Source organism: Furipterus horrens, unplaced genomic scaffold (assembly GCF_987537825.1).
Source record: "Furipterus horrens unplaced genomic scaffold, mFurHor1.1.pri manual_scaffold_13, whole genome shotgun sequence".
NCBI classification, from domain to species: domain Eukaryota; kingdom Metazoa; phylum Chordata; class Mammalia; order Chiroptera; family Furipteridae; genus Furipterus; species Furipterus horrens.
Window position 1 is genome coordinate 59,961,644 of NW_028327183.1, and position 127,438 is coordinate 60,089,081.

The 127,438-nt window shown below is 46.8% G+C and overlaps 7 protein-coding genes and 1 long non-coding RNA gene across 10 annotated transcripts in view; 4 read left to right on the forward strand and 4 right to left on the reverse strand.

Annotated features, from left to right (window-relative positions):
- LOC149995718 (uncharacterized) overlaps window positions 1–602 on the reverse strand; it is an 8,083-nt gene extending 7,481 nt beyond the window's left edge. The window contains exon 1 of the mRNA XM_090261039.1: window positions 336–602. Coding sequence (XP_090117165.1) covers window positions 336–596 — 261 coding nt within the window. The 5' untranslated portion in view covers window positions 597–602. The remainder of the gene's footprint in view (window positions 1–335) is intronic.
- Window positions 603–8,211: 7,609 nt separating this feature from the next.
- ZNF606 (zinc finger protein 606) lies at window positions 8,212–25,376 on the reverse strand. Of its 2 annotated transcripts, none has more exons than XM_090261032.1 (5): window positions 25,164–25,376; window positions 24,571–24,659; window positions 15,923–16,049; window positions 15,577–15,672; window positions 8,212–10,894 (listed from the first exon to the last, which is right to left on the reverse strand). In XM_090261032.1, exons 1-5 carry the CDS (start codon window positions 25,210–25,212, stop codon window positions 8,907–8,909), a joined length of 2,349 nt encoding a protein of 782 aa, XP_090117158.1. In that variant the 5' UTR covers window positions 25,213–25,376; the 3' UTR covers window positions 8,212–8,906. The 2 variants fall into 2 exon arrangements, with proteins under 2 accessions (XP_090117158.1, XP_090117157.1); XM_090261031.1 differs by having other exon boundaries at window positions 25,062–25,376.
- A 20,152-nt stretch (window positions 25,377–45,528) lies between these two features.
- Window positions 45,529–52,263, reverse strand: LOC149995720 (uncharacterized). Its single transcript, XR_016507848.1, has 3 exons — window positions 51,537–52,263; window positions 48,977–49,063; window positions 45,529–46,040 (listed from the first exon to the last, which is right to left on the reverse strand). It is a non-coding gene; the product is annotated as an uncharacterized LOC149995720 (long non-coding RNA).
- On the forward strand, window positions 46,936–49,605 carry LOC149995721 (uncharacterized). The gene has a single exon (XM_090261049.1). It carries the CDS (start codon window positions 47,121–47,123, stop codon window positions 48,654–48,656), a length of 1,536 nt encoding a protein of 511 aa, XP_090117175.1. The 5' UTR covers window positions 46,936–47,120; the 3' UTR covers window positions 48,657–49,605.
- Window positions 52,264–56,737: 4,474 nt separating the features above from the next.
- LOC149995722 (uncharacterized) lies at window positions 56,738–63,699 on the forward strand. The gene is made up of 3 exons (XM_090261043.1): window positions 56,738–57,327; window positions 58,025–58,123; window positions 62,181–63,699. Exons 1-3 carry the CDS (start codon window positions 57,294–57,296, stop codon window positions 63,587–63,589), a joined length of 1,542 nt encoding a protein of 513 aa, XP_090117169.1. The 5' UTR covers window positions 56,738–57,293; the 3' UTR covers window positions 63,590–63,699.
- A 3,211-nt stretch (window positions 63,700–66,910) lies between these two features.
- On the forward strand, window positions 66,911–75,189 carry LOC149995723 (uncharacterized). Its single transcript, XM_090259291.1, has 5 exons — window positions 66,911–66,958; window positions 68,730–68,814; window positions 70,479–70,605; window positions 71,310–71,405; window positions 73,449–75,189. Exons 2-5 carry the CDS (start codon window positions 68,782–68,784, stop codon window positions 74,750–74,752), a joined length of 1,560 nt encoding a protein of 519 aa, XP_090115417.1. The 5' UTR covers window positions 66,911–66,958; window positions 68,730–68,781; the 3' UTR covers window positions 74,753–75,189.
- Window positions 75,190–84,625: 9,436 nt separating this feature from the next.
- On the forward strand, window positions 84,626–95,167 carry LOC149995724 (uncharacterized). Its single transcript, XM_090261066.1, is given in 3 exon segments — window positions 84,626–84,685; window positions 86,729–88,094; window positions 94,313–95,167. Coding segments are annotated over 2 exon segments (2,181 nt in total). The 5' UTR covers window positions 84,626–84,685; window positions 86,729–86,742; the 3' UTR covers window positions 95,142–95,167.
- Window positions 95,168–99,454: 4,287 nt separating this feature from the next.
- On the reverse strand, window positions 99,455–111,179 carry ZNF329 (zinc finger protein 329). 2 transcript variants are annotated; one of them, XM_090261041.1, is made up of 4 exons: window positions 111,145–111,179; window positions 106,885–106,976; window positions 101,772–101,809; window positions 99,455–101,161 (listed from the first exon to the last, which is right to left on the reverse strand). In XM_090261041.1, exon 4 carries the CDS (start codon window positions 101,139–101,141, stop codon window positions 99,522–99,524), a length of 1,620 nt encoding a protein of 539 aa, XP_090117167.1. In that variant the 5' UTR covers window positions 101,142–101,161; window positions 101,772–101,809; window positions 106,885–106,976; window positions 111,145–111,179; the 3' UTR covers window positions 99,455–99,521. The 2 variants fall into 2 exon arrangements, with proteins under 2 accessions (XP_090117167.1, XP_090117168.1); XM_090261042.1 differs by lacking the exons at window positions 101,772–101,809; window positions 106,885–106,976 and having other exon boundaries at window positions 111,145–111,173.
- Window positions 111,180–127,438: the final 16,259 nt, after the last annotated feature.

Sequence of the window (127,438 nt, forward strand, 5' to 3'; positions counted from 1 at the left end):
CCCCACCCCTTGGCTTCTACAGTCGTCACAATAAGGGACAAACCCAGCCTGTTCCTGCAGCTGTCACTCCGCCTCGCACCCTCTGCTCCCCGCCGGCAGGAGGACCCCAGGGTTCCGGATCCTTCCAGCTCGGCCACCCGCGCGCGTCTCTACACGGCGGCCCCTCAGCCGGTCACCCTCTCCAACTCCTGTCACATCGTGTGTCGCCCACGACCGTCTCACGGTCCGGAACGCCAGGGCCTGGGGTTGCAAGACGTGACGGGCACCTCGCACCCGGGCTGCAGGGTTCGGTTCGGTGGGTGACAGGGGGCGGGGCCCGGGGGAAGCGCATTCACCTCAGCCGGGCGCCTCAAGGCAGCCGCCGCCATCGGACTCTGTGAGCGGCTCAGGGCGGGAGCGGCGGGCGAGGAGGCGACTCCGGACCCCTCGGTCCTTGTCCCGGGCCTGACCAGGGTCACCCGGACGGTGTCACCGAGACTCAGACTCGCGTCTCTGCTGAGGGAACCGCGGCTCTCGCGCCTTCTCGGTCCCGTCACCTCAGGCTTGACCCCGCAGTCCGGAGCCAGGACAGTCTGTGCCGCAAGACCAGCAGCCATGCTGAGCAAGCCGGAAGTCCCGCCTGGGCGCCATACGCATGACCTCGGAAATGCCTCGTCTGGCCCTTCATTGGCTGATCACGCGGCCTCTCTGCGCAGACTCTTCTGGGTAATGTAGTTCCCAGCGCACTGGAGCCCCCCCCACCCCGCGGTGCGGTGTTCTGCATTCTGAACAAACTTGACGGCAAACTATCACGTCTAACCATAGTTTCCCGAAGACTCGCCTTCCCGCAATTTGCTGCCCTTACAAAATTCAAGGTTCTCACGGGGATGCAAAATAAAACATGGAAAATATAGTCAATAATATTGTGATAACTGTGATAGTATCTGGTGAGTACTAGACTTATCACTTCGTAAGTTATATAAATGTCCAGGCACTATACTGCACAACTGAAACTAATATAAAATAATATTGAATTTCAACTGTAATTAAAAAAAATAAAAAAGCTCAAGGTACATTTCCTTTGTCTTGTTACTTTAAAAAATGTTATCCTTTGTTGAAAATTTTCTACAAGACTTAATGCTAAGCCACCTATTTGTACATGTGAATAAAGTTCTGTTTTTATGATTTTTATTGTTATTGTTTGTTGAATTTGCGGGGTCATTTTTTTTAACAGAATATGGCACATCCTAGATATGGCTTATTAAGTTTTTGATACTGCCTAACTGATCACCCTTCCCCATAATCCTGTACACTAGATATTGATGAGATGGATGACTGAGGCTTGTTCCTGGCAGACGGTGTGTAATGGTGACTGCTGGGCAGATAAACCTCAGAACCCAGAAGCCCTCTCCTCAAAGGTAATAGTGACAGAAAACACTTTATTTTTCAATTACAGTTGCAATTCAATATTATTTTATATTAGTTCAAGGTGTATAGCCTATTGCTAGACATTTATGTAATTTATGAAGTGGTATTTCCAGTACCAACCTGGCACCATACACAGTTATTACAATATTAATGAATATATTCCCTATGCTGTACTTTACATCCTTGTGTCTATTTTGTAACTAGCAGTCTGTACTTAATCCCTTCACTTTTTTCACCTAGCTTCAAACATCCTTCCCATCTGGTAATCATAAGTTTCTTCTCTGTATCTATGACTCTGTTTCTATTTTGCTTGTTTGTTTACTTTGTTCTTCAGATTCCACATATAACTTGAAATCATGTGGTATTTGCCTTCCTATCTGACCAATTTCACTCAGCAAAATAGAACACACTTTTGTTATTGAATAAGCATTAAACCAGAATTTAATGCAAATCACAAGCAATGTGTTATGAAATTGCAAAGGCAGCCCTGACTAATGTGGCTCAGTGGATTGGGCATCTTCCTGCAAACAAAAAGGTCGCCGGCTCCATTCCCAGTCAGGGCACATGCCTGGGTTGCAGGTCAGGTCCCTGGTTGGGAGCGTGCAAGAGGCAACCAATTAATGTTTCTTTCTCACACTGATGTTTCATTGATGTTTCTCTTTCTCCTCCATTTCCCTCTATCTGAAAGTAAATAAATAAAATCTAAAAAAAAAAAAAAGAAATTGCAAAGGCAGAAAAACCCTCCCCCTTATACGCAGCTAAGCAGATACAATCCACTACATACATGTTTTGGAGATAAACAACAACTAGTCATCCAGCTCTGGTACCGCACCATGCTCAGCTAGTATGGTTTCTTTCAGAAGGCTGCAGTGAATCCCCAAGGCAGCAGAGTTTGGGTGCTGACGGCCACCTACACTCCTCACAGCAAGATCCTTTTTAGGTCAGAACCTAGCAGCACACTCCCATAGCTACCCAGGACTGTAATTAAATCGGTAATATGTGAATAATTTTATATATGGATTGGACAGAGTAAAGAGGCAGTGGAGCCCTGGCTGGTGTGGCTCAGTGGATTGAGCACCGGCCTGCGAATCAAAGGTTTGATTCCCAGTCAGGGCACATGCCTGGGTTGCAGGCCAGGTCCCCAGTCGGAGGAGTGCAGGAGGCAATCTGTTGATGTTTCTCTCCCTCTCTTTCTCCCTCCTCCCCTCTCTAAAAATAAATAAGTTTTTTTTAAAAATGAAATAAAAAAGAATCCCAGGAAACCATAATCCAGGGAACACAAGACAGGGGCTGGGTTAGTGATGGTCTGTGACACCCTCCACTTTCTGTGATTCCATAAGCACTAGGGGAACCTGTACCAAAGAGGCCTTAGAGGAATGCGGGTCCCTGGCAGGGTTCCACCTGCTCATGCCTCCCTGTACCCTCCCTTCCCTGGCCCTGGAGCCCAGTGACCTCAATCAGTTAGGCTGACCGTCTTAACTTCTGTGCCTTAGTGTTGTTGCGTGGATTCTTACCAGCAGTGTGACCTAAACTGAAAGTATTCAAAGAGATGAAAAGCAAGGACCTAGAACCAAAATTACTCTATCCAGCAGAGCTATCATTTAGAATGGAAGGGCAGATAAAGTGCTTCCCAGACAAGGTTAAGCTAAAGGAGTTCATCATCACCAAGCCCTTATTATATGAAATGTTAAAGGGACTTATTTAAGAAAAAGAAGATTAGATCTATGAACATTAAAATGACAACAAACTCACAACTATCAACAAATGAATCTGAAAAACAAAAACAAACTAAGCAAACAACTAGAACAGGAACAAAACCATAGATGTGGAGATTATATGGAGGGTTATCAGTGGGGAGTGGGAGGGGGAAAATAGGGGAAAATGTGCAGAAATTAAGAAGTATAACTGGTAAGTACAAAATAGATAGGGGGACATTAAGAATATGGATGTAGAGAAAATGGAGAAGCCAAAGAATGTGTATGCACGACCCATGGACATGAACTAAGGGGGATTGCTGGAGGAAAGGGAGTACTGGGTATAGGGAAGCAAAGGGGAAAGAAAAATTGGAACAACTGTAATAGCATAATCAATAAAATATACTTAACATTTTCATGTTCTTCCCCTCCTTGTTTACTTGATACTTGATTAAAAAACCATCCAGTCTCTTCATGCTGGCTTCCATATACACTGTGTAGTGCTTTTCCAGCAAAACCAAGTCTGGAGCATGTACGATGCTGCCTTCCATTGACCAGATGGCTTAGCCGTAGACCTTGATGGATTCCAGAGGCACAGAGGTGCGCTGAAGCCTGGCTTCTCCACTTTCTGGGCCTTCACCTGATTTGGAACCCTGGGATATAACTGCTCTGAGAATTATCAGCGATGCAATGGTAAGGCAGCCCCCTGACTCTGGTACACAGTTGGCATCCTCAGTCACCCTCATGTAAATGGAGACAGGTTACTATAACTGGCAGGGAGTGGGAAAGTTCTGCTCAATGAAAGTGGCTCCCCAGCGTAGTCTGAGAGATCGTCCAAAGAAATTACTTGTATTTCTGTTTAGGAGCAAGGAAAGAAATGCTGACAATTTCTCTTTCACACTTACGAAGTTGGATTTTTCTCTATCCAATTACACTGCAATTATTCATGAACTACGAGAGCTAAGACACAAGAATTGCCATATCATATGCATTTATTTTGTCTTACATGCTTCTAGTATTCTTTCCTTAGTGTTCGCATGTCCTCAGTCTGGCATCCCTGCCATTGTTTTCTCCACACTGGGAAGCATGTCCTCAAGCAATTTCATTTGCTTTCACAGATTTCTCACTTTTGCAAGGTGCACAGCATTCAGTACTCCACTTCCTTTACTAACTGTTGCCCTCTCTTCAATCTTGCCCTTTCAAAATGTTGTCTCCTTTTCGATCTAATAACTAAAATGCAGACATAATGTTATTAAGATATAAATAAATGAGAAATAGAAATGGGGAAAAAGAGCTGGGGGGAAAAAGTATAGAAAAATAAAGGTGCAAGTAGTGAACTTTTCCAGACATGATGAATGTTTTTTGTCTGATAAGGATGGTAAAAATTTGAATTTTTAAATTATTGTCCCTTTTTCTGTATTGAAGCTTTTTTTCATTGAACTTACTGGGGTTAATAAAAAATATATAGGTTTTGGGTGTAAAATTCTCTAATACATCATCTGTAATTGTATTGTGTGTTCACCACCCCAAGTCAACTCTCTTTCCATCACCATTTATCCCCTCTTTACCCTCTTCTACCTACCCCCACCCCTGTGCCCCCTGGTAATCACCACAATGTTGTCTGTGTCTATGAGTTTGTATTCAAGCTTTATAAATGCCCATTAAAAAAATTAAAAAGAATGTAGGAAAGTTATAATTCGATAATGAAAAGACATTGAAAAAAATATTTTCTAAAGGTTAACAAGGGCTGTCTGCCTCAGGAGATATTATCTTTCCTCTTGGCCTACCCACGTGTTTCTGACGTCTGTGTCTGGGCTTGTTAGGGCGGAGCTTCATGCAGTGTACTGAATTAAACACTGCACTCTCTGTAGACTTTTAAAGCAAGTATCTAAGAATGTCAGAGCTTCTACAAAATCAGGTTTATATAAGCACATGTGTAAACTCCTTCCTTCTTAACAAGCATTTCCATATCCTGAGTAAAACAAATCCCAAGTATGTCTCAACTCTCTGGGTCACAAGAGGACATTCACATAGCAGACAAGAGGACCCCAGCCTAGAGTTTTAATTTCAATGAATGAGCAGTACAAAGACTTATGGCTGGGTCTTGGAGGGGCCTGTTGGATTTGAGGTAGTTTACTTCTCTTAGGGAACATTTTGGGCCATCTGGTGACTTTTATGCACTCTTGTGACTACTGATGGCCTTGAAAAGAAAATGCGTAGCAATGAAATGTAATTATCCCTTTTTATTCAATACTTCTGAAACAAGTAAACACAATGGTTGGCATTACCCATTAAACCTGGGTCTGAACTCACCTGCATGAGGCAAGAATACAAGAAGTGGCCATTTCATTAAAAACAAAAATAAAAGGGTGAAAGAACTTAGAACCTTGTCCATCACTCCAATATTGTTAATCTTTTATCCTATGGATGAAAGGAACTATTTAGCTAGAGCGCAGTATCTGTTCTGTATATTCATCCAAGGAACTAAGGAGCTCTACTCCCTCCAGAATGCTTGGGTTCTGCCTTGAAGCCTCCAGTGTGAGGTAAGCCCAGGTTGCCACGTGGATTTCCTTCACAGAACCGCGACAGCCAATGGGGACACGGATGGGATGAGGGGCTATGCAGAGGGAGGTTAGGCTGGTGGGGGCAGTTATGAGGAAGACCAGGTCCCTGGCTTCAGGAAGTGGACAGTTAACGAGACTGGGCTTGCTCTCTGTCCCAGTGACTCCTCTCCCGTTTGTTTTTGGTCCCAGGCCTGCCCCCCGAGCCCCGTTTGTCTCCCCAAATTTCCCCAGGTTCTGTCTCCTCGTCTGTCTCTGTCTCCCCAACTGTCCCCAGGCTCTCCTGCCTGGACCCATCCCACCCTTTGCTGCCTCCATAGCAGTGCGTCCACAAGCACAACTGTGTGCACCTGCTTTTCTCAATTAAAACCCTGAGTCTCACGTTCTGACCTGAAAGGCAAGTGTGTGTTTTCTTTTCCTAAAAACTCACCAGAGCAACAGAAACAGCCCTTGGTTTCCTAGATGTGGACCGAAATAGGCAATGGTGTCACCTCCCAGGAAGGCTTCCCTGGTCTGACTGTGGTGCCTCTGTTGGTGTTCCCACCACACGTTCCTGCCCACTGTGGCCCCAACACCCTGACCTGTCCTCATTGGTGTCCCCAACATCTCACCTGTGACTGGAGCAGCACAGGATCCACGTGCAGCAGCCCTTCCTGGAGCATTTGCTGAACATGAGTGAATGAATGAGCCAGCATGCGAGCTGTTTCCCAGGCACTCAGTACCTCTCAGGTGAACCAAGTGTAGTTATTCCCATGTCAACAACCACCTGTTCCCATTCTGCACTTGCACCTTTCCCCAGGTCATTGCCCAGTGGCATCACCTACGGGTCATCACTGTCCTCACCAGGTTTCTGAATATGCATGGAGTCTACTGCCATCCCCACCCCATACACCCCCTTCTGCAGCAAGTTGTGACCTCAATGGTTAGTATACACTCAACTCATGTCTGAATGCTTGGGTCCCACGAATGTCCTGGAACTTAAGGTGTCCAGAGTTAGGATGATTGTAAATGGGCTACTTAAATTACTGCCTTAAAGACCTGCTTATGTACCTTTAAATGTAATGTTAGTTGTGGAAGAATGCCTCTCTGTCCTCCACTTGGGGTATTGCACCCCGTGGCATGGTGGGGCCCTGGGAGGATCCTAAGACAGCAGTGTCCAAATGGCGGTCCCTGTCCAGTTTGCACCAAGCTCCAGAAGAGTGAGCTCGCCACATCTCAGACCAGCCGGTTACTCACTGGACAAGCACAGCACCCAGTAAATAAACTGGGACGAGCAGAGCCCTCAAGAAGTTCTTGAGCTGGGAGGCTTGCTTTCCCAGTAACAGTCACGTGCCAGATGACACTTCAGTCAGCAGCAGACCGCGTCTATGTATGATGATCCCATAGGATTAGATGCTGCTCCCTCTACTCTCTCCAGAGGTCTTGGCACAAAGCACATGAGAAAGCTATTCAATGACTTGACTTCACTCCTGTAACACTTACTGGGTGGCCACTATGCAGTGAACCCTGAAAGGAAGGTAATCAGATCTCACAGGCCTGTGGAAGCTCCAGTGACAGGGCCACCCAAGACCTCCTATTCATCTCACCCCCTTTCCCTTGTGAGCACTTGGAGAGACTTCCTCTCTGTGGGGACTGCTTAGCACCTTTCCCATCTGAGTCCTCTCTGTGATCAAGCAATCTTTCCATCTGGAGAAGATAAAAGAAAATACAAGTGTGAATTCAGGGGAGAACTTGAGGAATGGTGAGCCCATATGCTGTGCTGTGTCCTGCCCTTCGCCATGTGGGGGGCATTCGGAACCCATCAGGAAGCATTCCTCTGTCTTGTTTGAACTTCCAGTTAAATCCTCCAGCCCCTGCTCTGCTGTAACCCTCAGGGTAGCGGGTGGTGAGATTCCAGGGAACCTAGGTCTCAGGAAATGCAGTGATTCTCAACGCCCAGTCCAGACTTCATATTCCAAAGGGGGTTCAGTGCTCATGTTACCAGAAATCCTTCAGGACAGAGAGCCAGGTAACTTTATTTCTCATTATTCAGGAATTTCTTGATTTTTATTATCAAATGCCTACTATAGAAACACTGAACAATAACAACAACAACAAAAAGAACATTAGGGGGAAATAAATCACTGGAGAGTCAGCATAACATAGTGGTTAAAAACATGAATTGTGGAGCGAAACAGTCTCAGAGCCACTCCTTACAGGCTGCATCCTTAGTTAGGTTATCAACATCTCTGCCTCAGTTTTTCCATTTCTAAAACTGGGATAATAATAGCACCTACTTCATATAACTAAACGGATTGAACAAGTTAATAGTTGAAAAGCATTTAAAACAAAGCCTAGCACATGGCAAATGCTATATATTTGTAAAACTTAATTTTTAAAAATTAACTGGGTTAATTTATCCATGGGTCTTTCCAGTCCTTATCCAAATACATTTTTTAGATGTTAGATATGTACATACAACTCTGTGTGCTTTTTTATTCCTTCAGGTTATGTATTATACTCTGATGCAGTGTCCATAATTATAACTTATAGTGACTGCCTAAAACAATGCAGTAATGAGTAAAGTCTGGACATTGACACACTGGGTTATTAAGTATCGCTTTTAGCCCCAACAACATCAGTCTCCTACTTCTGGGCAATAACATTTCCACCATTAGTAATCTCACCTACTAATTTTTTCTAAGGGTAATCTTGATCAACAGTAAATATCCCAATCAGTACTATTTTTTTTTTTCTTAAGTTCAGACTTAGTATTCTATATTCTATTCCTTAAAGGGCACCTAGGCCCTCCCCCTTATAATAGCAAAATCTGTACTTCCATAATTATGCACAGAATGTTATTATAAAGCTTCCCACTCAATACTCCAGCTCAATGCAAAACTATGTATTTCCAGCTGAAACACTTTTTCTAGCATAAGGTTTTCCCCTCAATAATGCACTCTGATTCACAGGTAGTTGAAATCTCTTACTAAAAGATCTCTCATTCCCTACATTCAAATCCTCAAGTAAAATTCCTGGTGGACTATGAGAGGAGTTTGGAGTTTTCTTCACTGTAATTCTCTGAAGTTAAATAAGGGCTACATAACTGCTAAGCTTTCCTCTGTTCTTTTCATTTATTTGTTTCTTCTAAGAAGATTATTTCCTGTTAAGTAGTAATGGGAAGTCTTACTTGACTCTTACTAAAAAACAACTCCTCCTGATTTATAAGGGTTTTTTCAATGTGTTATCAAATGTACAATGAAAATCATGAGTTCAATTCACAGACTTTCCCTTCACTATGACTCCTCTGGTGTTGAAGCAGGGCTGAGTGACCACTATAGGATTTTCCACAGTCACTGCAGATAAAGCGTTTCTCTCCGCTGTGCATTCTCTGATGAATAATGAGAGAAGAATTCTTACAGAAAGCCTTCTCACAGTGATTACATTTGTAGGGTTTTTCTCCAGTGTGGTTTCTCAGATGCACAATGAGGGAAGAACTCTCATTAAATGCTTTCCCACATTCGTTGCATCTGTATGGTTTCTCTCCAGTGTGAGTTCTCCGATGTGCAATCAGGTGAGAGCTACAGTTAAAGGATCTTTCACATTGATTACACTTATAGGGCTTCTCACCCGTGTGAATTCTCCGATGAGCAACAAGGTGACAGCTCTGGCTGAAGGATTTCCCACATTTATTGCATTCATAGGGCTTTTCTCCAGTGTGAGTCCTCTGGTGTCTAACAAGATGAGCCATCTGGCTACAGGATTTTCCACATTTATTACATTCATAGGGCTTAATTCCAGAATGAATTATTTCATGTTTAGTAAGGGCTGAGCGTTCCCTGAATGCTTTGCCGCATTCCTGACAGTTATAGGGTTTCTCTCCTGTGTGAGTTCTCTGATGGGCAATAAGATGGGAACTCCAGCTAAAGGATTTTCCACATTCAGTACATTTATATGGTTTTGCTCCAGAGTGAGTTCTTTCATGTTTACTAAGAGCTGAGTAATCCCTAAAAGCTTTTTCACATTCGTCACATTTAAAGGGCTTCTCTCCAGTATGCATTCTCATGTGGGCAATAAGATGGGAGCTCCAGCTGAAAGATTTCCCACATTCAGTACATTCAAAAGGCTTCTCTCCAGTATGAGTTCTCTGATGTCCAATAAGATGGGAGTTCCAGTTGAAAGACTTCCCACATTCGTTACATACATAAGGTTTCTCTCCTGTATGAATTCTCGTATGCACAATAAGATGAGAATTCCAGCTGAAAGCTTTTCCACACTTATTACATTCATAGGGTTTTATTCCAGTGTGAGTCCGTTCATGTTTAGTAAGGGCTGAACGATTCCTAAAAACTTTTCCACATTTATCACATTCGTAGGGTTTCTCTCCTGCATGAGTTTTCTTATGTTGGATAAGGTAAGAGCTCCAGATGAAAGATGTCCCACACTCATTGTATTCATAGGGTTTCTCGGCACTGTAAGTGCTTGTATGTTGAGTGAGGAATGAGTCATACCCAAAGACTTTCTCCCATTCATTGTATTTATGTGCTTTCTCTACGGTACCGATCTTCTGATGCTCCAGAAAGGATGAGAAGTAAAAGATATTCTCATATTCTTTGTAACCATATTGGTTTTCTCCAACATGAGGTCTTGGATGATCAATAAATGATGGGCTCTGGTTAAAGATTTGATGGCATTCCTTATATTCATAGAGTTTTCCTCCTGTATGCATTCCCTTATGATCATCAAAATGTAATACATGATTGAAAGATTTAACAGCATCAGAACATGGGAAAAAGTTATCTCCAGTTTGCATCCTTACAGGGTGAATAGGCTGCATGGAGTCGTAGAAAGCTTTGTCATAATCATTTTCACATGTAATCTTATCTGCATACATTATGGCTGAGTTACACCTCCAACTTTCAGCATTTGTATGAGGCTTATAGAAATGTTCTATTTGAGAAACCCTCTGAGGTGGAATAAAGTTTAAGCTCTGGCTACATTCTGCCCCAAGTTCACAGAAGGCAGAGCCTCTTGGAGACAGTACTTGCTTTTGCATGAAGACCATCTGCCTCATGGCTGTACTCCTGTTCATGTGGTACATCTGTAATTGGTCTTCACACCCCAAAATTTCTAACCTGGAGAACCAAGGTTTATCCCACACGTATCGTTCCAACTTCATGCTGTGGGATTGTTCTTTCTGAAAAATGCTATGTGTTGGGATCAATGCTTTGCTTTCAGGATTTCTCACCATTTCTGAAATAAATAGGAGAAAAAAGCCATGAGAACACAGAGAAAGAACTTCTAAGAAGAGTGTGGAAAAGGTGGGATTTTTTTGGTCCATATTATTGAAAAATAATTGTGAACCTGTTTCCAAATAGACTTCTAACCCAGAGGAAGGTCATAACAAAGAAAAGGAAAATAGTGAAAGTGAACAAAAGTACTTCACCACAATATGAAGCATATGTTGAATATAAAATCCATTCAGGAGCATTTTGCTGGGGAAAGGAGGACCAGACAAAGCTGTGCAAGAAAGTGGTAACTCTACACCACTTGAGTGCTCAAACTAAACATTCTCATGAAGGCTTGTTTCATGATTGGCCCTCAGCCAACTCCTAGGAATTGAGGTCATGGAATGCTCTCACTGATAAGAGTATTTTGCACACTTGTGGCCTTGAAGCACACACACAATTTCTCTATATAGTTTGCATAAAATGTCATTTATAGTGAACACCTGCTTTGCTTCTGGGGTCTGGAGCTTCCATGGTTGCGGCCAGTCATGTGTGCCTGAATGACCAACCCCCAATAAACACCCTGGGCTCCCGGGATCAGGCAAGCTTCCCCTAGCAGATGACACTTCACATATGTTGTCACAACTTCCTGAAGGAATGAAGTGTGTCCTTTCCAACTCCAGTGGAAAAGGACTGTAGAAAGTTTGTACTTGGTTTCCTCCTCCAGACTTAGCTCAAGAGCCTTTTCCTTCATATCTGTTACTTCATTTCTTTCCACTGTAATAAAGCAGTACCCTCAGTGTAATGACTTTGAGTTCTGGGAGTCCTTCTAAGTGAGTCACTGAACCTGGGGATTCTTGGGGGAAGGGTGGCGAGTTCCTGACAAAAGGACGTAGTAAATACTATGACGGTGAAAAAAAGTAACTGACTTAACAAAAGACAATTAAAAGCCCTAGCCGGGTAGCTCAGTTGGTTACAGTGCCATCTCCATATATCAACATTGTGGGTTTGATCCCTGGTCAGAGCACATACAAGATCAATCAATGAATGCATAAATAACTGGAAAAATAAATGGATATTTCTGTCTCTCTCTTTTCCTCTCTCTGAGAATCAATTATAAAAGAAAAGATAAAAGAGCAATGAAGCTCTTAGCAATTAACATTTAAATTATTAAGGTGTTGCCCTGGCTGATGTGGCTCAGTGGATTGAGTGCCGGCCTGTGAACCGAAAGATCACCAGTTTGATTCCCAGTCAGGGCACATGCCTGGGTTGCAGGCTCGGCTCTCAACTGGGGGCATACAAGAGGCAACCTATCAATGTATCTATTTCATATCAATGTTTCTCTGCCTTTTTTTTCTGCCTCCCTTCCCCTCTCTCTAAAAATAAATAAAATCTTTAAAAAAAAATAGAGAGGCTGGCATTAAGAGAAAGTATCACCAACAGAGGCTTCAAGCCAAAACGTTATCTATGATAATATGTTATCACATTACTTCCTACTCCATAGAGTTCAGTCAATAACACAAAATTCATCACTCCAGAGGGAAAAAATCACGTGGTTTGAGGGTATTCCTAAAGTTACAATTCTTCTAATGACTACAGAATCATCTATGGATTGATGACACAAGACATGGACTTGAAAGGCAGCCTACTGGGATGAGACAGGTACACAGTTCACAGTCTGATTGCTTGTATTTAAATACTGGCTCTGCCACTACCATTGGCGGACTTTTCTGATGATTAAATGAGATTATGAATCCAGCGAAATGTCTGGCTAATTCCGTATGTGAAACCACCTGTCATCAGTGCTGAGGTATCAGTCCCCAAATAACTGAAAGGGCATTAGTTTCCTATGCTGCTGCAACAAACCCGCACACACGTGTCTTGTTGTGACTTAAAATAACACCAACTACTGTCTTACAGTCTGGAAGTCAGATGTCCAAAATAGCTTTCACTGGGTTAAAATCAAAGTAGCTTCTCTTCAGAAACTCTATGGGAGAATACCTATCCTTGCCTTTTCACACTTATTTTTATTGATTGATTAATTTTAGAAAGAGAGAGAAACACCGATTTGTTGGTCCACTCATTCATGCATTCACTTGTTGATTCTTATTATGTTCTGACTGGAAATTGAACCTGTAACCTTGGCATATTGGGACAATGCTCTCAACCAAACCACCTAGCTGGGGCCTCTTTTCCCACTTGTAGAAACTGCCTGCATTCTTTGGCTTGTGGTTTCCAATCTGAAAGGGGGGAAAATGGTGAGGCTGCACAAAAACCCTTTGACTAGAGTGGATGGAAGATGTGCACCTTCAGGACTCAAGAAGAGGCCACGGTACATCCTTAAATTAAAAACAGCAAGATGGCCCAGGCTGGCTGGCTCAGTTGGCTGGAGCACCATCCTATACACCAAAATGTTGCAGGTTTGATACCCAGCTGGGCATGTATGGGAGGTAACCAATCAGTGTCTGTCTCTCTCTCTCTCTCTTTCTCTCTCTCTCTCTCCCTCTCTCTCTCTCTCTCTCCTGCTTCCTCCTTCTTCTCTCTCAAAAACCAATGATAATAATAATAAAAAAATCCTTGGTTGAGGATTAAAAATAAATAATAAAAAATAAAAGTAAAAACAGCAAGATAGAGAACAGTGTGTCACATTCTACCTCTGGAAAGGTGCAAAGTACCTATCCCTACATGCCTGCAGTTGCATAAAGAAACTGTGGAAACATACAACAGAAATACTGACAGTGATTACCTGGGACAAGAAATCAGTGCAAACAGTGAACTGGAGACCTTTGAAATTTCGCCCCTCTATCAAAGCACCCAAAAAACTTGCAGAAACTGACAGAATCTATTTCTTCAGAATTTTGTAAATAAACCAAAGCCTTGCAGCAGCCAAGGGAGCGTTTACTCCAGAAAAGTGGCTGCATTTTGTTACTAACAGTGACACCGTAACCGAGTGCCATCGTGGGCTCCCCAACTCAGCAGTTAGCCTTGGAAACTAACAGCCCGTATTTCTGGTACTGGACAGAGCAGAACACGGCCGGACGTGTCAAAGCCTCGTTCCCACAGAACAGTCATTATCTGCCCTGTGAGGTGGTTCCCTGGAACTCCTCGTGCAGAGGCCTGTCAGAAACTTGCACAGCGCTGGGAGCTTCTGGGAACGGCTGTGCATCAAACACTTACAGGCCGAGTAGCGAAGCAGTTGCTGTCTGAGACTGCTGGGGCAGACAATACACAACCCACAAAGATGAAAGGACACTGGGGAGTGAGCTGTCTGTAGCAGCGCTGAAGAGTTTACTCCTGGGAGCCGAGGAGACCAAGGCACAGAGATCACAACTGAACTGCAAGAGCCACAGGGGGAGCCCTGAGGGCAGCACGAGGGCGCAGCTCAGCACAGACCAGGGGTGCTCCTCAGACGGACAGCTGCGTTCTCACCAGAAATCATGGCGGCCAGAAAGAAAAACTGTCAACTGCAAGTTCTGTATCTCAAATAATGATCCTTCAACGATGGAGCAATAAAGACACTCCCAGATAAACCAAACCTGGGAGGGTTTGCTGCTAGCAAACCTGCCCCATGAGAAACCCGAAGGGGAGTCCTCCAGGTTGAAATGAAAGGGCAATAACGTGAAATAAACACCAATAAAGGTAACTGCATAGGTCGACAAAGCGAGACTATAAATGTGTTTTTGGCTTGTAATTCCTTTTTATCTACCTGATTTGAAAGGCACTACATAAAGCAACAATTATAAATCTATGGCGGAGGACTCACAATGTACAGGTGTGACAATAACAGCATAAAAGGAGGAAGACAAAGCTATGCATAACGAGCTTCCACATACTGTCAACATCAAATTGTATTAATCTAAACTAATTATTATAAATTAAGACGTTAATTATAATCTGCAGGAAAACTACTAATAAAAATAACTCAAAACCTCAGAGTAAAGCCCTGGCCGGTGTGTCTCACGTGGTTGTATTGTCTTCCTATAACCAGAAGGTCACCAGCTCAATTCCATTCAGGGCACATGCCCAAGCTGCGCGCTCGATCCCCGGTTGGGGCGCATGAAGGAGCCAGCCAATTGGTGTTTCTGTCTCACATCGACGTTTCTCCCTGTCTCACCCTCCCTCTCTCTCGAGCAAGAATAAAACAAATCTCTAAAAAGTAATTTTTAAAAAGTGCATATTAAAAAAAGGGGGTTATCTGTGTGTGTGTGTGTGTGTGTGTGTGTGTGTGTTTGCGGGTAAAATAAGTGCAGCAGAGGAAGGGGTATAAATGAGATTCTTTTCCAGCTTCTATATAGCTTTCATTTTTACCAACCATGTAATTACATTACCTACATTTTAAAAATCTATTTTCTCATTTGTTTTTTTAAAGGAAAGTCTGTGGCTATAGGGTACAAGTTAGGCAATAAATGAAGTAAAAACTAAGAAGCAGGTTAGAGAAGAAGTCGTCTGAGAGAAAGGCACAGCAGGGTACCAGGACGGACATCAGGAAGTGATGGTGAACGTGCAGTTTACGAACACTCACCTTGTTAAAAAGGTGGGAATATTGGCTCTGATTCGACAGCAGCAGAAAGTCAACACAAGGGACAGGGCTCCCCAGAGGAATGGTGAGTGTGTCTGAGGAAGTGACTCCTCAAGGCCTCAGCCCTTCTCTCAAACAAGGCGGGCTTGGGGGCAGGCTCCTCGCTCCCACCTGGGGCCTGCTCTCACCTGCACAGATGCTCTGAGGATACACTTGCTGCACCAACCACGGCTCTCCTCCTCGCTCCAGCAGGGAGATGACCTCGGGCTTGGCGATCTGATTCCCTGAATGTGAAGAAACACAGGATGTGCGTCGCCGGGATAGCCTCCCCTGCCTCTTCCTCCGCGACTCTCACTTGGGCAGAGCAGGCAGGGGCCCTCCTGCTACCTGCTCTGTAAGCACTAAGAATTCACCCTTGAACCTCAGAACTCAAGATCACCTCAGCCCTCTCTGAGGCCCTGTGAGCCGTAAGCACAAAGTACAAAAGGTAACACCATTGAAATTGCTTAATTTCCTGGGCAGCACCAGCCTCACCCACAGAGAGCAGGTGCCCGAAGGTCTCCAGCATCACATCCCGGTACAGGGTCCTCTGAACAGGGTCCAGCTGCCCCCACTCCTCCTGGGTGAAGTCCACAGCCACATCCTTGAAGGTCACTGTTTCCTACAAGAGCATACAGGTTCCTCCTCAGCCTGGGGCCACCCTCTCCAGTGTTTACTGAGGATGGACTGAGGCTGACGGCCCTGGGAGGACATAGGATGAAGAGAAAGAACCCTGAATATCACCAATATTCTGATGAGGGTTGGGGTCACACTGTGAGCCCCCCGGGGACCTGGGTCTGAGATGTACTCAGGGAATTGGATATCTGGGCAACAGCAACCACAGCAAAGAGGAATAGGTCTCTCCTAAGACCCCAGCCGAATCCTAGTGACACTGACTAGTGTGGACAGGATTCCACCAGGCCAGCGTTCCTTCTCTGGAGATTCAGACACTTAGCAAGCCCAGGACCAGGCATACACAGGCTACAAGCACCGGCCAGATCACAAACCCAATGCTGGGCCCTGTAAGGGAGATCTGAACATTTGCAGACCGTCCTGCTGGCCACAGCTGGAAGTCTCCTTTCCTAGATCACCTCCAGTTCAAAGACTGCAGCCAGGGTGGGACAGGATTCAGGCAAGGAGAATAAGCCCCAGTTGCTGTCAAAAGCACTCTTGAGTTTTAAGAAGTCCAAACTGATGTTTTTAGGAAAAATGGAACCAGAAATACTCTCTAGAAAATGAGTGGAAAATATGAATTATAATCCCAGTCTAATTTCTACAATGAATGCATAGCTCATAGTTCTTCTAAGCAATCACCGTGGGCCTTGGGGGTGCAGGTATTTCTGGGGGCTGGGGGCAGGCCTCCCCTTGCGATGGTGGCAGGAGTCAGCTGGGATGTGATACAAGCCCTGCAGCCCCCATTCATGCCTAGGACCCCCCTTAGCCTGTCTGTGCACCACAGTCCTCCTGTCCCCCTGGAAACTGGTGTTCTGGTCTCCCGTGTGAGTGCAATTCCACTCAGACAGCCCTGGGACCCTCGGCCGACCCCTCTCAGCTGCGTCATCACTTCTCTTCTACCCCAAGGCCAGCCTTCCTGCCGCCGCGAGCCAGCTCTGATTAGGGCCAGTCCTCCATGCTGGTCCTTCTTTGTCCTGAACGAATGTCCCTCCACCTTCACACAGGGGCTGGCTGAAAGCACAGGATTGTTCTGCTCCTAAGATTCCCTGACTCCACACACATGCACTGGGAAGTGCTGACCACAAATCTCCTTTGACAAAACCTGTCCCGACCCTGGACCCATCAATGGCAATTTCTTGGGTTTCTTCTCACAGACGTGCCTGGGCCTCGGTTTCCTTGATCGCTGCTGTTTCTACGTTTTGGGTAATGCCAACAATTTACTTAAACGTGACCTCAGGGAGAGACGTACAGACAGCACAGCCTCAATGCACGTCCAGAGACAACGCCCAGGTGACCAGCTGGGAGGCTGTGCTCATCGCATGCTACCTTGCCTCCTTAGGTGGCTTCCAAGTTCAACTCCCACCCCTCCCGTGACCCCAATGGAAACCACACACACACACTTTAAAATAAACAGAAAAGCCCTGGCCAGGTGGCTCAGTTGGCTGGAGCATCATCCCATATACCAGAAGACTGTCGGTTCGATACCCGGTTGGGACGTGTATGGGAGGCAACCGATTGATGTTTTCTCTTTCCCTCTCTAAAATCAATCAACATATCCTCGGGTGAGGATTAAAATGAATAAATTTTGCTCTAGCTGGTGTGGCTCGGTAGACTGAGCACCAACCTGCAAACCAAAAGGTTGCCAGTTTGATTCCCAGTCAGGGCACAGGCCTGGGTTGCAGGCCAGGTCCCCAGTTGGGGGTGTGCAAGAGGCAACTGATCAATGTACCACTTTCCCACATTGATACTTCTCTCCCTTTCTCCCTCCTTTCCCCTTTCTAAATAAATAAAAATGTAAAAAATAAGGCAGACAGGGAACTTGACAAGAGGGGTCAGGCTGAGAACACTGGCACCTGCTAAGCTATCCATCATCTGTAGACGGGACAACCAGACACTCTGTGCCCACTGACATCTCCCAGGAGGAGGACCCAGCACTGCCTACAAAGTACTTTTGCCAAAATACGAAACCTGAATCTACTCCAGCCTCCAGCCCAGCACCAGTTTATAGCAGATGAATGAATGGGGGACTTGTCAATGACAGCATGAGGGCAAAATGAGGCAAACCACAGGGCCGGTGACTGAGTGTCCTCAGCAGACAATGCACATACAATGTGTGACCTTTGTTTGGACCCAGATGTGGGGAAGACTGAACACAGACTGGGCATTAGGTAGTACCAAGAAATCACTGCTAATTTTGTTGGGTATTGTGGCCACCTTGGAAAAGTTAGGCATCTCTTAGGTAAATAACCAAAAGTATTTACAGGTAAAACAACATATCCGAGATATGCTTGAAAATACTCTAGGTTTGTTTGTTTGTTTTTTAAGGGTGTTAAAACTGATAGAATGCTGAATGCTGACAGTGGCTGAAGCTGGTGAATGTGGGCGTCTCTGATCGGCTATAGTCCTATCAATTTGTCCTCCACGTCCTCATCTCCATAACCTGACAAAAGGAACTTTGCAGAGAAGTGATTAAGGAGACTGAAATGGGGCCCTGGCTGGGTAGCTCAATTGGTTATAGCATCGTCCTGATATGCCAAGAATGCAGGTTCAATTCTGGTCAGGGCACATACAAGAAGCAGTGAATACATTAATAAGTGGAACAACAAATTGATGTCTCTCTGTGTGTGTGTAAAAAGTCAATTAAAGAGAGAGAGAGAGAGAGACTAGGATGGGGAGATGAGGCAGGTGGGTTTAATGGCATCACAAGAGTCCTTGTGAGTGAAAATGGCAGACAGGAGGATCAGAGCCCAAGAAGTCACACTGGAAGGAGAGGTCAGAGTGATGCACTGTGACGATGAAGGAGTCATGAGCCAGGAAATGTAAGCGGCCCCTCAAAGGTGGGACAAGCAAGGCAGCTCCAGAAGGAACTCAGCCACAGCTCTGCCACCCACAGAGCCTTCAACACTCCAGAGGAGGAGGGAATTCACGCTGTTCTGAGCTGCTAAATTTGTGGTGATCTGTTACAGTGGCAACAGGAAATGAATGCATGTTTCTTGTCCACCTCCGGGTTTAAAAATCTCCTAAATTTAATAAAAGGTTTGAGGTTTTTTTTAATCCTCACCTGAGGATATGTTTTTGATTTTTAGTGAAAGGGAAACAGAGAGAGAAATATCAACGTGAGAAACATTGATCAGTTGCCTCCCATAGGTGCCCTGACTGGGGATTGAACCTGCAATTTAGGTATGTGGCCTGAGCGTCATCCTGTGCATCAAAAGATTGCGGGTTCCATTTCTCGTTGGGTCATGTAGGCAACCAATCGATGTTTCTGTCTCACTCTGAAATCAACAAGCATATCCTTAGGTAAAAGTAGCATGGCCAGTGAAGAGAAGAGTGATTGGCACACAGTTTTGCACACCCTCCTGGGAGACAGGGAGCAGGTTAAAGGGACACCCCAGGAAATGCAGCCCATCAGAAGGGGCTGCTGCAGAAGCAGGACTCGGGAGAGGCGCTGGGCTCTGAGCTTATGGATACAGTGAGGACAGGAGTGAAACGGGCTGCACACAGATAAGGGGTCTGTGTGTGTTTGGGACGGCTTTGCCACGTGCCCATACCCCCCAGCCACACCATCTGGGGCAGCACCACCGGCAGCCCTGGTCTCTCAGACTGGAGCGTGGACAGCAATGCTAGAGGAGCAGAGACCTCTTCAGCCTGACACTGGGAGAGGGGAGGGCGTCCACAGCCTCACAGGACAGCTGCGTCCAGGGAAGTGGAAGAAGTGGCCTGGTGATCCTGGCCCACCCAGGCACACAGAGCTCGGAATGAGATTCATCAGGAGACAAACGAAGAGAGTGAGGGAGGCCGATTAGGAACCAGATCTGACTCTGAAACTTAGCCTCACAGCTCTTCCGTGGTAAACACGGACTGTCCAGAGGAGCCCTCAAGACATGACCAAATTCAGTGGCCAAGAGGATACAAAATCCAGGCAGAAGCCATACACATCAATGAGCTGCAATTGTCTGAGGAGATTTCGGTGTAAAACAGAGCAGAATGACAGAAGAGACGCTGAGAACAGGAAAGAATTTATAGACTACAAAGAAGAGAAAGAAGACATAGTGATTGCTTCAGGAGGCCCACGGTGTAACACAAGGCTCCAGAAAGAAGTCATGGTGGTGAGAATGTCAGCCATGCTCCCCACCCAACCCTCACTAGAAAAGGACATGAAATATAGAGATCAGAGACATGTCAGTTCGTTCAGCATGTACCCCATCTAGCAGAAGACCCTGGAAAGAGACTATAAAGGAGGACAGAAGGAAATTTTTTAATATAGGACTTCTTTTAAAAAGACACAAAAGCACTAGCCATGCAGACATACTGAAAAGCATTTGAGTGATAAAAGACACCACGAAGTTAAGACAAGCTACAGACTGGGAGAGGGTCATTTATATCTGGATCAAGACTAGAATGCACTTAAAACGCCCACAATTCTGTAAGTCACGGCCTGTAAAAACCTAGGGGTGGGGGGGTGCAGACCCAGAGCGGAAATAGACTGCCGATGACATGAAAGGATAGTCAACCTCACTAGTAATCAAGGATGCAAATTAAAGGAATACAATACACCGTTTTGGTGGTGAGGTAAGCAAAAACTTAAATATTGTCGGGCAGCTGCAAAGACGCAGGGAGATGAGCACTTGAGGAACCGTGAGAACTGGCTTTGGCTCTTCATATGGAAAACACACCTTATAATTCAGAAAATTCCTCACTAAACACTCGTATGTGTGCAAAGCGAAACTACAGGAACATCCACACAGCAAACTGGACTGGGGGGAGGGTGGGCTTATAAGCCCAATCACAGAAGGAATGCATAGTCCTTGTCTCTGATAGAGCAAAAGGAATGAACCTAACTCTAGCTCTGGCCTCAACATTGACTCCATGTATGCAAAAAATGCTGTAGAAAAGCTACACGTGTAAGTATTAAAAAAGAGCAGTCCCATTACCTGTTACGTCTATATTATCTGCATGAGTACGCAAATGAATTAGCTGTGTGCACACCATGAGTTGTTCTGAGGAAGGAAAATAAAGCCAAGTATGACCAAATATTAACTGCCAATTTAGAGTGATGAGGACATTCTGTTTTATCATTTTTTATTTTTCAGTAATTATGGAATTTGTTAAAATATTTTAAAATAAGTATGCTCAGAATTGACGATATTATCACACTGGAAGAGCCATGGACTAGTGGGGAAAAAAGCAACCTCCAGCAGAATATGCCCCTACGTCAGGGTCCACAGTTCCCGGAGGCCTCAGGGATGTAAAGAAAAAGGTAAACGAACACGAGGCTGGAGGTGAAACCACAGAAGAGCCAAGAGGGATACTCCTGGACCAGGAGAGAAGTGCAGGGTTCACTGCTACCTGGAACTCTGGGGTGAGGGGACAGGACAGGAAGGGCCATGCCCCAGAAAGGGAGAGCCCTTCCTTCAGGTCCACAGGTAACCCTTACCTGACAGTGGCCCCTTCATGGAGCCTGGGAAATTCAGATGGTCTCTTTGGAAGCTTCAGAATTTCATTATTTACTAATATTTTAGTGCAGGATCTTTCCAGAGAAGAAAAATATCACAAGATTGTGCACATTCTCGACACAACCAAGAATGGGTATAGAGTATCAGATTATTGCTGTTTCATGTGCATGTTCATCATGCAGATATTGTTGGTGGATTGTTATAGAGGAATTTGAGAGTTTCCATATTTGCAGAGGCTGGCTGGGATTTTTAGATAGGCTGGGGCATTATTTTCCCTATCCCGCAAATTAATGGGATCTGGCTGAAACATGTTTCCCAGAACAGACTCTTCAGATAACAAGGGAGGACAGCATTTGATGTTTTTACCAGGTGAATGCTTTATTTCAGGAAATATTTAATTTGGAGGGAACAATAGAGGGATATGGGGCTCTCATTGCTTAATACAAAACTCACATAATTCAAGTCTTGAGTATCCCACAGGAAAAATCCAAAGTGAGTGTGGGGAGAGGCCAGGAACATGTTCTCAGAAATCACAACTCTTCAGACATTGGCGGGTGCTGTTACTTTAATTCACCATTTCATTTTCTCATCATTAACTCTAATAATTCTATATTAACAGCAGATTGCAGCACAGTGGTTAGTGGGGCTTCTTCATAGCACTTTATTTTAACTAACTTCTGTTCCCGGGAAACTGATTCGGGGCCCAACTTTCTGCCCAGCCTAGCTTCACTGCTGTTACAGGATCTAAAAATGACTGTGCGTTGTAACAGCAGAAAACATCATAGCCACCAAGTCCTGAGGCCAGACAACCACCAGCTCCACTCGCATCAGGGCTCTGCCTCGCATACAGCAGTACTGGCACGTGGGGTGGCAACTTACCATGCACTACCCCAGTCACCTTGAAAATGGTGGGAGGTTTCCTTAACTTTTTTTAAAATTTGAGGTAAGGTATGAAGTTGAGACATTTTCATATTTTTGTATCACAGTATCTTACATTTGCTTGATTCATTAATTTAGAAACAAAAGACCTAAACATAACAACGAAACTGTTTTTCTTCATCTTTCAGAGCATGGGGTCAATATAGTAAAAATAAATTTGATGTATTAGAATGAAAATCTCTCATTTAGAAATATAGATAACCCTAAGAAACTGAAAAGAGTGAGTTAAAAATGGCTGCCTTAGTCATGAAAATAAAATACTGAAATATGCTATCACACAGATGACCCCTGAAAACATGCTAACAACAGAAGCCAGACACAAAAGGCCATATGCTATATGACTCCCTTTATATAAAATGTACAGAATCAACAAATACATAGAGTTTAGTGGTTGCCAGGGGCTGAGATGGGATGAATGGGGAGTGACAACGAATGGGTATTAGGCCCTGACTGGTGTGGCTCAGTGGATTGAGTGCTGGTCTGTGAACCAAAGGGCTGACGGTTTGATTCCCAATCAGGACACATGCCTGGGTTGCGGGCCAGGTCCCCAGTTGGGGGTGTGCAAGAGACAATCACACATTGATGTTTCTCTCCCTCTTTCACCCTTCCTTTCCCCTCTCTCTAAAAAATCTTTAATGAGTATTAGGGTTTCTTTTGAGGATGATAAAAATGTTCTAAAATTAGATATTGGTGATGGTTGTGCAACTCTGTGAATACACTAAAAACTACCGACCTACACATTTTAAAAAGTTAAACTTTATGGTATATGAGTAATTTTTTTTTTTTTTTTTTTTTTTTTTTGCTGTGTGGTTGCCTCTCACTCGTGCCCCCAACTGGGGACCTGACATGCAACCTAGTAATGTGCCCTGACTGGGAATCGAACCAGCGATACTTGGCTCGCAGGCCGATGCTCAATCCACTGAGCCACAGCAGCCAGGGCATGAGTAATATTTTAATAAAGCGCTTAAAAAAATTTTTTTAAGTGGCTGCCTCTATGGAAGAAGCTGGGCAGGAGGGGAGGGGGAAATGACACCTCTCCACATCAACTCTATCCTTTTTCTCTCAGGAGTCACCTTCCTGTCCTTTAGTCACACAGTCCCCCTGTTTCAACTCCCTAATACCCTTCAGATCTTGTTCCCAGGTCCTGGTCACACAGAAGCCTGAAATGCTAGCCTGCTTCCCTCAGCCCGCTTCCCCCCACACCCCTGCCAGGGACATCTGTCCAGCCACACTGCAAATCCTGGTACCTCCTGCTCCCAACACTTCAAAGGCTCCTAATTATCACCAGGATGGAGCCCAGCTAGATTTATCCTGGCCTCTCCAGCCCAAAATCTAACTGGGTTCAGTTTTCACCCAGATACTGGATATACAGCCCCCTACCCCCACCTTCACCATGGTGCTATAGGAAGCCAGACCTCTGCTTGCCAGGCCATGTCCATCCAGGTGATCCTGTCTCCTGGGCAGCCTCCCTCACCACAGCAAGGACCCCAGCTGCTCTCTATCCCATGACCTCTGTGCAGACTCCATCCCACCTCCCAAGGCATCAGCTGGGTTCTGTTCCTCCAGGGGTCCAGGCCTCCCCAAATGTCTCAGGCTTCTGTCCTGAACCACATGTGCAGCACCAGGCAGGCCGTGAGGCCTCAGTAGCTGAGTGAAGCACTCTGGGAGCTTCTTAGGACAAGGGCTCAAACTTGTCCTTGTTCCCCTCTCAGCAAGCACAGCATCCACCAGACATCAGCCTGAGTCTGGCACTGAATACATTAGGGAAGCTGGGAAGAGGAAAGGGGCGGGGGCTGCCAACCAAGGAGGTTGTTCCTCATCCATCAAAACAACCCACAGCATAGCCGGGGCTCAGGACTGTGAAAAGCCTGGTTGACAGTAAGGCTCTGAATCACGGAAAACTGAATTCTCCCTGCCTGTGCTCAGGAAGTGATGGACTTCCAACTGATTCCTCCTTTACTCAAACTAGCTGTTGTAAAGTGAGGAACCATGAGGATTGGGACAGCCGGGGACAGCCTGGACACTTTAGGGAACAGGGCAGTCCTTCATGAAGAAGCAGAAGCCCCATCTCACCTGGACCTGAGCTGTTGGGAGCCCAGTAGCCCTCCTTCCCTCATCAAGAGTCTCCTCCACACGCCAGGCAGGGTCCTGAGGACACAGAGCTGGGGGAGGAAAGCAAAGTCACAGGAGCAGCTCTCCCTGCCAGAGGCATACCCACTTGAGTTGCTCCTCCTGGGGGGCACAGGGAGAACCAGCTCTGGCCCCTCCCGTTGGTCAAGGGAAGAGACCCACCTTCTCATTTTATAGATGAAAGGAAGAGGGCTCTGAGAAGATAAGGAATGTGCCTAAACACATGAACCCATACTGCCCCCTTTGCTCTGAGGCACCATCTCCGAGAAGCAGTCTCTGGTCACCGCCATACTGGGCCTGAATTACCACAAATTCATTGTCATGCACTCTGTCCTGGAGCTGTCACCATCATTTCATGCCCTTGGCAGAGTGTTCTGAGCCCTCCCTGTTCCAGCTCTGCAAAGACAGATCTGGACCAGAACCTAAAGCCCCACCTGGCTCCTCACGTCGTATCCCTGGCCATGGCAGGTCACTGCTGGGAAAGACCACACCATGGCAGCCAGTACGGTCGGTGGGAACACAGGCTCTTGACTCACCCCAGGAGGCCCATGGGTCAGCAGCTGCCATCCCCCAGGACTGGTCCATAAGGACACCTGCACCAGAATACCAAGTTAGAAAAAGGAAAGGAGAGGCACTTTGACACCAATCCCAGTGACTAAAGGCCACAAAATGGAAAAGGAGGCCTTTCTCACTAATGAGCACAACAAAGTTCCATAAGCAAAGCCCAAAGCCATGTGAAAAGCTCCACCACAAGAAAGTAGGTTTTTACCGAAAATGCACTGTTAGGAAATTTATCAATATGTTATAGCCACAGAACAATTAAGAATAAAACCCCTTAAATGGCTGAAGAGGCTATCTGATAAAATGCTTAACATAACCTATTTTTAAAAAAATATATAAATAATAGAAAGCTACTCCCCTGATGTCTTTGGTGACAGACACCTGAAACCTCACTTAAAGGTAAAATACACCCGTGACATCACACTACTATTTAGCATTGCTCTTAAATTACAGGCCAACGCTATGTAAGTGGAAAACAATAATACCACTAAAACACGGGAGCGGTACAGAAATTTTGATTGTCTGTATGACCGTCCTCTAAGAAATCCCATGAGTAACCAGAAACTCTACTAACGAAACATCTCAAGAGATGGCTATGAAATGTATAAAAATTACACTTATAGCAAGTTTCCCTTTTCACCAATAACCAAATGTTTTAAATTCTGTACCAAAAGAGACCCCGTCAACCCGCAGAAGCCCTCAGAGCCCACTGCCCCAGCTCTGACCGCCCGACGTTAGCAGGGCTGGGACTCACCCCAGGGGGCCCACGGGTTGACGGCAGACATCGTGCGGGATGAATGAATGGACCAGGCGCACGCACCGGATTCGGGTGCCTGGTACCGGGAGGGACTGCAACCGCAACCTAAGACAAAAGGGAAAAAGACCAAAGTGTGTCCTTTCGCACAGAAAACGCAGTGGGAGCAAGTAAGAGAACTCGGCCACGGAAGCCACGCGCGTCCCAGGGAGCCGCCGGCAGCAGCAGCAAACAGTCCGGCACGGGCCGGGCCGCCGCGGGGCTCAGAGCGTCCGGACCGACGCGAACGCCCGGCGGAGCCACCCGGCCAGAGCTAAAACGGTTAATTGTAACTGGTCTCCCCCCGTGTGGGGCCCAGAGCGCTTCCCCGACCAGGTTCCAGGTCTTTGTGCCCGTCCGCGACCTGGCAGGGCCCTGCGGGTTCCGGGGGCTGCTGGGAACCACGGCCCGGGCGCGGCGCCAGCCCCGGCAGCTCGCGACCCGCCTTCCGCGCCGCTGTTCGCAACTTGACAAAGTCCCGCGGCCGCCGCGTGCTTCACGGAACCCGGCGCGGCGCCCGGCCCACGTCTGACGCCCTTCGGCGCTGGCAGCGAACGGCGGAACGCGGAACGCCCGCCGGCTGCGGAGCGCGGGGTGTTCCCCACCAGCGGCGCCAGAGGCGACCCCCGCTCGCGTCCGGGACCCGCGCCCCGCATTCCCTGCCCCGGCGCACAGCCGCGTCCCGGAGCGGCCCCTCACCTTGTCCACAGCTGCCGGCCGACGCCGGCCTCGCAGGCGACTTCGCGGGCGCTCGCCTGAGCGCTCGGCTTTTGTTTCGCTCCGGGTTCGAGCGCGGCCTGAGGGACAAAGGCGCTCTGGGCTGGGGCTGCGACCCTGCGCCGGTGGCCGTCCAGCTGAGCGAGCGCGGCCGCGAGCCCTGAGGCGGAGGGTCGGAGGGCCAAGGCAATGGAGAGGCGAAGCCTGCGCAAAAGGGCAGGCGCAGGGCCCGCCCGGGCGCAGCGCCGGCCCCCGAGGGCAGGCGCCGCCTCTCTCCGCCCGTTCGCCCGACCCGACCCTCCGGGGGCCCTCCACCCAGGCGACCGCCTCACCTCGACCGCGGACAATGGCGACCGCTCCCCCGGAGGCGACCGAAACGCGCCGCGCGGGCTGCTGGGAGTTGTAGTTCCAGACCGCGCACTTCCGGCTTGGCTGACAGCGCCGCCGGAGCAGGTGCCCGGACCTTCTCCGCCTGGAGTCCCGCCTCCTCACCGGGAACTGGAACTTGTCCTGCGGGGCCGCTCCGGCCCCAGGAGGGCGGTACTGTCCCTGCCCCAGACCGCCCTCCAGCACCGCAACCCAGTTTGATAGTGGGGGGAGGGGTGTGTGTGTGTGTGTGTGTAGGGGTGTGGGTGCATGTAGGGGGTGTGTGTGCGTGCATGTAGGGGGGAGGGGTGTGGGTGCGTGCATGTAGGGGGGAGGGGTGTGTGTGCGTGCATGTAGGGGGGAGGGGTGTGTGTGTGTGTGTGTAGGGGTGTGGGTGCATGTAGGGGGGGGTGTGTGCGTGCATGTAGGGGGGAGGGGTGTGGGTGCGTGCATGTAGGGGGGAGGGGTGTGTGTGCGTGCATGTAGGGGGGAGGGGTGTGTGTGTGTGTGTGTGTAGGGGTGTGCGCGCATGTGGGGGGGGTGTGCGCGCACCCGCGCACCCCAAGACCTCCCGGTTTCCCCGTCTGTAAAACGGCAGCTCGGGGTAGCACACTGAGCAGCAGGAACTCGGAGTCACAACTGTGGAGAAAAGAGGGTGGTGTGGAACGTAACCTCACCGGCTGATTTTGGTCATAAATTCCTACCTGGGCAGGAGTGCTTGGTCGTCTGGTCCCAGACACATAACTTCTTTAGTAAAAGGCTTACCTTTGCCTTAAGAAAGCCCTCTCCATTGTAATTCTGCATCTGAGTTAACACACCTTTGGAATAAGCATAACTATCCTCAAGAGAGTTTATAATCTCCAGTCCTCACGTGTTGTCTCCCACCTCCATATAATCTTCATTACGTCCGCTCCTTAATTTCAAATGCACAAGAAACTGCAAAACTGTCATTCTTTGAAGCATTTGAGATCTTACTTCCCAGCCATGTCTTCAGTTTGGGCTCACATAAACTTTTTCTTTTTATCCTCACCTGAGAACATGCTTGGTCTTAGAGAGGGGGTGGGGGAGAGAGACATCGATGTGAGAAACATCATTGGGTGGCCTCTTGTTCGCGCCCCAACCGCGGCTGCGCCCCAACAGTGGGGCAAACCTGCAACCTAGAGGTGTGCCCTGACCTGGAATCGAACCCGTGACCCTTCGGTTTACGAGACCATGCTCCAACCAACTGAGCCGCACTGGCCAGAGCACAAACTCTTATGAAAAAAAAAATTCTTTACAGGCTTGGATGTTCTACACTGACACAAGATTGTGAAGAAGAGGCTCTTATAATACACTTTTCCGCATGAGGAGCCCAATTTTTAGCTTTCCCTTGAATATGAAGCCCTACTGCAGAGAGTATCAGGGCTTGTTCCCCAAACACTCTTTAGACGACAAAGCTTTATAGATACATGTTATCACCGACCTATTTTGTGTTTTTCCCCCCCTTGAATTAACATTTACTGAGTGGCGCTGAGGAAAAGACCAGGGAGCTAGACCAACAAAACCTAGCCTTGGAAGCTGCCAATCAAGGCCACCATTCAAGAGCACTGGCAAGGAGGAAGAATATGTTCGTCACCCAACGCAGGGAGGGCGAAGACCCCTAGAATCCAGCTGTAGCTGGCCCTGAGATCTTTGGTGGCAAAGACCACCGACAGCCCATTGGGGCCCTCAGAGCCTCCTTCCCACCTGTGTGGGCGGTGACCCTCTCCCAGAGCTTCCCCGGCCCCCTGACCTTTTGTTTTTGCTCCCTATTTGGCTTGCCTATTCCTTTTTCCACCTTCTTTTCAATAGCTTATGGGTCAGAGAGGCCACTGGAGCCAGAGCACAGAGCCTCGGGGGCTCTGGGATGGCCCCGGCTTTGAGTGAAGAAACAGAAAGGCAGGGCATGGTTCTGAGTAGAGAAGTGATGAGCTGGCCTCATCAAAAGATCAATCCTGCTTCTCTGTGGAGAACAGAGGATGAGGGAAGGACTGGTGACTAGTGGCTCAAGAAACCAATGAAGTGATGAGAGATGACAGCTGCAGCTTGGATCAGAGGGGTAGTAACCAGTGGTCATACTGTGGACATTTGTACTTAAAGGCAGAGACAACAGGCAGTAAGTTGAAAGTTTTGCATCATGGGCTGCAGTTCAGCCTCTAACACCCCAAACTGGGAGGGCATAGAGGAGGCCTCTCAACTCGGAGCTGTTCACCAAAGGCCTTGTTGGGAGGGGAACGGGGTTGCGGGTGTGTGCGGATACTGCTTCCCCCTGACCCAAGCCCTCTTCCACTGCAGTTACCCCAGTTGTGCAGGGCAGTACTGTTCTCTGTGGCAAAGACTGGGCTGCATGGTCATCTTGAATGCCTCTATTAGGGGTCTGAGCTGCCACTGAGGTTTGAGTGGGAAGACCCCAGACCAGTAGGAGAATCTAGGTTTTCCCAGGACAAGCTCTTTGTCTGAGATGCATGGAGTAGTCTCTCCATGCCACGTGAAGGGCTCCTTCCATTTCTTCATATCCAGATGAGAATGAAAGGTAAAGGGAGGGGAGTCCAGGCCACATTACTTGGAACAAGTAAGCCATGTTGTTACGGCTACATAGGCGGGATTGAACACTCTGAAGCGGTGTATAAAGTAAGCAAAGGATTTTAATAATGGCCAAGAGTTGGGCAGACCCTGAGCTGGTCTCTAACATGCTCCAACCTACAATGGAGTCTAAACGCTGGGTTATATACTGGTGAGGCACCCTTTGTTTTTTCTTTGGCGGGAAACAGCCTTAGGAAGGGGGCGCTGGGCAGGACTGCAGGAATGTCTTGGCAGTAACAGGAACAGAAATTTGCAAGGCTATAAAGGTTATCTCCAGCGGCAGCATAGCTCTTCAGCCAGGGACGAACTCCCTGCGAAGCAATTTATCTTCCAAGGGCTAGACATTCTGCAAAGCACAACCTTCACAAATGTTATAAACCAGACACAAGTAAATGGAAGGTGATAGAGGCTGAGGTGCTTTTAACTTGTAAATCACTAATTGCTATAACACTCCTTCTTACATTCCCTTTTCCAAGGCCTTTTAGCAAGTCCTTGCTACTTCTTACAAAGAATATTTAAAGCCCTTACATTCTTACATATTTAGCAAACCTCTGCGGACCTTTTACAGAGAATATTTGGTGCCTCTACAATGTTATGAGCTACATCATAGTCACCAATAGTAAAATAACACAAGCTAGGCCTGAAGTCACCTTGTGCTCTCAAATCTTAAGATTAACTCATGTTCACCAGCTAAGAGTTTAGGAGTCACTAAGTTCAACACTATGGGATTCTAAGCAACCCCCAACCCCAACACACAAACACACATGGAAATCAACAGTGTGCTTCAGCCACAAGCTCCACATTCAGCCTGCAATTTCTCACATCTCAAATTTAATGTTAGAGATCTGATCATTTTTCTTCTAAGAAAATGTGTAATAATAAAGTTGTAAGGAAATCAGTGAAACCCTGTGAACACAGTCCTTGGCTGAAAAAGAAAAAGAAAAATAACATTATTCATGCAGTGGAAACCGTATCCAGTAGAAACAAACCTCTCTTCCTCATTATCGTGAGTGAGTTGTGGTAAGGTTTCTTGAAACCTTACAACATGTGTGTATTTAAGAGCTATACAAAGCATTATTTACTTAGATGTGTTGCATTCATATAAATACTGTGAATACCATAAAATTTTATCTGCAACTTGAATTTTTTGCTCCGTGTATTTATTATTGCAAGATCTGTCCTTTTTAATATATGAAGCTCTATTTATTTTCACTGCTGTATAGTTTTTAAATTTCTTTTTAATTCAAATAATACAATTCACTGTAAATAAATTAAAATCATTTAGGAAAGCCCTGGATAGTATGGCTCGGTTGACTGAAGAATCATCCCACAACTGAAAGGCTGTGGGTTCAATTCCCGGACAGAGCACCCCTGGCTGGTGTGGCTCGGTTGACTGGAGAATCATCCCATAACTGAAAGGCTGTGGGTTCAATTCCTGGACAGAGCACATACCTAGGTTGTGGGTGTGATCCCTGGTCCAGGCACATATGGGAGGCAATGGGTTGATGTTTCTCTCTCATATCAATGTTTCTCTCTCTTCCTTGTTCTCTTTCTAAAAACAATGGGGGAAAAAATGTCCTCAGGTAAGGATTTTTTAAAAATCACTTAGGAAAAAAGGGACAAATATTGATTAAAATACCACCACCCATGGATAATCAATTTTAATGTGGGTGGCATTCTTCCAGAGTTCCCCTGGGAGAAATTTATGGTTGCATAGAGTTGGGACCACTGATGTTATGAGTCTAATTTTGTTTTCCAATATATGCCATTCAATTTCTTCACTATAATTACTGAAACATTCTCCTGTTGCTGAGCATGTTTATTTAGCATCTTGCTGTTACAGACCATACCATAACCAAGGTCCTATGCCCCCATGCTTTCATACCTGGGGAGTGACTTCCATGAAGAAATTGCAAAGGTGAGATTGCTGAATCAGCTCATAAGCATGTACTGGAAACTTCCAACTTGACCACCCTACAAAAAGGGTGCACCTATATAACTAACATCCCTGGGTGTTGAATAATAGGGTCCAGTTCCCCACTGCTTTTACCTATATCCAACATAAGCCTTTTTAAAACTTTGCCAATCTTTATCTGCCAGTTGGCCTCTTTGGACTGCATTTTCTGCACCTGTAAAATGGAAATTATAGAACTTCTCTCACTAGGATTTCTGTATTAAATAAGATTATATAAATTGAGTGCTTGGGATACAGCCTGCCTCATAGAAGGTGCCGAAGCATACATGTATGCCTTCTTCATTTTTTATTTGCATCTATTGGGTTATTGATGAGATGCACATATACATTTTATGTTATTTACTGTCCATCTGTACTCCTTTTGTGAATGGCCTGCTCATACATATGGACTAGTGGACACCCTTGCCTTGGTCCACCCTGAGTGGAATAGAGATGGCTCTACATCAGGGATTGGCAGGCTTTTCTGGTAAAAATGTTGGCTTTTCAGGCCCTCCAATCTCTAGCAACTACTCAAATCTTCCTTATTCACAGCTTTAGGTAACATAGACCTGAATAGGTTTGGGCTATTTTCCAACAAAACTTTATTTACAAAAATATAGGTTTGACTGGACCTAAAGACCCCAGTTTGCCAAACTTGGCTCTAGTGTCCCCATGAAGCCTGGTATCCTTATATTATAAAAATACTTTTTTCCTGTTACCAGGTTCTTTCTTAAATTAATAGACATTAAATTTTATCAACTTCTTCCTCATTAATCATTGAGATGACTGGCTTTTGTTCACTGCTTAATTAAGATGGAACATGAAGTTATATATTTCTAGTAGGAAGAGCCGCATGCGATGCCTTGAGTTAATGTTCCCAAATCCAGGGGTACTAGCTGTACGATCTGTACATTATCTTATCTGGAACTTTTGCATTAATATTCCTGAGAGATACTGGCCTTTGATTTTCCTTTCTTTGAGTTTTGACAAATTGGTTTCACGAAAGAGGTAAATGTTCAGCTTTCTGCACGTTCTGAGACAGTTGTACATCAAAGCTTCTATTTCTTTCTTTTTTTCCAGTAATTTTTTATTAATTGATTTGAGAGAGAGAGAAAAGGAGGGAGGGAGGGAAGGAGAGGGGGAAGAGAGGAACATTGATTTGTTGTTCCCCTTGTTTACACATGTGTTGGTTGCTTCTTGTGTGTACCCTGGCCACACCCTCGGTGTACTGGGCTGACCCTAACCAGCTGACCTATCCGGCCAGGACCAAGAGTTTCTATTTCTAAAAGGTGAAAATAATTCACTGGTAGAAGAGTCCGGGTTTAGAATTTTATTGTAGAGTAATTCTTTGAGAATTTTTTCAATTTAATCCACAATGTTTAGTCTATTTAGGTTTTCTGTGTCTTCTTCAGTCAGGATTATCTTTTCCTAAAATATTGTTTCCAAGTGCACACAAAAATGTGCAAACCTTTTGATGTTGTTTTATGTTTATTTCCCTTTTTACTCCCAATGTAACAAATCTTGTCATTAGTTTTTCTCAGAGTCACCTTTTACCGTGTATTTTTTATCTTATAACCTTCCTTCTGCTTTGATTAGAAATATTTTTTTTAACTTCTTGTGTTGACCAATAAATTTATTTATACTTCTTGTTTTTTGCTACCTTAGTCCACCCATTTCTAATAATTCGGAATGATATTTGATATACTTTCTCCTCTTTGTCTTTTTTTAATTATTTATTTATTAAAGATTTTATTTATTTCTTAGAGAGGGGAAAGGAGGGAGAAAGAGAGGGAGAGAAACACTGATGTGCCAGGGAAACATTGATCAGTTACCTCTTACATGCCCCCAACTGGGGAACTGGCCTGCTACCCAGGCATGTGCCCTGGCAGGGAATCGAACTTGTGACCTTATGACTCATAGGCTGGTGCTCAATCCACTGAGCCAGACCTGCCAGGGCTCTTTGTATTTTTTAAAAATTATTTTTATTGTATTTTACCCATTACTATTTAGACCCCTTATAACCTCCCCACTGTTGTCTTTTCATTTATTGTAAAATTATAGAAAATTTAAAAGAAATGTAAAAAGAAAGTCACACAATATTCCAAGACTCTTATTAATTAGATGAGTTCATTTGTGTGTTTCCTTTTAAGCCCTTGTCCAAATGCACATGTAAGGTAAGAGACATAATTCTGCACCTTTCACTGCATGTTATAGGTGCTTTCCATGTTTCTATCTGGTGTTCATAATTACAGTTTATAGTGACTTCCTGAAACAAATTAGGAGCAGCCTAACTTTCTAGCATCAGGGGAACAACAAACTAAGTAATGGTACTCTGGCTTTTTGTAATAGTACATTGTCATTTAATCAAATATCATCAACCTCTTTTGACTTCTCAGCAACAGCTTTTCCCACACTGGTTGATCATATTAACCAATGTTGAAGTGAGTTTTGATCTTAGTAATTATTTCTCATTGGAAATTGCCCAAGGCATCAAATGCCACCCAGACTCAGCCCTTCTCTGGGAATGGGTCAAAAATGACAAAAATCTAAATGTAATTGTATAACATTTATCTTTTAAAATGAAATGTGTAGTTTTCCCCCTCCAGTAGTTCTTTGGTGCCCAATAAAGTTAGAACCTTAACTGAAAGTTTTCCCACACTGATGACATTTATATAGTTTCTCTCCAGTGTGTGTTCTCTTTGGTTGAGTGAAATATAAATAAAAACTGAAAGTTTTCCCACATTCATTACATTTATATGGTTTCTCACCAGTATGGATTCTCTTGTGAACTGTAAGGTGAGAGCTGGCTGAAGACTTTTCCACATTCACATCTGTACAGTTTCTCTCCAGTACATGTTCTTGCATGTTGTATATATGATAAGCAGTCACTAAAGGCTTTACCACGGTTGTAAAATTTTTTTCCATATGTGTTCTCTTATGCACATTAAGATTAGACATTCTACTGAAGGATATTCCACATTTATCACATTTGTAGGATTTCTCTCCAGTATGAGTTTTCTGGTGCCCATTAAGGTAAAAATTTTGGCTAAATGATTTTCCACATCTGTCACATTCATAAGGTTTCTCACCAGTGTGAATTTTCTGGTGCAAAATGAGGTGGAATCTCTGCTAGAAAGACTTTTCCACATTCATTATATTCATAGGCTTTCTCTCTACTGTGATATCTCAGATGATGAATAAGAGATGAAATCTTCTTACAGTCTTTCCCACATCCATTACGTCCATAGGGTTTCCTCCACTATGAGTTCTCATGACCTGAGAGAGGTGTGACCTATGAGTAAAAACAATATCCACTTTCTTTACATTCATAAAGTTTCTCTCCTATATTAATTATCTCAGGTGTAGAAAGGTATATGCTCTGGTTGGACTATTTATCATGCTCATTCATTTATACAGTTTTCCCAAGACTTATCTACATACATTGCCTTTAAGGGTTTCTTTCCTACCAAGATTTCCTGACAATTTTTTAAAACAAAATCATGCTGTAAGTTTTGAACTCCTGAGTCAACTTGCTGGAAATGTTCTTTAATAAGAAATTTTTGTGAAGAAACAAAGACTAAATTGAAGCTGCATGTTCTGACAACTTCAGCATTTCCCCAGTCCCTGTCCTGGGTCCCTGTTGCCCTTGTTTATAACCCACTGGCCCAGTATCTCCACGTGTTCCTTCTGCTTTCCTGATTCATCCTCAGGTTCCCAGTCACCTGCTACAGTAGAACCCCAGAAATCATCTGTTGTGGATCTTACCAGGCTGATGTCGCTAGGCAACTCTTCACCAGAAATGGCTTCGGTTGATGGAGACTCTTGGCTTTTGGATCTTTTCTTCCATTCTGGAAGGAAGTGAAAAACAATTTGGGTACTCGGGGGTGGGGGGACTCCTAGAGTTGGAACAATGAGGTAAAAGCAACGAGATGTGCATGACACAAGCAGAGGTTTCTAAATATCAACTAAGGAAAGGGATGGAACTATGAGAAGCCACCAAATGTACATACATAACACAAGAAATCTATAGGAAGGCTGATCCACAGAAAGAGTGATCGGCAACACAGGCAGGAGGGACAACATTAGGGGAAATAACACAAAATAACAGACATTTCCGAAGATGAAGTATCCCGGACAGCAATCCTTCTTTAATGCTTAGATATCTCCGAATTCTGACCCATCTCCCTACTTAAGTCCATTCCTCCTGTAATGGACACCACGCTAATCTTCCTAACAAACCAGTTTCACAATGCCAAGAAAATACCTCGTTAGATCCAGCCCTCCCAAGCACCCAGATCTAGGATCAAACTACCACAGTTATTCTCATTCTGTTCTTTCTCTTTTTTTAAAGATTTTATTTTGTTTTTGTTTTTATCTTTTTTTTTTTTGAAATGGCTATGTAGAAGCACACCCTTTAAATATTTTATTTATTTATTTATTTATTTATTTATTTATTTATTTATTTATAGAGAGAGGGGGAGAAAGAGCAGGAGAGAAACATGTAAGTGTGAGAGAAACATTGATGAGCTGCCTCTTGCACACCCGCAACTTGGAACCTGGCCAGTTATGTGCCCTGACCAGGAATCCAACCAGGAACCTTTTGGTTCGAAGGCCTGTGCTCAATCCACTGAACCACACCAGTCAGGGCGCATCCTGTTTTCTTTCATGTTTCTTTACTTCTCACTATAGGACCAGTGGTATATGACTATTTCTCCCATTAGTACACAACTCCTATCTATCCAAGGACCTTCCTTTGATCCTCAACATCTTAGGGGTCAGCAATCTCCCCCCTTCTCCTCATTTACATCATAAATTCCGGTCACCTCCTCTGACAGACCCTTCCCAACCTCCCAACCAGTATGGTTCCTCCTCACTTTCTACCTCACTATCCTGTTTTATTTCACTATACCATTTCTAATTTCATGAAGTTGTTCCCGATACATCCTCTCTGCTCTTTTTAAAATAGTTCATGAACTGCAACTGCCCTTCAGAGAGAACTGAAACACAAGTAGAAACCTCATCCAGCCCAGAATGATCCAACAAGAAAGCCCAAAAGGAGCTAAGAGTTTAAAATGACGACGGACTTTATCTGAAAGTTCCTCGGGGTGCAGCATGTTTTCCAGACTTAATGGAAATGATCAAAGAAAGGCAGAAGCCTCGATCTGCAGAAAGAAATTAAAAGCAACCAAAAGACTAATTCATTAGGAAAAAATATTGCACAAAATTCCTTTTAACTTCCTTCTAGATGTTGACTCTATAAAGCAATAACAACAATGCATAATGTGATTTATATAATATACACAAATAAAATACAAGACACCAGGAAAAATAGCAATTATATCAATATAAGTAGATTAAGTGGCATAATACTAACATAAGGCAGATTGTGGTAAGATTTGTATTAACCTTAGGGCAAATAAGACCAAAATTATATGATATCACAAGGAAATAAAGCTAAGAAGAAAATAAGAGATAAAATGGATTAATAAACAATATCAAATTAATCCAAAAGAGGCAGAATGGAAAAACAAAGGTATAAAGACCAGATAAGACAAAAAGAAAATAACAAGGTGGTAGACATAAACCTAAACAAACCAATAATTATATACTAAACACAAATTTACTAAACAGTCAAATTAAATAATAAGGTTGCTGAAATGGATTACAAACAAAACTCAATTAAATGGTATTTCCAAGACAGCTTCTTTAACATTTCAACAGATAAGTTGAAAATAAAAATAAAGAAAAAGATACAATATGGTACAATGACTACAAGCAAGCCCACTGGCTATACTAAGATCAAGCCAACTAAACTTGAGGTATTACAAGAGAAAAAGGACATTTCAGTGGTAAGAGGGTATGTTCAATAGGAAGACATAATCTGACATGATAGTAAACCCAATAACATAGTTTCAAAATACATGAAACAAAAACTGAAAAAAGAAAAAATACATATACAAGTCTAGTCGTAGTATAAGAGAGCGGCCAGAAGTCCCAGAATTTGGGGGATGGGACTCAGTGGAGCACAGCCATTTTCCTAAGAGATACCTAGTTTCTTAGTATGTAAATAGCTATGGCCACTTCACGCACCAAGGAGATAGGGCTTTGACTATAAAATGGTGACAAAAAGCTTATGGGCCCTGCGCAAAATTCTACAAGTGACCACGACTGTTCACCATACCCACAACGACACAGGCCACGGTTAGGGATTTAAAAATAGGGCAGGAGGCATTAAGCAGGACAGAGCCACATGGTTTGAAAGAGCTCAGAGGCACTCACCAGCCAGCCATGACATTGGGTGTGTAAGAAGGTGCCACGGGGTTCTGAATTAAAAGCTGAAGAACACCGCGACACAAGCAAAACCTCCCCCATCAAGCACAGATGCATGGGAGCTGCTGGGAAAGCTGAACTGTGTCTGGGAAATATGGAGCCATGGGCTTTTATGTTCCTAGAGGAAGATGGTACCTCTGACTTTTCTGTTCTAAAACTGGCCTGGTTTGGCAGTGGAAGGCAGGACTGTATGCTTGTGGGTGTTTTAAAAGGACTGGGACTTTATGGCAGAATTCCGCCATTAATCTAAATCTGTAAAACTTTTAAAAAAACAATTAATTTCCTCTTCACCAAACTCTGGTATTGGGAGTTATGGTTTTTGGTGGCAAGCAATCAAGCCCCTCATAACTGAACGGCCCATGGGTTCTGTTTCAATATCTGGAGATTTAACAGTCTTTTGTAAGCAGCCGATGGAACAACCAGACAAGGAAATACATAAGAATAATGTGTGTGCAACACAAGAACATAACTGAACTGACATTAATTGAACACTGTACCCAACAACAGTAGAATACATGTTTACCAAAACAGACCAAACCATATGGTCTCATAAAAATATTTCTCAATAACTTTAACAGAACAATTCATACACAGTAGATTCTTAGACCACAATGAAATTATCTACACATCCTCATATTTGGAAATTAAACAATGCACATCACGAATCCAGAAATCAGTTTCATATGTTGTACTTTCACTATTGGTAAATACTGCATATGAAAATTTGCAGGATGCATTTAAAGTAAGAGTTAAAGGAAAATAGGTAGCTATAAATAGAAACATTAGAAAGGAAGGATTAAAATTAGTGACCTAAGCTTCTATTTCAAGAAGCAAGAACAAAGAAAAGAAAATTAAACCAAGACAAAGTAAAAAATAATAAATAGCAGAAACCAAAGGAAAAAAGAAGAAAAAAAATATGATCATGACAATAGATGCATATATGGCATCTGATAAAGTATAATACCCATTCTTGATAAAAACTCAGCAAATCAGAAATAAGACTTCCTCAATGCTAAAGAGTATTGGGTCATGTTTAATGGTGACATACTGAGTACTATTCCCTAACATCAGGAGCAAGGCGAGGGTGTTCATTCTCTTCACTTTTATTCAATATTGCACTAGATAATCTATGGTGCAGGTATCAGAACAACGGATGTCACATGAGGGACTAACTAGAAAGGGGCATAAAGGACATGTTGTAGGAGATAAAAGTATTCTATATATGGATTGGAGTATGAGCTGTAAAACTATTGGATTATATTCTTAAGAACAGCACATCTCAGGACTTCTAGACAAGATGGAGACGTAAGTAGACATGCTGCATCTCCCTCCACAACTCAGAAGGAATACAATTACCTCAGAAATGGAGACAACCAAAAGTTCCAGAAAGTCAAGTCGCATGGAAGGCCAACATACAAAGATATAAAGAAGAAATACTCATCCAGACAGGTAGGAGGGGCGGAGCGGCAGCAGCAGCGGCAGGCTAGCAGAAAGCTCAGTCACACATTTAAAAGAGTCAGGAGGGACACCTGGGGAGCACTCCCATTACCAGACCAGACCACAGCAGCTTAGTTCCAGCTCCAGGGAAAATAAAGCCTCATTGCTTCTGACTGTGAAAACCAGTGGGGGTTGGGGCAAAGGAAGAAATTGCCAGTCTCTCAGCAGAGTCCGCTTGTTGACAGGCTCCCACGGTCCTAGAATGTCTGCTGACCCACACATTCTGGGAACACGGCCAGGGCAACAGCTAGAGAGGAGCCAGTCCCATACGTAAGTGGGCGAAGTGCCTGGAAAGGGGCAAGTGCTGAGCAAGTGGCATTGTTCCCTCTTAGACTCCCCCCACAGATACAACACCACAACGGAGTGAAACAGGTGGCCCCATACTGACAAATACCTAAGGCTCAGCCCCTAACAACTTAACAGGTGTGAAAACTCTACCTAAGATACACAGGCAAACACATGAGCCTGCCAAGATGAGGAGACAGAAGTATGGCCCAAATGGGGGAATAGATCAAGGTTCTAGTGGGAGAAGTAAATGACAAGGAGATAGCTAACCTAACAGACAAGGAGATAGCCAACTTATCAGACACAGAGTTCAAAACAGTGATGTTAAAGATACAGGCTTGACAGATATACTTAAGTACAGCAAATGCATAAGGGAAGAATTGAAGGCTATGCTAAATGAAATGAAGGAAAATCCACACAAAATCAATGGTGAAGGGAAGAAAACCAGGTTTCAAATCAGTGAGTTGGAACATAAGGAAGAAAAAAACAGCCAACTAGTGCAGAATGAGGAAATAAGAATTGAAAAAAAAAATGAGGCGAGGCTTAGGAACCTCTAGGACAACTTTAAATGTGCCAACATCTGAACCATAGGGGTGCCAGAAGGAGAAGAGGAAGACCAAGAAATTGAAAGCTTATGTGAGAAAATAATTAAGGAAAACTCCCCAAATTTGGCAAAGGAAGCAGACATACAAGTCCAGGAAGAACAGAAACAAGCTAGATCCAAAGAGGACCACACCAAGATACATAATTAAAATGCCAAAGTTTAAAGATAAAGAGAGAATCTTAAAAACATCAAGAGAAAAGCAGAGTTGCCTATAAAACTATCAGCTGATTTCTCAAAACAAACTTTGCAGGCAAGAAGGGGCTGGTAAGAAGTATTCAAGGTGATGAAAAGCAAGGACTTACAACCACGATTACTCTCTCCAGCAAAGCTATCATTTGGAATGGAAGGGCAGATAAAGTGCTTCCCAGACAAGGTAAAGCTAAAGGAGTTCATCATCACCAAGCCATTATTATATGAAATGTCAAAGGCACTTACTTAAGGAAAAAAAATCAAAATTATGAACATGAACATGACAACAAACTCACAACTAGCAACAACTGAATCTAAAAAATAAAAACAAAATCCAACTAATCAAACCAGAATAGGAACAGAATCATAGATATTGGGATCATTTGGAGTTATCAGCTGGGAGGGGGAAGGGGGAGAAATGGGGAAATGGTGCAGGGATTAAGCATAATCGGTTGGTACAAAATAGACAGAGGAAAGTTAAGAATGATATAGGAAAGGGTGAAGCCAAAGAACTTATATGCACAACCCATGGACATGAACTAAAGTACGTGGGATAGCCTGACGGAAGTGGGGTATTGGGCAGAGGGGCACAAAAGGAAAAGAAATTGGGACAACTGTAACAACATAATCAATAAAATATACTTTTAAAAAATGATAAAGTTAATATCTGATGATGACAATGAGAACATTGGTCAAGGGTTTTCCAGGCCCGGGGCTGTACTAAATAAGCACCCCAATTCCTGGAAAGTCATTTGATCCTCACAACAGGCGAAGGAAGGTGTTCTTAATTCCTGAGGATGTTTCTTTTTGTTTGTTTGTTTTTTCAGTGTGTCCAGGGTTTGAAATCACAATTACGCTGGCATCATGAAAACTCAGTGAGGTTGCCCTGGCTGGGTAGTCCAGTTGGTTGGAGCGACTTCCTGTACACCAAAAGGTGACGAGTTCAACCCCAGTCTGGGCACATACCTAGGATGCGGGTTTGATCCCCTGTAGGGGCAGGTGTGGGAGGCAGCCTATCTATATTTGTCTCACATTGATGTTTTGCAAGCAAGTGTGGGCTCTCTCACTCCCTCTCTCTAAAATCAATAAACATATCCTGGGGGAGGATTAAAAACGAGAAAGAAAATTGAGACACCCTGACCCAGTAGCTCAGTTAGTTAGAGCATTATCCAGATACGCGGAGTTCTGGTTAGATAGAGGGCACATACAAGAAGCAACGAATGAGTACAAAAATAAGGGGAACAACAAATGGACGTTTCTCTCTCTCCCTTCTTCTCTAAACTCAATAAGTTTTAAAAGGATCAACCAATTCACATATAAACAAGGAGAGATGTTCCCTCTTCCAGACAAATTATTCCAGGTGACGGAAAGACCGGGATTGTTTCTTCCTTAAGTGCGCGGTAGCTGAAGCCCCCTGGGTCCGAAGGGTTTGGGACTCGATCTTCGTTGGTACCTTTAAGGACCCCCATGCCTCGGGTTCACTGTCTCTTGTTTCCCTCCGCGGCCAGGGTGACAGAGGCAGGGCGGGGATGCCGGGCAAAGTCTCACTCTGGAGAGTCACGCCCACCCAGCTGTGGGGAACAGATGCAAACGCCCCAAGTCCAGCCAGTCCGGAGCGAGGGGACGCGGCCACTCATCCGGGAACGGGCGGCCAGGAGCCCCAAGACAAGCGTCTCCTCCGACTCCCGGGCGAAAGCCCAGCGGAACACTCGGGCTGCGTCCCTGGCGGGGCGGACACGGAACTGACCGGAAGCGGACGCGGCGCCTTCTGGGTGATGTAGTTCTGCCCGCGGGGACGCGCTAGCCACGGGCTTTGTGCTGCCACCTAACGGTGAGCGGTGCCGGTGCGACCTACCAGCTGAGAAGGGCGGGAGTCCACGAGGCAATCCCGAACTCCGACCTTGCTGGAGAGGTTCTCCCGTCCCGCGTGGGGGCGGGGCACGCCGGGGCCACCAGATGGAAGCGCGCTGCCCTTGGGAACTGTAGTTCGCCGCCTTTTGGCGCAGGCGCAATCCCAGACGGTCGTGTCGGGGCCTTTGTGGAGTCATTCCGTCCGTGAGCGAGATCGGGGGGGACGGGCCAGCGAGGTGGAGCCAGTAGGGGATCCGGCATCCTCCCTGGGGCTCCGGCCGCGGTGTGTACCCTCCCGCGCGTGATTGTAATAAGTCCGTTTTGTTCAGTTGGGCCCGAGGCGGCTCCCATCGGGGGAGGCGGGGCCGGGGCCGAATGATCGGGGCCCGGTAAAGGGCGGGGGGCTCCAGGGTACCAGAGGAGGGTTGGTGACATCCTGTCTTTAGCGCCAGTGGTCCGTCCCTCGGGGGTGCTATCGGACAGATGGCCAGCCCAACCCTTCGGAGACTGGAGCCAGCCTGACCTGCATTCGTTCCCCGCTTTGGTGGGGACAGTCGGATTTCTCAGGGTGGGGAATGTCTAGGCCCCAACACGCAGCCAAATACAGCCTTGCCATCCTCAGGAGCCTTCTCTTCCCAATGAAGACGACCAAAAACACAGGATTTTAATCTCAGTCGCCTGGGACCCAGAAAACAGACTCATTATATGAAACATACTGAGCACTGACTGCTTGCCAAGCAACATCCATGCTCCTTTATTAATTTGTCAAACACGTTACTTACGTTTCCTGGGTGCCAGGCCCTGTTCTATTCCCACGAGCCTCTGCAGAGGTAACTCCCATCCTGAACTGCAGTGAGGACAACACAGCACAAACGGGATGCGGCAGAATCGGGATGCATACTCAGGGTCATCAACGGAAGGTGTAGACACAAGGCAAACTCATCGTACCTTGGGCCTGAGTTTCATTCTGGGCAACCAGGCAGGGCTGAGCTTTTAAACCACCGGGAACACATAACAGTATGTATGTCTTAGATGCTAATTAGGTGCTCGCTGATAGGTGAGGCTTCCCTCCCCGCAGCAGTCGCTTTATGTGTATACTGCTGCTGTTCTGCTCCTTTTTCACTTTTTCACACTCTTGATTCATGTAATCTCCATGTTGGGTCACTACCTTCATTTTAGGGGAGAGAGAAACTGAGGCACCGTAGTGCCCAGGGAACCCAGACTGTGTGGTTTCACGTCATGTTGACAGAAGTAGTCATGACCCTGGACATCATCTGAGTAACAAGGGTTGTCCCGTTTGCCCAACTGGTCCTCACTTTTCCTGTCTTTGGAAGGGCGTGGGTAAATCTGAGATCATTATTCAGCGGTGCCCAGAGAAGCAATGGCTCACAGCAGACACTTGGGAAATGCCAAGCTCAGGTTCACTGCTGTTGGGTTTGGCCTGGGGGGCTGAGCTCCAGGGTCTGGCAGCTGCAGCTCCTTCTGCCTCCAGGTAGGGGTTCCAACACTTGGGGTCTCTGGTCACCATAGATGCTGGCTCAGCGTCTCACATCCCCATTCCCCCCAGAACTGGCTGCAGAGAAGCCGGCTTTTTGCAAGAGACCAGACGAGGAGGGAATGACCACTGGGCTCCTGGATGCGGGGCTCCCAGTGAGTAAACCACCACCCTCACACTCCGACCACCCAAACTTAAGAGAACCCCCTAACAACCAGCTTGGCCTTGTCTCACATCACCAGCTGCTCCCAGCAGCAGACACTGCCGGGCTGGCCCTGGCTGAGGAAACTCCTGTGTGATGTTCCAGGAGCAAGTGACCTTTAAGGACGTGGTTGTGGACTTCACCCAGGAGGAGTGGGGGAAGCTGACACCTGCCCAGAGGACCCTGTACTGCAGTGTGATGCTGGAGACCTTTGGGCTCCTAGTCTCCGTGGGTAAGGCCACACCCTACCCCTCATGGTCTCCCCCAGTATGGACTAATTCTCCTGACTTAAAAGTGGGCATATGGGAGCCAGAGATCGGCAGAGTGTAGTAAAAAAAAAGGTGGGGGGGCATACATCTAGGCATTTGCACAGATAACTTGGATGTGTCGTGGGCCTGACGGACCAGACTGTTTCGGATTAGGGAGTATCGATGAGGATGTTTTGCCTGCAAGTTACAGATCCTACCTGAAAATGCCAGAGGCAGGACATCATGGATAAGAGGGACACACTGGGTCCCAGAAGTGCAGAATCCCAGGCTACAACTGGGTCTTCTTCTGTTGGTGTCAGGAGCCTCCCTCCTTCCTCGCCACCTCCTTCTGTACTGCTTCCTGCCGCCATTTACAGAAGGGTACTCCCATCTTGTTTCAGCTACAAGGTCCCCTCCACACTAGTCATTGTTGCTAGTGGGCAGTGGAAGAAGAGCTTTCTCTGGGTGGCCAGTCACATATCCCCCACGGAGCTAGGGGTGGAGTCAGCGGATGACAATGGAAGGATATTGGGGGTTATTTGGTCCCAATAACTTTGGTTTTGGGGGTTACCAGCTACTTGGGCCCTGGAAGGCTGAAAGTAAGTGTGCAAGAACTAGCAAGGGCCCCGGGACACAACTGTTCATGCCCTGGGTCTCCCCCTGAGCAGGACGTTGGCTCCCGAAGCGCCCCCTCATCTCCCTGCTGGAGCAGAAGGCAGAGCTGTGTCCTGTGGAAGAAGAGGTTCCACAATGTGTGTGTTCAGGTGAGATGAGAGTCTGCAGGACTGGAAGGAGCCTACTCACTCCTCCAGGTCTCTCTCCGTATCCGATCTCAGATTCTCTAGAACAAACTGACCACTCACTGTTAATGAACAGACACCAGCCACTGTTGTGCTATGAGTGAGAACAAGTTCCTGGCCTCCCTGAATTTACATTCTTGGTGAGGGAGAGGGGCACACAATGAATAACTAAAAATATAATAAGAACAGTGAATAGGGTGATTCCAGATTATGATGAATCCTGAGAAAGTGAAAGATGGTGATGAGGTAGAGACTACAGTTGGGGGAGAACTTGAGCAGAGAGATGAGGGCTCACCGATGGAAGGAGGTCACATGGGAGTTGAAGCCTGAACCCTGAGAACCAGGCCTCCATGAAACAATCTGGGAGAATGGCTTCCAGGCAGAGGAAACAGCAGGTGCAGGGGCACTGGGGTGGTTCAGGTCTCTTACTGAGTAACAGACCCTCCAACATCACTGCCTTAAAGCAGGGGCTCTCTTATGACTCCGGCATCTGTGTGTCATGGCTCTAGGCCCGGCTCTTGCACATGCCTGAGGTTGCCTGGGTGGTTCTGCTCTTCATACCCGCTGTCCAGCTCCCGAGACCAGAGGGCACCTCTGTAAGAAGTGGGGGTGTCCTGTCCCTCTGGCAGGCAGTTCCCACTGGTGTCCGGCCATGACCCCATGTAAACAGTGGCTCATTGCCAGTGCCCAGGAAGGATGGACAGTTTGTCGGAGGGAGGACACAAGAGGGTCTCCCCTGCCTGAAATAATAACTACCCTTCGGCCTTGTCCACAGAGGCTCAGTTGGTGGTACACTGTCCTGCTGGTTCAATCCTGACCAGGGCATATGCTTGGGTTGTAGATTCGGTCCCTCTTCGGAGTGTGTATGAAAGGCAGCCAATCGATGTTCCCTTGCTCTCTTTCTCCTTCTGTTCTCCTCACTAAATAAATAAATGAGAAAATAATATTATAAAAAATAATGACAATAACCAGTCTTCCTTCCAAGGCACTATTCTACCAACTGCACTTGACTGGACTGTTTTGTCCCCCTTAACTTTCCACTAGAGTGTGGCAAGAATCGGAATAGTGCCCACATCACACCTTTAGGCCAGTCCAGTGTCAGGAAGAAGGGCATGGGACTGCATTTGTTTTCCACCCAAATGTCTGTTATCCCTTATTGGTGGGGAAACAGTGATGAGTAAGGCGGGCAAAGGCTCTGCCCATGGGATCCTCCCAGTTAGGGAGACATACACGATAAACCAGCTCAAAGGGCTCTAACATACACAGTCCTTTATTGATCCTCGTGGTAAAGGACATATCAGCGGTTTCCAGTTTCGGGAGCTGATGGGTTTCTTTACATCTGGGGCGAGGTGGTCCAACAGTGAGGGGCCTCCAAGAAGAGATGGCTCTGAGCAATGGGAAGGCTCAGTGGTCCTTCCCACATGGTGGCTTTGCCTCCATCACCACCTGGCTTGGTGGACACTGTGTTAGCCGGGGCCTGACCATCAGCTCTGCTCCATCCAAGCCTGGGCATCTGGTGACATTTCCCCTGAGGGCTCATTCCTACCTCAGCATCTTTTCCAGCCCAAATTCTCTGTGCGCCCCTTGCCCACTCCATCTGTGCCCCTTATACCAACTCCCCTCCCCTGTTGTCTGTACTTTCCCTGACTCTTCTGTTCCTTTTGTGGTTTATAAAGCCATATGGTTAAATGGTCAAAGCCACTTACATCCTAAACCTCTCATAATACTGCCTTAGGTCTGCCATCCACCTATCCATGGACAAACTGATCTGCCCGGATAGTGATTGAGGGACAATTCCATTTTTTGTTTCAGACTTGGAAAATAGATCGAAACGCAAACACTCAGCTGCAAAGGAAGACATCTCTGAAGACCTATCCAACAATGTCCTGGTAGAAAGATTCCTGTGGAATGGTCGGCGAGGCTCTAAGGGTGAAGATGCTCAGGGCCACTGGGAACAGAGTTCTGAGAGTCTTGATGGCACTGTCGTTCAGGCAGCCTTCATGCCTGTGAAGACATCCTTTCCGGAGCAGCAACCGGGGAAGGAGTTTGGGGAAAATTTAAGTCTGAGCGTTGATCTCCCGAGTCAACCCATGACTCCTGAAAGACAAAGCTCCCGCACATGGGGAATGCACAGAAAAAGGGAGAATACAGACTCAATGTTAAATGTCCAACAGAAAACCTATGCAACAGAGAAGCCCTACAGATGTCAGGAATGTGGAAAGTCCTTTAGTCACAGTTCTGCACTCATCGAGCACCACCGAACGCACACAGGGGAGAGACCTTACGAATGTAACGAATGCGGAAAAAGCTTCCGAAATAGCTCGGCACTTACCAAACACCAGAGAATCCACACTGGTGAGAAACCCTATAAGTGCACGCAGTGTGGGAGGACCTTCAACCAAATTGCTCCACTGATCCAGCACCAGAGAACTCACACAGGTGAGAAGCCCTATGAGTGCAGAGAATGTGGGAAGTCCTTCAGTTTTAGGTCCTCCTTTAGCCAACACGAGCGGACTCACACAGGTGAGAAGCCTTATGAATGTAGTCTATGTGGGAAGGCCTTCCGGCAAAGTATCCACCTTACCCAGCACTTGCGAATCCACACTGGGGAGAAGCCATATCAGTGTGCTGAGTGTGGCAAGACCTTTAGCCACAGCTCATCCTTGACTAAGCACCAGCGAATCCACACTGGGGAGAAACCCTATGAGTGCCATGAGTGTGGAAAAGCCTTTACCCAGATCACACCACTGATTCAGCATCAGAGGACACACACAGGAGAGAAGCCCTATGAATGCAATGAGTGTGGGAAAGCCTTCAGCCAAAGCACACTCCTGACAGAGCATCGGAGGATTCACACTGGGGAGAAGCCCTATGGGTGTAATGAGTGTGGAAAAACCTTCAGCCACAGCTCATCTCTCAGCCAGCATGAGCGGACACACACTGGAGAGAAGCCCTACGAGTGCAGTCAGTGCGGCAAGGCCTTCCGGCAGAGCACACACCTCGGTCAACATCAGAGGATCCACACAGGGGAGAAACCCTACATGTGCAGTGACTGTGGCAGGGCCTTCAGCCACAGCTCATCCCTAACGAAACACCAGCGGATCCACACTGGGGAGAAGCCCTATGAGTGTAACGTATGTGGCAGGGCCTTCAGCCAGCTCACTCCACTCATTCAGCATCAGAGAATCCACACGGGAGAGAAGCCCTATGAGTGTAACGAGTGTGGCAGAGCCTTCAGCCAGAGCTCCCTTCTCATAGAACACCAGAGAATCCACACCAAGGAAAAGCCCTATGTGTGCAACGAGTGTGGGAAGTCCTTCAGTCACAGCTCATCGCTGAGCCAGCATGAGAGGACACACACTGGGGAAAAGCCATATGAATGCCCACATTGTGGCAAATCCTTCAGGCAGAGCACTCACCTCACTCAGCACCGGAGGATCCACACTGGCGAGAAGCCGTACAAGTGCAGGGACTGTGGGAAGGCCTTCACACACAGCTCCTCCCTGACCAAGCACCAGAGAACTCATACTGGGTAGAGGTACTCTACACAAACTGGGACATAGGAAGCCTTAAGCCATAGTTCATCCCTTCCAACACTTGATCCATAATACTCATGATCAAGATGACAGACATTGATACACACTCCTTCACACACAGCACACTGCTCAGATCATCCCAACAGGGAAATGTGGAGGTGATCAACATTGAGGACCTTCAGATATGAGTGTCCGTCAAGGCTATATTATAGAACCCACAAAAGGAGCAGTGGTAAGCCCTGGCCCATGTGGCTTGGTGGGAGCATCTTTCTGTACCCAAAGGATTGTGTGTTCAAACCCTAGTCAAGGCCCACACATACCTAGTTTGTGCGTCTGATTCCTGCTCTGGGCATGGACAGGAGGCAATCAGTCAGTATTTCTCTTCTTTTCTTTCTCCCTTCCTCTCTCTGTAAAACCAGTGAAAAAGATATCCTCACGTGAGATTTTAAAAAGGAAAAAAGAAGTGGAATAATGTATTGGATTTTGGCATGAATTCTAAGGATTCAACAGATTTCAAACTTTAGATTTTCCAAATGGTGAGTCCCAACAAAGGCCTTTCATGTAAAAGAATCAAGTGCAGTCCAAGTTTATCATTATTTCACATTACCTTATTGAGTGGGGAGAACTGCTTATGAATGGTACAGATGGATGCTGTTATTCCCTAAAAAGAATAACAAGTGTCCCACACATAGAAGTGGTATCTGTATGGAATCACAATGCATACTCAGCTGTCTCAGTACAAAGCTTTATGATCTATATGTAAATTACCTGACCAGGGTATATAGCAACCAGTCTCACAGATTTGAATTTCACAGGACAAAGTATCAGTGTACTAGAAACAGATTTTAAATTAGTTATCTGAATTATATTACAATAAATTAACCCTTATATGCAATGGTATTGGAGAGATTTTGTACAGGAAGTCTTAAAATGTAACTTCAGTGGAGTTTTGCAGGTTCTGCAATGGCTTTTGCTATGTTCGGGTTATAAATTTCTTCACAGGACTCGGGCATTAGACAGATGGTGCCATAGTACAAAAAGATCAATATTTTTCCTAACTCCCATCTCATAAACAATAGGACTTACATGTTGGAACCTTATATTTTGCAAGATTTAGTCATCTGGATATGTACAAATTACTACCTTCCTGAAGCATTTTTTAACTGATTCTTTGTTCTGGTGTTTAATAAGCTTTTGTTTTTTTACAACAACTTGAAGGTCCATAGTATTTCACGGAACACTGAATCCTCTGAAATCAAAAGGATCATGACAACCATGACCCCTAAATAGTGACTTGCCACCTGTGACTATTGCCACACAGCAATAGTAACTAATAACACTGTGGGAGAGTTTTGTTTTGTTTTTTTTTTAATACTAATGGAATTGGGTCACTCTTGCCTCATACCCTTCAGTGGTTCCTACCATTCTTCAGATAAGGAGAAGCCCCTCACTATGACAGACAAGGTGCTTAAAGATTGAGCATCTGCCCACCTTCGGGTCTCAGTCTACCACAGGTGTCTGTGTGCCAGCCACATAGACCTTATTTTTTCTGAACTAGTGTGTCTCACAGTGGGACCCACGACTTTTGTCATCAAAATCACCCAGGGTGTTGGTTATAAATGCAGGCTCCAAATGAGCCCATATCTTTGGGGTGGGGATGATGAGGCTGACTTATATCGTATATGAGTGTCCTGCTCTAAACACATGACATGTTGTCCTTCTCAAGGACTGTACAAACACCTTTTCTGCTTTATAAGGGACTGCTCCCTCCAGCTGTCACTAGTTCATGCCCACATATCCTCCCGTCTCTGACGCATGAATCTTTCCTCAAAGAATCCTTTCCAGAGACTTTGTAGTACACATGATGATCGTTATTTGTCTGCTTTGTTTAAGGTCTCTCAGAAAACTAAAGGTGGGAGCCCTTTGGGATCAGGACCCCACCTTATGGCCCTAGTTGACCTTAATTACCTTTATAAAGGCCCTATCTCCAAATATAGTCACATTGGGGTTTGGACTTCAACATGTGGATTTAGGGGCAAGGAAGTTGCAATTCAGTTTATAATGGTATAAGCATTTCCCATGAAATGGCAGGTTTCCATGTATGTGATTTACCCTTCCCTACCCCATGAACTCCTCCCATTCTTTGTCAGCCCACCGGGGCTGCCCCTTGCCCTCCAGATATCCTACATTCCTTTGAGTCTGGGCTCCATGCCACATGGTCTGTACACTTTCCAATTTTCCCAATACAACCAGTGAGACTTGGGCAACCTTCTGGTACCTCCCATTTTCTGCATTTTTGTCAATGTCCCATGTGCCTGCACCTTTGGATAGTAGTTGAGACCTTCAGCACATCCCCATTGCTGTTAATGCCTGGGCCAAACCAGCTTCCCCTAAGAATGAGTGGGAACATCTGGCTATTTTCTCTCTGATGAAATCATCCACTTACAAGCTTCTACCATGTCGTCAGCAGGGTGGTGCTGGTGGTTAGGGGAAGAGCAAAAAATCCTTAAACTTTTTCAGTAGGTTTGGTTTTTTGTAGTGGTTTGAGAAAAGCAATTCTGAAACTATTTTAGGATTTTGTAAATTAACATGTGGAGTTTTGAGGTGCCTGCATCCTCAATATTGAGCCCAACTGCATTTCCAAGGGCCGCCAGTGGTGCGGGAGGCTACCTTTGATGAGCGTCTTAACTTCCAGAAAGGCGGGGGTGGACAGACTGGCACAGTCCAGGAAGCTGGGTTTGAACAATCTAGAAGTTATAGAAAATCATGATTACACCAACCTTATCCACCAGGTGGGGACCTCCGACAACTAGAGCCTTCAACTGCTACCCGGAGGCTCCGAGAATGAGGCAGTGGACCGCCACAGGCAATCGGACTCACCTGGGAGAAAAGCCTCCTGGGAGTTGATGTCCAGCCCCCGCCCCTTGATGTAGGCCGCACTTCCAAGGTTTTTTCTCACTATATTTCCGAGAGGCTACCGTTGCGCGTGCGTTCCGACCACCAGAAAGGCCCGGTGGGCAGCTCCGAAGAGTCCGAGAAATCTAGGTTTTGAGAATTCCTGGAGATTTAAGGGATCACGGTTACACTACCCTTGTCCACCAGGTGACGCAGTCAGCCACGCGGAGCCCGGTTCTACTCACACACAGCTCCGAGGCACGGGTGCCCTTCCCCACGGAGGGACCCAGCAGTGGATGCCCCGATCTCCGCGCAGGAGAGGACTTCGGAGAGTGGGAGAGTAGGCTCCCCCGCCAGGCCGAGGCCGCACTGAGGAGTGTTTCTCTCACTGTAACTCCCCAGGGCTACCGTTGAGCTACCGCTGCGTTCGGCGGCGCCACAGTGTCCAGGAAGCCTGCGTTCGAGAATTCCAGAGCTCGTGGGAACCGTGTCCACGTGAACTGTGTCCGCCAGATGGCGCGCGCCGACACCGTGAGGCTCCTGCTCCTCTGGGACGGCTCTGTGGTACCGCTACCGATGACCTCCCCGACAGCTGGACGCAGTGGGCAGCAACGGCCCATGGGTGTCTCGTGGGAGCGAAGTCTCCAGGGACTTGTAGTCTGTTGTGACGGGCCCCGGGCCCCGAGTGCCCAGAGCTGCGGACGACAGTTCCCAAAGCAACCGCGGCAGCACGCTGGGTCTCAGCGGGTCTTCGGTCTTCAGTCGTACATCAAACACGCCGCATTCTCAAATGCATTTTCTTGGGACGAAGTGAAAATAAATGTTGCACGCGCTTTCTGTATTCCACAAGAAAACAAACTTAAATATCATGTCGCTGTCCGGGAGTCTGCATGTACTTACAGGGTAATGAAGTGTACTGTCCCCCGGAATGAAACCCAGAAAACAATCAACTCTGCCGTTATTCTTCTCCGTATCTCCTTTATGACCCTGTCTCTCCTCCAAGCTGGGACGACAACCGCTAGGACCGCTATCCTGCGGACGGAAAGCGAACATTTATGAAGGGGACAAAACTACGAGTGTCAGGAACCGAACTTCGGTTACGAAACCTACGACGGGTCGGCAAAGCGGCGCACGGAACCGACGCAAGGCGATCTGGGATTTGTAGTTAGACGAGCGCGGGCGCAGTTCCGGCGAAAGGCGCACGCGGCCTTCGTCCTGCCGCTCCACAAAAGGGTGCCTAAGGGGAGGTTTCAGCTGAGACGGTGACGCTGGAGCCCGAGGCTTTGGGGAGCAGTGCTCGGACGAACAGCTAAGGCCACGGTCCAAATCGGGGCGAATAAGGAAACGACCGGAAGCACGCGCGCGGCCCTCTGGGAGTTGTAGTTCGGTTTGCAGGACGCGAAAGCCGCAGCCTTTGTGCCGCCTGGTAACGGTAAGTGGTCCCCGTCCGGGGCGGGACTTCTGAGGTAGACGGGAACTGGCGAAGCCGTTCTTGGACGCTGACCTTGCTACAGCGGCCCCAGGGTCCGGGACGCGGCCAGCCTGCAGCGACTGGGCGAGCACGCTGCCCTCTGGGACTAGGTCCCGGTCGCCCGACTGCGCAGGCGCAGTCCCGACCGGTGCCGGCTGCGGACTCGGTCAGGTCAGCGAGACCGACGGCGGACGGGTGAGCGGCCGTAGCGCCGGAGGGAATCCGGCGTCCCCTCTGGAGCTCCGGACGTGGTGTGTACCCAACCGCGCGCCGTTGTGTTATGTTCCCTTTGGTTCCTTTGGGCCTGGGCGGCTCCCTTCCTGGTCAGCGGTGCTCGGCCGAGTGGGCGGGGCTCGGTAAGGGGTGTTCCGGGGCCCTAGAGGAAGTGTTGGGCTGGGGGCGCTCCTGGCTGCGGCGAAAAGCGTCGCAACCTCCCGGCGACTAGACAGACGCTCGGAGACAGCCGACCCGACCCTTGACAGACACGGAGGCCTTCGTTCCCTAAAGGGTGACCATGGGAGGGGACCGGAAACACCAGGTTTTAATCCCCGTCATCTGGAACCCAGAATACACTCATTATATGCAACATTCTGAGCACTGACTGCATGCCCGGCCTCATCCACGCGCCTGTATGAATTCATCAAACTTGTACTTAGGTGCCCTGAGCGCCGGGCCCTGTTCTCCGGCCCCTGCACAGAGGTAACTCCCATCCTGATCTGCAGCGAGAGCAACAGCACAAACGGGATGCGGCAGAATCGGGACGTAGTCAGGGTGATCCGGGGGACGTGCGGACGCGAGGCGAACTCATCCTACCTTGGGCCTGAGTTTCATTTTGGGCAGTCAGACAGTGCTGAGCTTGTTATCCACAGGGAGCAAGAAATAGTATGTATGTCACAGACGCTAAACAGGTACTCGCTGAAACACGAGGCTTCCCTCCCCCATTGTTGTCATACGTATACTGCTGTTCTGCTCCGTTTTCACTTATTTATTTTTATTTTTTATTATTTTCAGTCCTCACCTGGGAATATGTTTATGATTTTCAAAAGAGAGTCAGAGGAACTTCTTTGTGAGACAGAAACACCTATGTGAGACAAAAACATCAAAAAAAGGAAAAAGAAACATCAGTTGATTGTCTCGCACAATATAGCTGAGAGGGAAATTGAGGCACACCAAACAGTGCCCAAGGAACCCAGCCTGTCTGGCTTCCTGTCACGATAACAGAAGTAGTCATCACCCTGGAAATCATCTGAGTAACTAGGGCTGTGCACCTTGCCCATCCTGGTCCTCACTTTTCCTGTCTTTGGAAGGGCGTGGGTAAATCTGAGATCATTATTCAGCGGTGCCCAGAGAAGCAATGGCTCACAGCAGGCACTTGGGAAATGCTGAGCTGAGGTGCTGGCCTGGGTGCTGGGGTCTGGGCTCCGGCAGCCACAGCTCCTTCTGCCTCCAGGTAGGGGTTCCAACACTCGGGGTCTCTGGATAATAAAGATGCCTGCTCAGTGTCTCACCTCCCTTTTCACTCTAGAACTGCCTGCAGAGAAGCCAGCTGTTCCTGTAAGAGACCATAAGAGGAGGGAATGACCGCTGGGCTTCTGGATGCGGAGCTCCCAGTGAGTGCACTACCACCATCAACTCGGGCCTTCCAGGCTCTGGCCTTTGGTTCCCACCAGGCTCATCCGGCCTCAGAGCCTTTGTCCTCACTCTGCCCCCTGCCAGGAATGTTCTTTAGTCAGCTCTGACTCCCCCTTTAGATCTTATTCTTAGGACCTCATGGATTTTCCCACCTGCCCCTGCTGCTTGGCTAACATTGCTCATCCCTCCCACTGATGGGTCAGGCACTTCAACACAGGCTACCAGTCTGCAGTCCCAGCTCATTCTCACCATCACCAGGCAGATGTGTACTAGGCACCTGCCGAGGACGAGGCACTGGGCCGGGCACCATTTCAGGAAACGCAGGTGCAGGAGCAGATAAGCAGAAATCTCTGTCTCTGTTGGACTCATAGCCCTCAGGAGGAATGTAAAACATGTCAAGTTGTGCAGGAAATGAGACCCAGAAGGGGATAGGCTTGTGGACCAGGCATTGACTGGAAGAGCCTGGGAGGCCTCTGTGAGGAAGCAGCTAGGAGAAGAAGTGAAGTGGAGGCTCACACAAAGCGTTCCAGGCACAGGGAACAGCATGAGCAAAGGTCTTGAGTAGAACAATGCCAGTCACGTTCCACAAAGGGCAGGTGCACACAAAGCAGGAAGACAGAGAACAGGGTCTCCTAGACCAGCTGCCTGCAGCCTTAGAAGTAATTCTGGCCATTTTCTCTACTTGCAAAGGCCCAGCGAACAGTAAGCACTGTATGAATGTGTGGAACGATGAGCGTTCTGAATGCTCTGATCAGTGCTGGACACTTGGGACCTTAATCAACTCCTACATGAGCCCCGTGAGGTGGAATGAGGAGGAGACTAAGGCACATAAGCAAGTCATCTCCCAAGTTCCCACCACTGTGAGGACGGCCCAGCTCTGACCGCCTGCCAACTCCGGGGCCCCAGTGCCTACCGAACATCCTGTTGCCTTCGTTATTCTTCTTCCAGATCTCTGCATGGCTGGCCCAGCAGCATCCCTCCCGTTTTCTCCAGAGCACTGACCCTCCTGGTAGCATACAAACAGCACCAGGCTCATACGTGTGTTTCCTTTTCATGGTGCCTGCAGTGTCCAGGACAGTGACCTGCACTCAGTAGGACTACAAATAACCACTGAGGGACACCTAGTGCATGGGGAAAATGTGGCAGCAATAGGGAGAGTTGGTCAAAGACATTTAAAACTTGTGAGCCCACAGCATACCTGTCTGAAGAGTAGTGCCCACAGATAAAGCACCTACTATGCTTTGCTCTCAGGGTACATGCTTCATATCAATTCGTTCACTCCTCCCAACAGGCCTCTTGGAGTTCTGATTAACTATGTGCAGGAAGGCATATAGCAGTTAAAAGATGTGCCTGGGGCTGAGTTCAGGGTCTTGACAGCATTGCCCCTCAGATGCCCAATTCACACCTTCTTAGTCAAACCTCTCATTTCATTTCTGGACAGCAGTGTGGTAATTAGAATTCTAAGACGGCCTCCAAATTGGTTGTCCTCTTATTGTGCAAGCATAATGCCGAGAGCCTGTTACTGTAATGATAGCACCCCCGTGACTACATTGTAATGATGGCCTGAGGAAAGGGAGGTGGTCTGAGTGGACCTGAACTAAAGGCACAGTGTTTTCCCTGGCCTGGCTGGTGGCAGAAGGAAGTTGGAGAGACCTAACCTGACTGGCCCGGAAGTAAGCACATATCCCTGTTGTGAGCTGTTAATTGAAGGGCGGCTTCTAAAGTTAAGGATGATCTCTGACCAACAACTAGCACGACTTCAATCCTACAACCTCAGGAACTGTTTGCCCACAAGAATGGCTCCGGGAGCATATTTTTCCCCAGAGCCCTGGATAAACTGCAATCAGATTGATGCCTTGCTTTTAGCCCCGTGAGACCTGAGAGAGAATCCACCCACACTGTACTCAATTCCAACCTACAGGAGGATGAGATGATAAATGGGTGCTATTTTAAGACCCTAACATTGGGCTCATTTGTTTTACGTCAAAACCTAAAGGTAAAGGGGAGTATCTTCGTGTCATGGTTAGAGAAATCTGCATCCCAGGGGGGGTTTGTTTTTTGTTTCTTTTTAATCTCACTTTTTTAAAGGACTTTGTTTCATCATTACGCTGATGTCTTGGATACGTCAGGATATTATTTTGGCCACCAGGGTGAGGCAGGAATCCAACCTGAGTTTTCAGGAGCTGCCTTCCCCTACCGCCCAGACATGGCACCACCCCAAGGGCACCTCCACACAGGCATGGTTGCTGCTAAACCCACAGGCCCAGGATTGCTCTCCTTTCCGCTGACTCCTCAGCAGCAATTGTTCCTTCAAGATATCTTTCTTCAGCCATATTGCTGGAAGACAGAGATGGGTCCTCTTACATCCTCAGACCTCCCTTCCTCTAGCAAAGTCCCAGGTCCCACCTGAAAACGTGACCCAAATTCTCAGACTTTAGAGAATCCCCACCCATCTAATTTGGACAGGTCATTGTTCAAGAGCTGTTCCCCACAGCATCAAAGGCCAGGCTTGCGCTGGCTGAGGACATTCCTGTGTGATCTTTTAGGAGCAAGTAGCCTTTGAGGACGTGGTTGTGGACTTTACCCAGGAGGAGTGGGGGAAGCTGACACCTGCCCAGAGGACCCTGTACCGTGAGGTGATGCTGGAGACCTTTGGGCTCCTAGTCTCCATAGGTAAGGCCACACCTATGCCCCTCGTGGTGTCCCCTGGTATGGACTCTAATGTTTTTGGGTTAAAAGTAGGGGCAGTCAAGGCATTAAAAGCACGTAACTCAGATATGTCTTGGGAGTAAGGGACAAGAGTGTTTAGGGAATATCAGTGAGTAACAGAACCCACCTGAAAAGGTCAGAGGCAGGACAGCTTTGGTTAAGAGGGACACACTCAGAACCACGATTGCAGAATCTCAGACCAGACCTGGGTCTTCCTGTGGTGCTATTAGGAACCCCTTCCTTCCTAACTCCTCCCTCTGCACTTCTTTCTGCCACTTTGCAGTTGAACACTCTGAAGGTGACAGGATACCTTCCTGTGACCAAAACCAACAGAAAAGACTGTGTGTCCTCGATGCACGTGAGAGGCCCCTGGTTTGTCTTGTTTCAGACATCAGGTCTCCTCCACACGGGTCATTGTTACCAGCATGCAGGGAGAGCAGACCTCTCACTGGGTGCCCAGATCTAGGTCACATGTCCACCCAGATCCAGGACTGAGGTCACGGACTGAGAGTGAATAGAAGAATGCTGGGGGCTGCTAGCACAGTAACTGTGGCCTGTCTCAGTTTTCAGCCATTTGGGTCCTGAAAGAGTGAAGGTGGAGGCAGCAGAGGGTTGGGAAGGGTCCAGGGACACAAATGCTCATGGCTTGGGTTTCCCTGAGCAGGACGTTGGCTCCCGAAGCCCCCCCTCATCTCCCTGCTGGAGCAGGAGGCGGAGCCGTGGCCTGTGGAGGAAGATGTTGCACAAGGTGTGTGTCCAGGTGAGATGAGATGCGCATTCCCCTGCCCTGGTCTCTACAATTCTGATTTCAGATTCTACAGAGCAGATTGACTACTCACTTTTAATGAACAGTCACCAACCACTGTTGTGCCGTAAGACCAACTTCCTGTCTTACATTCTTGGTGACGAAGAGGGGCACACAATGAATAACTAAAAATATAACAGTGAATAGGGTGGTTCCAGATTATGATGAATCCTGAGGAAGTGAAAGATGGTGATGAGGTAGAGACTACAATTGGGGGAGGACTTGAGCAGAGAGATGAGGGCTCACCTATAGAAGAAGGTCACATGGGAGTTGAAGCCTGAACCCTGAGTACCAGGCCTCCATGAAATGACCTGGTAGAACAGATTCCACGTGGAGCAAACAGCAGTTGCAGAGGCACTGGGGTGGTTCAGGTCTCTTACTGAGTAACAAACCCTCCAACATCACTGCCTTAAAGCAGGGGCTCTCTTATGACTCAGGCATCTGTGTGTCATGGCTCTAAGTCCTGCTCTTCCACCTGCTTGAGGTTGCCTGGGTGGTTCTGCTCTTAATACCCGCTATCCAGCTTCCAAGACCAGAAGGCACCTCTGTAAGAAGTGGAGGTGTCCTATCCACCGCAGGAAGTTCCCATTGGTGTTGGCCATGATCCCATGTAAGCAGCAGCCTATCACCAGTGCCCAGGAAAAATGGACAGTGTATGGGAGGGAGGTCATAGCCAGGTCTTCTCTCCTAAAAAATAACCTTTACCCAGTGTATTAGCCTCTTGTTGCTGCTATAACAAATTACCACAAATGTACTTGAAGGAACACAAGTGATCTTACGGCTCTAGAGGTCACAATTACAAAATGTGTTGACTGTGGTGCATTTGAGGGTTCTGCTGGATAGTGTTCCTTCTGGAGAGTCTGGAGTGAATCCATTTTCATTTGGTGTCCAGCCCCTCTAGGCTGCCACATTCCTAGACACATGGCCTTGTCCATCATCAATGTTAGCTTTGACTGGTCAGATCTGAATACATTAGACCACCCTGACCCTGACTGTCCTGCCCTTTGCACATGTTAGACCCCTGTGGTTACATGGGGACATACCAAAAATCCAGCGTAGTCATAGATGATTGGAAACCTCAATTCTTTGTTCACATATAAAGGGACCCCATACTCACAGGTTGCAGGCCTTAGGATGTCAGTATCTGTGCGAGACAATATTCTACACTTGACTGTTTTTTCTCATTTTTCACTAGAGTGTGGCATAAATGGGAGAGGTGCCCACATCACACCTTTAGGCCAGTCCAGTTTCAGAGTAGAGGGTCAGTACCAAGCAGAAAGGCCATCCTGTCAGGAGGAAAGGCAAGGGACTGCATGTTTTTTTCCTTTCATCAGGTCTTTTGACCACTTTTGTGGGTGGGGGAACAGTAGTGAGTAAGGCGGGCAAACGCTCTGCCCATGGGATCCTCCTGTTTAGGGCAAAAGACACAATAAACTAGCTCTAAGGACTCTTATTTATTGATCCTCATGGTAAAGGACATATCAGCGGTTTCCAGTTTGGGGAGCTGATGGGTTTCTTTACATGTGGGGTGAGGTGGTACAACAGTGAGGGGCCTCAAAGAAGAGACGGCTCTGAGCAATGTGAAGGCTCAGTGGTCCTTCCCACGTGGCAGCTTTGCCTCCATCACCACCTGGCTTGGTGGACACTGTGTTCGCCGGGGCCTGACCATCAGCTCTGCTCCATCCAAGCCTGGGCATCTGGTGACATTTCCCCTGAAGGCTCACTCCTACCTCAGAATCTTCTCCAGCCCAAATTGTTTGTGCCCCTCTTGCCCACTCCATCTGTGCCCCTTATACCAACTCCCTGTTGTCTGTACTTTCTCTGCCTCTTCTGTTCCTTTTGTGGTTTATAAAGCCATATGGTTAAATGGTCAAAGCCAATTATCTCTTTTTTGTTAAAGTATATTTTATTGATTATGCTGTTACAGTAGTCCCAATTTCTTTTCCCTTTGCTTCCCTCTGCCCAGTATCCCCCTTTCCTCTAGCAATCCCACCCCCCTTAGTTCATGTCCAAGGGTCATGCATGTAAGTTCTTCGGCTTTACACTTTCCTATATTATTCTTAACTCCCCCCTGTCTATTTTGTACCAACCAATTATGCTGCTTAATCCCTGTACTATTTCCTCATTTCTCCCCCTTTGCCCTCCCAGCTGATAGCCCTCCAAATGATCCCCCATACCTATGATTCTTTTCTTCTGGTTTGCTTAGATGGATTATTCTTATTTTTTAGGTTCAGTTGATAGTTGTGAGTTTGTTGTTATTTTAATGTTCATAATTTTGAACTTCTTTCTCTTAAGGAAATCCCTTTAACATTTCTTATAATAAGGGCTTGGTGATGATGAACTCCTTTAGCTTTATCTTGTCTGGGAAGCACTTTATCTGCCCTTCCATTCTAAATGATAGCTTTTCTGGATAAAGTCATCTTGGTTTAAGTCCTTGCTTTCCATCACTTTGAATACTTCTTGCCTGCAAAGCTTCTTTTGAGAAATCAGCTGATAGTCATATAGGCACCCCTTTGTAGATAACTCTTTGCTTTTCTCTTGCTGCTTTTAAGATTCTCTCTTTATTTTTAACCTTTGGCATTTTCATTATGATGTGTCTTGGTTTGATCCTCCTTGGTTCTAGCTTGTTTGGGATTCTCTGTGCTTCCTAGACTTATGTGTCTATTTCCTTCACCAAATTTGGGAAGTTTTCCTTCATTATTTTCTCACATAAGCTTTCAATTTCTTGCTCTTCCTTTTCTTTTGGAATCCATATGGTTCGGATGTTGGTACGTTTAAAGTTGTCCCAGAGGTTCCTATGCCTCTCCTCCTTTTCTTTTTTTTTTTTGATTCTTGTTTCTTCATTCTGTACTGGTTGAGTTTTTTTTTCTACCTTATATTCCAATCATTGATCTGAACCCTGGTTTCCTTCCCTTCACCATTGGTTTTGTGAGGATTTTCCTTCGTTTCATTTAGCATAGCCTTAACTTCATCCCTCATGCATTTGCCATACTTAAGTATATCTGTCAAGTATGTGAGCACCTTTATCACCAGTGTTTTGAACTCTACGTCTGTCAGGTTGGCTATTTCCTCGTCTACTAGGTTGGCTATCTCCTCAATGCTTAGTTATCCCACTGGAACCTTGATCCGTTCCCTCTTTTGGGCCATACCTCTCTGTCTACTCATTTTGATAGGCTCCTGTGTTTCTTTGCCTCTGTGTCTTAGGTAGAGGTGTCGTCGCTCCTGTTACATTGTAAGGGGCAGAACCTTAGGTATTCATCAGTATGGGCAACACATTTGACCATGTTGTGGCACTGTATCTGGTGGAGGGGTCTGAGAGGTAACAATGATGCTTGCTCAGCACTCCCCCTTATCCAGGCACTTGTCCCACTTCCGTATGCGACTGGCGCCTCTCTAGCTGTTGTCCTGGCCATCATTCCCAGAGTGAGTGCAGACGTTCTAGGACCGTGGGGGCCCTTTAAACAAGCAGACTCTGCTGAGAAACTGGCAGTTTCTTCCTCTGCCTCAACACCCACTGGTTTGCACAGTCAGAAGCAATGAGGCTTGATTTTCGCCAGCACTAGAACCATGAGCTGCGCGGTCTGGTCTGGTCTTGTCAGTGCTCCCCAGGTGTCCCTCCCTAGTTTTAAAAATGTGTGACTACACTTTTTCACCATCCTGCCACTGCCGCCACTGTTGACATCACCACACCGGGTCCTCTCCCACTTAGCTCCGCCCCTCCTAACTCTCTGGATGAGTATTTCTTCTTTATATCTTTGTTTGTTGGACTTCCATACAGCTTTATTTTCTGGAACTTCTGGTTGTCTACAGTTTTGAGGTAGTTGTATTCCTTCTTAGTTGTGGAGGGAGATGCAGTTTGTTTGTCTAGGTCTCCATCTTGGCTGAAAGTCCTCGCCACCTATCTCTTAAACCTTTCAAAATACTGCAATAATTCTTCCATCCACCTATCCATGGACAAACTGATGTGCCTGGAGAGGGACCGAGAGACAATTACTTTTTTTTTTTCTTTCAGACTTTGGAACTAGACTGAAGCCTAGACAATTAGCTGCAAACCAAGACATCTCTGAAGAATTATCCAACAATGTCCTGGTAGAGAGGTTCCAGTGGAATGGACTGCAGGCCTCTAACGGTGAGCACGCTAAGGGCCACTGGGAACAGAGTTGTGAGAGTCCTGAGGATGATGTGGTGCAGGCGGACTTCCTATATGTGACATCTGTTGAGGAGCAACAGGGGATGAATGGGTTTGGGGAAAACTTAAGTCTGAGCCCAGATATCCCAACTCAACCCATGATACCTGAGAGAGAAGACTCTCACCCATGGAAAATGCATGGAAAAAGGGAGAAATCAGACACTAATTTAAACATGCAACAGAAAACCTATGCAACAGAGAAATCCTACAGATGTCAGAAATGTGGAACATCTTTTACTCAGAGCTCTGCACTCAACGAACACCAGCAAACGCACACAGGTGAGAAACCCTTTAATTGCACGCAGTGTGGGAGGACCTTCAATCAACTTGCTCCACTGATCGAGCACCAGAGAACTCACACAGAGGGGAAGCCCTACGAGTGCAGCAAATGTGGGAAGCCCTTTAGTTTTAGGTCCTCCTTCAGCCAAACAGAGCAGACTCTCACGGGTGAGAAACCCTTCGAGTGCAGTCAGTGTGGGAACACCTTCCAACAAAGCACATATGTCACTCAACATCAGAGTGTTCATATGGGAGAGAAGTCCTATAAGTGCTATGAGTTTGAGAAAGCCTTCATCCAAAGCATACTCCTGACTGAGCACCAGAGGAGTCACACAGGAGAGAAGCCATACAGATGCCATGAATGTGGAAAAACCTTCAGCCACAGCTCATCACTCAGCCACCACAAGCGGACACACACAGGTGAGAAGCCCTACAAGTGTAGTCACTGCAGCAAGGTGTTCCGACAGAGGACACACCTCAGTCAACATCAGAGGATCCACACAGGGGAGAAACCATATGTGTGCAGTGCCTGTGGCAGGGCCTTTAGCCACAGCTCATCCCTAACCAATCACCAGCGAATCCACACTGGGGAGAAGCCCTACGAGTGTAATGATTGTGGCAGGGCCTTCAGCCAACTCTCTCCACTCATTCAGCATCAGAGGACCCACACAGGAGAGAAGCCCTATGTGTGCAGTGACTGTGGCAGGGCCTTCGGCCACAGCACATCCCTAATCAATCACCAGCGAATTCACACTGGGGAAAAGCCCTATGACTGTAATGTATGTGGCAGGGCCTTCAGACAGCTTTCTTCACTCATTCTACATCAGAGGATCCACACAGGAGAGAAGCCCTATGAGTGTAATGAGTGTGGCAGAGCCTTCAGCCAGAGCTCCCCTCTCATACAACACCAGAGAATTCACACTAAGGAGAAGCCCTACACATGCAGTGAGTAGGGAGAGTCCTTCAGTCATTGCTGAGTCATAATGAGAGGACACACTGAGGAAAAGCCGTATGAGTGTTCAAATTGTGGGAGGCGATGCCCAACCAATCAAGGCACATCTGTCAGGTTGAGAATCTTTTTCACTACATACATAATTGGGTCTGTCTTGCCTCAAACCCTCCAGACCTTCCTACCGCTCTTCAGATTAAAAAAAGCCCTAATTGTGACACACAAGGTGCTGCATCATTGGGAATCTGCCCACCTTTGGGTCTCAGTCTACCTCAGGTGTCTGTGTGCCAGCCACATAGACCTTGTTTGTTATTTCTGAACATGTGTGTCTCACAGTGGGACCCACGACTTTCGTCATCAAAATCACCCGGAGTGTTGGTTATGAATGCAGACTCTTGGGGCTTGCATGCCTACAAAGGAGTCCCAATCTTTGGGGTGGGGGTGCTGAGGCTGCCATGTATCATCTGTATCATCCTAGTCTAAACATATAACATGCTGCCCCTCTCAGGGACTGTAGGAACATCCTTTCTGCTTTATAAGGGACTACTCCCTCCAGCTGTCACTAGTTCATGCCCACATGTCCTCCCGTCTCTGACACATGAATCCGTCCTCAACCCTTTCCAGAAAATTTGTAGTACACATGACGATCATTACTTGCTTCTTGGTTTAAATACTTTCACTATAGGCAGACCAAAGGTGGAGAGAACACTCTCTGACCCCACAGATATTGCATCATTTGACTTTAATTACCTACATAAAGGCTCTATTTCCAGACAGAGTCATATTGGGAGGTTATGGCTTCAACATACAGTTGGGGGCAAGGAAGCTGCAATTCAGTATATAATAGGGTATTTAAGCATTTCTTCCCATGAAATGCCAGGTTCCCATGTATGTGATTTACCTTTCCCTACCCCATGAACTCCCCCCGTTCTTTGTGTCAGCCCACTGGGGCTACCCATTGCCCTCCAGATATATTGAGTCCTGGCTCAGACCCCCATTGTTCATACACTTTCCAGCTTTCCCAACTCCTGTGGTGAGACCTAGGACACATTCTGGTGCCTCCCCTTGGCTGCAATTTTATCAGTGGTCCATTTCCATGAACGTTTGTTTTGTATTGGGTTTTTAAGTTTAAGCCATTCCGGTGACGTTGGTTAATAAAATTATATAGGTTTCAGGCTGCCTGCACATTTGTATAGTAATTGAGACCCTCAGCACTCACCCATTCCCACTAATGATTGAGTCAACCCACTTTCCCTTAGAATGAGTGGGAACATCTGGTTACATTACTGTCTGTTGAAGAAATCGTCTACTTAGGAGCTTTACGATGTCCTGGGTACAGTGGCAGTGGTTAGGGGAACAGCAAACAGTCCTGAAATCTTTCTAATAGGTTGTGTATTTTTCTGGTGGTTTGGAAAAAGCAATTCTGAAACTATTTAAAGGTATTCCAGGATTCAGTAGATTAACAGGTCGATTTTTGAGGTGCCAGCATCTTTACAATTGAGTCCAAGTGCATCTCCCTGGAGGGTAGTGGTGGAGGTGCACACCCAGGGGGCCAGCACTACCAGGCCTGTGCTGGGGTCAGGGCCTTCAGGGACTTGCGGTCCAGCCTCCCAGCCAGGATTAAGGCTGAGACACTTCTCTATACATAATTCCGAGAGGCTACATTTGAGTGGCCACCCCAAATTGCAGAAGGGGGCAGTGGACAGATCAGCAGAGTCCAGGAAGCCTGATTTTAAAAAACGCAGGAGTTATAGGGAATCATGATTACACTAACCTTGTTCACCACCTGGCGAACTCGGATACTTAGACCCTCCAACTGCTCCCACAAGGTTCTGCCATATGGTGGCCCTGCCAACGCAAGGAGCTAGTGGGCAGCCACAGACCATTCAACTCACCTGGGAGCAAAGCTTTCTGGGAGTTCAAGTCCAGGCTTCCCCCCTTAGTGTAGGCCGCGCTTCGAGGGCTTTTTCTCTCTATATTTCCGAGAGGCTACTGCTGGGCGGACGGTCTGACCTCTGGAATAGCGCGGTGGACGGCTCCTCGGAGTCCCAGAAACCTAAGTTTTCAGAATTCCTCGAGTTTTCAAGAATCGTAGTTACACTACCCTTGTCCTCCGGGTGGCGCAGACAGGCACCTAGAGCGTCGTCCCGGTCTAGGACGGCGCTCCCCAGATTGGTAACAGTGGCCGGCCCCAGACTTCCACTGGACGGAACTTCTGGGACTGGTCGTGTAGGCTCCCTGGCCAGGCCGAGGCCTCACTTTTAAGCCTTTATCATTTCCAGCGGCGACCGTTGAGTGGGAGTTCCGATCTGGCGGCTCCGCAGATTACGGAAAACTTGGGTCTGAGAAACCCGAGTCATTCAGAATCATGTTTACTCTATGTCCACGAGGGAATAATTTCCGAAACGTATGGCCCGGTACGACTGCTCCGTGAAACACCGGCGGCTCGGCTGTCCCTCCCGAGGACAGGAGGCAACGGGCAGATCCATAAATTCGCGATTCGTGGGAGCAAAGCTTCCTGGGAGTAGTAGTCCATTGAGTCAGGATCTGACGGTACTCCAGCAGCTGCGGAATACAACCCCCCGAAGGACACGCGGCCCGAGGGAGGCGGAGCTCGGCTTCAGGGGGAAGTGAATCTTGGGCGCGAATTTCAATGCGCTCCTTTCACGAACACACTGTCCTGGGTTAAATGAAAATAACTGTCACGCTATACTTCATATACTCAACAACAACAAAAAACAATCTTAAATGCTGTGTTCGTGTCCCGGAGTCTCTGTACAATGGGACGGTAGTGAGGTGACCCGGGGGACCCAGACCCGTTCTTTTTCCATCTCCTGAAACGAAACCGAGGGAACGATCGAACCTTCCCATCATTTCTCTCAGTAACGCTCCCCGCTTTGGGGCCCCTCCTTGTGTTTATCTCTGGTTATCCTCAGGTTCAGGTGATGGCCACAGGGACGCCATGCTGCCGGCCGGTAGCAGAGAGTATTTATGAGAAGGAGTAAGTGCAGGCTCCAGGAACTGGTTTTTCGTCAGGAATACCCCGACGGGCGGGAGAAGCTGCGCTGCGAAGGCGGCGCACGGGCCTATGGAGGTCGTACTACGAGCCGCCTGCGCAGGCGCAGTCCCGACGAACGGCGGAGGAGGCTTCCACTCGGCAGCTTGACAAGAGTGCGCAGCCGGACGTTCGGGCGGCGCTGTGAGGCTGCCGGCCACGGGGTCTGGGCGCTGCGTGCGGGGCCCCGTGTGACAGCACAGGCCACGCCCCTGACGGAGCGAACGCGGCCACGACCGGAAGCGCGCGCCGCCCTCTGGGTGTTGTAGTTCGCGCCGCGTCGGAGGGTGGCGGTGGTGTTCGTGCGGCGGTCGAATCGTGAGTGGTTACGGGTCAGGGCGGAACGGTAGAGGCGGGTGGGAACCCGCGGGACCGTTCTAGGACTCTGACCTTGCTGCGGCGGTTCTAGAGTTCCGGGCGGGAGTGGGGCAAGCCCGGAGTAACGGATGTGACCGTGCGACTCTCTGGGTCGCAGCTCTGGCCAGCGGGCACAGGCTGAGTCCTGGCCCGTGGAAGCTGCAGGCCCGGTTCGGGAAACGAGGACTGGGTTGGGGGGACGGTCCGGCGGAGGTTGAGCCGGTCGGAGATCCGGCGTCCTTCCTGGATCTCCGGTCGTGATGGGTACTCAGCCGCGCGATGTTGTGTCATGTTCCTTCTTTTTGTTTCTTGGTGCCAGAGGGGGGTGGTTTCAAGGGCGGCGGGGACGGGACAGAGGGGTCGGGGGTCAGTAAGGGGGGACAGCAGCACACAGGACGAGTGTTGGGCGGGTGTGGGGTCCGGCTTTGAGGAAGACGTCCGAGCACCCGGCTCTCGAATGTGCAGTCAGAGCAGCCTGAGCCGCGTGCGCCCCCTGCTGTGGAGGGACCGTCGGAATTCCGCGCCGGGAAGACCTCGCAGTCAAATGCAGCCTCTCCTTCCACGGGGGCCTTCTCCCCCTAAAGGGTGACCATGGGAGGGGACCGGAAACACCAGGTTTTAATCCCCGTCATCTGGAACCCAGAATACACTCATTATATGCAACATTCTGAGCACTGACTGCATGCCCGGCCTCATCCACGCGCCTGTATTAATTCGTCAAACATGTACTTAGGTGCCCTGAGCGCCGGGCCCTGTTCTCCGGCCCCTGCACAGAGGTAACTCCCATCCTGAACTGCAGCGAGAGCAACAGCACAAACGGGATGCGGCAGAATCGGGACGCAGTCAGGGTGATCCGGGGGACGTGCGGACGCGAGGCGAACTCATCCTACCTTGGGCCTGAGTTCCATTTGGGCAAACAGTTGAATTTTAAAACACCAGGCACACGGACTATGTAGTGTGTGCATCACAGACTGTAAACACCTGCTCACTGAACACGGAGGTTTCCCTCCCACAGCAGCAGTTGCCATCGGGTGTAAATTGCAGATCTGCTTCATGATCGGACGTGTTTATTTTTCTACTTATCATTTTTAATTCTCATCCAAGAGTACGTTTATTGATTTTAGAGAGACAGTAAGCTGGGGAGGAAGAGAGAGAGAGATCTCCGTGTATGAGAGAAACATCAATAGGTTGCCTCCTGTATGGGCCCGGAGCAGGGATTGAACCCACAAAGGTGAACAAGATGATGTTCCAACTAACAGAACCACCAGGCCAGGGCCCTTTTCAGACATTTTTACAATGTAATTCAGGTAATCTCCATGTCAGGACGCCAACCTCATTTTAGTGGAGAGGGAAACTGAGGCACCGTAGTGCCCAGGGAACCCAGACTGTGTGGTTTCACGTCATGTTGACAGAAGTAGTCATGACCCTGGACATCATCTGAGTAACAAGGGTTGTCCTGTTTGCCCAACTGGTCCTCACTTTTCCTGTCTTTGGAATGGCGTGGGTAAATCTGAGATCATTATTCAGCGGTGCCCAGAGAAGCAATGGCTCACAGCAGGCACTTGGGAGATGCCAAGCTCAGGTTCACTGCTGTTGGGTTTGGCCTGAGGGCTGAGCTCCAGGGTCTGGGAGCCGCAGGTCTCCTTCTGCCCCCACGTAAAGTTTCCGACACTTTGTCTCTCTTCACCACAGATACCTACTCACTGACTGTCTCACATCCCCTTTCCCCCAGAACTGCCCGCAGAGAAGCCAGCTGTTCCTGTAAGAGACCACAGGAGGAGGGAATGACCGCTGGGTTCCTTGATGCGGGGCTCCCGGTGAGTACACCCACAACCGTCAAGGAGAGCCTCCCAGGCTCTGGCACCTGATTCCCACCAGGCTCATCCGGCCTCACAGCCTTTGTCCTCACTCTGCCCCCTGCCAGCAACGTGCTCTAGGTCCCCATTTAGATCTGACTTAGGACCTCATGGATTTTCCCTCCTGGCCCTGCTGCTTTGCTGACATTGCTCATCCCTCCCACTGACGGGTCAGGCACTTCTACAGAGGACTCCCGGTCTGCAGTCCCAGCTCACTGTCCCCATCACCAGGCAGATGTGTACTAGGCACCTGCCGAGAACCAGGCACTGGGCCGGGCACCATTTCAGGAAACGCAGGTGCAGGAGCAGATGAGGAAGCAGAAATCTCTGTCCCTGGGGGGCTTATAATCCTCAGAAAGAATGTAAAACATGTCAGCTTGGGCAGGAAATGAGACCCAGATGAGGATGGGCCTGTGGACCAGGCATTGACTGGAAGAGCCTGGGAGGCCTCTGTGAGGAAGCAGCTAGGAGAAGGAGTGAAGTGGAGGCTCACACAAAGAGCGTTCCAGACACAGGGAACAGCATGAGCAAAGGTCTTGAATGGGACTCTGGCAGGCACATTCCACAAAGGACAGGAGCACACAAAGCAGGAAGATGGAGAACAAGGCCTCCTAGACCAGCTGCATGGGAAGTAATTCTGGCCTTTTTTGCCATTTCCAAAGGCGCAGCAAACAGTAAGCATTCTATGAATGAAGGACGGATGAGCATTCTGAACGCTGTGGTCAGTGCTGGACTCTTGGTGACCCTAATCAGCCCCTATATGAGCTGTGAGTCAGAATGAGGAGGAAACCAAGGCAGAGAGAGAGGTCACCTCCCAAGGCCCCACCCAACAGCTAGCAGGACCTCATGCCTACAGCCTCAGGAACTGTTTCTGTCCAAAAACTCTCGGAGCATATTTTCCCCCAGAGCCCTGGATAAACTGCAGTCTGATTGGTGCCTTGCTTTTAGCCCCGTGAGACCTGAGAGAGAATCCATCCCGGCTGTGCTCGATTCCAACCTACAGGACAATGAGATGATAAATGGGTGCTCTTTTAAGACCCTAACATTGGGCTCATTTGTTTTACGTCAAAACCTAACGGTGGAGGGGAGTATCTTCGTGTCATGGTTACAAAGATCTGCATCCCAGTGGGGTTTTGTTTCTATGTTTCTTTTTAATCTTTTTAATGGGCTTTCTTTCATTCATTATGCTTATGTCTTTGATACGTCAGGATATTATTTTGGCCACCAGGGTGAGGCAGGAATCCAACCTGAGTTTTCAGGAGCTGCCTTCCTCTACCGCCCAGACATGGCACCACCCCAAGGGCACCTCCACACAGGCATGGTTGCTGCTAAACTCACAGGCCCAGGATTGCTCTCCTCTCCGCTGACTCCTCAGCATCAATTGTCCCTTGAAGATAGCTTTCTTCAGCCATATTGCTGGAAGACAGAGATGGGTCCTCTTGCATCGTCAGACCTCCCTTCCTCTAGCAAGGCCCCAGGCCCCACCTGAAAACCTGACCCAAATTCTCAGACTTGAGAGAATCCCTACCCATCTAATTTGGACAGGTCATTGTTCACCAGCTGTTCCTCACAGTGCCAAATGCCAGGCTCGTGCTGGCTGAGGACCCTCCTGTGTGACATTCCAGGAGCAAGTAACCTATGAGGATGTGGTCGTGGACTTCACCCAGGAGGAGTGGGGGAAGCTGACACCTGCCCAGAGGACCCTGTACCGTGAGGTGATGCTGGAGACCTTTGGGCTCCTAGTCTCCGTGGGTAAGGCCACACCTGTGCCCCTCGTGGTGTCCCCTAGTATGGACTGTAATGTTTTTGGGTTAAAAGTAGGGGCAGTCAAGGCATTAAAAGCACGTAACTCGGATATGTCTTGGGAATAAGGGACAAGAGTGTTTTGGTTTAGGGAATATCACTGAGTAACAGAACCCATCTGAGAAGGCCAGAGGCAGGACAGCTTTGGTTAAGAGGGACACACTCAGAACCACGATTGCAGAATCTCAGACCAGATCTGGGTCTTCCTGTGGTGCTATTAGGAGACCCTTCCTTCCTACCTCCTCCCTCTGCACTTCTTTCTGCCACTTTGCAGTTGAACACTCTGAAGGTGACAGGATACCTTCCTGTGACCAAAACCAGTAGAAAAGACTGTGTCCTCGATGCACGTGAGAGGCCCCTGGTTTGTCTTGTTTCAGACATCAGGTCTCCTCCACACGGGTCATTGTTACCAGCATGCAGGGAGAGCAGACCTCTCACTGGGTGCCCAGATCTAGGTCACATGTCCACCCAGATCCAGGACTGAGGTCACGGACTGAGAGTGAATAGAAGAATGCTGGGGGCTGCTAGCACAGTAACTGTGGCCTGTCTCAGTTTTCAGCCATTTGGATCCTGAAAGAGTGAAGGTGGAGGGGGCAGAAGGTTGGGAAGGGTCCAGGGACACAAATGCTCATGGCTTGGGTTTCCCTGAGCAGGACATTGGCTCCCGAAGCCCCCCCTCATCTCCCTGCTGGAGCAGGAGGCGGAGCCGTGGCCTGTGGAGGAAGATGTTGCACAAGGTGTGTGTCCAGGTGAGATGAGATGCGCATTCCCCTGCCCTGGTCTCTACAATTCTGATTTCAGGTTTTTCAGAGCAGACTGACTACTCACTGTTTTTATGGACATCCACCAACTACTGTTTTGCTATGAGTAAGACCAGCTTCCTGTCTTCACTCAATTTACATCCTTGGTGAAAGAGAGGGGCACACAATGAATAACTAAAAATATAATAAGAACAGTGAATAGGGTGATTCCAGATTATGATGAATCCTGAGAAAGTGAAAGCAGGTGATGAGGTAGAGACTACAATTGGGGGAGGACGTGAGCAGAGAGATGAGGGCTCACCTATGAAAAGAGGTCACATGGGAGTTGAAGCCTGAACCCTGAGAACTGGGCCTCCATGAAATGACCTGGGAGAACAGATTCCTAGTGGAGGAAACAGCAGGTGTAGAGGCACTTGGGTCATGCAGGTCTCTTACTGAGTAACAGACCCTCCAACATCACTGCTTTAAAGCAGGGGCTCACATATGACTCTGGCCTCTGTGTGTCATCACTCCAAGCCCGGCTCTTTCACATGCCTGAGGTTGTCTGGGTGGTTCTGTTCTTCATACCTGCTGTCTAGCTCCTGTGACCGGAGAGCACCCCTCTAAGAAGTGGGGGTATCTTGTCACTCCGGCAGCAGTTCCCCCTGGTGTCAATCCATGATCCCATGGAAGCAGTGGCCTATTGCCAGTGCCCATGTCAAATGGACAGAATATGGGAGGGACGTCATAGCCAGGTCTTCTCTCCTCAAATAATAAACCTTCATAATAAACAAATCATCAATAATGTAGTACTTGAAGGAACACAAATGATCTTACAGCTCTAGAGGTCATAAATCCAAAACGTGCCTGACTTGCTGCATTGTGTGTTTGTTGGACAGTGCTCCTTCTGGGGGGTCTGGGGAGAATCCATTTCCATTCAATGTGCAGCCCCTTGAGGCTGCCACATTCCTCTACAGATGGTCTTGTCCATAGTGTCAGCTTTGGCTGGTCCGATCTTAATTCATGAGACCCTGACTGTCCTCCCCTTTCACATGTTAGACCCCTGTGGTTACATGGGGTTTTCCAAAAATCCAGGGTAGTCACAGATTATTGGAAACCTCAATTCCTTGTTCACATGTAAAGTGACACCATATCACAGGTTGCAGGCCTTCGGATGTAAACATCTGTAGGAGACAATTTTCTGCACTTAACTGTTTTTACTCCTTTAAATTTCCACTAGGGTGATTCTAAATGGGAGAGGTGCACACATCACACCTTTAGGCCAGTCCAGTTTCAGAGTGGAGGCTCCACGTCAGGCAGAAAGGCTGTCCTGCCAGGAGGAAGGTCAAGGGACTGCATTTTTTTTTCTTTCATTTTTTGGGTCTTTTGACCACTTCTGTGGGTGAGGGAACAGTGGTGAGTAAGGCACGCAATGGCTCTGCCCATAGGATCCTCCCAGTTAGGGAGACATACACAATTAACCAGCTTTAAGGGCTCTAACATACACAGTCATTTATTGATCCACGTGGTGAAGGACATTTCTTCACTTTCCAGTTAGGGGAGCTGAAGGGTTTCTTTACATCTGGGGCGAGGTGGTCCAACAGTGAGGGGCCTCCAAGAAGAGATGGCTCTGAGCAACGGGAAGGCTCAGTGGTCCTTCCCACGCGGCGGCTTTGCCTCCATCACCACCTGGCTTGGTGGACACTGTGTTCGCCGGGGCCTGACCATCAGCTCTGCTCCATCCAAGCCTGGGCATCTGGTGACATTTCCCCTGAGGACTCACTCCTACCTCAGCATCTTCTCCAGCCCAAATTCTCTGTGCCCCACTTGCCCACTCCATCTGTGCCCCTTATACCAACTCCCTGTTGTCTGTACTTTCCTTCTCTCTTTCGTTCCTTTTGTGGTTTATAAAGCCATATGGTTAAAAGATCAAAGCCACCTATCTCTTAAACCTTTCAAAATACTGCAATAATTCTCCCACCCACCTATCGATGGACAAACTTTTCTGCCTGGATAGGGATTGACGGATAATTCCATTTTTATTTCTTTTAGACTTGGGTTTTAGAATGAAGCCCAAACACTCACCTGCAAACCAAGGCATTTCTGAAGAATTATCCAACAATGTCCTGGTAGAGCGGTTCCAGTGGAATGGACTGCAGGCCTCTAACGGTGAGGACGCTAAGGGCCACTGGGAACAGAGTTGTGAGAGTCCTGAGGATGATGTGGTGCAGGAGGACTTCCCATCTGTGATGATATCTGTTGAGAAGCAGCAGGGGGTGAATGGGTTGGGGGAAAACTTAAGTCTGAGCCCAGATATCCCAACTCAACCCATGATACCTGAGAGAGAAGACTCCCACCCATGGAAAATGCATGGAAAAAGGGAGAAATCAGACACTAATTTAAACATGCAACAGAAAACCTATGCAACGGAGAAATTCTACAGATGTCAGGAATGTGGAACATCCTTTACTCACAGCTCTGCACTCAACGAACACCAGCAAACGCACACAGGTGAGAAACCCTTTAAATGCACGCAGTGTGGGAGGACCTTCAATCAACTTGCTCCACTGATCGAGCACCAGAGAACTCACACAGAGGGGAAGCCCTACGAGTGCAGCAAATGTGGGAAGCCCTTTAGTTTTAGGTCCTCCTTCAGCCAAACAGAGCGGACTCTCACGGGTGAGAAACCCTTCGAGTGCAGTCAGTGTGGGAAGGCCTTCCAGCAAAGCACACATGTCACTCAACATCAGAGGGTTCATATGGGAGAGAAGTCCTATCACTGCTGTGAGTTTGAGAAAGCCTTTATCGAGAGCATACACAGAGAAGACAAACGATACAGATGCACTGAATGTGGAAAAACCTTCTGCCACAGCTCATCACTCAGTCATCACAAGCAGATACACACAGGTGAGAAGCCCTACAAGTGTAGTCACTGCAGCAAGGCGTTCCGACAGAAGACAAACCTCAGTCAACATCAGAGGACCCACACAGGGGAGAAACCCTATGTGTGCAGTGACTGTGGCAGGGCCTTCAGCCACAGCTCATCCCTAACCAATCACCAGCGAATCCACACAGGGGAGAAGCCCTACGAGTGTCATCATTGTGGCAGGGCCTTTACCCAGGGCACATCGCTGATCAATCACCAGCGAATTCACACCGGGGAAAAGCCCCATGAGTGTACCATATGTGGCAGGGCCTTCAGACAGCTTTCTTCACTCATTCTACATCAGAGGATCCACACGGGAGAGAAGCCCTATGAGTGTAACGAGTGTGGCAGGGCCTTCAGCCAGAGCTCTCATCTCATACAACACCAGAGGATCCACACCAAGGAAAAGCCCTTCACGTGCAACAAGTAGGGGGAGTCCTTCAGCTACTCCTCCGTGAGAATGAGAGGACTCACTGGGGAAAAGCCATACGAGTGTTCAAATTGTGGGAAATTCTTCAAGCAGAGCACTCACCTCGATAAGCAGCACAAAACCCACAGAGGCGAGTGCAGTCTCTGCGACGGCCTTCACACACTGCTCCTCCCTGACTTTGGGCCAGAGAACACTTACTGGGAACAGGTACTGTACGTAAGCTGAGTCATAGGAAGCCTGAAGCCACAGTTCATCCCTTCCTACACTTGACCCAATCATCCTCATCATCAAGGTGACAGACTCACACACAGGACACTCATCATCATCCTAACAGTAGGGTATGTGGAGACAGTTGATATTGAAGGAGTGTAGATGTGTGTGCCCATCAACACTATTATAGAACCCACAAAAGGAGAACTGTCACAGTGTATTGGATTTGGGCCTAATGCTTATGGAGTCACCAGACTCCAAACTTTAGATTTTCACAATGGTAAAGAAACCCATAAATGCCTTCTCTATAAAAGAACTAAGTACAGCCCTGACTGGTGCGGCTCAGTGGGCTGGGTTAGGGGACCGTTCTGTGGTTTTGAGAATTGTAGCCCGAACCGTGAGCCAGGCCCCTAGGCCTGGAAGACTCAATCGGAACACCGAGAAAGCTTATGAGGCAGGCATGACTCGGAGGCCACTCAGGAGGTTTCCATGGGAACGGATTTGAAGAATGCATATTATGCCTTAGAACTTGTTCTGGTTTTATTATTTCTTAGTTAACTATAAACAATCTGTAGCTAAAAATGTATGAAGCCTTACACCTAATGCCAATGTGACATCAAAATGTTTCATAGACCGTGACACAGACTGGTCACTGTGTTCTCTATTTTGATTTCTGTAATCTGTAACTGTTAACTGTAACCCAAGCATCTGAAAGCTAATTGATGATTTATGAATTTTGACCTTATATCTCCCATACATACCTTTCTCAATAAAAGGCATGGGAGAAGAGAGTTCTGCACTCTTCTATAGAGAGATTTGCCATCTCTCCTCCCTCCAGACAAAATACACTGTCCTGCATAAATTTATTCTCTCAGCCATGATCCTGAAACCTCTGCTGGACAGGGAGTTTCCCACCAAGCTGGGGCATTGGAGGTAAGACCACCTTATTGGGTGTCCTCCCAAAAACTGAGATTGCTGTTTGAATCATGGTTCAATTACTGGTCAGGGCTCACGCCTGGGTTGCAGGCCAGGTCCCTGGTTGGGGGCGTGCGAGAGTCAACCGATCAATGTTTCTCATGCACATTGATGTTTCCCTCCCTCTCTTTCTCCTTTCCTCTCCCTCTAAAAGTAAATAAATAAAATCTTTAAAGTATAAAAAATAAAGGACCTAAGTGGAGTCCAACTTTATCATTATTTCACATCATTTTTTTTGAGTGAAGTGTTTATGAATGGTGCGAAATGACGCTGATATTCCCCCAAAACAATGTGGCAGTGTCCTACACATGCAAGTGGCATCTGTGTGGAATCATCATTCATACTCAACTGTGTCTATATAAAGTTTTCTAATCTATGTGTAAATCGTTTGATCAAGGTACACAGCAATCAGTCCATACTAAATTATCTGCATTATTTTCCAATAAATCCTTGTATGCAATGGAATTGGAAAGATTTGTATAGGAAATCTTGAAATTAACTGCCATAGAGCCTTGCAGCTTCTGCAATGGCTTTTGCTGGTTTGTTCTCTCTGTAAATTTCTTTACAGGACTCAACAGTGAAAGGACAGATGGTGCCATTGCACAAAAGGAGCAAGATTTTTCCTAAGTCCCATCTCATAAATAATAGCGCTTCCCTGTTGGAAGCTTATATTTTGCAAGATACAGCCATCTGTGAAATGTACAAGTTAATTGTTTCTTGAAGCATTTTTTCATTAATTCTTCCCCCTAGTTTTTAATAAGTTTTTGTTAATGTTAAGTTGAAGGTCCTTAAGATTTCAGTGAACCCTAAATCCTCTAAAAGCAGTCTCCCTGACAACCATGACTCTTACATGTCTTGCCATCCTTGACTTTTGCCACATGGCAAAAATAACTAATAACCCTCTGAGGGAAATTTTTAAAATTTATTTTTAGAGGACAAGAGCCGGAAAAAGAGTAGCAGAGAAACATTGTTGCCTCTCATACGTTCCCCAGCTGGACCAAACCCCCAACCTAGGCAGGTGCAGTGGCCAAGAATCAAATGAGTGATGCCCAACCAACCGAGGCACACCTGTCAGGTTGAGAATCTTTTTCACTACATACACAATTTAGTCTCTCTTGCCTCATACCCTCCAGACATTCCTACCACTCTTCAGATAAAGAAAAACCCGACTTGTGACAGACAAAGTGCTGCAAGATTGGGAATCGGCCCACCTTCGGGTCTCAGTCTGCCTCAGGTGTCTGTGTGCCAGCCACATAGACCTTGTTTGTTTTTTCTGAACATGTGTGTCTCACAGTGGGACCCACGACTTTCGTCATCAAAATCACCCAGAGTGTTGGTTATGAATGCAGACTCTTGGGGCTTGCATGCCTACAAAGGAGTCCCAATCTTTGGGGTGGGGGTGCTGAGGCTGACATGTATCATCTGTATCATCCTACTCTAAACATATAACATGCTGTCCATCTCAGGGACTGTAGGAACATCCTTTCTGCTTTATAAGGAACTGCTCCCTCCAGCTGTCATTAGTTCATGCCCACATGTCCTCCCGTCTCTGACGCATGAATCTGTCCTCAACCCTTTCCAGAGAATTTGTAGTACACATGACGATCATTACTTGCTTCTTGGTTTAAAGACTATCACTCTAGGCAGACCAAAGGTGGAGAGAACCCTCTCTGACCCGTTACGGCTTCATTTGACTATAAATACCTGCATGAGGGCAAGGAAGCTGCAATTCAGTTTATAATAGGGTATTTAAGCATTTCTTCCCATGAAATGCCAGGTTCCCATGTATGTGATTTACCTTTCCCTACCCCATGAACTCCCCCCGTTCTTTGTGTCAGCCCACTGGGGCTACCCATTGCCCTCCAGATATATTGAGTCCTGGCTCAGACCCCCATTGTTCATACACTTTCCAGCTTTCCCAACTCCTGTGGTGAGACCTAGGACACATTCTGGTGCCTCCCCTTGGCTGCAATTTTATCAGTGGACCATTTCCATGCACCTTTGTTTTGTATTGGGTTTTTAAGTTTAAGCCATTCCAGTGATATTGCTTAATAAAATTTTATAGGTTTCAGGCTGCCTGCACATTTGTATAGTAATTGAGACCCTCGGCACTCACCCATTGCCACTAATGACTGAGTCAACCCAGCTTTCCCTGATAATGAGTGGAAACATCTGGCTACATTACTGTCTGTTGAAGAAATCGTCCACTTAGGAGCTTTACGATGTCCTGGGTACAGTGGCAGTGGTTAGGGGAACAGCAAACAGTCCTGAAATCTTTCCAATAGGTTGTGTATTTTTCTGGTGGTTTGGAAAAAGCAATTCTGAAACTATTTAAAGGTATTCCAGGATTCAGTAGATTAACAGGTCGACTTTTGAGGTGCCAGCATCTTTACAATTGAGTCCAAGTGCATCTCCCTGGAGGGTAGTGGTGGAGGTGCACACCCAGGGGGCCAGCACTACCAGGCCTGTGCGGGGGTCAGGGCCTTCAGGGACTTGCGGTCCAGCCTCCCAGCCAGGATTAAGGCTGAGACACCTCTCTATACATAATTCCGAGAGGCTACATTTGAGTGGCCACCCCAAATTGCAGAAGGGGGCAGTGGACAGATCAGCAGAGTCCAGGAAGCCTGATTTTAAAAAACGCAGGAGTTATAGGGAATCATGATTACACTAACCTTGTTCACCACCTGGCGAACTCGGATACTTAGACCCTCCAACTGCTCCCACAAGGTTCTGCCATATGGTGGCCCTGCCAACGCAAGGAGCTAGTGGGCAGCCACAGACCATTCAACTCACCTGGGAGCAAAGCTTTCTGGGAGTTCAAGTCCAGGCTTCCCCCCTTAGTGTAGGCCGCGCTTCGAGGGCTTTTTCTCTCTATATTTCCGAGAGGCTACTGCTGGGCGGACGGTCTGACCTCCGGAATAGCGCGGTGGACGGCTCCTCAGAGTCCCAGAAACCTAAGTTTTCAGAATTCCTCGAGTTTTCAAGAATCGTAGTTACACTACCCTTGTCCTCCGGGTGGCGCAGACAGGCACCTAGAGCGTCGTCCTGCCCTAGGACGGCGCTCCCCAGATTGGGAACAGTGGCCGGCCCCAGACTTCCACTGGACGGAACTTCTGGGACTGGTCGTGTAGGCTCCCTGGCCAGGCCGAGGCCTCACTTTTAAGCCTTTATCATTTCCAGCGGCGACCGTTGAGCGGGAGTTCCGATCTGGCGGCTCCGCAGATTACGGAAAACTTGGGTCTGAGGAACCCGAGTCATTCAGAATCATGTTTACTCTATGTCCACGAGGGAATAATTTCCGAAACGCATGGCCCGGTACGACTGCTCCGTGAAACACCGGCGGCTCGGCTGTCCCTCCCGAGGACAGGAGGCAACGGGCAGATCCATAAATTCGCGATTCGTGGGAGCAAAGCTACCTGGGAGTAGTAGTTCATTGTGTCCCGCTCTGTCCGGTACTCAAGGCTCATTAATCGCGATTCGTGGGAGCAAAGCTTCCTGGGAGTAGTAGTCCATTGTGTCAGGCTCTGACGGTACTCCAGCAGCTGCGGAATACAACTCCCCGAAGGACACGCGGCCCGAGGGAGGCGGAGCTCGGCTTCAGGGGGAAGTGAATCTTGGGAGCGAATTTCACATGCGCTCCTTTCACGAACACACCGTCCTGGGTTAAATGAAAATAACTGTCACGCTATACTTCATATACTCAACAACAACAAAAAACAATCTTAAATGCTGTGTTCGTGTCCCGGAGTCTCTGTACATTGGGACGGTAGTGAGGTGACCCGGGGGACCCAAACCCGTTCTTTTTCCGTCTCCTGAAACGAAACCGAGGGAACGATCGAACCTTCCCATCATTTCTCTCAGTAACGCTCCCCGCTTTGGGGCCCCTCCTTGTGTTTATCTCTGCTTATCCTCAGGTTCAGGTGATGGCCACAGGGACGCCATGCTGCCGGCCGGTAGCAGAGAGTATTTATGAGAAGGAGTAAGTGCAGGCTCCAGGAACTGGTTTTCCGTCAGGAATACCCCGACGGGCGGGAGAAGCTGCGCTGCGAAGGCGGCGCACGGGCCTATGGAGGTCGTACTACGAGCCGCCTGCGCAGGCGCAGTCCCGACGAACGGCGGAGGAGGCTTCCACTCGGCAGCTTGACAAGAGTGCGCAGCCGGACGTTCGGGCGGCGCTGTGAGGCTGCCGGCCACGGGGTCTGGGCGCTGCGTGCGGGGCCCCGTGTGACAGCACAGGCCACGCCCCTGACGGAGCGAACGCGGCCACGACCGGAAGCGCGCGCCGCCCTCTGGGTGTTGTAGTTCGCGCCGCGTCGGAGGGTGGCGGTGGTGTTCGTGCGGAGGTCGAACCGTGAGTGGTTGCGGATCAGGGCGGAACGGTAGAGGCGGGTGGGAACCCGCGGGACCGTTCTAGGACTCTGACCTTGCTGCGGCGGTTCTAGAGTTCCGGGCGGGAGTGGGGCAAGCCCGGAGTAACGGATGTGACCGTGCGACTCTCAGGGACGCTGCAGGCCCGGTTCGGGAAAGGAGGACTGGGTTGGGGGGACGGTCCGGCGGAGGTTGAGCCGGTCGGAGATCCGGCGTCCTTCCTGGATCTCCGGTCGTGATGGGTACTCAGCCGCGCGATGTTGTGTCATGTTCCTTCTTCTTGTTTCTTGGTGCCAGAGGGGGGTGGTTTCAAGGGCGGCGGGGACGGGACAGCGGGGTCGGGGACCAGTAAGGGGGGACAGCAGCACACAGGACGAGTGTTGGGCGGGTGTGGGGTCCCGGCTTTGAGGAAGACGTCCGAGCACCCGGCTCTCGAATGTGCAGTCAGAGCAGCCTGAGCCGCCTGTGCCCCCTGCTGTGCTGGGACCGTCGGAATTCCGCGGCCGGGAAGACCTCGCAGTCAAATGCAGCCTCACCTTCCACGGGGGCCTTCTCCCCCTAAAGGGTGACCATGGGAGGGGACCGGAAACACCAGGTTTTAATCCCCGTCATCTGGAACCCAGAATACACTCATTATATGCAACATTCTGAGCACTGACTGCATGCCCGGCCTCATCCACGTGCCTGTATTAATTCGTCAAACATGTACTTAGGTGCCCTGAGCGCCGGGCCCTGTTCTCCGGCCCCTGCACAGAGGTAACTCCCATCCTGAACTGCAGCGAGAGCAACAGCACAAACGGGATGCGGCAGAATCGGGACGCAGTCAGGGTGATCCGGGGGACGTGCGGACGCGAGGCGAACTCATCCTACCTTGGGCCTGAGTTCCATTTGGGCAAACAGTTGAATTTTAAAACACCAGGCACACGGACTATGTAGTGTGTGCATCACAGACTGTAAACACCTGCTCACTGAACACGGAGGTTTCCCTCCCGCAGCAGCCGTTGCCGTCGTGTATGAATTACAGATCTGCTTCGTAATCGGACGTGTTTATTTTTCTATTTATCATTTTTAATTCTCATCCAAGAGTACGTACGTTCATTGATTTTAGAGAGACAGGAAGCTGGGGAGGAAGAGAGAGGTCTCCGTGTATGAGAGAAACATCAATAGGTTGCCTCCTGTATGGGCCCGGAGCACGGATTGAACCCACAAAGGTGAACGAGATGATGTTCCAACTAACAGAACCACCAGGCCAGGGCCCTTTTCAGACATTTTTACAATGTGATTCAGGTAATCTCCATGTCAGGATGCCAACCTCATTTTAGCGGAGAGGGAAACTGAGGCACCGTAGTGCCCAGGAAACCCAGACTGTGTGGTTTCATGTCATGTTGACAGAAGTAGTCATGACCCTGGACATCATCTGAGTAATGAGGGTTGTCCCCTTTGCCCAACTGGTCCTCACTTTTCCTGTCTTTGGAATGGCGTGGGTAAATCTGAGATCATTATTCAGCGGTGCCCAGAGAAGCAATGGCTCACAGCAGGCACTTCCAGATGCCAAGGTCGGGTTCACTGCTGTTGGGTTTGGCCTGGGGGATGAGCTCCAGGGTCTGGGAGCCGCACGTCTCCTTCTGCCCCCACGTAAAGTTTCCGACACTTTAAGTCTCTCTTCACCACAGATACCTACTCACTGACTGTCTCACATCCCCTTTCCCCCAGAACTGCCCGCAGAGAAGCCAGCTGTTCCTGTAAGAGACCACAGGAGGAGGGAATGACCGCTGGGCTTCTGGATGCGGGGCTCCCGGTGAGTACACCCACAACCGTCAAGGCGAGCCTCCCAGGCTCTGGCACCTGATTCCCACCAGGCTCATCTGGCCTCACAGCCTTTGTCCTCACTCTGCCCCCTGCCAGCAACGTGCTCTAGGTCCCCATTTAGATTTGACTTAGGACCTCATGGATTTTCCCTCCTGGCCCTGCTGCTTTGCTGACATTGCTCATCCCTCCCACTGATGGGTCAGGCACTTCAACACACTCAGGTCTGCAGTCCCAGCTCACTGTCTCCATCACCAGGCAGATGTGTACTGAGCACCTGCCGAGAACCAGGCACTGAGCCGGGCACCATTTCAGGAAACGCAGGTGCAGGAGCAGATGAGGAAGCAGAAATCTCTGTCCCTGGGGGGCTTATAATCCTCAGAAAGAATGTAAAACATGTCAGCTTGGGCAGGAAATGAGACCCAGATGAGGATGGGCCTGTGGACCAGGCATTGACTGGAAGAGCCTGGGAGGCCTCTGTGAGGAAGCAGCTAGGAGAAGGAGTGAAGTGGAGGCTCACACAAAGAGCGTTCCAGACACAGGGAACAGCATGAGCAAAGGTCTTGAATGGGACTCTGGCAGGCACATTCCACAAAGGACAGGAGCACACAAAGCAGGAAGATGGAGAACAAGGCCTCCTAGACCAGCTGCATGGGAAGTAATTCTGGCCTTTTTTGCCATTTCCAAAGGCGCAGCAAACAGTAAGCATTCTATGAATGAAGGACCGATGAGCATTCTGAACGCTGTGGTCAGTGCTGGACTCTTGGTGACCCTAATCAGCCCCTATATGAGCTGTGAGTCGGAATGAGGAGGAAACCAAGGCAGAGAGAGAGGTCACCTCCCAAGGCCCCACCCAACAGCTAGCAGGACCTCATGCCTACAGCCTCAGGAACTGTTTCTGTCCAAAAACTCTCGGAGCATATTTTCCCCCAGAGCCCTGGATAAACTGCAGTCTGATTGGTGCCTTGCTTTTAGCCCCGTGAGACCTGAGAGAGAATCCATCCCGGCTGTGCTCGATTCCAACCTACAGGACAATGAGATGATAAATGGGTGCTCTTTTAAAACCCTAACATTGGGCTCATTTGTTTTACGTCAAAACCTAACAGTGGAGGGGAGTATCTTCGTGTCATGGTTACAAAGATCTGCTTCCCAGTGGGGTTTTGTTTCTATGTTTCTTTTTAATCTTTTTAATGGGCTTTGTTTCATTCATTATGCTTATGTCTTGGATACGTCAGGATATTATTTTGGCCACCAGGGTGAGGCAGGAATCCAACCTGAGTTTTTAGGAGCTGCCTTCCCCTACCACCCAGACATGGCACCACCCCAAGGGCACCTCCACACAGGCATGGTTGCTGCTAAACCCACAGGCCCAGGATTGCTCTCGTCTCTGCTGACTCCTCAGCAGCAATTGTCCCTTGAAGATAGCTTTCTTCACCCATATTGCTGGAAGACAGAGATGGGTTCTCTTGCATCGTCAGACCTCCCTTCCTCTAGCAAAGTCCCAGGTCCCACCTGAAAACCTGACCCAAATTCTCAGACTTGAGAGAATCCCTACCCATCTAATTTGGACAGGTCACTGTTCACCAGCTGTTCCTCACAGTGCCAAATGCCAGGCTCGTGCTGGCTGAGGACCCTCCTGTGTGACATTTCAGGAGCAAGTAACCTATGAGGATGTGGTCGTGGACTTCACCCAGGAGGAGTGGGGGAAGCTGACACCTGCCCAGAGGACCCTGTACCGTGAGGTGATGCTGGAGACCTTTGGGCTCCTAGTCTCCGTGGGTAAGGCCACACCTGTGCCCTCGTGGTGTCCCCTAGTATGGACTGTAATGTTTTTGGGTTAAAAGTAGGGGCAGTCAAGGCATTAAAAGCACGTAACTCAGATATGTCTTGGGAGTAAGGGACAAGAGTGTTTAGGGAATATCAGTGAGTAACAGAACCCACCTGAAAAGGTCAGAGGCAGGACAGCTTTGGTTAAGAGGGACACACTCAGAACCACGAGTGCAGAATCCCAGACCAGACCTGGGTCTTCCTGTGGTGCTATTAGGAGCCCCTTCCTTCCTAACTCCTCCCTCTGCACTTCTTTCTGCCACTTTGCAGTTGAACACTCTGAAGGTGACAGGATACCTTCCTGTGACCAAAACCAACAGAAAAGACTGTGTGTCCTCGATGCACGTGAGAGGCCCCTGGTTTGTCTTGTTTCAGACATCAGGTCTCCTCCACACGGGTCATTGTTACCAGCATGCAGGGAGAGCAGACCTCTCACTGGGTGCCCAGATCTAGGTCACATGTCCACCCAGATCCAGGACTGAGGTCACGGACTGAGAGTGAATAGAAGAATGCTGGGGGCTGCTAGCACAGTAACTGTGGCCTGTCTCAGTTTTCAGCCATTTGGGTCCTGAAAGAGTGAAGGTGGAGGCAGCAGAGGGTTGGGAAGGGTCCAGGGACACAAATGCTCATGGCTTGGGTTTCCCTGAGCAGGACGTTGGCTCCCGAAGCCCCCCCTCATCTCCCTGCTGGAGCAGGAGGCGGAGCCGTGGCCTGTGGAGGAAGATGTTGCACAAGGTGTGTGTCCAGGTGAGATGAGATGCGCATTCCCCTGCCCTGGTCTCTACAATTCTGATTTCAGGTTTTTCAGAGCAGACTGACTACTCACTGTTTTTATGGACATCCACCAACTACTGTTTTGCTATGAGTAAGACCAGCTTCCTGTCTTCCCTAAATTTACATCCTTGGTGAAAGAGAGGGGCACACAATGAATAACTAAAAATATAATAAGAACAGTGAATAGGGTGATTCCAGATTATGATGAATCCTGAGAAAGTGAAAGCAGGTGATGAGGTAGAGACTACAATTGGGGGAGGACTTGAGCAGAGAGATGAGGGCTCACCTATGAAAAGAGGTCACATGGGAGTTGAAGCCTGAACCCTGAGAACTGGGCCTCCATGAAATGACTTGGGAGAACAAATTCCTAGTGGAGGAAACAGCAGGTATAGAGGCACTTGGGTCGTGCAGGTCTCTTACTGAGTAACAGACCCTCCAACATCACTGCTTTAAAGCAGGGGCTCACATATGACTCTGGCATCTGTGTGTCATCACTACAAGCCCGGCTCTTTCACATGCCTGAGGTTGCCTGGGTGGTTCTGTTCTTCATACCTGCTGTCTAGCTCCTGTGACCGGAGAGCACCCCTCTAAGAAGTGGGGGTATCTTGTCACTCCAGCAGCAGTTCCCCCTGGTGTCAATCCATGATCCCATGGAAGCAGTGGCCTATTGCCAGTGCCCATGTCAAATGGACAGAATATGGGAGGGACGTCACAGCCAGGTCTTCTCTCCTCAAATAATAAACCTTCATAATAAACAAATCACCGCAAATGTAGTACTTGAAGCAACACAAATGATCTTACATCTCTAGAGGTCATAAATTCAAAACGTGCCTGACTTGCTGCATTGTGTGTTTGTTGGACAGTGCTCCTTCTGGGGGGTCTGGGGAGAATCCATTTCCATTCAATGTGCAGCCCCTTGAGGCTGCCACATTCCTCTACAGATGGTCTTGTCCATAGTGTCAGCTTTGGCTGGTCCGATCTTAATTCATGAGACCCTGACTGTCCTCCCCTTTCACATGTTAGACCCCTGTGGTTACATGGGGTTTTCCAAAAATCCAGGGTAGTCACAGATTATTGGAAACCTCAATTCCTTGTTCACATGTAAAGTGACACCATATCACAGGTTGCAGGCCTTCGGATGTAAACATCTGTAGGAGACAATTTTCTGCACTTAACTGTTTTTACTCCTTTAAATTTTCACTAGAGTGATTCTAAATGGGAGAGGTGCACACATCACACCTTTAGGCCAGTCCAGTTTCAGAGTGGAGGCTCCACATCAGGCAGAAAGGCTGTCCTGCCAGGAGGAAGGTCAAGGGACTGCATTATTTTTTCTTTCATTTTTTGGGTCTTTTGACCACTTTTGTGGGTGACGGAACAGTGGTGAGTAAGGCACGCAACGGCTCTGCCCATAGGATCCTCCCAGTTAGGGAGACATACACAATTAACCAGCTTTAAGGGCTCTAACATACACAGTCATTTATTGATCCACGTGGTGAAGGACATTTCTTCACTTTCCAGTTAGGGGAGCTGAAGGGTTTATTTACATGTGGGGTGAGGTGGTCCAACAGTGAGGGGCCTCCAAGAAGAGACGGCTCTGAGCAACGGGAAGGCTCAATGGTCCTTCCCACGCGGCGGCTTTGCCTCCATCACCACCTGGCTTGGTGGACACTGTGTTCGCCGGGGCCTGACCATCAGCTCTGCTCCATCCAAGCCTGGGCATCTGGTGACATTTCCCCTGAAGGCTCATTCCTACCTCAGCATCTTCTCCCGCCCAAATTCTCTGTGCCTCCCTTGCCCACTCCATCTGCGCCCCTTATACCAACTCCCTGTTATCTGTACTTTCCTTCCCTCTTTCGTTCCTTCTGTGGTTTATAAAGCCATATGGTTAAAAGGTCAAAGCCACTTATCTCTTAAACCTTTCAAAATACTGCAATAATTCTCCCACCCACCTATCGATGGACAAACTTTTCTGCCTGGATAGGGATTGACGGATAATTCCATTTTTATTTCTTTTAGACTTGGGTTTTAGAATGAAGCCCAAACACTCACCTGCAAACCAAGACATTTCTGAAGAATTATCCAACAATGTCCTGGTAGAGCGGTTCCAGTGGAATGGACTGCAGGCCTCTAACGGTGAGGACGCTAAGGGCCACTGGGAACAGAGTTGTGAGAGTCCTGAGGATGATGTGGTGCAGGCGGACTTCCCATCTGTGATGATATCTGTTGAGAAGCAGCAGGGGGTGAATGGGTTTGGGGAAAAGTTAAGTCTGAGCCCAGATATCCCAACTCAACTCATGATACCTGAGAGAGAAGACTCCCACCCATGGAAAATGCATGGAAAAAGGGAGAAATCAGACACTAATTTAAACATGCAACAGAAAACCTATGCAACAGAGAAATTCTACAGATGTCAGGAATGTGGAACATCCTTTACTCACAGCTCTGCACTCAACGAACACCAGCAAACGCACACAGGTGAGAAACCCTTTAAATGCACGCAGTGTGGGAGGACCTTCAATCAACTTGCCCCACTGATCGAGCACCAGAGAACTCACACAGAGGGGAAGCCCTACGAGTGCAGCAAATGTGGGAAGCCCTTTAGTTTTAGGTCCTCCTTCAGCCAAACAGAGCGGACTCTCACGGGTGAGAAACCCTTCGAGTGCAGTCAGTGTGGGAACACCTTCCAACAAAGCACATATGTCACTCAACATCAGAGGGTTCATATGGGAGAGAAGTCCTATCACTGCTGTGAGTTTGAGAAAGCCTTTATCGAGAGCATACACAGAGAAGAGGAACGATACAGATGCAGTGAATGTGGAAAAACCTTCTGCCACGTCTCATCACTCAGCCAACACAAGCAGATACACACAGGTGAGAAGCCCTACAAGTGTAGTCACTGCAGCAAGGCGTTCCGACAGAAGACACACCTCAGTCAACATCAGAGGACCCACACAGGGGAGAAACCCTATGTGTGCAGTGACTGTGGCAGGGCCTTCAGCCACAGCTCATCCCTAGCCAATCACCAGCGAATCCACACAGGGGAGAAGCCCTACGAGTGCCATCATTGTGGCAGGGCCTTTACCCAGGGCACATCGCTGATCAATCACCAGCGAATTCACACCGGGGAAAAGCCCCATGAGTGTACCATATGTGGCAGGGCCTTCAGACAGCTTTCTTCACTCATTCTACATCAGAGGATCCACACGGGAGAGAAGCCCTATGAGTGTAACGAGTGTGGCAGGGCCTTCAGCCAGAGCTCTCATCTCATACAACACCAGAGGATCCACACCAAGGAAAAGCCCTTCACGTGCAACAAGTAGGGGGAGTCCTTCAGTTACTCCTCGGTGAAAATGAGAGGACACACTGGGGAAAAGCCATACGAGTGTTCAAATTGTGGGAAGTTCTTCAAGCAGAGCACTCACCTCGATAAGCAGCACAAAACCCACAGAGGCGAGTGCAGTCTCTGCGACGGTCTTCACACACTGCTCCTCCCTGACTTTGGGCCAGAGAACACTTACTGGGAACAGGTACTGTACGTAAGCTGAGTCATAGGAAGCCTGAAGCCACAGTTCATCCCTTCCTACACTTGACCCAATCATCCTCATCATCAAGGTGACAGACTCACACACAGGACACTCCTCATCATCCTAACAGTAGGGTATGTGGAGACAGTTGATATTGAAGGAGTGTAGATGTGTGTGCCCATCAACACTATTATAGAACCCACAAAAGGAGAACTGTCACAGTGTATTGGATTTGGGCCTAATGCCTATGGAGTCACCAGATTCCAAACTTTAGATTTTCACATTGGTAAAGAAACCAATAAATGCCTTCTCTATAAAAGAACTAAGTACAGCCCTGACTGGTGCGGCTCAGTGGGCTGGGTTAGGGGACCGTTCTGTGGTTTTGAGAATTGTAGCCCGAACCGTGAGCCAGGCCCCTAGGCCTGGAAGACTCAATCGGAACACCGAGAAAGCTTATGAGGCAGGCATGACTCGGAGGCCACTCAGGAGGTTTCCATGGGAACGGATTTGAAGAATGCATATTATGCCTTAGAACTTGTTCTGGTTTTATTATTTCTTAGTTAACTATAAACAATCTGTAGCTAAAAATGTATGAAGCCTTACACCTAATGCCAATGTGACATCAAAATGTTTCATAGACCGTGACACAGACTGGTCACTGTGTTCTCTATTTTGATTTCTGTAATCTGTAACTGTTAACTGTAACCCAAGCGTCTGAAAGCTAATTGATGATTTATGAATTTTGACCTTATATCTCCCATACATACCTTTCTCAATAAAAGGCATGGGAGAAGGGAGTTCTGCACACTTCTCTAGAGAGATTTGCCATCTCTCCTCCCTTCAGACAAAATACACTGTCCTGCATAAATTTTGTTTTTTTCTGAGTAAAAACATTCCTTTTTTCTTTTTTTTTTCTCTTTTCTTTTTTTTTCCCTTCCTTAAAAAAAAGGAAAAAGGAGGAGAGGAGGGGAGGGGAAAAAAAACAAAAAACAAAACTATCTCTTTAATGCGTTTCATATAATCTCTCCTTCTCATCCTTCTTCTTTAATTGCTGTTTATTTGTTTGTGTGTCTAGTTTAGTCCCCCTTTCACTATCCTGTATGGCTTTGATGTGGCCAATTCTCCAGTGAAAGAATGTTCTCATCAACTGTATCCTTTCCTTTTGCTTGCCTATGGCATGAGACAAGCTGGAAATCACCTCTGATGACAGCAAATAATCCTGAAGTCTTTCCAATAGGTTGTGTATTTTTCTGGTGGTTTGGAAAAAGCAATTCTGAAACTATTTAAAGGTATTCCAGGATTCAGTATATTAATATGTTGCAGGAACACAGATCTCTGGGTAGGGGCATTCCCATGTCCCTCCGCCCAGGTGTCCTCTGACTCAGGAGGTGATGAGCTAATCTCATCTCCACCTGCAGCTTTAGGCTGTTCAGGCCACTGAGTCATGGAATCCTGAGGACAGAGAGGTCTGTTGAGTACTCCATCTGCCTCCTTGAAGATAAAGTCTTAAATTGGGGCTGGCCTTGATGATTAGTGGATCTGCTGTTAGATATTATCAAAACCAGACGTTACCCTGGCTGTATTTTACATATTAATGATACTTTGTAAGAATTCTTTCACTTGTAAAAGTTCTTTTATTGTTGGCTGTAAAGCTCACACCCCGTTCTATTTTTAGTGACTTTTGAAATCCTAATAAAATGAGGATGAGGCTTCCGGTTCTCCGCTGATGGTCTGATCAAGCCACAGTCCTCCGTGCATACTGGCCATTCATCCTGCTTGCTGGAATTATCTCAGCGTCCCCGACCATATTCAACACTTCATTAATAGGTTGATTTTTGAAGTACCAGCATCTTTACAATTGAGTCTGAGTGCATCATCTCCCTGGACGGTAGGGGCGGAGGTGCCCACCCAGGGGGCCAGCAGGCCAGTGGTCAACTGGCAGGCTACTGAGCCACAGCAGCCAGGGCAGAGTTGAGTTTTTAAACCAGAAGCAGCAGGTACTATATAGTATGTGACTCTTAGATTCTATAAAGCTGCTCACTGAAACGGTTTCCTCCCAGCAAGTCACCATCATGGGTAAACTGTAGATCTGCTCCATGTTCACACTTTTTAATTTTTATTTTCTTATTTTTAATTCTCATTCAAGAGTACATTAATTATAGAGAGACGGGAAGCGCGGGAGAAAGAGAGAGAGAGAGCTCCATGTGAGAGAGAAACATAAATAGGTTGCCTTGTATATGGGTCCTAACCAGGAATAGGACCCACAAACCTTTTGGTGAACAGGAACGCTCCAAGCAACTGAACCACCCAGCTAGGTCCCTTTTCAGACTTTTTACACTGTAATTCTGGTAATCTTTATGTCAGGTCACTACCCTCATTTTGGGGGAGAGGGAAACTGAGGTACACCAAGCTGAGCCCAGGGGACCCAGACTGTCTGGCTCCCTGTCATTATAGTAGAAATAATCATCACCCCGGAAATCATCTGAGTAACAAAGGTTGTGCCCCTTGCCCACCCTGGTCCTCAGTTTTCCTGTCTTTGGAGGGTCTTGGATAAATCTGAGATCATTACTCAGCGGTGCCTAGAGAAGCTCTGGTTCACAGCAGGCACTTGGGAAATGCTGAGCGGAGGTTTACTGCTGTTGGGTTTGGCCTGGGCTCCAGGCTCTGGCAGCCACAGCTGCTTCTACCTTCAAGTAGGGGTTTCGACGCTTTGACTCTCTGCTCACCACAGATACCTACTCACTGACTGTCTCACACCCCATTTCCACCAGAACTACCCGCAGAGAAGCCAGCTGTTCCTGTAAGAGACCATAGGAGGAGGGAATGACCGCTGGGCTCCTAAATGCGGGGCTCCCGGTGTGTACACCACCACCGTCAAGGCGAGCCTCCCAGGCTCTGACCCGTGATTCCCACCAGGCTCATCCGGCCTCACAGCCTTTGTCCTCTCTGCCCTCTGCCAGGAATGTGCTTGAGCCAGCTCTGGGTCCTCCTTCAGATCTTAACTCTGAGGATCTTGTGGATTCCCCGACCTGGCCCTGCTGCTTTGCTGACATTGCTCATCCATCCCAATGATGGGTCAGGCACTTCAACACACTCAGGTCTGCAGTCCCAGCTCACTGTCCCCATCACCAGGCAGATGTGTACTGAGCACCTGCCGAGAACCAGGCACGGGGCCGGGCACCATTTCAGGAAACGCAGCTGCAGGAGCAGATAAGGAAGCAGAAATCTCTGTCCCTGGGGGGCTTATAATCCTCAGAAAGAATGTAAAACATGTCAGCTTGGGCAGGAAATGAGACCCAGATGAGGATGGGCCTGTGGACCAGGCATTGACTGGAAGAGCCTGGGAGGCCTCTGTGAGGAAGCAGCTAGGAGAAGGAGTGAAGTGGAGGCTCACACAAAGAGCGTTCCAGGCACAGGGAACAGCATGAGCAAAGGTCTTGAGTAGAACGATGCCAGTCACGTTCCACAAAGGGCAGGCGCACACAAAGCAGGAAGACAGAGAACAGGGTCTCCTAGACCAGCTGCCTGCAGTAGGAGAAGAAATTCTGGCTATTTTGGCCACTTGAAAAGGCCCAGCAAACAATAAGCACTGTATGAAGTGGGGAACAATGAGCGTTCTGAACACTGTGGTCAGTGCTGGACTCATGTGACCCCAATCAACCCCTATGTGAGCTGCCAAGATTGTTTCATGGAGGCCCAGTTCTCAGGGTTCAGGCTTCAACTCCCATGTGACCTCCTTCCATCGGTGAGCCCTCATCTCTCTGCTCAAGTCCTCCCCCAATTGTAGTCTCTACCTCATCACCTGCTTTACCTTTCTGAGGGTTCATCATAATCTGGAACCATCCTATCCACAGTTCTTATTATATTTTTAGTTATTCATTGTGTGCCCCTCTCCCTCACCAAGAATGTAAATTGAGGGAAGACAGGAACTTGGTCTTACTCATAGCACAACAATGGTTGGCCTCCATGAAACAATCTGGGAGAATGGCTTCCAGGCAGAGGAAACAGCAGCTGCAGAGGCACTGGGGTGGTGCAGGTCTCTTACTGAGTAACAGACCCTCCAACATCACTGCCTTAAAGCAGGGGCTCACTTATGACTCTGGCATCCGTGTGTCATGGCTCTAGGCCCGGCTCTTGCACATGTCTGAGGTTGCCTGGGTGGTTCTGCTCTTCATACCTGCTGTGCAGCTCCTGAGACTGGAAGGTACCCCTGTAAGAAGTGGGGGTGTCCTGTCTCTCTAGCAAGCAGTTCCCCCTGGTGTCAAGCCATGCTCCCATGTAAGCAGTAGCCTATCACGAGTGCCCAGGAGAAATGGACACTGTATGGGAGGGAGATTATAGCTGGGTCTTCTCTCCTCAAATACTAACAAACCTTCAACCAATGTATTAGCCTCTTGTTGCAGGTATAATAAATTACCACAAATGTAGTACTTTAAGCAACACAAATGATCTTACAGCTCTAGAGGTCACTAGTACAAAATGTATCTGAAGTGTTGCATTCACGGTTCTGCTGGACAATGTTCCTTCTGGAGGGTCTGGGGAGAATTCATTTTCATTCAATGTCCAGCCCCTCGAGGCTGCCACATTCCTGGACACATGGCCTTGTCCATCGTCAGTGTCAGCTCTGGCTGGTCAGATCTCGAATATATTAGGCCACCCTGATCCTGACTGTCCTGCCCTTTTCACATGTTAGACCCCTGTGGTTACATGGGGACATACTAAAAATCCAGCGTAGTCAGAAATGATTGGAAACCTCAGTTCTTTGTTCACATGTAAAGGGACCCCATACTCACAGGTTGCAGGCCTTAGGATGTCAGTATCTGTGCGAGACAATATTCTACACTTGACTGTTTTTTCTCCTTTTTCACTAGAGTGTGGCATAAATGGGAGAGGTGCCCGCATCACACCTTTAGGCCAGTCCAGTTTCAGAGAAGAGGGTCAGTACCAAGCAGAAAGGCCATCCTGTCAGGAGGAAAGGCAAGGGACTCCATGTTTTCTTTTCATTCATCAGGTCTTTTGACCACTTTTGTGGGTGGGGAAACAGTGATGAGTAAGGCGGGCAAACGCTCTGCCCATGGGATCCTCCTGTTTAGGGAGACATACACAATTAACCAGCTCAAAGGGCTCTAACATACACAGTCGTTATTGATCTTCGTGGTAAAGGACATTTCAGCAGTTTCCAGTGTTGGGAGCTGATTGGTTTCCATACATGTGGGGCGAGGTGATCCAACAGTGAGGGGCCTCCAAGAAGAGACGGCTCTGAGCAATGTGAAGGCTCAGTGGTCCTTCCCACGCGGCGGCTTTGCCTCCATCACCACCTGGCTTGGTGGACACTGTGTTCGCCGGGGCCTGACCATCAGCTCTGCTCCATCCAAGCCTGAGCATCTGGTGACATTTCCCCTGAAGGCTCACTCCTACCTCAGCATCTTCTCCAGCCCAAATTCTCTGTGCACCTCTTGCCAACTCCATCTGTGCCCCTTATACCAACTCCCCTCCCCTGTTCTCTGTACTTTCTCCTGCCTCTTGTGTTCCTCCTCTTGTTTGCAGAACCATATGGTTAAATGGATAAAGCCACCTGTATTTTAGACACAAGTGATTTAATTCTTCCACCACCTATCCACAGACAAACTTTGTTCTCGAAACAAGGATTAAGAAACAATTCCATTTTTTGTTTCTTTCTTTCAGGCTTAGAAGGTCGGTCGAAATGCAAACACTCAGCTGCAAAGGACGACATCTCTGAAGACCTATCCAACAACGTCCTGGTAGAAAGGTTCCTGTGGAATGGTCGGCGAGGCTCTAAGGGTGAAGATGCTCAGGGTCACGGGGAACAGAGTTGTGAGCGTCTTGATGGCACTGTCGTTCAGGCAGCCTTCACACCTGTGAAGACATCCATTCCGGAGCAGCAGCTAGGGAAGGAGTTCGGGGAAAATTTAAGTCTGAGCGTTGATCTCCCGAGTCAACCCATGGCTCCTGAAAGACAAAGCTCCCGCACATGGGGAATGCACAGAAAAAGGGAGAATACAGGCTCAATGTTAAATGTCCAACAGAAAACCTATGCAACAGAGAAGCCCTACAGATGTCAGGAATGTGGAAAGTCCTTTAGTCACAGTTCTGCACTCATCGAGCACCACCGAACGCACACAGGGGAGAGACCTTACGAATGTAACGAATGCGGAAAAAGCTTCCGAAATAGCTCGGCACTTACCAAACACCAGAGAATCCACACTGGTGAGAAACCCTGTAAGTACATGCAGTGTGAGAGAATTTTCAGTCAGACTGCCCTAGACATCCAGCACCAGAGAACTCACGTGGGTGAGGAGCCCTACGAGTGCAGTCAGTGTAGGAAGGCCTTTCAGCAGAGAGCACACCTCGGTCAACATCAGAGGATCCACACAGGGGAGAAACCCTACATGTGCAGTGACTGTGGCAGGGCCTTCAGCCACAGCTCATCCCTAACCAATCACCAGCGGATCCACACTGGGGAGAAGCCCTATGAGTGTAACGTATGTGGCAGGGCCTTCAGCCAGCTCACTCCACTCATTCAGCATCAGAGAATCCACACGGGAGAGAAGCCCTATGAGTGTAACGAGTGTGGCAGAGCCTTCAGCCAGAGCTCCCTTCTCATAGAACACCAGAGAATCCACACCAAGGAAAAGCCCTATGTGTGCAACGAGTGTGGGAAGTCCTTCAGTCACAGCTCATCGCTGAGCCAGCATGAGAGGACACACACTGGGGAAAAGCCATATGAATGCCCACATTGTGGCAAATCCTTCAGGCAGAGCACTCACCTCACTCAGCACCGGAGGATACACACTGGCGAAAAGCCGTACAAGTGCAGGGACTGTGGGAAGGCCTTCACACACAGCTCCTCCCTGACCAAGCACCAGAGAACTCATACTGGGTAGAGGTACTCTACACAAACTGGGACATAGGAAGCCTGAAGCCTTAGTGCATCCCTTGCAACATTCGACCCAATCATACTAATGAGCAAGATGGGAGACATATTTATACACATGCCTTCACACACAGTACACTCCTCAGTTCATCCTAACAGTAGTCAAAATTACAGAGTCATTGTTGAGGACCTTTAGTTATGGGTAACCATTAACACTACATTATGGAACCGACAGAAGAGAGATGTGGGGCAATGTAGTAGATTTGGGCATGTCTTCTGTTTAAGGATTCACCAGATTGCAAACGAGGTTTTCAGAGTGGTGAGCAACCCAACAAATGCCTTTCATATAAAAGAATCAAGTTCAGTAAGACTTTATCATTATGGCACATTTCATTCTTTAGTAGGGAGAAGTGCTTATGAATGGTGCAGATTGACGATGACACTCCCTAGAAACAATATGGCAGAGGGTCCCACACGAGTGACATCTGTATGGAAGCACCATGCACACTCAGCTGTCTACAAAGTTTTCTGATCTATGCATACATTGTTTGATCAAGGTACACAGCAACCAGTCATATGGGTTTGAATCCCGTATGACAAAGTAAGTTATCTGCATTACTTTGCAATAAATTAATCCTTTTCAGGTTTTGGTTTTTGTTTTTTGCAGTAGTTTGAAAAAAGCAATTCTGAAACTGTTCTAAAGCTATTTTAGGATTCAGCAATTTTTTTTTTTTGAAGATTTATTGATTTTTAGAGAGAAAGAAAGGGAGGAAGAGAGAGGTTACCTCTCGCACACCCCCAACTGGGGGCATGGATGGCAACCCAAGCAGGTGCCCTGACTGGGAATTGAACCAGGGACGCTTTGGTTTGCAGGCCAGTGCTCAATCCACTGAGCCACACCAGCCAGGACAGGATTCAGCAATTTATGTTGATTTTATGGGTCCTAGGGAGACATGAAAATGGGGGCAGGGTTATAGATTGGAACTGTATGTATATATGTGCACACATGTTTTTGTGTACCTATGTATGTTCATACATGTGCCTTCATTTCCTAGCTCTGCAGAAGACACCCAAGTAGCAAGGAGCACACCTGGCATTCAGATTTGGTCCCTAATACCATCACCTACTAAAGGAAATGAGTTCTTTAGAACTGGTGAAATGGATTTCAGAGCTGAGGGAAGTAGAAAGGTGAGCTTGGAACATCTTATACTAAAAATTAGTAAATAAAACAGTCCTCCAAAAACATTAGAGGTATACCACCAGATGAAGACTTTCTATAAGACTCTTTGACTTCACTTTGGACAGCTTAAGCACCAAAATAACTTAAGGACAGCCACAAGTTACAAACCAGAGAAAACAGGAATCCATGAGTCCATCTGACAATGACAAATGGGGAGAAGGGGGGGGTGCTGGCTTGCAGCAGAGTGCCCAGGGCTGAGTAAATAGGCAGAGGGCTGGTGCTGGATGATCGACACTTTGCCACCATCAATGTAAGGACTGATTCTGGCAAGAGCCATTAATGGAAGCTGAACCTAGGGAGAATATTGTGGTAAGAAGCTGGATATTTGCATTATTTTAAAGGTCTCCTCATATATTGGTTATTAGTTAAAGGGGGGAAATAGTAACTATATGATGGAGAAATTGGGCAACACTTTGGGTGAGCAAAAGGATCTCCACTGGCAGAATGTGGACTTTGTGCACCTCCCAGGTGTGTACACACAAGTCACAGGCAGAGGAGGTAAAAGTTAGTAACAGGTGGGTCTGAGGATGTGTGGGTGGTCTTTGTACTATTTTCGATATTTCTGTGCTTTTTCTATAAGTTTTATTTCCAAGTAAAGTTAAAAAGTAGACAAGACCCAGGCATCTAGCTGTGCAGTAAATAAGTGCTGGCTATTGTGATAACAAAGGAGTCATTAGTGGGCCTGAAAGCTGATGCATCTCAGGAGTTTTCTTGTGGCAGCAGAATTTAACCCACTGGTTAGGCTGCGAACAACAGTTGAAAGGGCAAACTGAGGTTTTTGAAAAATTATCAGCACCAGCCCTGGCCGGATGGTGGCTCAACTGAATAAAGCATCGTCCCATACACCAAAAGTCTGGGCACATACCTAGCTCGTGGGTTCCATCCTCAGTCGAGGTGCATACGGGAGGCAACTCACAATGTCTCTCTCTCCAGACTTACCCACCAGAACCACACCCAGCTTAGGGTTGGGGATGGACAGGGGAAAAGGACAGGAGAATGGCAGACAGGCACCGGGGCACACAGTTCCAGCGCCTTGCAAGTGACCATGGCCGTGCGACCCTTCCTGAGAACATGCAAATGCGAGTGATGTGTCATCTCCCAGCTGGGCAACTGTGGTCCCTTGCTTCAAGCATCCAGTGGAGAGCAGAGCTGCAACAGGGATGGAGCCTGGGTCTGAGTCACGGGAAGCAGCGCTCCCAGCACCAACACGGAATTAGCAACAGAACTACTGCCAGTGAAGAAAGAAATCCTGTGTTATGTTAAGCCTTTGTGCTTTGGACGTCAAAACGGTGCTCAAACATGGTGACAGAAAGAGGAACCCGTTTCTGTAGCTACAGGAAGCAGTTAAGGTTATGCTCAGGTCTTGGAAACAGTGCTGTAATCTGATATTAAATACAAAATTCAAAAGATCTCCTGATGTAGCTCAAGGAATTAACTCCCCTTTGCGCAGGCAGACACACCTCCTCGTGACCCTCTGTGTTTTCAGTGTTCTGACCCACGTAAAACATACATTTTAGATTGCAACTCGTTCTAATATTTAACATATTTAGAGATGACTGAAAATTTTCACAAAATAGTATTTGCCTTCACTACATGGGTCAAACACCTGAAATGGCTCTCAATTGGCCACCTGCCCTGGGAGGGATGTTCCTAAGTCATCCCTGACCTCTCTGTAGCCTTGAACTCCCCATTTGCTGCAGCCCACCCACTCCTCCACAGTGACACCCCCTCATAATCCAAGTTCCAAAGAAGGAAATTATGTCCTGGGTCCTGGATGCTCTGATTCCAAGGCAGCTTTGGCCTAGCTGCCCCCTATCCTGTCTTATGGCTGCCTTGGGACCCTGATCTAGTCCCTTCTGGTAAAAAAGATCCAAAGAAATCCAAAACTCATGTCCTTTCGGCTTTTCCTTTTTATTCCTTATCAAGTTATTATAGCAACAATGTATGATTTGTAATAGAGGAAAAAAGCATACACAATTGCAGTTCCTTAAGAAAACCACATTTACTTCTCCATGATCAACATCCACTCTACATCCACAGGTAAACGTATCTTCACAAAGCTGTCATTACAGCAGGTCTCCTTTATGCCATTTTTTGTTGTTGCCTGCCATATTATAACACTTCAATACGGGAACAAAACCTTTAGAACTATGGTTCAGCATGGAACAAATCAGAAGTGTCCTAGCAACAATGGGGGGAGAAAGGTAAACATTACAGTGATTTTGTTTCAACAACTAAAGCCGTGCATCACATTTCTGCAGTAGCCCGTTCCTTCCTACTGTGAGCCCACTGCATTCTTTTCTTAAGAGGGATAACGTCACTGTTCACTCACAAGCAATGTCCTCGTCTAAGTGCCTCTTCTGAAGTGAGTCCTTGGCACCTAGCAGGACTAGAACACGAAAATACATCCAAACAGCAATCTACTCTAATTCTGTGGTCACTGTGGTGGGGAGCACAGCAGGGCCCCTCACCAGGGTATCTTTGCCGATACAGACAAGACGATAACAGCTCCTGCCAAAAGCTGCTTTCACTGATTACACTTGATTTTGCTAAGAGCTTGCATACGTACAATAAGGCAGACACTCCCCATTAAAGGATTCCTGGTACAGGTTAATTATGGAAAACATTCACAGGTTCTTTCCAGTTTATGCTCTGACACAGGAGCAGCTGGGTGTCTCCAGAGAAGTATCTTCCTGACATCCACAGGTTTTATTCCAGTGTATGTGCTATCATGTTCGGTACAGGCTGATCATCCCTGAAGCCCTTTCCACACTTACTACCATCCTGTATTCCCTCCAGGAGTTTCCTAATGTATTGACAATGGATGGCTAAGCAATGTCTCACATTCAATTCACTGGATAGGGTAGAGAAACATTTAAAAATAAGTTTCTATATTTAAAAACCACATGTGTAATGTGATCCCATTCATGCAAAATTATGTACATATAAAGAGGAGGGGGAAGGATGGTCACCAGAATATTGCTTAATGATGATTATCATACAGGGTGACATTGCAAGTGACTTACTTTTTTCACTGAAAAAAACTGTTTCGTACTGACAGGGAGGAGCCTCCCACCAAAAACAAAAACAAAAAACCCTCCTCCAAATGGGTTTTCAAGACCATTTGAGAAATGAGTGTGGCCACATTCATTATGTGTCCATGGGATGCTCTCCAGGGTGTGTTCTCTGATGTCGGACCAGGGCTGAGCTCCTTCTAAACGTTTTCCCACACTGAGGACACTGACTGGGACCCTCCCTGCTGTGGAGTCTCTGATGTACTGCAAGGTGGGAGTTCTGCTTGAAGGACTTCCCACAATCTGGACACTGGTACGGGGTCTCCTTGGTATGAATTCTCTGATGCTTGGTCAGACAGGAGCTGTCCCTGAATGCTTTCCCGCACCGACTACACTCATAGGGCTTCTCACCAGTATGAGTCCTCTGGTGCCGGATGAGGCCAGCAATGTTCCTGAAAAGTTTCTGACACTGGTCACAGCCATAGGGCTTCTCACCAGTGTGAATTCTCTGGTGCCTAATGAGATATGCGCTCTCAATGAAAGTCTTCCCACACTCTTTACACTCATAGGGCTTCTCCCCAGAATGGATTTTCTGATGCACAATGAGGTGAGAGTTACGGTTGAAGGATTTTCCACACTCCACACATTCAAAGGGCTTCTCTCCGGTATGAGTTCTCTCATGCTGGGTGAGGTACGAGCCATCCCGGAAAGCCTTTCCGCACTTGCTACATTCATAGGGCTTCTCCCCAGTGTGGATTCTGAGATGCACAGTAAGGTGGGAGATGTCCGTGAAAGGCTTCCCGCACTCGTTACATCTGTATGGTTTTTCCCCTGTATGAGTTCTTTGATGTAAAATCAGAGATGAATTTCGGTTGAAGGTTTTTCCACATTCTAGACACTCATAAGGTTTCTCCCCAGTGTGAATTCTCTCATGTTGTGCCAGAGCTGACCCATCACTGAAGGCTTTCCCACACTTACTGCATTTGTAGGGCTTCTCTCCTGTGTGGATTCTTTGATGCACAATCAGGTTGTAGTTCTTAGAGAAGGATTTTCCACACTCGTTACAGGTATAAGGTTTCTCTCCAGTGTGAGTTCGGTGATGCAAAATGAGAGAAGAGTTCCGTTTGAAGCATTTGCCACATTCGGTACATTTGTACAGCTTCTCTCCAGGGAGACTCCTCCTGTTTTCATTAAGAGATGAACTCAAAGAAAAGATGTCCCCAAAGTCCTTGCCTCCATACAGTTTCTTCCCTCTTTTTGTTATATTTGGTGCACCAAGAGGAGTGAAATGGTTGAAAGACTCAAGACTTTCAGGGTATTTATAGGGCTTCTCTCTCATCTGATTTCTTCCCAGTTGGTGAACAACTTCCATGGAATGGCAGAAGGCTTTTCCACAGGCATCATTGTCACCAGTTCTCTTAGCTACAAAAGTTTTCTGAGAACTGGGTAAAGATGGGTCACAATCGAAACTTCTAACCTCTGAGTCATGTATGTGAAAACCATTTGATGTAGGAATCCTCTGAGAGGGTGGAAGGTCTGAGCTTGCACTCAAAGGCCTCCCAAGTCGAGGATATTCACAAATTCCTTCCTCAGACCCTGGCTTTTCCTGAATTAAAGTTGATTTCCTCAGGTGTCCCTCCCAGTTCTTACAGTCCCAACTGTCACCTAGAAAGGAGAAATGGAGACCCTCTCTCATAAACCCTTCCATTTCCACATCACATGGTAGTTCTTCTTCAGGAATATTCTGAGCTGTCATTTTCAGTCTCGTGCCCCAGGCTGAAAAGTGAAGAATGAAAGACAGACTTCAGTACATGAAGTTATGTGTGGAACTATAATGAAAAATGGCGACAGGCAGTGATGTTTTACTTGTTTTTTCTTTTTTTATTAAAATTGATTTGAGAGAGAGAAAGGGGGAGCAGACAGACACACCAATTTGTTTTTCCACCCACTCATGCATTCACTGATTGACTCCTGCATGCGACCTGACTAGGGATAAAATCCACAACTCCTGCGCATCGGGATGATGCTCTAAGCAATGCAGCTATCCACCAGGACTTCTCAAATTCACATCTATGCAAAGGGAGATAAATTGATAATCACGGCGTGGAGGCAAGCACGGGTTCAAAGACAGCCATGGTTTCCATTCTCCGAAAGAACAGGCAGGAGGAACGGTACTGGGGGTAAATAGCATCAAAAGGATTAACCTGCCACCTAAGAGACAGAGGCCAGGTGTCCTGCTCACATTGGGCTACCTTCTGAGCCACTGTGTTCTAGTCCCCATCACCCATATAACAACCAGCACACATTTCGAAGCGTCAAAGGCACAACGTGTGTACAACAGAGCTGAATGAGCAAGTTGGCCCCAGCTTGGTGGTCAGAGTCCTACCTTCATGGATGGGATGCAGCACAGGCTCAGTGAACGCCCTGCAGAAATATTAGGAGTTGGGTCACACCTGAGGCTGGCTCTGAGCCGGGGAAGGGACAGTGCTCTGTAGGTGGCTGCTGGCGTTGCTGCCATTCTTGATCCTCCTGTAACCATCCTCCCAGCCCTCCACTTCATAGTATCAAGAAAACTGGTTCTCCACAAATTTTTAGATAAAATTGTATTAGTTAGACCCTTACCTCAGAAAAAAATGTTTTTACAAAATTCCAGCCCTGACTGGTGTGGCTCAGTATATTGAGCACTGGCCTGTGAACCAAGAGGTCACCAATTCGATTTCCAGCCAGGGCACATGCCTGGGTTGCAGGCCAGGTCCCCAGTTGGGGGCATGCAAGAAGCAATCACACACTGACGTTTCTCTCCCTCTCTTTCTCCCTCCCTTCCCCTTGCTCTAAAAATAAATAAATATAATCTTTAAAAAAAAAAAGGAATCAAAATACAAGTGGCACATAGAGAGACAATATTATAAAATATAAAAGAGAGGCAAACACACACAGGAGACTTTCGGCCAAGATGGAGGCCTAGATTGACACGCTCTGTCTCCCTCCACAGCTATGAAGGAATACAGCTTCCACAAAACCATAAATAACCAGAAGTTCCAGAAAATAAATGAAGTCCAATGCATGAAGTTATAAAGAAGTGGTGTTCATCGGGACAGGTAGGAGGGGCGAAGCTGGGACAGAGAGATCAAGCAGTGCTGGCAGCAGCAGCAGCAGGAAGACGGTAAGCACAGACACCCATATTTAAGGGGAGGCAAGAAGCGCCTGGGAAGCACCCCCAGCTGCAGACCAGACCTGTCAGCTTCTGATTCCAAGATGAGGGATGGCATACTGCCTTGGACTGTGAGACCCAGAGGGGGTGGGGATGGAGGAGGAGGCTCCTGGTCTCTCAGTGGAGAGTGAACAGAAGGAATCCATCTTGGACCCCCACCCCCACAGAAAACGCCACAGCATGGTGAGAAGGGTCACCTGGTTGTGACGAGTGCACTGGGCTCCACCCCCTATAGCGTAGGAAGTGTGACAGCCCTGCCCAGGAAGCAAAGGTAAACCCAAAACTGTTAGGGTGGCACAGACCATGATAGAGATCCCAGTGATACAGCTGACCAGACAGCAAATATCTAATCTAATGAAGCAGCAGACAGGAAATCTTTCTGAGGCACAGTTCAGAGCTTTGGTTATACAAATGCTTACAGACCTAACAGCAGATTTTAAACAAGACGGGGAAGGAATGAAGGCTAGTCCTGCTGAAATGAACAAAAACACATACGAAACTAGTGGTGAGGGAAATAAAATCAGGGATCAAATCAACAAATTGGAACATAGGGAAGGAACAAACAGTCAACCAGTGCAGGAAGACGAAATAAGAAGTGAGGAAAATGAGGAGAGGCTCAGAGACCTATGGGATGGCTATAAGCAGGCCAACATCCGAATCATAGGGTTGCCAAAAGGTGAAGAACTAGAAATTGAAAAATTATGTGAAAAAATAATGAAGCAGAACTTCCCTAACCTGGGGAAGGAAATAGACTTACAGGTCCAGGAAGCACAGAGAGTTCCAAATAAACTGGACCCAGGGAGAACCACACCAAGACACATTATAATCAAAATGGCAAAAATTAAGGATAAAGAGAGAATCTTGAAAGCAACAAGAGAGAAGAAGAGAATTATGTACAAAGGGGTCCCAATAAGACTATCAGCTGATTGCTCAAAAGAAACTGCAGGCAAGAAGGGACTGGCAAGAAATATTCAAAGTAATGAAAAGCAAAAACCCACAACCATGATTATTTTATCCAGCGAAGCTGTCATTCAGAATAGAAGGGCAGAGAAAGTGCTTCCAGGATAAAATAGAAGTGAAGGAGTTCATCAGATCCAAACCTCTGTTATATGAAAAATGTTAAAGGGACTGGTTTAGGAGAAAGAGGATCAAAACTATGAACAATAAAATGAAAACTGTATCACAACCACCAACGACAAAAGCTAGGGAATTGAAACAAAGGCAAACTAAGCAGGCAACGAGAGTGTGAGAAGAATTATAGGTATGGGGAACATTATGGGGGGAGGTCAGTGGGGAGGGGGAAGAGGGGGAAGGGAGGGAGATGGTACAAGAATTAGGCATAGTAGGAGGGATTGGAGTAGACAGGAAGATGTTGAGAACTATATGCACAACCAATTGGTATGGACTAAGTGGGGGGACAACTGGAGGGAGGGGGGTCACTGGGAGGAGGAGAACAAAGGGAAAAGAAATTGGGACAACTCTAACAGCATAATCAATAAAGCATATTAAAAATAAATATATATATATATAAATATATATATATATGAGACAAAATAATAGTACAGAGAGCTAAAAAAGAATTTTTACAGAACACAAAAAAAAAACTGGAAAAATAATACAAAGAGGCACTTCACAGAGAAAAAATAGAAATGCCCTGAAAACATGTATATCTCCTCTTTCCCACCATCATTCAAGCAATTAAAAATTTCAACTTTAAGAATGAACAAAAACATATGCACATTCCATATAAGTAAAAATAAAATAAGGTGTGAAAATACACAGCTTGGGCAGTTCATGCAGGAAGAGTTGTCGGTCACTGAGAGTGGTCAGCAGCTTGGCAATCTGGTAGCAGCTGTCAAAACACAAAACAGGCACATTCCTCCACCTGGAGATTCCACCTGTACATATCTCAGGCTCAGAAAGAATGAGTCCTGAGCCTAAGTACACATTGATCTACACCAAGCAAAAGTCTTCAAGCCCAACAGGGAGAAGACAGACCACCGGTGAAGGAATGAAAAGTATCATGACAGCCAAGTAGAAACCCGCAAGTAACAGAAGGTTACTTTCAAAGTGCTGAGGGAAAACACTGTCAGATATGTTACTGTTCAAGAGTAAAGGTACGATAAAGACAGCTTCAGAAAAGCAGAAGCAGCGTTTATCTCCAAGAGCAATAGCCAAAAGAACTGCAGAAGTTATTCAGGAAAAACCCAGAAGTAAAAAAATGGGGAAAAAAGGAAACGACGAATATGCGTTTAAATCAAATGCAGCAGTAACAGCGACTCGTGGGGTTAAGAGTGGGATGAACTAAAACCCTGGGTGGCAGTGGCCTGCGAGATGGAAAGAAGTAACAAACTGAAGTGTCCTGACACCCTCTTATTTTTCATGATTCACATGAGACCTGGGAAAGTCAGGAATAAAATAAATGCCATATAAAACTACATTTCTACACCCAAAGGAAATTTTGGTTGTCATCACGGGGGGGGGGGGGGGGCACTGGATCTAGGATGAAGCCAGGGATGCTGCTAAACACCCTTAATACACAGGAAAGCCCCTCACAACAATGAATAATCCAGTCCCAAAGCCAACAGTGCTGAGGTGGAAAAACCCTGTTATAGGAGGGAAGAGAAAAGAGAAAAGAAAATCAGATAAATTTAGAAGGTGGTAAGGGGGAAAGCCCACAAAACACAGATTAAATAGAAAGTATAAAATAGGATATCACCAATAACAATAAATGTAAATGGCCATGATAGGCCAGATAAAGATGCTGCATCACAATGCATTTGTAACAGACACACCTAAAGCAAAAAAAAAAACAGATGACAAAAGCAAAAGGTTGTAAGAGACAAATGCTAATCAAAGATTTTATGGCTCTTTGCTAACAAACTCAAAGCAAAGTCAGTCAGGATTGCAAGCTGAAATCAGCAGAAATCAGTAAACCCAACCATACTGGGAGATTTGAATGAACCTCCTGTAGAAATGGAAATTCAGAAAAACTGAACAGAAATAAGGGGAGGATGTAATTAGCCAGCCTGACTGCACAGCTGGATGAAGAGCGCAATACCAACAATTAGAGCCAAACGCTTCCCAAGCACAACATTTGCTAATACTGGACATAAACCAGGACAAAAAACAAATTCAACAAAGGCCAAGACCACAGCCTCTTGACAAATGTAGTCAAGTTAAAATCTAGTAATAGAAAGAAAAATAACACATAAAACAAATTCTTTTTTTCTTTAATGTAATTTTATTTATTTAATTATTTGTTTATTCATTTCTTGAGAGGGGAAGGGAAAGAGAGAGTGGGAGAGAAACATGAATGTGTGGTTGCCTCTGGTGCACCCCCAGCTGGGAACCCAGCAGGCAACCTAGGCACGTGCCCTGACTGGGAATCGAACCAGCGACCATTTGGTTCACAGGCCAGCGCTCAATCCACAGAACCATTCCAACCAGGAAAACAAATTTGTATTTATTTGGAAAAATAAAAAGTTATTTCTCAGTAATTCACAGATCAAAGAGAAATCTTGACAGATATTAGAAAACATCTAACTAAACAAACTAAACAATAATGAAATGGAACAACTCAAAACATGTGGCAAGTGATGATGCAGCCAACATATTTCCTAGGTGGAAAACGTTGGTCTTTCATGCTTACATTTAAAGACTTGCCATGGCTGGTGCAGCTCAGTGCATTGAGTGCCAGCCTGCGAACCAAAGGGTCACTGATTTCATTCTCAGTCAGGGCACAGGCCTGGAATGCGGGCCAGGTCCCCAGTTGGGGGCGTAAGAGAGGCAACCATACAGTGATGTTTCTCTCCCTTTATTTCTCCCTCCCTTCCCCTCTCTCTAAAAATAAAGCCTTTTAAAAAATAAAAGTAAATAAAAAGGACTGAAAATCAGTGAACTCACTGTTCAACTTAAGACTTAAGGAGCCCTGCTGGTGGAGCTCAGTGGATTGAGTGCTGACCTGCAAACAGAAAGGCTTCTGGTTCAATTCCCAATCGGGGCACATGTCTGGGTTGCACAACAAACAGATGTATCTCCCACTCATTGATGTTTTCCTCCCTCCCTTTCCCTCTCTCTAAAAAGTAAATAGATTTTTTTTAAATCGGGAGGGGGGGGACACGGGGGGCAGAAGAGATAAAGGGGGAAAACTGAGACAAATGTAATAGAACAATAAAAAAATAAATAAAAATGCCTTAAGGAAGCCATGGCTGGTGCGGCTCAATTGGCAGGAGCATCTTTCCATAACTGAAGAACCGCAGGTTCGATTCCTGGTCAGGGCGCATACCTAGGTCACAAGTCCAGTCCTCGGGCCAGGTTCATACAGGAGGCAATCAATCCATGTTCCTCTTTCTCTCCCTTCTTCTCTTCCTAAAAACCCTTGAATGAGGATTAAAAAAAAAAAACTTAAGGGAAAGAACTATAGGCTAAAACAACAGAAGGTGCAAGGTGATAATAAAGAGAGGAAAAACAAAAGACAAAGAAAAAAATCAAGGTAAGAGCAGAAATTACAGAAACTAAAAACAAGAAGCTGAAAACAAGGAGAAAGCCAAGAAGATGAAGAAAACCAGTCTGTTACTTGAAAAGACTAATGAAATAGATATGCCTTTGGCAAGAATGATCATTAAAAAAGAGAGGAGGTACACATAAGTGATATCAGTCATGCAAAGGGGATTTAACTAAGGAACAGTAAAAATGTCACCCAACTGGCAATGCTGGATTTATCCTAGCAATGCACGGACCGTGGGACATTAGAACATCCATGGATACAATTCCCATATTTTCAGATAAAAGTAAAAGGTAGTCCCCTGCAACCTAATTCGATATATTCATAAAGCACTAAGATAAGCAAATCTCACCCAGGCTCCTGATCAAAATGCTCTCAGGTTAAAGTAGAAGGCCCCTTCACCCTATGTCAATAAATTCAGAAAGTACTTTAAGGAAAGCTCTGATTCATGACAGATATTCTTAACAACTAAGAACACAGAAAATTAAGATAAATGTCACACCTAATAAGGAAATATAAGGACTGTTCACTCTGAAGTGAAGACTGAGACCCCAGACGTCTGCTATGTCCACACATTCAACAGTGATGTCAAAGGGCCAGCTGGTTAGGAGGACTGTGCCCCCAGCTGTCACTCCTGAAGTTCCTACTGAAAAGGCCTCTTGAGGCTGCCTGGCCACCAGGCCACATGTTCTCTATATTGGGCCTTCTGAGGAAACTGGGGCCTGAGTGGCCTGTGGTTGTCCTGTGAAAACAAGAAACGGAGACACCTCCTACAGGTCCCCTCGGGGAGGATGCATGTGGGCACTTAAGAGAAACGAGATAAGGCTGACATACACAGAAGGATACTACTTTGGAAAACTTTTTAGACAAAATATTATGGAAGTGAAAATATTAAAATGTCCTGACAAGATATCTACCAAAGATGTGATCGTGAAAGTCTTGGGGGCATGGAGGGGAAGAGGCCTTTAGGAGCAAAGGAAATGTCTACTTCACCTATAACAGATACTCCTTTTACAAAATAAGACTTAGACACCCTAAGAAAAGTGAAAGATGAACCACCAAATGGTAGAAAATACTTGCAAAGCACACATCTGATAAAGAATTTACACACAGAATATAAAAGCACAGGAAAAGATCATCAGCATCCCTTCTGGACAATTTAACAAAAAACCAGAAAATAACAAGTGTTGTAAGAAGTAGGGGAACTGGAACCCTCACACACTGTTGGTGGGACTGTAAAATGGTATAGCTGCTTTGGAAAACAGTCTGCTTCTTGAAAAGTTAAACACAGAGTCATTATATACCCAGCAGTTCCACTCCTAGGTACTTTTTTTTTTCAAATGTAAACGTATATCTACAAATGAACCTGCACATGAATTATGACCTCATAGCACTATTCATGATAAACAAAAAGTGGAAACAATCCAATTAAATGTGCAACAACTGATGAATAGCTAAACAAAATGTGCAACTCCGTATAATGGCTCTGGCCAGTGTGGCTCAGCTGGTTGGGCATCATCCCGCAAACAAAGGGTCACAGGTTTGATTCCGGTCAGGGCACATTCCTCGGTTGCAGAATCAGCACCCAGCTTGGGCACGTACAAAAGGCAACCAAGCAATGCTTCTCTACCTCTCTTTTTCCCTCCCTTCTCCCCTAAAAATAATCTTAAAAAAAGAAAAAAAGAAATCCACATAATGGAATATTTTAATATTTTTCATCTGTAAGAAGAAATGAAGTACTGATATATGCTTCAATCACACAGATGAACCTTACAAATATGCTCAGTAAAAGAACTATACATTGCATGATTCCATTTATATGATGTTCAGAACAGGTCATTTCATAAAAACTGAGTCAGTAAGTGGTTGCCAGGAGCTGGGAGAAAGGGGGAATGGGAAATGACTGATAATGGGTATGAGGTGTTTTCTTGGTCTGATGAAAATGTTCTGGAATTACAGAGCAGTGATGGCGCAAAACTTTGTGAATATACTAAAAACCACCAAATTGTGAACTCTGGATGAATCATATGTTATATAAATTATACCTCAATAAAACTATAATAAGTAAATTTATACCTTCAAGAACAATGTTAGTGATGCTAAGCATAGACATGTGCCCTGTAAAAGACAAGTCTCCCCCAGCCAGACCTGTAGCTCTTTACCACGGCAGTATCCCCTGGGGCCATCTGGAAATCTGTGCAGGTGGTAGGTTGTCACAAAGATGGAGGCAAGGGAACTGCTGGCATTGGATGGGCCTAGGCTGGGGAGGCAGATTTGCCACCATGCTTGGAACTGGCCCACATGACGCTTGAGCACCCTCTGTCCCCAAGACCCTACAGGTATGATCCTGGGGTACTTCAGAACAGAACAATGCTGCATGTGTTACAGGACATGAGGAAAAGGATGCCTTCTTTTAGAAGGATGCTAAAAGGAAATCCAGATACTGTTCTGAATTCATGAACTCATTCCCACTCTGCTCTCTCTCCTGGACAAAACTGGCTATCCCAGATGCACCCTTCGTCAACGAAGGTATGAGTGCCATAGTCAGGTTACTGCAAAAGGAACAAAGAGAAGAAAAAGACGAAACAAAAAAAAAATGGCCGCCAGAATACAGGAATACATTAGGACATATTTGGGAAAATAGTATTAAAACAGGGCGTTTAATATAGGAAATGCACTGTATTTCATTAATTAAGTTTAAACATCTCAGGAGCATTTGAGATCTTGCTCTCTGGCACATGTCATCAGTGTAGCTCAAAGAAACTCTTCTAAAAGTTCTAAAAATAAAAAAAGAAATATTAAAATTTCTGTTCTTTCCCTCATACCTACTTGTGTATTATTATTTTTAGCAATACAATGGGGCTAAAATAACATTGTAAAAAATTAATCTTGCCCTGACCAGTGTGGCTCAGTCGGCTGGGCATCATCACAACTGAACAGTAGCCGGTTTGATTCCTGGTCAGGGCCCGTGCATGGGTCGCAGGTTCAGACACTGGTCGTAGTGCATGCATGTTTCTCACTCTCTCTTTCTCCCTCCCTTCCCCTCTCTCCAAAAGAAAAAAGAAATAATATATTTAAAAATAAATAAGTAGCCCTGGCTGGTGTGGCTCAGTGGGTTGTGGGTTTGGCCCTGAGTCAGCCCCCCCTCCCGTCTCTAAAAATAAATAAATAAATACTCTTAAAAAAAATAAAACAAAGGCTACAACTAGAGACAAAGAAGATTTTATATATAATAGCCAAGGGATGAAAGCAAACACACAAAGGGTTGGTATTGAAAATATTTTCACAAGCCCAAGTGTCTAACAATCAAAATTTTAAATTGGGAAAGAATAAGAGCTCTTTCTGGGGTGATGCTGATTTTGAGAAAGGTTTGGGTGCCATTCATTCATCAAAACTCATCGCGGGGTACCATGAAGATCTGGACCTCAGTTTTGCCTCAAAAGTTGAAGACGGCAATTAAGGAAATGAACCACGAACGCCAAGGAAGAGGAAAGCAAAACGGCCACAGAACGGGAGGAGAAACGCGGCCCTCCTTGGGAACAGCACCAAGACCGGGCTTCGGAGATCTCGGGAGCGGGAGAGACAGGCGACCTGACACCCGGGGCCCAAGGGGCCGGCGCCAAGGCCTCCCAGCTCCCGGCAGCGGAGGGCGGAGGACGGCGGTCGCCCCAGCGGCGCGGCGCGGCGCGGACACCGGGCAGGCCCTCGCAAGGCTGTCCCTGAGGAAAGACCGGCAGATCCTCGCGCGGAACGGCTGAGCTCCGCGAGGAGACGGCGTAAGGCCAAGGGGGGCCCTCACAGCCGGAGCCGCCTCCTCACCCGCCGGAAGGCGCCCTCCCGCCCGGGGGGCGTCCTCACAGCTCAGGGCGGCCGCGGCCCGGGGCCAACCCCGCCCCCGAGGCGACCGCGCTCGCCGCCCGCCTGAAACCCGTCCGCAACGCGCCGCTCGCGACCCCCCGAAACCCGGCGGACACCGACACTTCCCGCGGGGGACTGGGGGGGACTGAGGTACCGAAATACCAGGGGCGCGGCGGGCCTCACCTCGAGGGGGCAGCCGGTGGCGGCGGCCATATTCGAGCGAGTGCGCGTGCGCGAGCCAAGACCCGGCTGTGCGCGTCCCCGGAGGCTCCGCCCCGCCCCGCGCGGTGTGAGCGGAACGTTCCGACTCCTCCCCGGTGCCCGCGCCTGCGAGCCCTTGGTTCCCCTTCCGAGGCAGGGGTCCCACCCGTCCGACGCACCTCCGGCCGCCGGGCACCCGGCCTTCACCTCCAGCCGAGCTGGCTGTGACCCCGTCCCCTCCGCCGCCGGGCGCGCTCGTCACCAGGACAGGACTGTTCCTCCTCCCCGTTTATTGATACCCACGTGGGCTCAAGGATATTTATCTTCTCCTGTGCCATCATTATTGTAGGGCCTTAATCTTTTTTGCTTGTTTTAAATCGATGTGCGGTTGCCTCTCGCACACCCCAGCTGGGGAGATGGCCCGCAACCCCGGGCACGTGTCCTGCCTGGGAATCGAACTGGTGACCCTCTGGTTCGCAGGCCAGCGCTCGCTCAGTCCACTGAGCCACCCCAGCCAGGGCTGTAGGGCCTCATTTTTATTTACGGCGCAGTTTGCCAAAATAATTCCATACCATACTTGTTTATTTTGAGAAAAATATGTTAAAATTCAGAGAAGTGCACCTCATTATTCATTGGCGGTGTAATTGTTTAGAGATTAAAACAGAAGCTACACGTTTTTATGAATTAGAACAGTTAAGTAAAGATTTTATTTTCTTTTTAAGTAACGATTTTAGATAGAAGATTAACATACAAATCAATGTATGTGTTTTATGGGGATGGAAATTCGTAGATAAATATCAGTGGCCCTGGCTGCTCAGTGGATTGAGCGCAGGCTTTCAAACCAGAAGGTCCCCAGTTCAATTCCCTATCAGGGCACATGCCTGAGCTCTGAGTCAGGTGGTGGGAGAGGCAGCCAATTGATTCTCTCACACACCAATATTTCTCTCCCTTTTTTTCTCCCTCCCTTCCCCTCCCTCTAAAAGTAAATGAATAAAATCTTTATCAGTAATAAGCAGTTACAATATGCTTTGAAAAATAAATGTTGTCAAATTTATGTATGTGTGTATAAAATAATTCCAATAAGTAATTTGCAACTTTTCGTTCTCAGGTTTGCAGGACTGCATGCCAGCACTCAATCCACTGAGCCACCCCAGCCAGGGCTGAAAGAGAAGGAGAAACATTGATATGAGAGAGAAACATTGATTGTACATGCCCTGACCTGGGATAGAATCACAGCCTATGTTTGTGCCCCGACTGAGACTCAAACCCTCAACCTTTTGGTGCACAGGACTACGCTCCAACCAGCTGAGCAACCTGGCCAGGGCTAGATCATTCACATTTAATGTAATTGTTGATAAGGCTGAATTTTAGGCCTACCATTTTATTATTTGTTTTCTGTTTGTCCCTTGTGTTTTGTTCCTCTCTTCCTCCTTTCCAGCCTTCTCTGGTTAACTGAATATTTTGTAGCATTCCATCTTAGTTTATCTACTGGCATTTCAGCTATATAGCTATGTGTTATTTTTAGTGGTTCCTCTAGGCATTATGATATACATAGCTAACTTTTCATAGGCTACTTATAGTTAATTTTTAAACTTCAAGTAAAATACAGATATCGTACAGTCATATTAGATCCCCTTACACATATGTATAAATAATACATCTACATACATCGAAAAGCTCAGGCAACATTAGAATTTTTGCTTTCAACATTCACATATTTTAATAAATTTAAGAGGAGCAAAAGTTACTATATTTACCCAAAAAGTTACAATTTCTGCTGTTCTTCCTTTGTTCCTGAAGTTTCAGTTATCCTTCTGGTATTATTTTCCTTCAGTCTGAAGAACTTCCTTGGCATTTTTTATATAACAGGTATATTGGCGATGAATTTCTTTTCTTCATCTGAGAATGCCTTTTTTTTCTTTATTCCTGAAGGATATTTTTACCAGATATAGAACTTTCACTTGACATGGATATTTTTCCTTTGAGCACTTTAAAGATGATTACCCACTCTCTTGTAGCTTCTGTGGTTTCTAATAGGCAACCTATCATCACTTAAATAATTGTTCCCTTATATGAATTTTTTTTTTTTCTGCTTGCTTTCAATCATTGTTTTTCTTTCTTTTCTATTGGTGGGGGGTTCTTACCAGTTTATGATGTCTCTGGGCACGGTTTTCTGTTATGGATGACTGAGCTTCCTAATTTTGTAAATTTATGTCTGATTATGTAAATTTCTGGGGAGTTGTAGCCATGATTTCTTCAAGTATTTTTTATGCACCTCCTTCTCATTTCCTGATGCTTTAAATGACCCAAATTTAGACTTTTTGATACTGTCCCTTAAGACCATGAGGTTCTGTTCATTATTTTCAATCTTTTTATCCTGCCTAGTCTTCAACTTGATTTACCCTCAAGTTCACTGATTCTTTCCTCTGACATCTTATTCTGCTCTTGGGCCCATCCACCTGGTGAATCTTTATTCCAGGAGATATAAATATATATATATATATTTAGTTCTAAAATTTCCATATGGTTCTTTTTTAGAGTTTCAATTTCCTTATTAAGAATTCTGTCTTCCCATTCATGTTTACCTTTACCTCATGGAACATAGTTATAATGGCTGCTTTAAAATTTTTGATGATTGTGCCCTGGCCAAGTGGCTCACTTGGTTGGAGCATCATCCTGTACACCCAAAAGTTGTCTAGTTCTTACGTCCGCGCTACACTTGAGCTATTATTCCTCGGGGAGGGGAGTACTGGATGTAAATACGAGAAGACATGCACAGATGTCAAGGGGCCAGGGGTGTCTGCCACCAGCGGTTCTACTCCTACAGAAGGTGGGGTCCTGCGGGAATGTAAGTCGGACCATGAGCAAGGGAGCCCCCCGCTCGAAAAGCGGGATCTGGCGGACGACCCCACGCACTGACAGCTGGAGGCACCGCCCAACACAGCTTCACGCGCCCGCGCGTCTCCTTTCCCGGCTGTTCCCGTTAGCCTGGTCCGCAGTGCCCTCTAGCGACATAAGGAAGACATGACAGCGGGTCCTAGATGCCAAGGTCCTTAACGACTTCCGGACGAATCTCAGGCAGGGTCCTCTAGGCGCTCAGGACGGATCCCAAGGACAGAGATTTAAAGTGAGCTCACGGGTGAAAGAAAAAGTCACCCGCGGGACTCAAACCCGAGCAACAGGTCGAGAAGAGCCTGAGACCCATCGCAGTGCGATTCACACTGTTTTTTAAAAAGATTTTGTTTGTTTACTTTTAAAGAGAAGAAAAGGGAAGGAGAAAGAGAGGGAGAGAAACACCAATGTGTGGTTGCCTCTCACGCGCCCCCAGCTGGGGACCCGGCCCCCAACCCAGGCATTTGCCCTGACTGGGAATCGAATCTGCCACCATTTGGGCTCAATTCCACACTTAAAAAAAATAAAAAAATCCATGACTTTTATTGAAAAGTGGAATGAAAATATATGAAAAACAAAGAGAACTTGGAATCTTAGTACTTCAATATAGAGAGGGGCTCTTTCTGTATTGGTAGCAGCAAAGTCTATGAATACCCACGTTATCATTGACTAGAAATGGACTTCACATGACTACACATAATTAAGCAAAAAATAAACAGTTGAGTAATTTAGTCATTAATAGTGTGGACATGAGCTTATTTTTTCTTTTGGACATTAACTTTAGAAGTAAAAGTTAAAGGAGTGATATAACACCCTGTTTATGCAGATAGTTGTGTTTTTTTTTTTTTTTTTTCTTTCCAGCTAATATTTTGGGGATACAGAGAATTCCTTTAGATGTCCATCTAAATAAAGGATAATTCAAAATTTTCAAGATGGGTTTCTAATCTCTCCATAAAAGTCACTGCCAAGTCCAGCAAATGTACCGTGTGTCTGTGATAAACAGCTTCGATGGGTAGGTTCTCCTGGTGCGTGACTTTTTGCAGTCTTTGCCTGACGACCCTCTAACCAACTGGTCTACCCAGCCACGGCGACAGAGTAGGACACTTCCGACCTACAGAGGAAAAAGGAATATCTGCTGAATCTTGTTCTAGTCTTAGAAGTTCAATTTCCAGGTTTTTCTGGTTGGTTCAGCTTAAATATTTGTGATTTGATGTAGCCCGGAGATGTTCACAAAGCAAGAAGATGATTTCTTAGATATTTTAACATCTCCTGAGTGACTGTCCCCAAAGTTACAAAATGGCCCAGCAGTAGACAGCTTTGGTGTGGAAGCCGCGTCCTAAGGCTTCCCTGCAGTTGGTGATTTACACTTTGAAGCTACGCGGAGAGCACCGATCATGGCCTGTAGGGGACAGTAGAGGACCATTTATGACGTGACTGAATTTACTTAGAGCCACCATAGGTATTCTTACTATAGAGCCCTGGTTCTCAAACTGTGGGTCACGACCCCTTTGGGGGTAGAACGACCCTTTCACAGGGGTCGCCTAAGAACATCGGAAAACGCATGTATAATTACATATTGATTTTGTGATGAATCACCATGCTTTAATTATGTTCAATTTGTAACAATGAAAATACATCCTGAATATCAGATATTTACATTACGATTCATAACAGTAGCAAAATTACAGTTATGAAGTAGCAACAAAAATAAGTTTATGGTTGGGGGTCACCACAACATAAGGAACTGTATTAAAGGGTCGCGGGATTAGGAAGGTTGAGAACCACTGCTATAGAGTATTTTTTTTTAATAATTAAAAGAATTTTTACAGTTGATGTACAATACTATATTCATCTCAGGCAAACAACATAGTGATTAGAAATTTATACAACGTATGAATTGAATTGATCACCCTGATAAATATAAAGAGTTGTTTGTTTTATTTTAGATTTTTATTTATTTATTTTTAGAGAGAGGAAAGGAGGAAGAGGGAGAGGGAGAGAAACATTGATGTGTGAGAGATACATTGATTGGGTTGCACCTCACACACTCCGACCTGGGGGGCTGGCCCGCAACCCAGGCATGTGCCCTGACTGGGAATTGAACTGGCGGTCCTTTGGTTTGCAGGCCGGTGCTCAATCCACTGAGCCACACCAGCCAGGGCTAAGGAGTATATTTTTTTAATACAAGGAAAAATCAATGGATTAGTTCTCTAGAAATTAATAAAGGATCATTTCCTCATCCAAAGATGAGTGACCTTAAAACATACTGCATTTATTGGATTTACTTTTCCTCAGCATTCTATTAAGAACATTTTCAAATGTTCAGGAACCTGAATAGAACTGTGTACCCAGCCCCTAGATAAGACAATTAACATTTAACAATATGTGCTTTATCACTGTCCACATAGCCATTTTTGGATGTATTTTGATGATAATCAAATGGGATTAAGGGACTATGGATTCAGACACAGCTTCTGCCTCTGATGAGCACACCCTTCTCATTCTGTAACTTAAAGACAAAAGACTTCAACTCTGAAACTCACCTTCATAATTTGAACATTGGAATAATTAGAGGACAGTGTGAGGACTGGATTTGCTAATCAAGTTTTTTTTTGTTTGTTTTTTGGTGTGTGGTTGTGTGTGTGTTTGTGTGTGTGTGTGTGTGTGTGTGTGTGTGTGGTGGATACTGGATTTGTTTATGTGCATTTAGATTAACACACCTTTGGAATGTCTCTTTTCAGATACCCCCTTCTACTGGATTTGCTCTGGGCACAGTAAACCCTCAATAAAAATTCGCTGTTGTTGGTAGGGGACTTTTAGGAAGAACTGCTAGAAGTTAAATTCCTAAGTGCTAGAGAGAATGATATGAACATTTTGTTTTATTTATTTTATTTATTTATTTATTTTAGAGATACTAAGAAAGGAAGGGGAAGAGAGAGAGATTTGTTGTTTCACTTATTTGTGCACTTATTGGTTGATTCTTTTTTAAAGATTACTTTTTTATTTTTAGAGAAAGGGGAGAAAGAGATGGAGAGAGCCCTGGCTGGTGTGGCTCAGTGGATTGAGCCCCAAACTACGAACGGGAAGATTCCCAGTCAGGGCACATGCCTGGGTTGCAGGCCTTGTCCCTGATTGGGGGTGCGTGAGAGGCAGCCCCGATGATTCTCTCGTGCATCTATGTGCAGTGTTGATTATGATCGTGGATGCTGAGATAAATCCGGCAGGCAGGATTATTGGCCAGTAACGGACAGAGGACTGTGGCTCGCTCTGACCATCAGCGGAGAGCAGAGCGGGAAGCCTCATCCTCTTTTTATTAGGATTTCTAAAGCTACCAGAACAGGGGGTGTGACATTCCAGCCAACAACAGGAGAATTTTACAAGTGAAAGAATTCTTACAGTAGCATTAATATGTAAAATACAGCCAGGGTAACTCCTGGTTTAGCCAACACCTGTCAAGGAAGCAAGGCAGACACACTAATCCTCAAGGCCAGCTCCATTTTAAGACTTCATTAACAAGGAGGCAGATGGAGTACACAACAGAACCTGTTTTACCCAGGATTCCACGGCTCAGTGGCCTCGACAGCCTAAAGCTGAAGGTGGAGACAAGAGTTGCCCATCATCTCCTGAGTCATGGGATGCCACCTGGGTGGAGGGGCATGAGAATGCCCCTACCCAGAGATCTGTCTTCCTGCAACATCTATGTTTTGATGTAAGAGAGAATCTAACAGTTGCCTCTAGTATGTGCCCTAACCTGGGACCGAACCCACAACCCAGACTTGTGCCCTGACCTTGAATCAAACCTGCGACCTTTCACTTTTGGGGCCAACGCTTAACCTACTGAGCCAGACCAGTCAGGATTATCGGTTGATTCTTGTATATGCTCTGACTGGGGAGCGAACCTGCAACCCTGGCATGTCAAGATGATGCCAGCATGCCTGCTCTTCCCCTCACGAAGCCCAAACCTCGTCTGCCTCTGGACTCTCCTTATTCATATCCTACATGTGATTGGGCAGCAGGTCCTGCAAGTTTCTACCCTTGTCCTCAAGCGGCAGAGTTCCTATGACACCTCCCTCCTTTGCTCAGAAATGTCAAGGGCCCCCAGATCCCTCAGGGTAGAAGTCCACACCACAGCCTGCAAGGGAAGGCCACATCCTATTGCCTTTCTGAGTTAGTCGTCCACTCCCTTCCCTCTGCCTCATTCAGCTCCACCCACACAGGTCCACTCCCTGGCGCTCAAACTTGCACAATATGGTCCCACCTCAGGGTGTTTAAAAAAAATTTTTTTTAATTGCTTTTAGAGTGAGGGAGAGAGAGAAATATTGATTTGTTGCTCCGTTTATCTATGCATTCATTGACTGATTCTTGTATGTGCCCTTAGTGGGGATGAAACCCACGATCTTTCAGTTGACAGGACGATGCTCTGACCAACTGACTTACCCAGCCTGGGTGGAAAGAACATTTTGGCAAAATGAGAAGCGCTAGCAGAGGATATGAGGTGAAAAGAATGTGGTGCAATCAAGAAACTGAAGTTCTGGCTGGTGTGACTCAGTAAATTCAGCACTGGCCTGCGAAGCAGGACGGGGGTCGCTAGTTTGATTCCCAGTCAGGGTACATGCCTGTGTTGCAGGCCAGATCCCCACTTGGGGCCATGCAAGAGGCAGCCGATGGATGTTTCTCTCACACATCAATGTCTCTCTCCCCCTCATTCTATAAATGAAATCTTAAAAAGAAAAACAAAACTGAAGATGAGCCCTGGCCACAGTGGTTCAGTTGGTTGAAGCGTCGTCCCATAAAACGAAAGGTTGTAGGTTTGATCCCCAGTCTGGGTACATACATACCTAGGTTGCAGGTTTGATCCCTGTTCAGGGCACATACAGAAGGCAACCAATCGAAGTTTCTCTCTCACATCGATGTTTCTCTCTCTGTCCCTTCCTCTCTCTCTCTCTCTAAGAGCAATGAGAAAATGTCCTAGGGTGAGGATAAAAAAAAACAAAAACAACTGAAGATGAGAGGGAGTTAGGGGGATGGGTGAAAAGGTGAAGAGAATTAACAGATACAGATTGGCAGTTACAGGGCTCGCTTCAGCAGCACATATACTAAAATTGAATCAATAAACAGATTAGCATGGCCACTATGCATGGTTGAAATGCAAATGGCAGTTATAAAAGTAGCCACGGGGATGTCAAGCACAGCACAGGGAATGATACTCAATGATACTATAACAGCTATGTATGGTGTCAAATGGGTACTAGAATGATCACTTTGTGGGGTATACAGGTGTCTAATCACATCTTCTTGTATACCTGACACTATTATTGTATGTCAACTGCAATTTGTGTGTGTGTGAGAGAGAAATTCCTGGCAGCCAGTTGGCCAGAAGCTTTGGAAATGTGGAGGGTGTCAGTTAATAATCTTGACTTGGAAGGCATCTACCTTGCTTTCAAGAATGAAGTGGTGAGGAGGGTGAGTGACATTGGACAATCGGCCCACAGACGGTCAGATGCTGGAACTGACGGGACAAACAAAACAGAGACGTGGTCTTTCCTGCACGTAGCCATCGGCAAGTGAAGGTAGATATTTTACCAAAAAATTATGTTTAAGAATGATGTGAAACCATTGCTTGAGTTTGAGCAGGAGCATGACAAGGATCTGTTTTTCAGTTCTGAAGGACTGCCCTGGTGAGTGTTGAGCTGGGGTGTGAACGGAATGGATGACAGTGGAAGTCACGCAGCAACGCCAAGGAGGATGGGGAAATAGGAACACAAAGGAGATTGATCTGATGTATATTTAAGGTGGACTTGGAGTTTGCTGACTGATTCAGAATGGCTGGGACGGTGTCTTTGGCCACAGGCACAAGCCCCTGGGTTGACAGGGACGCCGCCACCGATAGGGAAAAGCTGGGGTGAGAGCAGGTGAAGACGTGGAATGACTATTCCATTTTGACAGGTTGTGGTTGTAAAATAAGCTGAGATGCCCAGCAGGCAGTTGACTGCGTCCAATCCTCAGAAAGGAATCTGGAATGAAAGCGGAACTACCACTCATCAACCTTCCGATGGCGTTTGAATCCAGGGGAATGCAACAGGTCACATCGGCAGGAGAGAGAAGAGGGCTCAGAACCAGTCCCCAAAGCACTGGAGTCCAAAAAGCATCCAGAAAAGGAGAGTTCTGTTCACTGCTCAGTGACTCATCAACGGGCAGATGTGAAAACCAATCCACTGGCGTCAGGTCTGCTTCCTCACTAAACCTCACTATTTCCTCTCCAGGTGGTTTTTTTTTTCTTTCTGTAAACACTTAAAGTTATATGTTTTACTTAATTCTCATCTGAGGACCTGCTTATTGATTATTTTTAGTTTTAGTTTTAGGTGGGGGGAGTGAGAGAAACATCGATGCCACAGATGAACATTGACTGGTTGCCTCTCATACGCACCCCAGTTGGGGTCTAGTATGGGATCCAACTGGGGGTTGAATCTGCAACCCAGGGATGTGCCCTGACTGGAAATCAAACCTGTGACTTTTTGGTTTATGGAATGATGCTCCTACTGAGCCACACTGGCCAGTGCTAAAATTTTGTTTTATTTTCCAAGTTGGGAAAGTAGAATGAAAAGCAGAGTTAACCAAGAAAGCAGAGCAATTCTCTTAGAACAATACGTTATCCTGGAAATAGATTCACAAGTAATGAACTATATCCTTCCACAGTTGACCAAGGCCAGGAATGTGAGGCCCACTTAAAGCAGTAGCAGGAGAACCAGGAGAGGTGGCAGAATATATCGCCCTTGAGGAAACACTGATTCAGGACAGGGAAACAGGAATAATGAATTTGGGAGAAAAATTCATTGGAGCTCAATCCTCCTCCCACTATACAATGACATCAGAGAAGTCATACTTGAGAGAGATCATATAAACCTAACAAGTGTAGAGAACTCTGGGAAGAGCTCAACCCTATTAACTATGAGCAAATTCACTCAGGAGACAAACATTACCAATGTCTTGAGTGGGGGATAATCTGGGAGAAAAACTGCCTTTTGGTACATTTCAGGACTCGTATAGGAGAAAAACCCTACAACCGTATAGGCACAATTTATCCTTTTCTCAGTATGAGAGAACTTAGACTTATAAGAAACTTTAGCCCTGACTGGTGCGGCTCAATTGGTTGAGTGTCATTCTGCAAAGTGAAGGGCTGTCAGTTCCATTCTCGGTTGGAATGCATGCCTGGGTTGCTGGTCAATCCCTAGTTGAGGCATGTGTGAGAGGCAACTGACTGACGTTTCTCTCTCAGACCGATGTTTCTCTCCCTTTCTTTCTCCCTCCTTCCCCTCTCTCTCTAAAAAGGAACGAACAAACAAATTTTTAAAGAAAGAACTTTATATTTGCAGTGAATGCAGGGAACTACTTTCCAGGTGAGGCTACTTCACATCTAAGAATCTGTAAGAGAGAAACCCTACAATGTAACCATGCAGGGAAAGGCCTCAGGCTTTTCTCTCTCCTTACTCAGCATCACGGAATGCACACTGGGGAGAAACCGATGGATGTGGTCATTGCCGGAAGGGCACTTTCCATGTTACATCAGAGAACTCATACTGGGAAAACTTGACACGTGTAGTCGGTGTAGAAGAGCCTTCAGGGGATGTTCTCATGTTACTCAGCACAAGAGGACTCATACTAGAGAACGCTATGAATAGGGTCAATGTCATGGGCTTTCCACGGTGGCATAGTGAAATTAACTGGACATAATATGGCTAATCTGTTGGTTGAAATTCCATGTTATTTGACATCAGAAATAAACCACAGTGGAGGAAGAATCCACACGTTATTTCTAACCCACACACAGGTACCTGAATGTAATAAGACTTTGCACTGTGGCTCCCTGCGATCACTGGTGAGCAGGTACGAGCTGTTGTGCTCTCCCTAGGCCCTTGATTTGCCACAGAAACACAAGTTAATGGGACGTGGAGGTCTGGGCCTGATGGACAATGTTGCATAGAAATGATTGCCCTAGATAACAAAATGTAAATATTACCCCAAACAACAGCATCTCTCTTTTTACATCACCTATGAATCAGAGAACCACTGAATTGGAAATGTCATGCAGAGATCATTCATCTTTGAGTATCATGGGGATCAATCTATATATAACAATACAGGGATCATGGAAGAAAGCTGAAAAGCATACCACCCATTTTGCTCCTGCATAAGCCAAATGCTGTCGCTTCAAACAAGTCACAGAGCTTTACGCTCCGTCACCAGCATTCCTGTTAACTTTAAGACAAGCATCATAGATAGTTGTGTGCACCTTCACGGTTCTAGGGGAACAGCCGGTGCCCAGCAGGACTGAAATGACGTACTACAGCCTGGTGAAGTGTCCATACTCCAAGGATAATGCAAACCTTACAAGCGTCAGCCAAAATCCCCTAAAAAGCTGGGTTTGGGAGGCAACCTCACCCATAGCTGCCCCAACGGGTATCTGGAGTGTTTGGGGGGAAGGGAGAGTGGGATATTCCCACACATGAAACCAGAGGACCTCTGCTTCTTTTGCCTTTATCAGCCCCCTCTAATATGCTGTCTTTCCTCCTAGACCCAAGAGAGAGCTCTTGTGCTTCTCTTACACTCCATGGAATGCTACTTTTCCTTCTCAGAGCTACCACCAAACCCTTTCCTGGGTCCCCATCTCCTGGCTGCTCCCTGAAGGTCAAGACTTCATTCAGTTCCCGATCTCTGCTGGTATGAAGTCCAGAAATTTCCAGCACCTGTGGCTCTCAGATTGAGAGTGTGGCCTTCTAACTCACCTTGAAGAGAGGCCTCTGGGCAGATAAGCTTCACCCAAGCAGACTTGTGCACCAGCCACTGCGGAGGGCCCAGCCCCCTTTACAGATGCTAAAATGCCAGCCACTCTTCTTCCAGCTTTTTCTCACAGCTAGGACATGACACATGTGTGAATCCTGGCAAACTGGGGTCTGAGGAAGTCCATGAGAAAGACGGCGTCTGAGGAGATTTTATTCCTTCCCTGTAGTGGGTAGAGTGATGGCTCCCCAAAGATGCCCTCATCCTAATGCCTGGAGCCTGTGAAGGTGTCATCTCACAGGGTAAAAGGGACCTTACAGATGTAATTAAGGGTCCGGAGTTAGGGAGGTTATCTTGGATAACTTGTAGTGAGCCCAGTGTCATCACAATTGCCCTTGTTTTGTTTTTATTTTTGATTTTTATTTGGATGAGGGAGAGGGGATGGAGAGAGACAGCGGGGGGGGGGGGGGGAGAGAAATATTGATTTTTTTGGTTTCACTTATTTTTTTTTAAATTAGGATTTATTTAGTTTTTTTTAATGTGTAATTTTGTTTTACAAAGATTTTATTTATTTTTAGAGAGAGGGAGAGAAACATCAATGTGTGGTTGCCTCTCACACACCCCAACTGGGGACCTGACGTGCAACCCAGGCCTGTGCCCGGACTGGGAATTGAACCCTCGACACTTCGGTTTGCAGGCCAGCGAACAATCCACTGAGCCACACCAGCCAAAGCTGGTTTCACTTATTTATGCATTCATTGGTTATTATATGTGTCCTGACTGGGGACCGAACCCACAACCTTGGCATATTAGGGCAATGCTCTAACAACTGAACTATCCGGCCAGTGCACAATTGCCCTTGTTTAAGACGAGGAAAGAGAGTCAGCATGAAAGAAGCCAATGTGATAACAGGCTCAGAGGTTAGAGTCAGAGAGACACTTGCAGATGCTACACTGCTGCCTTCTGTGATGGAGGAAGAGACCCTGAGCCAAGGAATGCAGGCAGTCTCTAGAATCCAGAGAAGGCAAGGAAATGTCTTTTCCCTTAGAGACTCTAGAGGGCAGCGCAGCCCAGCCAACATCTAGACTTCAGGCAAGACACATTTTGGATGTCTGACCTCCAGAGCTATGAGATGATAAACCTGTGCGGCATTAAGCCGTAAAGTTCATAGTAATTAACAATGGCAAAGGCAACAAATACATTCCCTGATGCCAATAATTAAGCCAAATGTTGCAGAGCTACATGTGACGCTTGAAACTGTTGACAACCACATAGAGACCATGAGGACACACTTAGGAATAACCAAGAGAATAGTGAGGAGAAATGAGCCAAAAAGCGGACAGTGGCAGGCTAAGGGTGACGTCAAGCCCAGGAACCATCCCTGGAAGCTCTTGCCTCTGCATTTCATGCAGTACACATTCTGTTACTTGTGGCCAAAGATGCTTCTTACATGATAACCCTTTCTTGCTTCCAACCCGCTTCTGAACCTTGCTCACCTGACTCAGAGTCCCTTCTCCTTGGGAGGTGGACCTCCCACCGAACAGCGGCAGGAAGACCAGTCGCCTCAGCTGCAGCCTCAGAGGCACAGCCAAGGAGCTGCAGAAAGGGCAGGCAGGCGCTCCAGAGGCCCAAGGATACGCTGTGAAAACACACAGTGGGACCGAGAGGATGTGGTGGCTTCATCAAATTACACACACAGACATGGTCACTCTTTGTCGCTGTCCTTCATAGTCGGTGACAGAAAACATCCTCTCTGGGTGAAAAAAAAAAAAAAGAGCTTGATACAAACCACACACCTCAATTAAAAAGTGTGTCGACATGCTGAAGTATAAGGTGAATTCCCCACCGTCATCACAAAGAGACTATTCTGTGATTATACCTCCATGCTGATGGCTTTGAAGTCTAAGTTGATTGGCAAAGAGACATTTTTGAACCAGTAGTTTCTGGGGATGTTTCTTCTTGAGTTTGAATACAACTTGATTGTTCTTGTGAATAATGGCAGTCAACTCCTTCCCTCATATTTTGAGGAAGCAAGTGAAAAACAAAGGCCAAGGGCCAGGCTTCCAAAGGGCCTGTTGTAATCCCATTTGCTCTTGAATTGAGCCTAGTGATGAACCGGTGTTACAAGACGCCTTCCCACCCTGGAACATGGAAAACATTTTCATTTATGCAAGTTCACTTGTAATTGTTTCAAGAAACCTATTTTCTTGTAGGTCCACTGTATTTCCCGACAAATTAATTCCAGGCATTCTATGTTCTTATTATTCTACTGTGAAAGGAATCTCCTTTTCAATATACCTGTGAAGGTCATAGTTTGTGTGTAGAGCAGGGTGTTGATTTATCTTTTTTATTTTGTCTGGTTTATTGCAATCTCATTGATTTTTAAAAATTTCCAATTGGGTTTAAGTATGTTAATGTTATGTTAATAAATGCATTTTTATATTTCCTCTTTCAATAGTTACAGCAAGCACTTAGGTCTGTTTTCTATATTTATTTATTTATTTATAATATTTATTTTATTGATCTGTTTTTTAGAGAGTGGAAAGGAGAAAGAGAGGGAGAGAAACATCAATGTGCAGTTACCTCTCACGCGCCCCCAACTGGGGACCTGGCATACAACCTAGTGATGTGCCCTGACTGGGAATCGAACCAGTGACACTTGGTTCACAGGCCGACGCTCAATCCACTGAGCCACAGCAGCCAGGTGTTTTCTATCTTATTTGTGGTAACAACGATATCCAAAATTTTCAAATTAAAATGGCTGAGAGCAGATATCCTTCTTTTGTTTAGAATTTGTTTATACATCCATGGATAGTGAACCGAGGTGTGAATAAACAAGAGACTCAAGAAGATGGGAGTAGTTTCCTCAGAGAGGAAAAGGTTGACTTCCTAAGGCTGGGAGAAACACAGAAATGGGTTGCATTCAGGACCAGTAGTAAGCACGCAGCTGGTTCGTCCCTTGTTTACATCATAGTGGCTGGTGAAGACACTCCCACACTAAGGACTAAAAGAGGAAACAAGGAGTCGGTCCAGGGTGACACTGATGGGCAGCTTAACCAGTACACGGAACCACCTACTTACAGACACTGTTCTGTGAGACGACAGTGTTTGTTACTTACATTAGTTGGATTTTCAGTTGTTTACAACCAAATACACACTATGGAATACAGAGTGCAAAGGCATGAACTGAATTATTCCAAACCTGACTGACCGGTTTGTCCAGCATTCTGCAGGCTTCTCACATGCCTGGGACAGAACATTCTCTGGAAGCTGCTTCTGCTCTGTCTGCCTCTGCTCAGAGCTCGGATTCTTCACGTTTCCCCATGCGCTAAATCAAGCCTGGATTATCTTAAATTAATCTTATCTTTGATGTTGGGGAGAACAGGCAAAAAGTAAATGTGTAGCAGCAATAAGTAGACCCAAAATCTTATTTTCTGGGAAAGTTATGATATGGTAAAATGCTAAATAATTACTTTTTCTTTAAAAATTTTTTTTATTGTTCTATTACAGTTGTCCCAATTTTTCCCCTGTTGCTCTCCACTGCCCCGCACCTCCTCCTTCTCCCAGTGAATCCCCGCCCTGTGGTCCACGTCCAAGTCAAGGAGTCATTTATGCCAGTTTCTTTAATTCCTGCTTTTTCAACCTGAAGTTCTCAAGCTCTGAGGAGTTCCAAGAAGTATCCTACAGGCTCATGTGTTAAAGACAGAAAGATATATCTTTCTTCTTTTTTAAATAAATTTTTGAAAAACTTTTCTTTTTACCAGTTTTCTTTTTTAAAAAATATTTTATTTTTCTTTTCAAGGGAGGGAAAGTGAGGAGAGGAAGAGAAACATTAATGTGGGGGAGAAACATCAGTTACTTGCCTCTTGCACACCCCCAACTGGGGACCCAGCCTGCAACCCAGGCATGTGTCCTGACTGGGAATCGAACTGGTGACCTTTCAGTTTGCAAGATGATGCTTAACTCACTGAGCCACACCCACCAGGGCTTAAATAAATTTATTTATTTATTTTAAAGATTTTACTTATTTATTTTTAGAGTGGAAGGAAGGGGAGAAAGAGAGGAAGACAAACAGCAATGTGTGGTTGCCTCTTGCGTGCCCCCAACAGGGGACCTGGCCCACAACCCAGGCCTATGCCCTGACTGGGAATTGAACCAGAGATCCTTTGGTTCACAGGCTGGCACTCAATCTACTAAGCCACACCAGCCAGGGGTTAAATGACTTTTAAACATGTGTTCCTCTTCACATGAAAGAACTTGAGATGCTCTGTGAGATGAAATAAGTGGTGATCAAATCACAGGTTTATGATTCAGTCTTATGGTTGCTTTATGACTCAATGGAATGTCACCAGGTGCCATAGTGATTTGGCTTATACACAGTTTAATATCTGTTATTCTTAATCACGTTATTTAACTTAAACGAATAATGGACTATTGATTACAGAAAGCATACAAAGAATGTTAATATAGTTTGACAATTCAGTATCTCAATAAACATGTCTGACTCTGTGGAGCATATTAAGAAAGGTAAAGTACAAACTAAAGTTTGCAGGTGAATGAAACAACTATTACTGATCATCCATCCGTATTCATTATATGGTCCATA

Coding starts and splice junctions, on each gene's coding strand:
- LOC149995722 (XM_090261043.1), top strand. CDS start 57,294: ATGCTGGAGACCTTTGGGCTCCTAGTCTCCATAG. Junction 57,328..58,024: donor TGGGCTCCTAGTCTCCATAG/GTAAGGCCACAC, acceptor GGTTTCCCTGAG/CAGGACGTTGGCTCCCGAAG. Junction 58,124..62,180: donor TGCACAAGGTGTGTGTCCAG/GTGAGATGAGAT, acceptor TTTTTCTTTCAG/ACTTTGGAACTAGACTGAAG.
- LOC149995723 (XM_090259291.1), top strand. CDS start 68,782: ATGACCGCTGGGTTCCTTGATGCGGGGCTCCCG. Junction 68,815..70,478: donor TCCTTGATGCGGGGCTCCCG/GTGAGTACACCC, acceptor GTGACATTCCAG/GAGCAAGTAACCTATGAGGA. Junction 70,606..71,309: donor TGGGCTCCTAGTCTCCGTGG/GTAAGGCCACAC, acceptor TTCCCTGAGCAG/GACATTGGCTCCCGAAGCCC.
- ZNF606 (XM_090261031.1), bottom strand. CDS start 25,212: ATGGACCAGTCCTGGGGGATGGCAGCTGCTGACCCATGGGCCTCCTGG. Junction 24,660..25,061: donor GATACGACGTGAGGAGCCAG/GTGGGGCTTTAG, acceptor TTCCTCCCCCAG/CTCTGTGTCCTCAGGACCCT. Junction 10,895..15,576: donor TCCTCAGAGCATCTGTGCAG/GTGAGAGCAGGC, acceptor TATTTATTTCAG/AAATGGTGAGAAATCCTGAA.
- LOC149995721 (XM_090261049.1), top strand. CDS start 47,121: ATGCCTGTGAAGACATCCTTTCCGGAGCAGCAACCGGGGAAGGAGTTT.
- ZNF329 (XM_090261041.1), bottom strand. CDS start 101,141: ATGACAGCTCAGAATATTCCTGAAGAAGAACTACCATGTGATGTGGAA.